The sequence below is a fragment of the Spermophilus citellus genome, assembly GCF_964194105.1.
Source record: "Spermophilus citellus genome assembly, chromosome: 14".
NCBI lineage: Eukaryota > Metazoa > Chordata > Mammalia > Rodentia > Sciuridae > Spermophilus > Spermophilus citellus.
The window spans coordinates 81,254,452-81,398,630 of NC_138194.1; positions in this window are offsets into that span (position 1 = coordinate 81,254,452).

A 144,179-nucleotide genomic window follows, 5' to 3' on the forward strand; every position below is an offset into this window, starting at 1 on the left:
GCCCAAGGGCCTTTCTGAGAAAGGCTCACCACTCCCTCATGCCAACCCCACCCTTAACCACCCACATTAGGATCCTCCAAGCCCTGATTCCTGAGCCTCCCTCATAAAAGTCCCAGAGCTCAAGCCTGTTTTGCCTCTCTCTATAGACAAATAAACTCTCTGTGTATCTCTTCCTGGTCTCCATCTTTCATTTCTCTCTTACCCATCTCTCCTTCCTTGCCTTCTCTTCATTTTGATGTAGAAACCTGGGATCTGGTTCCCTGGTATGCCTGCTCCCTTCTTTGAGGGTCACTGAGCATCCCCCTGACCCAATACAGATTCCATCATGGGACAAGGCCCTCCATTCTGCCAAATGCCCTCTCTGCACCCACCACTGGATATTTCAGATAAGACCCCTGTCTTTGGTGGACCTAAATGATCTATGGGTCCCGGGAAATGACCTTTGATCATCTGGCACTCCCAAGGGTTACCGTGTGGTTGTGGCATCCCCAGCCACAGCTTTCACAGCTACAGCTGATCACTACTGTCTACCAAGTCTATAGGTAGTCTTTTATTTGGGTCCTGGGTTTTGAGGAAAAAAAAAAAAAAAGCACCTAGGGTTAATCTCTACAAGCTTCTACCCCTAATATGCAGTCCTAGCCAGGTGTCCAAGTGCCTCTATGGACTCCTGTCCCAACATTGAGTATAACCGTCCTCTTGACTAGGTGATACTAGAGACTGGGGGATACCCCACCTCTGAACTCACCTCCTATGTCTCACCATGGCAGCTCCTCATCCATTCCATCCTACAGTCCCCTAGGCTGTCTCCTGGCTAACCTAGGATCTCTCTCTCTCACCCCAGACTTAAACCCCCCAAAACTTATTTGCTTATGCAATCAGATCTGTTCTCAATATCCTTTAGATAATGACTCTAAATGGCTGCTTAACAGCACTCTAGATCCCAATATTACCAGGGATTTTTTCAACTATTATGAGCATTCAGGAAAATGGAAAGAGATGTCACACGTTCAGGCCTTCTCCTCTCTATGTTATAAGCTTTCTCTCTGCAATAACTCTTGCTCTCCCACTCCTCTGAGCTCTCACCTCCCCTTCCCCTGCTTCGACAGGGACAGAAGATCCTACAGAACTCCTTCTCCTTCAACCCAGTGGATGAGCCCCTGCCATACCACAATTTTCTTTCTAATGAAGCCTCCACAGCAACTGTCCCTCAGCCCCTCCGAACTTCTTTCCTCTTACTACACACTCACAGCCTGCCACTGCGCAACCCACATCTCTGTGTCCTCTATGTGAGGTGGCTTGGGTAGATGGTGTAATCCAGGTTCAGGTACCTTTCTCTTGTTCAGATCTTTAACAGATAGAAAATCAGCTTATGTCCTATACTTCAAGTCCCAACACATATAACAAAGAGTTTCAATATCTGACTCCATCCTATAATTTGAACTTCCATGATGTCCATATCATCTTGTTTAATACCCTCTTGCCTGACTTAGCATCTGTTTCTGGTTCCACTGGCAAGTGGAAGGGTCTCTTGAGACTGCTCGGACCCTGTTTTAAATGTGATCAGACAGGTCACTGGGCTCGTACATGTCCTAAGCCTCACAAGCCTCTGGGCCCTTGTTCTAAATGCCATCTGAAGGGAAACTGGGCCATTGAATGTTCCCAAGCCTATAGAAGCCCCTGGCCATCCAGCCCTTCTGGGTCCCCTTTCCAACTCTTAGGATTGGCTGCAGAGGGCTGATGAGGTCCCCATCACCCCACCACTACCACCACTCCACAGGAACTGAGGGTAACTCTGCATATTTCAGGTAGGCCTGCCTCCTACACCAGGGCAACATATTCAGTCCTCAAGGAGTTCTGGGGGCCTACAACTTGTTCTGTGACCTCTGTTGTTGGGGTAGAGGGTAAAACTTACCAGATCATAATACAGTGAAATTATAAATCAATGATAAAATAGAAGCTACTGTAACATGTGGAGACTAAATAATACACTATTAAATGACAATTGAATAGCAGAAGACATCAGGGAGGAAATAAAAAAAATTCTTAGAGATAAATGAGAACACTGATACAACATATCTAAATTTCTGAGACACTATGAAGGCAATGCTAAGAGGAAAGTTCATTGCATTGGGCTCATTCATTAGAAGAATAAAAAGTCAAAAACTAATGACCTAACATTACATCTCAAAGTCCTAGAAAACAGAAGAAGAAATCAACACCCAATTAAAATCAGAGCTGAAATCAATGAAACTGAAACAAAAGAAACAATTCAAAAAATGAACAAAAATGAAAAGTTGGCTCTTTGAAAAAAAATTAAGTTAAAATGATAAATCCTTAACCACACTAATGTAAAGAAAGAGAAAAACTCAAATTACTAAAATTTGTGTTGAAAAAGAAAATATCAAGACAAACATTACTGAAATACACAAGATAATTAGAAACTGTTTTGAAAATTTATACTCTAATAAAATAGAAAATTTCAAAGACATCAACAAATTTCTAGAGAATCATACCTATACAAATGGAATCAGGAGGACATACACAATTTAAACAGATCAATTTCAAGCAATTAAATAGAAGATGCCATCAAAAGCCTATCAACAAAGAAAAGCCCAGGACCAGATGAATTCTCATCCAAGTTCTATAAGACCTTCAAAGAAGAATTAACACCAATAATCCTCATATTATTCCATAAAATAGAAGAGGGGAGAGAACCCTTCGAAAATCATTCTATGAGGCTAATATCAACCTGATACCAAAACCAGACAAAGACACATCAAGGAAAGAAAATTTCAGACCAATATCCCTGATGAACATAGATGCAAAAAAAAAAAAAAAAAAAAAAAAACAAACTCAATAAAATTCTGGCAAATTGAATACAAAAACATTAAAAAGATAACACACTGGGAGGACCCAACATGGCGGCCGGCGAGGAGGCAGCACTTTCAATGCTTCCGCAGTAACGGGATCAGAGAGACCCATTAATACACCTACATGCGAAACTTCTAGCAAAATTCCGCTGAAAGGAGACCTGCCGGGAATTAGTAAGTCTATTGGAGGGGTCAGTTTGTCCCAGATGAGTGAATCTCGGCAATGCGGAGCAGGGGCACAATCCTGCTGGCCACCTCCGAACTGCTGCTGCCCACGCGTCGCAGCAAATGTACGAACGGCAGCTGCCTGCCTGGGCCCCCGATGGCCTGGCTCTGTGAACTGCCTCTGGCGGTATGGCGCTGCAAATGACCACCCCACCCCCCACCCCCCACCTCCGCTTGTGTGAACAACTCCCACCTGCCGAGCTCTGCAAAAGGCCCCGCCCGCCTGGCTCTTTGAACAGCCCTGCCCGCACGGGGGAATCAGGAGTGGCGCAGGACCCCCGGGGCGGAACTCCCGGCTACCGCTCCCACCAGTGCTGACAACTGAGGTCTCTTGCACCAGCTTCCAGGGGCGTGGCTACCAGAGGGCAAGCAAATTCGCTGGGGGTTCTCAGCCCCAAGCTCTACAAACTTAGGGTCCAAGGGAATAGCAAACAGGGAGAGTGTGCCCAGGCGTTCATGAATACGGGGCTCACAGGAGCAGCAGACCTTGCGTGTAGCCAGTATTGTGGTGAGCGGTGAGTGGGGCCTAGCTCAAGGAAAACTGGGGAAGTGACTAGACACAAGAGAAGGCCCTAGGCACTCAGGATTGGAGACCCGCCAAGTCTGGGAGGAGGAGCTGCTGCACAGTGACAGGCTCCAGCCAACTGAGAAGAGAAGCTTAGCCCAGTGGGCACAGCTCCACCTACTGGAAGAATAGTGAATCGAACTCTAAGACTGCATTTATTAAATTTTTGTTGTTGATGTTGTTGTTGTTTTTTAAAAAAAAAAATTTAATTCATTTTATTTTATTTTTTAAATATAATTTTCATTTTTATTATTACTATTATTTTTTTAATTCTTTTTAATTTTCTATTTTTTTCTTTCTTCTTTTCGTCTGTCTTTTCATTTTTTTTCAATTCTCTTATTCCCCCTTCCTTGAATTCTACCTGCTTACTCTCATTCTCTTTGGTGACTTCTTCCCTTCCCTGCTAACACCTTTCCTCCCAAGCATCAAATAAATTTATAGGAGTAAACAGTAACTCAGCAGTCAAACAGAACAAGAAGAAACATGAGCAGTATGAAAAAGCAAGGAAGAAAAGGAGTACAAACAATGCAGGACAGCCTAAATATTCAGGAGGATATACAGTCATCAGAAAAATGGTCATATAAAGAACTCAAGGAATACCTTAGACAGATGGAATGGAACATTAAAGAGGATACGAGACAGCAAATTCAAGCAGCGAAAGAACACATTGAGAATGAATTACATAAACAGATAAAAGAAGAAGTTAAGCATCTTTATAAGGAGATACAGATTATAAAAAAGAATCAAACAATAATCTTAGAAATGAAGGAAATTATAAACCAAATTAAAATCTCAAATGAGAGTATCACTAATAGAGTGGAGCAAGTAGAAGCCGGAACATCAGGTAATGAAGACAAAATATATCATCTTGAAAAGAGTCTAGCCAACTCAGATAGGCTGGTTAAAAATCACGAGAGAAACATCCAAGAGATATGTGATAACATAAAAAACAAATTTAAGAGTCTTTGGGATAGAGGAAGGGATAGAGATTCAAACCAAGGGAATGAGTAATCTACTAAACGAAATACTTACAGAAAACTTTCCAGAAATAAAAAAGGAAACAGATATACAAATTGTAGATGCATACAGGACACTGAGCACACAAAATCACAGTAGACCAACGCCAAGACACATTGTTATGAAGATATCCAATATACAGAACAAAGAGAAAATATTAAAAGCTACAAGAGAAAGGAGGCAGATTACATTCAGGGGTAAACCAATAAGGTTAATAAAGGATTTTTCATCACACTGAAAGTGAGAAGATCCTGGAACAACGTATTTCAAACACTGAAAGACAATGGATGCCAACCAAGAATTCTGTATCCAGCAAAATTAAGCTTCAGGTACGACAACGAAATAAAAATCTTTCACGATAAACAAAACCTAAAAGAATTTGCAGCCAGAATACCAGCATTGCAAAGCATCTTGAGCAAAACACTACACGAGGAAGAAATGTAAAACAATAACCAAAGCCAACAGTGTGAAGTACCTCAGTAAAGACAGACAGAGGGGGGAAAGCTAATCATGGAGAAACAAATTAATTTAAAAAAAGAGATAAATAATCAAACATGGCTGGAAGTACAAACCATATATCAATAGTAACTCTAAACGTTAATGGTTTAAACACTCCAATAAAGCGACATAGGCTGGTAACATGGATTAGAAAAACAAATCCAACAATATGCTGCCTCCAGGAGACACACCTGACTGGAAAAGACATAAACAGGCTGAAGGTGAAAGGTTGGGAAAAAATATACCACGCACATGGTCCTCGTAAGCAAGCAGGGGTAGCCATCCTCATATCGAATAAAATCGACTTCAAGACTTAGTTAATCCAAAGGGGTAAGGAAGGAAATTATATACTGTTAAAAGGAACCATTCAACAACAAGATATAACAATTATCAATATTTATGCAGCAAATAATGGTGCTGCGAAGTTCATAAAACAAATTCTCCTCAAGTTCAAGAATCAAATAAACCACAACACAATGATTATGGGTGACTTCAACACACCTCTCTCACCATTGGACAGATCCTCCAAACAAAAGTTGAATAAAGAAACTATAGAACTCAATATCACAATCAATAACCTAGACTTAACTGACATATATAGAATATATCAACCATCATCAAGTGGATATACTTTTTTCTCAGCAGCACATGGATCCTTCTCAAAAATAGACCATATATTATGCCATAGGGAAACCCTCAGTCAATATAAAGGGGTGGAGATAATACCATGCATTTTATCTGATCATAATGGAATGAAACTGGAAATCAATGATAAAAGAAGGAAGGGAAAATCCAATATCACATGGAAAATGAACAATATGTTACTGAATGATCAAGGGGTTACAGAAGACATAGAGGAGGATATCAAAAAATTCTTAGAGATAAATGAAAATACAGACACAACTTATGGGAATCTATGGGACACAATGAAAGCAGTTTTAAGAGGGAAATTCATCGCCTGGAGTTCATTCCTCAAAAAAAGGAAAAACCAACAAATAAATGAGCTCACACTTCATCTCAAAGCCCTAGAAAAGGAAGAGCAAAACAACAGCAAATGTAGCAGAAGGCAAGAAATAATTAAAATCAGAGTGGAAATCAACGAAATTGAAACAAAAGAAACTATTGAAAAAATTAAAAAACTAAAAGTTGGTTCTTCGAAAAAATAAACAAGATTGACAGACCCTTAGCCATGCTAATGAAGAGAAGAAGAGAGAGAACTCAAATTACTAACATACGGGATGAAAAAGGCAATATCACAACAGATGCTACAGAAATACAGAAGACAATTAGAAATTATTTTGAAAACCTATATTCCAATAAAATAGAAGATAGTGAAGATATCGATAAATTTCTTAAGACATATGATTTGTCCAGACTGAGTCAGGAGGATACACACAATTTGAACAGACAATATCAATGGATGAAATTGAAGAAGCAATCAAAAGACTACCAACCAAGAAAAGCCCAGGACCGGATGGGTATACAGCGGAGTTTTACAAAACCTTTAAAGAAGAATTAATACCAATACTTTTCAAGTTATTTCAGGAAATAGAAAAAGAGGGAGCTCTTCCAAATTCATTCTATGAGGCCAACATCACATTGATTCCAAAACCAGACAAAGACACCTCAAAGAAAGAAAACTATAGACCAATATCTCTGATGAACCTAGATGCAAAAATCCTCCATAAAATTCTGGCGAATCGGATACAAAGGCACATCAAAAAAATTGTGCACCATAATCAAGTAGGATTCATCCCTGGGATGCAAGGATGGTTCAATATACGGAAATCAATAAATGTTATTCACCACATCAATAGACTTAAAGATAAGAACCATATGATCATCTCGATAGATGCAGAAAAAGCATCTGACAAAGTACAGCATCCCTTTATGTTCAAAACATTAGAAAAACTAGGGATAACAGGAACTTACCTTGACATTGTAAAAGCTATCTATGCTAAACCTCAGGCTAGCATCATTCTGAATGGATAAAAATTGAAGGCATTCCCTCTAAAATCTGGAACAAGACAGGGATGCCCCCTATCACCACTTCTATTCAATATAGTTCTCGAAACACTGGCCAGAGCAATTAGACAAACGAAAGAAATTAAAGGCATAAAAATTGGAAAAGAAGAACTTAAATTATCACTATTTGCGGATGACATGATTCTATACCTAGAAGACCCAAAAGGGTCTACAAAAAAACTACTAGAACTAATAAATGAATTCAGCAAAGTGGCAGGATATAAAATCAACATGCATAAATCAAAGGCATTTCTGTGTATCAGCGACAAAACTTCTGAAACGGAAATGAGGAAAAACACCCCATTCACAATATCCTCAAAAAAAATAAAACACTTGGGAATCAACCTAACAAAAGAGGTGAAAGATTTATACAATGAAAACTACAGAACCCTAAAGAGAGAAGTACAAGAAGATCTTAGAAGATGGAAAAATATTCTCTGTTCATGGATAGGCAGAACTAACATCATCAAAATGGCGACATTACCAAAAGTTCTCTATAGGTTTAATGCAATGCCAATCAAAATTCCAATGGCATTGCTTGTAGAAATAGATAAAGCAATCATGAAATTCATATGGAAAAATAAAAGACCCAGAATAGCAAAAGCAATTCTAAGCAGGAAGTGTAAATCAGGCGGTATAGCGATACCAGATTTCAAACTATATTACAGAGCAATAGTAACAAAACAGCATGGTACTGGTACCAAAACAGGCGGGTGGACCAATGGTACAGAACAGAGGATACAGAGACTAATCCACAAAGTTACAACTATCTTATATTTGATAAAGGGGCTAAAAGCATGCAATGGAGGAAGGATAGCATCTTCAACAAATGGTGTTGGGAAAACTGGAAATCCATATGCAACAAAATGAAACTGAATCCCCTCCTCTCACCATGCACAAAGGTTAACTCAAAATGGATCAAGGACCTTGATATCAAATCAGAGACTCTGCGTCTGATAAAAGAAAAAGTTGGCTCCGATCTACATATTGTGGGGTCGGGCTCAAAATTCCTTACTAGGACACCCATAGCACAAGAGTTAATAGCAAGAATCAACAAATGGGACTTACTTAAACTGAAAAGTTTTTTCACAGCAAGAGAAACGATAAGAGAGGTAAATAGGGAGCCTATATCATGAGAACGAATTTTTACTCCTCACACTTCAGATAGAGCCCTAATATCCAGAGTATACAAAGAACTCAAAAAATTAGACAATAAGACAACAAATAACCCAATCAACAAATGGGCCAAGGACCTAAACAGACACTTCTCAGAGGAGGACATACAATCAATCAACAAGTACATGAAAAAATGCTCACCATCTCTAGCAGTCAGAGAAATGCAAATCAAAACCACCCTAAGATACCATCTCACTCCAGTAAGATTGGCAGCCATTATGAAGTCAAACAACAATAAGTGCTGGCGAGGATGTGGGGAAAAGGGTACTCTTGTACATTGCTGGTGGGACTGCAAACTGGTTCGGCCAATTTGAAAAGCAGTATGGAGATTCCTGGGAAAGCTGGGAATTGAACCAACATTTGACCTAGCTATTGCCCTTCTCGGACTATTCCCTGAAGACCTTAAAAGAGCGTACTACAGGGATACTGCCACATCGATGTTCATAGCAGCACAATTCACAATAGCTAGACTGTGGAACCAACCCAGATGCCCTTCAATGGATGAATGGATTAAAAAATGTGGCATCTATACACCATGGAGTATTACGCAGCACTAAAAAATGACAAAATCGTGGAATTCGCAGGAAAATGGATGGCACTAGAGCAGATTATGCTTAGTGAAGCAAGCCAATCCCTAAAAAACAAATACTAAATGTCTTCTTTGATATAATGAGAGCAACTAAGAATAGAGAAGGGAGGAAGAGCAGGAAGAAAAGATTTACATTAAACAGAGACCTGAGGTGGGAGGGAAAGAGAGAGAAAAGGGGAATTGCATGGAAATGGAGAGAGACCCTCATTGTTATACAAAATTACATATAAGAGGTTGTGAGGGGAATTGGAAAATAAACAAGGAGAGAAATGAATTACAGTAGATGGGATAGAAAGAGAAGATGGGAGGGGAGGGGAGGGGGGATAGTAGAGGATAGGAAAGGTAGCAGAATACAACAGTTACTAGTATGGCATTATGTAAAAATATGGATGTGTAACCGATGTGATTCTGCAATCTGTATTTGGGGTAAAAATGGGAGTTCATAACTCACTTGAAGCTAATGCATGAAATATGGTATGTCAAGAGCTTTGTAAGGTTTTGAACAACCAATTAAAAAAATAAAAAATAAATAAAAAGATAACACACCATAATCAAATGTGGTTTATACCAGGGATGCAAGTTTGGTTCAACACACAGAAATCAATAAATGTAGTTCATCACATCAGTAGACTTAAACAAAAGAATCATATGATCATCTCAATACATGCATAAAAGGCATTTGACAAAACACAGCACCTTTCACATTCAAAACACTAGAAAAACGAGAGGGATAGTAGGAGAATACTTCAATATTGTAAAAGCTATGTATGCTAAACACAAGGCCAACATCATTCTAAATGGAAAAAAATTGAAAGCCTTCCCTCTAAAAATTGGAACAAGACAGGAAAGACTTCTTTCACCACTTCTATTCAACATAGTCTTTGAAACTTGAGCCAGAGCAATTAGACAGATGAAAAAAATTAAAGAGATGCATATAGGAAAAGAAGTCAAACTATCACTATTTGCTGATGACATGATTCTATGTTTAGAAGATCCAGAAAATTTCACCAGAAAACTTCTAAAGCTAATAAATGAATTCAGCAAAGTAACAGGATACAAAATCAACACCCATAAGTCAAATTAATTTCTGAACATCAATGATGAATCCTCTTAAAGAGAAATTAAAAAAAAAAACTACCATATTCACAAAAACCTCAAAAAAAAAAAAACCCCTTGGGAAATAATCTAACAAAAGAGGTGAAAGACCTCTATAATTAAAACTACAGAACATTAAAGAAATAAATTGAAGAAGACCTTAGAAAATGGAAATATCTCCCATGTTATTGGATAGGCAGAATTCATATTGTCAAAACCACTATACAAATTTAATAAAATTCATATTTAAATCCCAATGTCATTCTTCAAAGAAATAGAAAAACCAATCATAAAATTCATTTGGAAAAATAAGAGACCCAAACTAGCCAAAGCAATCCTTAGCAAAGAAAGTGAAGCAAGAAGCATCACAATACCAAACCTTAAACTATACTACAGAGCTATAGTTTTTTTTTTTTTATTAAAAAAGCAGCATATTATTGACACCAAAATAGATATGTAGACCAGTTGAGCAGAATAGAAGACACAGAGACAAGCCCACATAAATATAGTTATCTCATACTAAACAAAAGTGCAAAAAAATATATTGGAGAAAAGACAGCCTCTTCAACAAATGGTGCTGGGAAAACTGGAAATTCATATGTGATAAAATGAAATTAAACCTCTATCTCTCACCCTGCATAAAACTCAATTCAAAGTAGATATCAAGGACCTAGAAGTTAGACTAGAAATGCTGTGCTTATTTGGAGAAAAATTAGGCCCAAATCTACATCATATTGGCTTAGGAAATGAATTCCTTAACAAGACCTCTAAAGTACAAGAAATGAAATCAAGAATCAATTAATGGGATGGATTCAAACTAAGAGGCTTCTTCTCATCAATAATATGAAGAAAGAGCTTGTAGAATGAGAGAAAAATATTTATCACATGCATAACAGATCACTAATCTCCAAGAAAAAGAACTCAAAAAAACTTAACATCAAAACAAACAAACAAACAAACAAATAACACAACCAATAAATGGGCTGAGGAAAAGAACAGGCACTTCACAGAAGAACATATATAATAAATCAACAAATACATGAAAAAATGTTCAACATCTCCAGCAATTAGAGAAATACAAATATATTCCAAGATTTCATCTCACTCCAACCAGAATGGCAATTATCAAAAATACAAGCAATAATAAGTGTTGGCAAGGATGTGAGGAAAAGTTATACTCAAACACTGCTGGTGGGACTGCAAATTGTTGCAACCACTCTGGAATGTAGTATGGAGATTCCTTAGAAATCTTGGAATGGAACCACCATTTGGCTCACCAATGCCACTCTTTGGTTTATATACAAAGGACTTAAAAATCAACATACTACAGTGACATAGCCACATCAATGTTTATAACAGCTCAATTCACAATAGATAAACTTTTGAATGGATGGAATTGGAGAATATCATGCTAAGAAAAAAAAAACAATTCCAAAAAACCAAAGACCAAATGTTTTTCTGATATGTGGATGCTGATCTATAATGGGTTGAGGCAGGTATATGCTATGGAAGAAAGGGAGAACTTTGGATTGGGCAGAGGGGAGTGACTTGATGGGAGGACTGTGGGGGTGGAAAAAATGGTAGAATGAGACAGACATTATTACTCTATGTACATGTATGATTGTACAAACCGTGTGACTCTGCATTTGTACAGCCAGAGAATTAAGTTGTGCTCCATTTGTGAATAATGAGTTGAATGGCATTCTGCCGTCATGTATAACTAATTAGAACAAATTAAAGAAATAACATCCAATGATCATGGATGTTTCCATTTCTCTTTTTAGTTCTTTGTATTTTTATTCTTAAACCCATTTGCTTGTTATGAAGTGTGCTTTAATGTTAGTCTCCTTTGTCTGATATTAATATAACTGTAGAAGCTTTATTTGCTTAGTGTTCAATGACCTGCCATTATCTTTCTTTATTAAAATTTTTACCTATATATGAAAAGCTTACATTTTAGACATGACTTCTTAGAGCATCAAGTTGTTTTAGCTTGAAAATTTACTTAGTTGAAACTACTTAAACTGTTTATAATTGTTAATTCAGATGTGATTAAGTATAAATCTCTATTTTTGCCACTGTTCCTTTTTCTTTTTTTAACCAATAAATTTCTTTGTCCTTTCTTCTCTAATTTTTTATTCTAGCAATATTTTTTTCTATTAGTATGACACCTATATACTTTTTGATATTTTTTTATCAATTATCAAAATGATCATAGCTTCACTAGTAAATACCAGGATTTTAAAATACTTCAGCTCTACTTTCATCCCTTTCTGACTTGTATATTGTTTTTTTCCAGGTATCCCAATTCTATATTCATTTTAATATCCATAATCCATGATTATTATTGAATGATTAATCAATATTAATTTATATTATCCAAACATTTAAATCTCCTATTATCTTTATTAGTTACTTCCCTCCTTTCTAATTCTTGACATGAGCTTTTCTCTAGACTAATTCCAGAAGATGGACTGGAGCCCTGCCATAGGCATGCCTACCTAATGGAGATATGAATTTGAGGGAAGTCTTGATTCTTTTCGTTTCTATGAAGCACACATAACTGTATATATTATATATTTCACATTATGTATCATAAATTCCAAACTTTAGCAAATGCATCCCTGAATGAGTCATAGCTACCAGCATGCTGGCAAAGAGAGAGTGTACAGATTCCTGACACAATACTTCCCTTCCAAAGGTTTTGTGTTAGATTTCCTTCACTATAACAAAATGCATGTGATTTATCAACTTATAAATAGTGATTTATTTTTTATCACAATTTTAAGATTTCTGACCATGGTGCAGTTATTTTGGGGCCTGTGGAAGGCACTACAGCATGACATAACATGTAGCAGATCAGAGCTACTCATCTCATTGACAGGAAGCACAGAGACAAAGGTGTCTTTAGAACATTCAAGATCCCAACTATCGCAGGTATAAAAATCATTTTTGGTAGGTATATTGGGTAAACATAAAAATAGCAGAAACATCTCTGATACTGCAAAAGTTTAGTGTTGTATATGCACTCTTCAAGAAAGAAATTTTATTTATTTGTGAAAATTATTGATGTTATGCCCCAAATAAGAGATTAAAATACAAGTATGTAGAGTAAACTCTTATTTAGTTATACATTTAGAAACAAGCAAATATTCCTATTGAAAGGCAGTTTAGTATTTGTTGGTTTCATTTATTTAAAATAGTCCAGTATACCTGTGACTGAAATTCTGATTCCCTTAGTTATAGGGTTCCCTATTAGCTCAACGTTCCCAATCCACTTAATCATAGGAATTCATTATGTCAGGAAGAAGCTGGTTTGATACTAAGGCAAAAATATCTGTTCAGTTTTTGAATGGATTTTTCAACTCACATAAGACAAATAGTCTGAAGGCAAAGAATTTTTTAATTTGTAATAACTAGGCACTTGAGAGAACGAAAGGTTTGCTTTGAATTTTAAAAAGGGCTTGGTTTGGCTTGACTCCCGGCAGCTCATGAGACTAAACCTGGATTTCTGGGTGATGAAGTTATACACAGATAGAGAAAAACACAAGGTAAGGCGTGGATTCGTTTTCCTACTTCTAAGGGGAAAAGATATCTAGTTCAAAAAGCAGCTGAGTGTATAGAGAGGATTTGAAAAGGAAAAAGGGACTAAAACCAAAGTTGTCTTAATATAGACTTGCCTTTTACTGTCCTTTAATTTATTTTTTTTTAGCATGAGATTCTGGTATAAAAACTGATCTGATATGTTTGAAAACTTGTGGGTAAGGAAGAGTGTATTCCATTTTTCCTGGGTCCCTGGGAATATGTAGATTCTCAGTGAACACTTCATCATATTGATAATGGCCAGAATAAAATGGAAATTATGTCAAAAGAGAATATGAGAGAATGTGTCTGCAATCGCATCCAATCTCCTTTGATCCTGACGCTACAGCTGAGTTCTATATAGTCCAAGAGTTCCCACATGAACTAATGGAGGATTCAGAAAATTGGGCAGATGGATGTAGTGGAGTAAAGAACACACTATATAGCTAAGGATAGACTTGCCAGAGCAATAGGTAGGTTGGAAATTAAGTCACACATCAGGGGACTTGTATCACTGTTGCACATTATTAGTTCCTTGGCTCAGAAAGGTAAGGGAGATACACACAGAAATGTCCAACCTCCTGGGGAAAAGCACTACGTATTAGGTAACAACAAGTCATGATGGCAGTGGATACCATAGGAACAGAGGCAAAACTAGAGAGTGTCCCTACAATGGGGGCCTGAAAGTGACCAAATGATATGTGTGGAACCAGATGGCATTGCCCCACCATGATATTAAAGAGGTTCCCAATAAATACAGGGAAAAATTCTAGAAATGTTAACATATCATCCCATAAAGACTGAGTTAATTTGAAAGTAGCCAAGTAATTTTTTAATAAGCAAGTTTAATTATATTAATTGCTGTGGGGCAGAAATTGCAGTTCAAGAACTAAGTGAATAATACTAACAGAGAAATAAATACCATTATATCTTTACCTGTTTGAGTGATGAATCCATAAATTGTAGATCTGCCCTAAACCTAAGAGGAGGAACCAGCAATGACTAACTCAAACCACTTGTACTGGGCATATCATATCATGAAAATGTACTCCAGCTTTCACACAGAAAACATACTGTAGAGCAAGACTCCGTCTTCTAATTGGCTTTCAAATTCAGGAAGGTCTTGCCTAACTTTAGTGAAAGGGAAAAAAATACTAATTTATTTTGTTCTTTTTCTTTTCCAGTATTTTAGTTAAACATATAGGAATGGCATGAAAATCATTCTAGATTTCTTTAGACTGCATTTTATACCCTTTACTTCAATTGTATTTAATCACTAAAATTTTCATTCCTTGATTCTAAAAATATCTGTCAATCTTATTAGATGTTTCAATTCTGAGTAAAAATCTTAAAGAATAAACACACAAACACACACACACACACACAACCAAACTGCCAATCATTCAAACTTCTTTTCTACTTTCATAGCCCAACAGTGGATTCTGAATCTGCAGTAAGTTGAGATTTCAGATTATTCCTCATCTTTGATTCTTCAATATATTCTCTTTTCTAGTCCTGCAACTAAGGTGTTACCATTTGCCTATCCACTTCCTTCATTCACTGTTTTTATTATTTTTTACTCCTACTGGTTTAGCTTCAAATTCTCTCCACACTGGCTCTGAATACATTCAACAGAAATAGATCCTCTAAAATGTCTACTATTTAATTTACTTGTGATAATTCCCATGCTATCTCCTCAATACTTTAAACATCAAAATCAACACTTGAGAATTGTGTTCAAATGCATTCCTCATAAACCAATTTTTAAATATCTTTAAAAATAATAACAGTGAAAGTAAAAATATTAAAAATCTCTCATACTTTCACCATCTGTAATGATTATCATATTGTGCTGTTTCATTTATGTCCTCGTCTATATAATGTACTGATAAATGAATTCCACGGTGTTTCATAAATTTAAGAAAGTTTTTAATGTGGCTGGCTTTGTGTAGGTTCCAATAATGAAAATTCTGTGAGAGCTAATCTAACATCACCTGGTTTTAGCTTCTTGCTAATTTGAATTGAGATGAATGTGGTTTTGCATATGTGGCAGTAGGAACACCCTTTCATTCATCTTATGTACATATAGCTTGTCCAGCCACATTTATATGAAAATAGAATGATATCAAGTTAGGTAGAGAATCCTGGTCAGGAGCCTGTGGTTTTAGGGTTTCCAGTGCCTGACTTTGGAAAATTCATATTCTTAGGATATTATTTAAAAGGGTGATAACTTTATTTTCAAAGTTGAGGTGACTGAAGGAAAAGTTATACTCTGTACACTGAGATAGATAGGCTTAAAGATGACAGAAAAACACACCTAAGAAGTTGCTGGAGGGGAAACTTTGAAGCTTCTTCAATGTCTAGATAACCGTTGATTAAGACCTCAAAGTCAATTCCTTACAGAACACCATCACTAGTACCTGGCAGCAGAATTTAATGAGTGGTTTAAAAAAAAAGAAGACAAAAGAAAAGAAGAATATCAGAGCAAATCAAAAGGTGAATGGTAATGGACAGACAATAAAAGTTTTATACTATTTTTCAATCAATTTTAAAGAGACAACAAAGGAAATGGATTGGTAGCTGAAAGGAGCAGATGACTGAGGAAAGGTGCAAGTTTCAGAACTGTATAGGGACAGCATCAGTCATACTGCAACAATGTCACCCCAGCTTCCATTAAAGCTTAGAGATTAAAGGATGTTTTTGTGTGTGCAATACCTGCCCACTCCAGTACACAGTGTGATGTGGCAACCACATTCTCTAACACTTGTTGTTAGAGTCTGTAATAAGTCTGGATGGCGCCTGGCATTTTGCAGAGGGAGTGGTTTGTGAAGTAACGCCAGCGAGCCATTAAGTGTGGAGATTCCTTATTGGTTGATTGCTGTATCTAGTTTATGTTAATTAAGATAAGCAGTGTGGAATGTATATATACCCCTCCTGTCCTACAATAAACGGCTCCCACTCCTGCTGTATCAATGTACACAAGTTGCTCGTCACCCCCCCCCCCTGGTTATTTTGCTGCAGCCAGACTGCGGCAACTTGTACCTGCTGTGATAAAGAAAAGAAAGGACTCTAGTAGTAACATGAGCATGGAAATGGATCCATTTCACTTCTGCTTGTAACTCATTGACTTCAGTTAGTCATCTGGCCCTACTGGGCCACCTGTGATGACAAAGTGCAATCCTGTCATTTGACATGACGTACAGAGTTGAAAATATTTGAAAATGGCACCAACTATTACCACAAGGGAGTTCGAGGGACATGAGATAGTGAGAGAGAACAAAAAGTAGAAAAAACAAAAACAAACTGAGAAGACACAGAATTTAGTACCAAGGTACTGGGGCCACCTTTCTCTGAGTGGAGAGAAAATAATAAAGTAAAATGGTAAATTGAAAGGCAGAATGATCAGAAGTTAAGAAGGCCTTTCCTAATATCCTCAGAGTTTCCTATGAAGAAGAAAAATAGTGGCTCACAATGAGAGGAGTGAGGAGGAAGTAACTTGTTTTAAAATTCTGGTAAATATTTGGAAAAATGAACTGGCAGGTGAGAAGGACAGTTGAAGGGGAGTGGTGAGTAGGGAATGGTAATCAATACCAGTTCCCAGCTCTCTCTGAGCAAAAGCTAAAGGGATCCATGATGCATCCTCTGTGTGGCAATATTGATTTAGAATTGTTTGTTTAGCAATATGAAGGCAAGGAAGAGAAAGACTGGAAGCATGATTACAGGGCCAAGTCTATGTTAATTCCTCCTATAATCCTTAAGCCAGATCTATCTTCACCGTAAGGTAAATGAACTCATAAATACAGTCTTCTTATGGATTTGCTGTTCATGTTCTATCCTGTGATCATAAACTATGTTACTGTTCTCACATGTAGAATACATTTACAGTCTACCCAAAAGAGAGAGCCAAATTCCTAAGCAGACAACACATCCAACTCAAAGCTGAAGATGTCTGGGTTTTGTACAAACTTCTCCATTAGGTCTACATTTATCTCTTCTTTGCCACATAGCTTAAAAACTTGAAAACCAAGTAATCCACCTGTACCCTTCCCACAGACATAAGCTAACAGAACTAATTCACAACTGTAGAGCTTTTACAGGTTTATCACAATAAATCTTTGTTTTAGAAGATTACTATCAAAAGGTCCTTTATATGTATTAGTTCATAGCACTTATGAAACACCATGGGGAAAAAAAACATCAAGAATGCCTCCTACTTTGAGGCTGGCGATGTCCTTTTACAATGCTTTGATGCTGATGGCTGCAGAAACATCTTAGCCTGCTGTTCTAAATGACTACTGACCTTACCCTCTAATAGTTCCTTCTTGTGCATTATTTTCCAATCCAGGCACACAGTGTTTTTTTTCAATGTGATTCACTCAAACTTAGTTGGCTTGCAGTCTGTTTGCTTTTAGTCTCTGCCTTGCTCTGATCACCACACCCAAAGTTCTTTCAAACCTTCCAAGGCTCCAAATCCTGATCCTTTTTTCTTCCTACTCTATTCCTTCTCTTTGAAGTTAATAGCAACTACCTTGAGGCTTTCTGGAATAAGTGGGAAAACCACACCCTGAACTTGATCTTTTTTTCCTGAATCAATTTATTCAGCTGAGATGATTTTACCTGGCTTTTGTTTAATAAAACATCCAAAAGCGGTATTTCTTCATATCTAGGTCTGAAAGATGCTGGTTTCTCCAATCATGTCAAACTCAAAATGTCTGAGATCTCTCCTATCAACTGGCTTATTCTTTTCCAAACAAACTTTTGTTATTAGTAATTTGCCAAATGTAGCTAGCAACAGTTACAATAATTATTGTGATTCTGGGGTTTTTTAAAATTATCTATAGTTAACAGGTCAGTATTATTTCCCAAATTACTGCTGGCAACATTTTGGTCATGTTGTTCAATTGTTAAACAGCTGCAATTTTTCTAGAATTTGATATCAGTGTTCCCAGTGTTGTGAGAAAACACTACTTCAAAGTAACATTTTCTATATTTGCCATAAAATTAATTCCATTTAGAAACTTGTGACTTTCCATAATTGTATATATATAAATATATAGAAATAAAAATACACATGTTATATATATAGACATTCACATATATAATATATAATACATATGCATGCATGCACACATACATGTGTATGTATATAGAGAGATAATGATAGATAATATATGCATGCAACTTTTACATAGTACTGCCTTTTATCCACAGGATATACTTTCTAAGACCAATCAGTGGATGCCTGAAATCAGGGACAATATGAATACTACAGTTTTTCCTAAAATGTATAACTAAGAAAGTTCAGTTTATACATTAGGCACAGTATAGCATTAGCAATAATAATTAATAATGAAAAGAAAAAAATTATAATAATATGCTCAAATAAAAGCTTGCAAATATGGCCTCTCCTCTGTCTTTCTCTCTTCTCTCTCTCACTTTCAATAGCTCATTGTACTTTTAGATTTTCAGTTAAAGAAAGTACTTTATGGCTTCTCTTTGGCATATCCAAATTAATAGCATCACTACTCTTGCACTTGAGAGTCATTTTTTATTAAAATAATGGTTATGTGAATTTACTTTTGATGACAGTCCATCAGAAAAAAGAGATGGTTACTAAATGACTAATAGAAAGGCAGTGTATACAGTGTGAATACACTGTACAAAATAATAATTCATGTCCCAGAAGGAGAATAGTGGGACAGCGAAAGATTATATCACACTACTCAAAATGGTATGCAATATCAAAGTTAAGAATAACTTTGAAATTTTTATTTAATTTATTCAGACCACAGTTGATCCTGGGTCAACTAACCAAAAAACTAAATTTCAGATAAGAGACATAACTACTGATAAATATACTAATAAATCTTTGGTATCTGCATAGGCTTGGTTCCAGGACTCCAGTTGATACCAAAATCCATGGAAACTCAAGTTCCTTTATAAAACTACACAGTATGGAATATATATTCTACATACACTTTCCAATGTACTTTAAATCAGTCATAGATTACTAATACACTGAACATAATGTTAATGCTATGTAAATAGCAGCTATGCTGTATTGTTCAGAAAATAATAACAAGGAAAAATTCTGTACATATTCAGTATAAACACATTTATTTTTCAACTTTTAAAACATCTCTGACTGATTGAATTTGCAGTGGAGGGCTACATGTATTTATGCACAAATTTTTTTCTTAAATGAAACAGTCTAAGGTGATACTAACGGTTGGTTGATTCTCCTGAATGGCTCTCTTCCAAAATGAAGAATCTGTGCTCCTTCATTTTTTCCCTTTTACCATCCAAGAGGTAGGCATACTCCAAAGCTGGATCTTTTGCAATTGGCCAACTCATGGGCAAGGAAGTGGCACAGAAAATTGTATAATGGTTTTAGAAACAGAATTAGAAGTACTATACATCACTACTAATCACATTGCATTGAGTAGAAATACTTACATAATTAAACAGGGAGGAAAATATCTGAGGAAATTCATTCTTTAAATGGACTTAGGATAAAAATAAAATAATTCATTCAATATATAGCATTATGTCTGATCTATGTATACACAGAGAGACAGACACACATATTTGGTTATAAATCATAAGCACTCCATAGTTTTTGTGTCAAAATTGCACAAAAACATGTCCTTTTATCTTTGGATAATTCTACTCCAGAGAAACATTTTAAGTATTACTTTGAATCAGTGTGAATTTCTAAGAATTTTTTTTAAAAAGAATATAATGATAATTTCATTACTCGTTTTAATTTTAGTAGAAAATATAAAAAGCAATTAAAGTATGTAATAAGCAAAGCACAAGGTTAAATGACAGCTTGAAAAATGAAACACATAATTTTAGGGATAGTTCATTTTAAATATACTTTATTATTTACTCTGTCTTGATTACTGTATCAACTAATTTGTCATACTTAAATTTCTAGCATCAAAGCTTGTCTCAGAAGAACTAATTAGTATATCTTCCTATCTTCACAAACTAAGTTATGAAACTTTTGATACAAATTGCTCTCCATATTTCCTGGGTGTTATGTTTTTATTCATCTGCATATTAAAGATAAGAGAGAATCTTCAAGAATTCTGAATCATTTTGTTACTCATGTGCAATGAATAAGGCTGAGTATACTATCTGTATCTGCATTTCTATTGGCTTTGTGTTACACATTTTTATACATACTTGAAAATATGATAAAATGCACAGGCATGATCCAAGGAGAATAGTAAAGTATGAAAGATTAAAAAATCAGAAATATTTAATTATTCAAACATGCCAATTCCTTACATTTTATCATAAGATGACAGTATCTCTCCTGCTTAAGTCTCTGGTTTCATGGAATTCATAATTCCTCTTTTAAAGGACTCACCTGATTTGTTCAGACCCACCCAGGACAATACCCCTTTTGATTAACTCAAATTTCATTGATTTAGAAGGTTTTATACAAAATTGATGGACTAAAAAATTAACATAGAATGGAGAATTCAGTAAAAACAGAAGGTGGACAGATGTGGAAAGAAATTAATATGATAAAGGACTAAAAATAAAAAGGTCAAATGACAGTATAGAGATAGCTGTCCTCTTGAATTAACTAAATTGTAGTTAGAAGAAGGAGTGGTTTAAAAATTTATTCAGGGTGTGCAGGTATAGCTGAACATGCCTGAGGCCCTGGGTTCAGTTCCCATCGTGTAAAACAAACAAACAAACAAATAGAATGCATTTACAAAACAAGTGTTTGTTGATTATAACTATGTATCATACATAATTATTGATACTGGGGATGTAGAAATGAACCAACTAGAACAAAACCCTTGCCTTCATGAACCTTGCATTACAAATATAAGTAAAAACAGGATGTCAGAAGGAGTAAGTGCTATGGAAAGTCAAAGAGAAAAGAAGATGGAAAAACCTGGCACTTCTGTGGTTCTATTATTTTTAAGTGGGGAGGAATTTGTGAATTTAAATATGGTAGCCAGAAAAGGATCCAGGGAGACTTATTGAACTTAAAGGCTTGACGAAGTTGTGGGGACAAGACATTTGGAGATAGCTTGTAAGAATATACAAATTACTGTCAATATTTCTACTTTTATTCTAAATAAATACAAACCTAGGTTCTGAGAAAGGAAGTTATATGGTTTCAATTCTTTATAAAAGACTCAATCAGGACACATGCTGAGAATCAGTTCTAGGGTATTAAAGAAGAAAACGTTTGGATCCACTGGAAGACCTTCTTTATAATCCAGGCAAACAGTAGTGGCTTGAGTGCAGAATGCTGAGGGATATGTCTTTGATCAAATTTTGGATGTGTTTTAAAGATGAACACAACAGAATTTGTCATTCTTTTACTCAACGGCATCCAATGACAGGCTGGATGAGAGTTGTCTGAAGTTCTTTGGAAAGTTAAATATGTGTTTACTAAGATGCAGAAACCAGAAGGAGGAGCATGTTTGGGAGGATGAGGAGCTCATTTCTGAACTGTTAATTTTAATTTTCTAGCAGATAGAAAACAATGTGAAAATACCATGTAGGTAGACTGTGTGTGTGTGTGTGTGTGTGTGTGTGTGTGTGTGTGTAAGGAGAGAAAGAGACAGAGAGGCAGAGAGAGTCCTGGAAAGCAGAGTATAAGATCAAATTGAGGTTTCTGAGCATTCACTGCTTTCTGAGCAGTGAAGAGAATGGTAAAATCGTCTTCTCAGGAAACAGGGATATAATAGAGGATAGCAAGGTGTCTGGGCTCTGCACAGTTCAGTGTTTAGAGGAAGGTTAATAGGTCAGGAATCAACACTCCCAAGAAGACTGATTATGAAGAGGGTCAGAAAAATGAGCACCAGCAGTAGCTAGAAGACCATGTGGGGCCAACTGAAGTGTTTTCCTTGTTTGGGAATATAACACCAATATCTGTACACTGATGAGAATTAGGTAATAATGAGAAGAGAGAGAGAATGGAAAAGATTGAGGAAAATGCTAAAGTGATATTTTTAGTAGATAAAAAGGATACGATTCACAAGATAAATGAAGGGCTTAGATTTAGATATGAACACAATTCATCATAATAACAGCAGAACAGCAGGAACACATGGTGAAAGAGCAGCAGAGCACATGGGCATCCTGACAGGTAAGTGGGGTGGAGCCCAGGCCACTGGGGCTACTCTGTGGCAGGGTCATTTTTCAGACAAGGTCCTTCACGAACAGCCCTGATCTGGCCTGATCTGGCAAGCACCTAGTTGAAGAAGTAACCCCAGGAGAAAGGTGTTGACAGCTGGGACAGGGACCAAGAAGAAGCCAAGGAACTGTCTAGTGTCAGCAAAGTTCCCAAGAATTGCTTCAGGATGATCCAACAGGGAAATCTGAGAGAGTAAATTTTGTTTCAGAATTTCCAATGGTGTAGACACTACTTTTATTTAATTAATTAATTAATTTATTTTTGTTGTTGTTGTTGTTGTTTCTGTTGGCAAGCAAGTTTTCATAGGCTTTTTTTTTAATATTTATTTTTTAGTTTTCAGCGGACACACATCTTTGTTTTTATGTGGTGCTGAGGATCAAACCCGGGCCGCACACATGCCAGGCGAGCATGCTACCCCTTGAGCCACATCCCCAGCCCTGCATAGACTTTTTATTTTTTAGCAGTGTTAGCAAAAAACAAAGGCCTACCACTCAGTACCTCTGTGAATAGTCAGGGAAGAGCACAAGGCATCCATTTGGCTGGTGGGCAGGGTTAGGGAAGGAAAAGAGGACCCAGCTGGCAGACGTGACCCAGCGTCCCTGTCACTCAGCTGCAGTGGCTCTCTTGTGCTTACAAAAGCTGAGATTTTGCTTCTGTAGCCCACCAACCAAATCAAGTTTTTAAAATCCTCCTTTGTAATCTTAGTTAAAATAGATTCCATTCCCTGAAAGGTATAGTAGTTTTTTAGTTGAGTTTGTTCTATGATATAGCTCATGGTATTTCCATTCACTCACAGAAACATTTTAGCATGAATGGGAAATTATACCATAAGCAAAAATTATATTCCTTATATTCAGTTGAATTGGTTGTATCAGTTGGCCTGTTGATGGGTTGTATCAATTGGTTGTCTCAATTTGGGAGATTATAACAGGGGAAAACTGGGACTTGGAATATGCTAGGACTTCAAAATTTAGGGAAATAAGGAAGAGCAACCAGTTAGATGCTAGGGTTTAATGGGTCACATCAAGATTAAATTCAAAGAAATGGTCACTCTATTAGAACAAAATGAGAAGCACGGAGGTAAAGATAAACTCTTCTTTAAATATAGGACCAAACCTATACTTGTCAATAAATAGAATAATAAATAGAATAAGTAAAATTACACCAGGGGCTGTCTGCAGTGGCAGAACAAGACACCACATCAGCCAAGCAGAATTCAAAGTGCGGAACTGGAATCCAATCAGGAAGAAACAATCCAACAAATCCCAAAACAACCACCCTGTCCTCCTCAAAATGTCAATTACATGAAAGATTTAATATAGTAATGAAGAAACCTGTAAGATTATAACAATAAAAAAAGATCAAAAATAAACATTACATATCACCAAACTAGAAAAAGAACAACTTATGCCTTCAATTAGGTAGAATGAAGGAAATAATAAAGCAGAAATAAAGAATTAAAGACTAGGAACAATACAAAAGATCAACAAAAGCTAAGACTTTTTCTAGAGAAAACATTCAGTATTCGGTTTTCTAGGATTGGCTAATTTCACTTAGCATGATATTCTCTGACTCCATCTACTTACCTGCAAATGATGTGATTTTATTCTCTTTTTTGCTGAGTAATATTTCATTTTGTCTATATTCCACATTTTCTTTATTCATTCATCTATTGAAGGGCATTTAGGTTGGTTCCACAGTTTAGCTATTATGAATTGTGCTGCTATAAACATTGATGTGGCTGTGTCCCTGTAGTATGTTGATTTTAAGTCCTTTGGGAATAAACCAAGGAGTGGGATAGCTGGGTCAAATGGTGGTTCCATTCGCAGCCTCCAAGGAATCTCCATATCGCTTTCCATATTGTTGCACCAATTTGCAGTCCCACTAGCAGTTTATGACTGTACCTTTTTCCCCACATCCTTGCCAACACTTATTGTTGTGTACATTCATAATAGCTGCCATTCTGATTGGAGTAAGATGAAATATTAGAGTAGTTTTGATTTGCATTTCTCTAATTGCTAGAGATGTTGAACATTTTTCCATATATTTGTTGATTGATTGTATATGATCTTCTGAGAAGTGTCTCTTCAGGTCCTTGGCCCATTTATTGACTGGGTTATTTGGGTTTTTTTTTTTCATGTTTAGTTTTTTTGAGTTCTTCATATACCCTAGAGATTAGTACTTGAACTCTAGACAGGGCAAAAGGTGGGAAAGGAAGGGACGAGACACGGGGGTAGAAAAGATGATGGAATGAGATGGACATCATTGCCCTAAGTACATGTATGAAGATATGAATGGTGTAAATATGCTTTGTGTACAACCAGAGATATGAAAAATTGTGCTCTATATGTGTTATATGGATGTAATGCATTCTGCTGTCATATATAACAATTAGATTTTTTTAAAAAAAACTAAGGCTTTTTTAAATACAAAATCAACAAACCTTTAGCTATATTAATAAAAAAGAAAAGATTCTACTAATAAATGAAAGAGATTAATTACAACCAATACCACAGAAATACAAAGAATCCTAAGGAATAGCTACAGTTATGCCAACAAATTGGATTATTTACAAGAAATAAGAAAAGTCCTAGACAAAAACATTCTGCCAAGGCTGACTCAAGAACAAGATATTGTAAATCTGAATGGATTCGTGATGAGTTAAGAGATAGAATCAGTGATTAATTTTTTTAAAAAACGTCTCCCATGTTAAAAAAAATCATGGAATCTAATGGTTTCACAGTTGATTTCTAACGAACATTTAATGAAGAAAAGAGAATTATAAACCAATGTCTTAGTCAACACATATGCAAAAATCCTCAAGATAACATTAGTAAACTGAATTCAACACCACATTAAAACAACAATCCACCATGATTAATTGGGAAAAGTCGCTCAGATGCCAGAATTATTTAACATAGGTAAGTCAGTAATTTACACATCACGTTAACAAACTGAAAGGTGAAACCTATATCATCATATCATTAGATATAGAAAAATAATTTATCAAAATTCAACATTGTTTCATGATAAAAATACTAACTTAGGGATATGAGGAATATAATTCAACACAGTTAAGGCATATGTGAGAAGTTCAAAAATAACAGTATACTCCTTGGTGAAAAATTGAAAACCTTTTATTCAAGATCTGTAACAAGACAAGGATGCCCATTTTCATTATTTCTATTCAATCTATAATTAGAAGTCCCTCCCATATCAATTAAGAAAGTAAAAGAAATAAAATGCATCCAAATAGGAAGGTAAGAAGTGAAATTGTTACTGATGACCTTCTTATATGTAGAAACTGTGGAGATTCTACCCAAATAATTAATGTTATAATTAATAAGTGAATACAGTAAAGTTCTAAGATATAAAATCAACACACTTAAATAACTAATTCTCCTCCTCTTCCTCCCTCTTTACCTCTTTTCCTTCTCCTTCCTCATTTCCTTCCCTCCTGCTCCACTTTCTTCCTCCTCCTTCTCCTCTCCTCACCCCCCCACTCCTTCTTCTTCTTGTCCTGAGGATTGACTCCAGGCCCTCACACATCCTAAGTTTGAGCTGAACCACTGAGCGATACCCCCAGCCCAATAATTACTGTTATTCTACACTAGCAGTGAGCTATCTGAAAATGAAATCAAGAGAATGTTCTTCTTTACAATTGCTAAAAACAATGTAAAGTATGTAGAAATACATTTAGCCACAGAAGGAAACAAAAAGACCTTTTATAAAAATTACAAAATACTGATGAAAGAAATCACAAATAAATTTAATAGATACTGCATTTTCATGATTGGTAATAATTAATATTGTTAAAATATCCCTACTAATCAAAATGATTTTCAGATTTGATTAAACTCCTACAAAATTTCAATATCAGTCTTTCTGAAACCAAGAAAGATCTTGGAGTATCTAAGATGTCATGATAAAAACAATAATAACAACAACAAATACCTGAAGCTGAAGGTATCACATCACCTTGTTTCAAATTACCTTGCTATTTCCAAGTAAGAAAGAAAGAAAGAGGGGCTGGGGATGTGGCTCAAGGGGTAGCGCTCTCGTCTGGCATGCATGCGGCCACATACCAATAAAGATGTTGTGTCCGCCGAGAACTAAAAAATAAATATTAAAAATTCTCTCTCTCTCTCTCTCTCTCTCTCTCTCCTCTCTCACTCTCTCTTAAAAAAAAAGAAAGAAAAAACAAAGGCAAGGAAGGTAAAGCAGGCATATTGAACAACAGAACAGAGTGAACCCATCATTTCTAGAGCCAGAAATGAAGCCATCAATGTATGGTAATCTGATTTTTTTACCAAGGCATTTGGTATATGCAGTTGGAAAAGGGCAGCCTTTTCACAAATGGGACTTGGAAAACTGGATTTCCACATGCAGAAAAATGAAATTGGACCATTATCCCTTACATATACAAAAATAAATCAAAATTCATTAAAGACTTAAACAAAGGCTAGAACCTCTAAAACTACTGGGGAAAAAAAACATAAAGAAAACTATATGACCTTGGTCTGGGCAATAATTATTTTGTGTTTTACTCCCAAAACACAAACAAAACACATAGACAAATGGAACTACACCAAACTAAAAAGTATTTGCAAGAGTGAAAAATTAACTGTGTTCAAAGACAACCTATAGTTTGGGAAAAAGTATTTGCAAGTCATGACTTATCATCCAAAATATCTCTAAAGCTCAAAGAACTCAATACTACGGGGGGAAATGTTATTAATATATAACCAAGGGATCTAAATAAACATTTACCCAAAGAAGTCATACATTTAAATGGCCAACATATATGTGAAAAAATGATCAACATTGCTAGTTGTTAGAGAAATGTATTTGTCATCATGACTTTTATTTAAGATGAAAACTAAGAAGTGTTGATGAGGATGTAAGAAAAGGGACTCCTTGTACAATGTGGTGAGAATATAAATTATGGAAATCAGTATGGAGGGTCCTTAAAAAACAAAAAAGAATTAGAATTACCATATGACTCCACATTTCCACCTCTGAGTATTTTTCAAAAAAATCTGAAGTTAGTTTGTTGAAGAATTGCCTGCTGCCTCATGTTCTCTGAAGCCTTGTTCACAGTGGCCAATTGCTAGACCCAAATAAGTGTCCATCAATAGAAAATACATAAAGAAAATGTACACACACACATATATTCATTATATATTCATTCTTTTTTAAAATATTTATTTTTTAGTTGTAGTTGGACACAATACTTTTATTTATTTATTTTTATGTGGTGCTGAGGATTGAACCCAGGACCTCTCATATGCTAGATTAGTGCTCTAACACTGAGCCGCAACCCCAGCCCTAATATTCATTCTTAAAAGAGAAGGAAATTTTGTCATTTTTCCACAACATGAATGGAATTAGAGAACACTGTGCTAAGAAAACCAAGCCAGGCAGTGAAAGACAAACACTACATATTCTCATGATATAAGAAACTAAAACAGGTGACTCAGAAGTGAAGAGCAGAATGTAAGGTAGAGATAATTGTCAAAGGATACAAAATCTCAGACATCAGAGTTTCCTTGTGTTTTAATCAGCATTTTTTGCTGCAGTGACTAAAAGACTGACCAGGTCAATTTTAGAGTAGACAAGTTTATTTAGGGGCTCAAGGTTTCAGAGATCCCAATCCACAGACAGCCAGCTCCACTCCTTGGGGCTGAGTGTGGCAGAGGGAAGGGGCTCTCATGATGTTCAGCAAGCAGAGAGGAGACTCCATTGGTCAGATACCAAATATATACCCCATAGCTATGCCCCCATTGTTGGCCTCCTCCAGCCACACCTTACCCACCTTCAGTTACCAGGCAGTTAATCCCCACCAAGGGATTAATCCAATGGTTGAGTTAAGACTATCATAATCCAATCAGTTATCCTCTAAACGCTCTTGCATCATCTCACACAGGAGCTTTAGGAGGACATCTCACATCCAAACCATAACAAGTTGTTAAGACCTATTTCACAGCATAGTAAAGACAATCTAATTTAATAAGAGTATTCCAGTGACTTGGGAGGCTGAGGCAGAAAGATTGTAAATTCAAGGCCAGCCTCACCACTAAATAAGACCCTGTTTCAAAATGAAAAATACAATAGGGCTGGAGATGCAACTCAGTGATAGAATGCTTGCCAGCATGTGTGAGGCTCTGAGTTCAATCCCCAGTACCAAAATTAATAACAATGCTGATAATAAAAAATAATAAAGTATTGTCCATTCAGAATTCTTAGAGTAGGGTTGGGGATGTGGCTCAAGCGGTAACACACTCACCTGGCATGCGTGGGGTGCTGGGTTCTATCCTCAGCTCCACATAAAAATAAAGATGTTGTGTCCAACGAAAACTAAAAAAAAAAATAAATAAATATTAAAAAATTCTCTCTCTCTCTTTGAAAAAAAAATTCTTAGAGTAACCTCCAAATATTCTTACCACAGGAAAGTACTTGACGTGGGCATGCTAATAACCTAATGTATTTATTCCACATTTTATTCATATTATTGTTTTATACCCCTTTAATATACATAATCAAAATTTGCCTAAATGTGTTTTGGGGGAGGGATGAACCAAGGGTTACTTACCACTTAGCCACATTCCCAGGCCCTTTATATGTTTTATTTTAAGACAGGTTCTTACTAAGTTGTTTAGAACTTCAGTAAGTTGCTGAGGCTGGCTTTGAACTAGTGATCCTCCTCTCTCAGATTCCTGAGCCATACTCTGATTACAGGCATGTGCCATCACACCTGGATCAATATATAATTTTTGAAAAGGGTGCTGGGAAAATCTAGATCAATGAGACCAATGAAATGTAACCATCAAAAGAAGGCGTGAATCTGATTGTACTTTTGAATCATTACAGAATAGCAAAATAACACAGGTATAAGGGAAATTATTGAGACAAAATTGTAAATGTGATTGTGGATACTATATCAGGTAATAAGATTGTATCTGTGTTTTTATTCTCTTTTAATGCTGAGTAATATTCCATTGTGTATATATATTACAGTTTCTTTATCCATTCATCTACTTAAGGGCATCCAGGTTGGTTTCATAATTTAGCTTTTGTAAATTGTGTTGCTATAAACACTGATGTGGCTTAGTCACTAAAGTATGCTATTTTTTAAGTCCTTTGGGTATAAACCAAGGAGTGGGATAGCTGGGTCAAATGGTGGTTTCATTCCAAGTTTTCTAAGGAAGCTCCATACTGCTTTTCAGATTGGTTGCACCAATTGCAGTGCTACCAGCAATATATGAGTGTGCCTTTGCATGGAATTTGCACACAAATGGATGGAGTTGAAGAATATCATGCCAAGTAAAGTAAGCCAATCCCCAAAAGACAAAGGACAAATGTTTTCTCTGATAAGTGGATGCTGATCCATAAGGGGAGTGGCAGTGGTGAGAATATAAATTATGGAAATCAGTATGGAGGGCCATTTGGACCATGGGAGGAATGGAGGAACTTTGAATAGGGCAAAGGGAAGGGAGGGGGATGGAGGGAGTAGAGGGGTAGAAAATGTGGTGGAATGAGATGGACATCATTACCCTGGGTACATGTATGAAGACATGAATTGTGTGACTCTGCTTTGTGTACAACTAGAAAAATTGTGATCCATTTGTGTACTATGAGTTGAAATGCATTCTGCTGTTATGTATGACAAATCAGAATTAATTAATTAATTTAAAAAAGATTGTATCAGTGTTAAATTTCTTAAATATGATGAATATGTTGTAGTTATGCTTTATTTTTACAAAATACATGGCAAACTATTAGGGGTAAAAATTTGATGTCTTTAACTAACTCTCAAGTGGTTCAAACAAATATACACAGTATTGGTACAAAGGAGAGGAAAGGTGTACAAGAGTGATGAATATGAATGAAGAGTATGTGTAGTTCATTGTACCAGTTAAAAAAAAACTTTCTGAAATGTTAAAATGTTTCAGTATAAAACACTAAAGAAAGTAGATAATGCAGAAAGGTAGATTTAAAATTAAAATCAATCTAATTATGTGCTATTTGTAAATCAGTGAAACACAGAAAAGTTACAAGTAACCAGTTTACTTTGCTTCTAGAATTCATATTGTTGACAAATTAGTTTTTAAATATATCTATGCTTGCAGTCTGGTTAGAGTGCATTGGTTTTCATGTTGCTTTATTATTAATTAGCACACATATCACAAATATATAATTCAACTAATGGCAAATTATTAATGTTATTATTAATCCATATATAATATATTATTGCCATACTATTATATTTATAATATCTCTTAATATTTTCCCACTTACTTGACTAAAAACAAGGAACTAAAAAATTCTATTTGTTCTAATTTTAGTTACTCTAACATTAGGTCCTAAATTTCACTATATTTTATGTTACTGTTGACAATTACATACACTTAAAAATCAACCATAATTTAGGCTAGGCACACACCTGTAATCCCAGTGGCTTAGGAGGCCGAGACAAGAAAATCATGAGTTCAAAGCCAGCCTTAGCAAAAGTGAGGTGCTAAGCAATCCAGTGAAACCCTATCTCTAAATAAAACACAAAATAGGGCTGGGGATATGTCTCAGTGGTGGACCAGCCCTGAGTTTAATCCCTGGTACTGAGAAAAAAAAATCAACCATAATTTAATGTTTGACTTTATAAAAAGTCCTATAGTGGGAGTTACAGTTTGCTTATATGTGTTATTTTCATTAATTTTTTTAAAAGTCAAAAAGTGATACTGGCTCACTGATACCCTTAAACTGGGAAAACAATAGCTTTGAAAACCTTAAGGGAATCATAAGCCTATGAAGAAACTAGATATATTTCTATGGAAACAAGCTTCAGCTTCAGGGAAATTTGTAAATCAGAATCTTTTGTGTAGAAAGGTAGAGTTAGATTTTTGCAGCATACAGCTGTCAGAATACCTACTCAGTCAATTTCTGAAGTTTACAATTTTGAAAGTATTAATTATTTTACCGTTTCTAATTCAGGTTTTTTATATATCTGTCCTTTTTCATCATTATTTCTTTAGACAGTGAACAACTGTATAGTTCTTTTATTTAAAAAAATATTCTGGCATCTATTGTGTAAAATTAACATTTTCTCTCTGCATTTTTGCTTCAAGTATTCATTGATTCTGAATTGTTTCACGAAAATAACAGTAGAATTCTCTCCTCATTTGAAGTGGATAAATTTTTATAAGTCTCAAAATAATGAATGCTGCAGCTATTCAAATAAGAACAGGAAATGTAATCTCATAGCTAATTTATGAGTTGGCTTTGTGAAATAAATTAATCAGTATAGACCAAATTCACACTTTCATTTTGGATTGAGCTCTCTGTGGAAACAACTGCATTGTTTTTGAAATAATAATACAAAACATCTTCATGTGTGATTCATTTAATTAAATCTGTTTTTGACAGTACTGAGAGTATTTTGCATTGACCAAATGACTAGCAAGATTAACACATATCTGAAATCAATTTAAAAAGCACTCAGGATATGCATAGCAAAGCTATAACAAAACTACCGCAGGGATCTCTATTTCTTAGCAACAGGGAGAAGACCAGGTTATGACATAAAATTGCCGTGGCCAGTTAAAACATCTAAAACACTAAATTATTGTTTGTTGTGTCCATCCCCAAATATGATTTGTGTTCCAAAGTATCCAAGCAGTTATGAAACTCCAGATCTCTTTTTCTTACCTCTGTAAACTATTTTGTAGACTTATTTGAAGATCTGAAGACCACAAAAGCATACCTACCTTTTCATTTTGGCCAATACAGTAATAAGAATAAAACAAGTTAGCAATATCATTAAGTATAAAAGCTAAAACACAGACATAAGTGAAAACAATAAGTGGAGAGGAATACACAAGTAGATGCAAAACAATGTTTGATTCAAAAGAGAATATTCCACATTTAGTGGTAAGCAGATGAAGCTGGTGACAAGAAAAGCTATTGAATGAAAATATACTAAAACAAAACCACGGAAAAAAATAGAAAGTAAAAGTGATTAAGACAGAGGCAGGGATCAAAAAGTTAAGAGCCTGTTTTTAGTATAAAGACGGTCCCGGAATTGTACAATAATTATTAACCACATGAACAGCTCTTTAAATTGCTATTATTCCCTTTCCTAAGTAAAACACAGGAAGAAAACATCCTTAGCTTTTCTGTCCTCCATTTCCATTAGGACAAGAACTAGCATTACAAACACAGCCAGCATGGCTCAGCAGAGGTTCTCTGCCCTTGGCTTCATCCCAGTCCCCTTATTCTCTGTGCTCTAACAATCATGGTTTGATTTCATCTCCTGAATCACACCACGTTCTTATTGAGTTAGGGATTTTGCACAATACTTCTGCCTGGCTTTCTCATTGTCACTCCCCTCACATGCTCTAGTTAACTCAAAATTGTAATTGCTTATTGGTTTGATAACTTTTTCTGAAAGTAATATGTTATGACCCCAAAATAATCAAGTCATCAGTTCAAACATTTTCATGTCAAACTGTAATAATTTTTCAATTGCAATTTTGCCCCATTTAGTTGATTGTCTAAGATTCTAGGAATCTAAATTCCTCTAAGACTTATAAATTCATCTGTAAACAACAGTATGATAAGAACAGGGACCATTCTGCCTTTGCTTACTATTATTTCCTTAATGAATAGCCCCATGTGTGTGCAGCTCTCAAAACCTGAATTGGATAAATGCTTCCTCCACCAGATTTCCCAATTTTTGCTAAAAAAAAAAAAAAGGAATAACAATCCCCAGACTTGAACCTTATGTTTAGATTTTATTTCAAGCATGCTTTCATTTTCATCCTATTAAATATAAACATAAAATTTAATTTACTTTCATTATTATTGAGATAATAATGCAAAGTTATCTTATATAGACAGGGTTCAGCTCTAGGCATCAGAAAATGGATTTAGTTCAGGGACTCTAGTGGTAAAACAACAACAACAACAACAAATGTTGGTCCTGTAATCTTTCATATTGGTTAAAGTAAATAAGCAGGAGGCTATTAGCCTGAGGCTGTCTCTGTGCTTGAGATCCAACATAAAAACTCAACCCAATTTAGAAAAAAAAAAAATGAACACCATATGTCTCCCCCCACCCTCCAAAAAACACACAGAAGTATATGCTTTGTAATAACAACTGGGTTTCAGTCAATCATAGACTACCTTAAGCTAATCACATGTAGTTGATGGCAAGTTGCCTTGCCCAACTAAGGCAACTGCCTAACTAAAGTCAATCATTTGGCTTTTCTAATTTCTTTAGGTCAGCTGGCACAAACTCACTGCTCAAGCTGCTGGGTGAAGCTCTCTGAACACCTTTTGGTTCAAAGGGCTGCCAAATCATGAATAATAGTTCTTTGTTCAAATAATCTCTGTTCAACTTAATTTATTTTTCTTTTTTCTTTTAATCTTATACTAAGTAGGCCCAGGAAGGAAACTGTTCCCCCTAACAAAGTCAGGAGGTTGCTGATTCATGTGCTGGCTCCAGATTTACCACAACTTAACAGTCAGACATCAATCCAGTTTCCTTAGCACCTGAAAGATGCGTTAGATCTGCCACCTCTCTTCTCTCTGAACAGAGTTCCTAATATTTTCCACATTTTGCATAAGGCCTTAGAAGACTACATCCAGGACTGTGGGAAATGTACACAGAGCTGAACATTTCCCAATCTCTACAATACATGACAGGTGCCTGAGTAACAGAACAGCAAGCCTAAGATACATCTTCCTTTGAGTTTCCACAGAGAGCAAAACAAACAAATAAAAACAAAAATTGCCAATTGCAAAACTTCTTTTTAAAATAAAGGTGAAATTTTGAAACCATAAAAAGTTTTATGTCACTTGATTAATATAGTTACACACTTATCTTTTCCAGTTTGTCCCTTCAATCACAAATTTAGTCTTATCAAACACAGAAATCATTACTCTGGTCCTCTGTCACTTCTACACATAAGCCTAAATCTCAATTATTGATTTTTTTAAGACAAAGTTTTTTTTTCCTGAATTAAACAGACTCGAATGCTCTTTAATTTTATCAATGTAAAAGATACATATAAGTTCACTTTCATTTTTTCTCCCTTTTTAAAAATTCATTATTTCTTCCTTCTTTTTTTTTTAAGAGAGAGAGAGGAGAGAGAGAGAGAGAATTTTAATATTTATCTTTTAGTTTTTCAGCGAACACAACATCTTTGTTTGTATGTGGTGCTGAGGATCAAACCCGGGCCGCACGCATGCCAGGTGAGCGCGCTACTGATTGAGCCACATCCCCAGCCCCTATTTCTTCCTTCTTTTCCTCAACAAATATCAGCTGACTTCTATGGGCCTGAAAATATCAACACAATTCTCTCTCTCTCTCTTTTTTTCTTTCTTTCTTTTTTTTTTTTTGACCAACACAATTCTCCCTCTCCCTCTCTCCAATTTATTCTAATTGGGAAAACAATTTTTAAATTATATATGAGTGGGATTGACATAATAGATAAGGAAAGTACAATGTCAAGTACTGTCAGCACAACAAATTCCATGATTCCATAGGGAGAATCTAACATGGTGAAATTGATGGCGAATATATTATAAGAATCAAGAAGACAAAATTAAAATTTGGAGTCAACCAAAGACAGGGCACAGCAGGAAGCTGTTATTACACTTAAAGGGACCAACACACAAGGGAGCTTTTAACGGCACTTTCCAGAGCAAAGAGAAAAAAAATGAGGAAGACAAATACCCTATTTTCTCCCCTCCTTCCTTCTCCCAATTTCCACTGGGGCTCTTACAGGCCAAACTCAACTAGGAGATTTTTGAAAAAGGAATGTGGAAAACAAAAGTTAACAAGTGAGATCCTTGAAACACACATTAGAGCAAGGGAAGCCAGGAAGTGATTGTAAAAAAAAAAAAAAAATAGATGTAACTTACAACACCAGCATATAGCTGGTCCAGGACTACCTGGGAAGATGGAGAAATGTCTCAGGTAAATAGTTTAACTAAATGCTTGAGAGCAGAGATAAAACACTGTCCTATTGATTTCTGTTTTAAAATTCATGTTTCAGAGAACCAAAATATACCTCAAATTGAAAAGAATACAGTCACTGGTTAACTTTGTTGTTAATGCATACTTATGTCCATTTTCTTAGTAGTGGCTTGAGGATTTTAAAATTATTATTATTTTCTAATCATTAAAAAGAACAGAGGAATAAGAAGGAGAAGAAGAAAAGGAAAGCAACTTCTTTAAATTCTTTAAGATATATATTGAACATGTAGATTGGCATAAAGCATATACTTTAGGAACTCTTATGTGGTTCATGGATGTATGATAATCACTTTCACATGATCTCTGATGATTTTTTATGGCATCTAATTACTCTGAATCTTCTTATATTCTCATCATTTTCTCTCAGGAAATAAAGTTTAATTAAAATGTGATAACTTATTCTAGTTTTTAGTGTTTTCCTCTTTATGAGGGATAGCTACCATAGCTAGTAAAAAATATATGAAATTGTCTTTAATAATAAATAGTGAATCTCCTAAGAGTAGAAAATTTATACCAGCAACCATTGCATATGGTTTCCATATACAGTAATATTTAAATGCCTGGTTTTTAAATGCATAATTTTAGATTATACACCTTCAGATTATACACTTAAATTGATAATAATAAGTGTGTATTGATATATAACTAGATGATGAAAATGTTTTCTTTACTTCAATATAGCCTATTATTACATATGGTTGAAACAAATTACTTATAAACTGCTTTCTTTATTCCTAGCCTTAATGTCAAAGTTTGGGTGACTTACTTTGAAATTGAACAAAGGATTCAGTAGAGTCCACAGCACTTGACTGAATTGACAAAAAAAAAAAATGTTCTTTTCATGAACAATATTCTTGCTTGATGTCAAAGCACAAAGCAATCAGGACATCTCTCAGGACCTCTATCAGAGTCATTCAATTGCTCTTTTTCTTAAAAAAACAGAAAGCTGCAAAAAGTTACTTAGCCTCTCTCCCAAAGGTAAAAAGGAGCATTTATATAGATGCCATTTTATTAGCTTTAAAAATATGAGCCTTAAAATGTATAATAATATGGGTGAATTGGATATTGTTCCCAAAAGCACTGAAGAAATATGTCATCTTAGGAATTTCTCCATAACTGAAAAACCTATGACAATAAACCCCAAATTGAATCCACTTACTTGAACCCCAAACTGAATCCACTTACTATAAGAAATAGAATATTTGACCTTTAGATTGAAGAAAACCATTCAGTAATATTGGTGCCTAGTGTTGGCAAGGGAATATAAAAACTGGTACTAGGCCTTACTAGTATCAGTTTAAAAACAAACAAGCAAAGAAACAATCAAAAAGGTAGGGAACTATAAAACACAATTATAGCATTTATCTTGGAAATTAGCACCAAAGAGATTTTAAAAAATCAAACAAAATAACTGAAGTGAGGAGGGTTAGGTACATATTTATTTCCAGTTAAGTTGTTGCTTCCATTGATGTAACCAAAAGTCATTGAGACAAGGACTATCTTATATCATTTAAGGCATCTGCATCTGCTACAAGGAAGATAGGTCTGTAGTTGCTGTAATTGCCATAACAATAGATTTTTCTGTTTGGGGTATCCTGTCTGGTAATATTAAACTCATAAAGAAGAATTTAAATGTGTTCATTGATCTTAAGGGATTTGTATCATATTTTATTTCTTCTTTAAGTGTGAAGAGTTTATCAGAAAAAAAAATTATATTTGCCATTTAATTTAGGAGAAGTTTTTATTTATTAATTAAATTTCTTGAAAATATATCACAATTCATTTTTATTTTCATCATTAGATTTGTTTGGCAATTGAAGTCTTTTAAGCAATTTGTCCACTTCACCTCAGTTAGTATTTTCATAATACTCCCTTATTGTTTATTTAGTAAAGGTGATCACAATATTGTTGTCTCTTATTTCATTTGAGATATTGCTAATTTTACCTTATTTGTTTTGATTAGCTAGTTGATTAATTTTATTTGCCTTCTTTTAAAATATAATTTTTTGTTTCATATATTTTCATAATTTTAAATCCTCTTTTCATTTCATTGATTTCTACACATTATTACAGCTTTCTGCTTACTTTTGATTGAATTTCCTCTTCTCTTTCAAGTTTTCCAAAATGGGTATATATATAATCTTACTACTTTGTGTCAAGTGTGGAAACATTAGTTCAATTTATATATTTTCAACATCCTGATTTCTTTAATATTACTTCTTGACTGTCAAATGATATTTTCTCTTTCAATAAGCAAACACAATTTATGAAATACACTTGAAAGGAATAGTCTGTTGCATACCCCAAAATTACTGCTCTTTGCATCATTCCTTCTTTATATCTAATGTCATAAGATTATATTTTTTGCCACTTCCTTTCTATTTGAAGAATCTTCTTTAGCCAATATTTTCTTTAGCCAGTTGGTCTACTGTTGACAAAGATGTCTTTATTTCCCATGCATTCTTGAAGGACAACTTAAACAGATACAGAATCTGCAGTTGTTAGTTCTTTTCTTTCAGCACTTAAAATAATATTGACAACTCCTTTTGGTTGCTGTGGTTTCTTAGAAAAAAATTCACTGTCTTTTGACTTATTTTCCCACTATAGGCAATGTGACATTTGTCCCTGGATTCTCTTCAAGATTTCAATTGTTGCTTTGTTTCTTTGTTTGTCATTAGTATGCAGAAGTTTAATAGTGATGCATCTTGGCACTGATTTCTTTGGGTTTATCTGGTTTTGGTTTGGTTAATTTCTTATATATGTAGATTTATATCTTTCACCAATTTGGAAAAGTTTTAACCATCATTTCTTTGACTATTCTTTCATGCCCACTCTCCTTGTATAACACCAATAATATGAACCTTTCATTTTTCTCCAACAGGACCCTGGAATGTTGATCATTTTAATTTCAGTCTGTTTTCTTTCTGTAACTGAGATTGAGTAAACTGTATTATTCTGTCCTCAAGGTCAACTAATCTCCACATACACTGTCATCCCTACTCTAATAATATAAGCTACCAGCCGACTTTATATTCCTATTTTTATGACAATGACTTCCAGTTTTATAATTTGCATTGGCCATTTTTTATAACCTCTCTTTCTTTATTGAGTTTTAATTTTTTTATTTCTTTTCAATTTGTAATTGATTGTTGAAATATTTTTATCATGGCTTCTTTAAACTTATTATCATATAATTCTAACATGTAAGTCAGTTATCTTTTCTTATTTAAGTTGTAATGTTCCTGTTTTTTATTATGATGGGTGATATTTAATTTGTAGCTTTAATATTCTTTCTTTGTTGTGAAGAGACTATGGGTCCTATAAAACACTTTTATTTCAGCAGATGCTCATTAGTTTAGATTTAGCACAAATTTCCTGGCCTGCTCATGTATGCTGAGGGTTCAATTACAATTTAATTTTCAGGGCATTTGCAGTGTGATTTTGATCTCCTTGGTTAATCTGGTACTGTTGGCTTTTCTACTTATCCCTGCTTATGCTGACAGTCAATCAATAAGTAATTATTGAATAATTTTCCTAGGATATATTCGAAGCAATAGACATACTGCAGCAAATAAAGCAGACAAGACCTCTCTTCCTGAAGAGGTTATGCTCAAGTAAAAGATAATAAATACATAAATAAACAAATAATTTCAGAATTTTTTGAGGGAAGAGGAGTCTATTTAAGAGAATATAGTTGAAAAAAAAAAGCCTTTGGGAAATGTTCATTGGAAGTAAAACCCAAAAGAGAAGAAGTTGGCAAATTTTGAACATATTGGGGAAAGAATATTTTAGTAAGAGGCAATAGTGATGTGCAAATGTCCTGAGAGTAGATAAAGTATAGCATGTTTTTTAGGGTTATGGCAACAAATAACTATATCTCAGTCCTACTGGAAAGATTCTGAAAAGCTATATGAAACTCAGAATTGTTCTTCATAAGGACAATGTCAGAATTGAATATATATAACAGAACCCACTAGCTAAGAAAAACCCAAAGTGTACAAAGTATCTGCTTTCTGTGAAGAAATGTGTAGTCAAGCAAAATCCTCTCTTTTATTTTTGTAAGAATAAAGTGGAGGTGTATGATTGAAATGTGAGAGGCTTTTATTAACTTTGAAATGGTCTTTCAGATTAAAAGTTAGAAATATAATGCATATATATACATATATGTATGTATATATATATATATATATATATATATATATATTCAGAAACATCTGCAGATAAATTGATTTATGATATATCTACTGATTGATAGTAAAGTTTCTTTATTCCAAATTTATGACCAGATATTAGATTGTACACATTCTATTTCCTATTCATCACCTAAATATTTAATTTCACAGTAGAGTCAGGCCTTTATTAAATTATATAAAGTTTCATCAGTCATTTCTAAATTTTATATAATTCCATTCCTAAGCCATTGTAATTCTGACCTAAGTGTATAAAGTAAACAGAAATTCATGGCAGGATAAGGGCTTCTGCCTACCCGGGATTCAATTTTTGCAAAATTGCTTTCTTTTTTTCAGTAATATTTTTGAAAGGATATGAACGTTTTATTTTTTAAAGAAAATGAGACTCATGTGAGGAACCAATTTGACTGATAAAAGTGTCTACTCCATAAAGTTCATGTACCAGAGGCATATTGTGCCCAAAGTCAGCACTTCTTTTCAAACTATGTACTTTATTTATTTATTTTTAAAAACGTGTTCACATAGAAGAAATGATGTAGAATCATAGTTTTGGTACAGCTCTGGAATCAGATTTCATATTTGAATTATGAATGACACACTTAGCAGATGGTCATTGAAGTAAACTTGAACAAGTTAGTTTTTTGTCCTAAGTCTAGGTTACTGCCTCTTGCAATTGCAGCCTGGTAATTATGTCTACTCTTCACGGCTGCTTGTAGACTTAAAACAACATGCTTCAATTTAAAGCACAATACCTGGCACAGAATGCATTTTAAGTGAACATGATCTATTATTATATCATTATTATTAGTCCTTATTGCCCTATGGCTTATTTTTTAAAAGAGCATAATTTTTTCTCTCTTCTCCCCTCTCCCCCTCTCTAAAAAGATAAGGGAGACAGTGTTATCTTTTCTTCAACTAGTTAATTGCCCTTGAGCACACCCACTACAGGAAGGAGATGCCTGCTAAAGACAAGGGAATAGAATATCTCCCAAATTAACAAGTGAATCCTAACATGGTGTTAGGGCACCCTGGGACCCCCCTACCAGAGCATACCTGGAATGTAACCCTTGAAGAATTCTTTTACCACTGGCCCCCCCATCAGGAGAGTCCCCAGCCTTTGGGATAGGAGTCCCCTGTGTTTCTCCTTTGCTAGCAAAGCAATAAACCTTTTTTTCATTTTTCTCAAAACCATGTCCTCATTATTAAATTGGAATTAATTGGCATTGGGAACAAAGAAAAAGCTTTCGGTTACAATATCATACTTCCTTAAGTTTCCTGCATGTGGTAATGTGCAGTGTGTGTTTCAAATATTCTGAATTCTAAAAATGGTATGCAATCATTTCTAAAGGTTGCTACTACTGGGAAAAGGAGAAAATACTGCTGTTGGTGTTTTCATGTCAACTAATAAATTTTATTCCTCTGAGGGCAACTGAGACATATAATCTGGTGTCTCAGTTGGTAAAGATTTTCAACAACTTCTCAGAAATTGTGCAGCAGCCTGCCTCTTATTAGGAAAATTGATCTTGGATCTTAAAGGTCAACAAAGTAAAGCCTTGGTTTTTCCTCCTAAGAATCCTACAAAATAAGCTGTATGTAAGATACTTTATCTACTTTATGAGTTAACCCCATCTGGATTTGCACCTGTGATTTCTGGGAGCCTCTGCACTTAAAGTACCCAATACTTCCCTTCAACTATGAAAGACACAGTTTTAAAATTACATAATTACTTTAAGGAATACTGAATGCCAAACTAATTCTGTGATTGTGCTGGAAAGCAGGTGGCAGTGTAGAATTTACTGATCTAGATCCATAGTGCCAGTTCCTTCAGCCAGAGAGGAAGGGAATTGCCTCACATTCTAGCACCTAGCCAAGATCAAGAGCACTTTGTCATCCTATCATCCTATCCAACTGACTTGAAGCATTCAAACATTGTTCTTTAATGTTTACAGAGATAAAAATTTAATGCAGAGAATTCTATGAAAGATGGCAGAGTGAATTCATCTTTTCATAGTCTCCTGGCCTATGGAAATGAATAAAAAATAATTGGAGATAAAAACTGCCTCTATGCTTAGAAACTGCCATAACCTCATACAGTATACCTTGAAGAATAACAGTCAGTTGCGAAACAGCTTGAACTAAACTGAAAGAGTCCAAATATCAAAAGACATATATCTAGTTGGGAAACTGTATTATGTCATAAATAAGAAAAATAGTTGTGAAAGGGTATACTAAGAAATTCTAACTAGAGAAATAAGATTGGGGTAGGGGTGAACAGGTAGTAGGAGGAAAGAGAAAAACATGCTGTGGGGTTAATTGTCCCACAATGAAACGGCAGGTAGAAATGAGATTTATAATATATGGATTTCCTGAACAAGTCATATTATTTTTCCAGATAGTTTTCTCCCTACCAAAAAAAAAAAAAAATCCTTGGCAGAAAGGAACTGTACAATGTAGCTTAGGATAAGTTAACATGAGCAAAAAGAAATGTTTACATATCTACGCAGATCTTAACTTTCATCTGGGTGTTCAACTATCTGTCAAAGGAGAGAAAAGTGAGAGGAAGCCCACAGATCAGAGTATTCAATACATTTAAGGAGAAATTGCTTGTTGATAAAAACTAGCAGAAGCCTCAGCTCCTTTTCCGTACTTCTTGATCACATGAATGTTTATATCAATAAGTTATTCAAATCAACAATTCCCATGTCTAAAATCTAATTCCTAATGGATTGAATGATACTTCTAAGGGAGGGAATGAAGAAAAAGGAAATGGGAAAAGCCAGTGATCATTATTATTAAAAAGATACATTCCTAACATCATTCTTGGGCAAATAGTGTGTTCTGTCCCAATCCTCTCAGTCAAATTGAAAGATGAGCATAAAACAGCACAGCACCAATGTGGCCACTAATAATTAACAGAAAAAAAACGGGAGGAAGAAAGTGAAAATCATGTAAATGACAAACAGGTATAGAGTTACCTTGGAAGAAGTTATGTAATAAATGACATAATGAATTTCATATTATATTACTTGATAATATAAAATTTTAAAAACAGAACATTATGAAATTATAATCATATTAATTTTAAAAATCATCTTAGGTTAAAAGCAGTATCAAACTTAGCTTCTCTAAAATCAACATAAAACACAAATTAGAAATGAAAATAGAAAACTGGAAAAGGGCATTGCTAATATTTTCAGAATATTATACATAATTCAAGAGGAAAGGACAAGTTAAAATTTAACTGTCAAAAGGAAGTTCAGATTTTAATATTAAGATATATGAATAGTATATAGATCTGCTGATGCTTACTCCTTTTTTCCCCTCTCTCTCTATTTCAGCAGTCAGGTTTATGTCTTGTTCTCCTCTTCTGCTGCCTTTGTGTAGGAAGTGCCTGTAAGCAGACCTGCTGTTCTGTTTAGAGTAAGACATTTTCTATGTCAGTTTGGTTTTGTCCAATTCAGGGAAAAGTGCGAGAAAGACTTAAGCAGGGATCAGTAGATTAAATTGTATTCACCAAAAATTCATCAAAAACCTTGTGTGTTGATAGGAGATTTTCAAAATTTATACAGCAATACTTTATTTTTCATTTGCACGTTAACCCTTAGACATGTACTCTACCAGATGAGAGGAGAGGGAATGACATCCTGAATTCACACTGGAGAACTGAGTTCTAATATCTGGGTAACAATTTCTTGTCCAAAGATAAAAAAAAATAATAAACAAAAAGAAGATAAAAGCCAAGCATGGTGGCACACCTCTGTAATTCCAGTGGCTCAGGAGGCTGAGGCAAGAGAATTGCAGGTTTTGCCTCAACAACTTAGTGAGACTGTAATCAACATAGTGAGACCCTGTCTCAAAATAAAAAATAAAAAGGGGTGGGGATGTGGCTCAGTGGTTAAGTGCCCCTGGTTTCAATCCCCTACACACACAAACACACACACACACACACACACACACATACACACACACACATACACACACACGCACTTAAACATACACAAAGATAAAAATTTGTAAAGAAATAAACTTCCCTGATACAGAGAAAAAAACCTACATTTATTTCAGAAAAAGTTAAAAGTTAATAATGAAGGTTCATAACAAAATATAATGAAGCCTATGGATAAAGAAGTAATGCCATAAGTGTGTTCAGGAAGAAGAAACAAGCCACTAAAGACCTGGTAAACCCAGGACCATTATGTTTCCCCATCAGCCTCACATGTCAGGAGCTGAGTGAGCACTCCAGAGCTCTGGCAGAAAGTAAGAGGGTAACCAGATTACCTCTCAAGTCTACAGAAAACAGAATTACATCCTCAAGTATGCAAGCAGGAAAAATTCATAGCATTCGTATCCATCTCAAAAATTACTCAGATACATTATATCTAATTAACAAGGAAAATAAAAATAAATATTCCCCAAATGGGAATATAATGGCATAAAATGGCTTATGAGTGCAGTTTCAGTACATTTAAATCCAAAATTAACAGAAAATATTATCTGTAATTAAGCCACAAAAGAACAATTTAATATAAAGTGCATTATAATTAACATAATTTTAAAGGAGACATTATACAATATGTAAAAATAATAATTAGAAGTTAGCAGACTATTAAAATATTCTTCCAAACATTTACAAAAGAGGACAAGAACAAAACATTTAATTGGCAACATGTAATTGTGCTATTTTCCTTGTGTTTCATGAGTATAGTCAGTAAAGCTGAATTTGATGAACTAATAAATTCAGTTTTTAACTAAGACACTAAATTACATTATACATTTAAATTTTCTCAGGTGTTAGATAAGTCCCAAACAGCAAGCCATACTATAGAAGTACAAAGAACAAGGGTAGACAGAAGAAAACAGATTTTAAAAAATAAAACACCAAATTTATCTCGTGTTAAAAGTGGTTTGAAGAACTCTAAAAGAAAATTTTTAGAGACTGAGGAAACACAACAAATAGGGAAAAAAAGTCCAAGATACCATCTATAAGACAATCTTGCCTAAAAGAAACTAATTAGAAATGATAAATGTAAAAAAAATATAATGTTATCGAGCAAAAACAAACAGAAAGAAACAAGTGTCACCATATTTATCTAAGTTAAATTCCAAGCATTTTACAACCACTCAGACCAAGAGGAAAACTTTAGGGTAAGGAAGGATGTTACATACAACAGATATATACCTTTTCCTAGTAGTAAACATGGCATTGAAATAAGCACAGAAGAAAATTTTGAATTACAAGGAATCTGAATAGAATTTGTAGACTAAAATTCTTAAATGGGCAAATAGAAAAAAATGCTTGTGTATAATTTAATACAAGAATTTTGTGCATATATATATATATATATATATATATATATATATATACACACACACACACACATATATATTCCATACCTTCTACATTTATTCCATGTATGGAACATATGTCTACTACATATACATAGTTATATATGTATAAATATACATATAAAAATACCTATACATATATATTCAATAAATATTCACACACACACTTTAGAGACAAATCAGAGAGATAAAAACCCTAATTAATTCCAAAATTGGAAACATGCTGCAAAATATATTTCCTGAGAGTACTACAATAAAATTAAATATAACCTCACTTAAGTATGAAATCTAAGACACTTGATCTTTTAGAAGTTGAAAGTAGAATGATGGTTAATAAAATTAGGAAAAGTAAAGAGGAGAGAGGGTTGAGGAAAGAATGTTTTCATCACAAGGAAGTGATAAACGTTTTTGGGAGATAGATATGTTTACCATGATTTAAACATTAAACAATGTATATATTTGTCAAAAAAAAACACACATGGTACCCTATAAATATGTACATTTTTTGTGAATCATTTAAAAAATAAAAATAATAATATCCCATTAGTAAAACATGAATAATATAAATACAAACCAAACAATACTATATGAATTACAGTTTATAAATGTGTATATGTTATACACAAAATTGAGAAACAAAAAAGCTATAAACTAAAAGTCATTATAGCTAATATATATTTTCAAAGTTGCTATAATCAGAAAGTGATATGCAAATGAAAACTTTCAATGAAAGTCATATACTATAAATTCATGTAAATACATATAAATATTTACATGCAAGTAACAAAAATTAGGAGAAAAAACACCTAAAATTTGTCAATAGAGAAGACTTACATGTCTCATATTCAATTAATGATATATATCACACATACAACGAAATAGTATGCAACACTGTCAACATCATGCAACACATCTACATTTGTTGGGTGGATTACAATAATATAATAGTAAATTATTTCATTAGGCATAGAAGAGTATGGCTGGTTATCATGGGTAATAAGCTCAGGTCCATGAGAACTGGTACTAGTCCATGTATCCTGATCAGCAATGAATCCCTAGCCCTTAACACAGCATTGGAACCTAAATCATTTTTAGGTTATATAATACTTTTGGGAAACAGATAATTGAGAGATGCTTTTGTTCCTAGAAACCTGTAATCCAATTATGGGACTCTATGATCCCTGAACAGGAATCTTTTGTCCTTATAGATGATCAGGTGAGTTCTAGAGTCAGACTTTATGGCTTAAATTATCACTCTGTAAAAGCAGGGACAATTCACCTCACGTTGTAATCTTGAGTACCAAGTGAGTTAGTACACACAAATGCTTAGTAGCCAGAATATATAGTAAAGGTGCACATATAAATTTTTTAAGATACGTTACCTGGAATATGGGACAGACTCAATAAATATTTGTTAAATAAATATTGTTTTACCTACATTTCAAGATTCTGACTATCAAATCAATGGTATAACTTTGGAAAGTATAAAGCAGCAAGCAAGAGATATTGTTGTCTAATTCTGGGAAACTCAAGGTGCTCATATGTCATACTTCTGCTCTCTACAATAAACCTAAAGTTTCCTTTATAAGTGTCCCATGGTGGTTGCTTTCATCAAGCAACATCCTTCAGGCAAGTAAACTTTTTGATATGCTTTGTAGTTCCATATTTTGGAAAGCCCCCATTTGTCCCTGCTCTCTTGTTTTGAGAATATTATGTTATAATGTAAAATGAGGAAGTTCCATTTGTAACACCAAGTGGTATCCTAATGCTGATTAGAATTCTGGCATTGCCAGTTCTAGCAGAAGCACTCTTGCTGGCAGAACCAGATTTGCTTCTTTGCTTAAATATAGGAAGCCAGACAAAAGGCTTTAACTTATTTTCTTAAAATGTCTTCAATATCTAAGTTAACTGGAAGTAAAATATATATTAAAAAAATGAACAACATTCCTGTATATCATGGTGAGCTTTTTAACATTAGAACAAAGTATCTTTGACATAATAATTTCCTCATCTGTTAGAAAAAAATCAAGCCTAAATAGAATTTGACAGAATAAATAAAGATCCCTCTCTCTTCCATTTAGAATAAACAGTATAAAATTCTACCATGATTTGCTTATTCTCAGGGAATTGCAGTATCATAGAATTACCTGAAATAATTCAGCATGTCACCATATAAACACAGTGCTATTATCACATCCAAGAAAATTGCAATAATTCTGTAACATTATCTAAGATCCTTAAGCAAATTGCACCAAATGAGACAATCTAAACATTAAAAAAGGAAAATTAAAGATTTGATTGCAATATATTTAATTATAAATAACCTTTTAATTCATAGAGATAAAATGAGAGAGTGGTATTTCTTTGTAGAAAATGCCAGATTACATATTTAAGGTTAATGTCAGAATTTTGTTTTAAAGCCAACATTATCCAATCTCTATAGAAGGGCCGGTGGAGGGAAGCTTCCTAAGGAGGTCTATGTTCCAAACTTTGGAGCCCATGAAAATGTTACCTTATGTGACAAACTGGACATTGTAAACATGAATGAGGATGTGACCCTGAGATGGAGAAATTTTACTGGATTACTTAATAATATTGGTCCTTAAAAAACAGAAACTTTACCAGCTATGATCTGAGGGAGACTTGACTATGAGGAGGGTCAGATAGACACTGTGAAAGGGACTGAACCTGATGTGGCTACTTCTTCTTTCCTAGTGCTGCAGAAGGGAATGCAGCTCAGCTAACTAACGGGTTTTGGTCCAGTTAGACCTGCATCAGACTTCTAATATTCAGATCTATGAAATAAAAAACCAATGTTGTCTCAAGCCAATAAATAGGTGGTGATTTATTGTGGCCGCCATAGAGAGCAAATGCAAACCCTATATGATAATTAATTCAAATGCCTCATCAATGGATGCCAGAAATTTTGAGAGAAATAATGTTGAGAAATATAATTCACATGAGACCAGAGTATCAACCACAGATTACTCTCTATTAGCAAACAAGGGAGGACTTTTGCAATTGGGGAGAGTGGCAACTACCACTTTAATCAAGAGATCTAACTTAGCGTCTTCAGTAGGGGGTTGTCCCCAGTGTGATGCTTTATGATTTACAAGATCTATATAAAGTGCTCTTGCCAAATACTTATCTGAAACTGATAAAAACCTACAGACAATACTGCCTTAGATGTATATGGGAGTTCAGATAACAGTGGAAAAACTTAAAGGATCTCTGGATATATAATTATACCCTGAATGCAAGATACAAGAATACTGATCTAGAGTCTTTAAAATGCCAAATAAATAGAATGGCGACAACAAAGTAAGAGGCCTATATTGAACTGAAAGGTCAAATAGAGATATTAACATCAAGTGTAATATTTGAAGTTCAATTGGATCCTGGGTAATTAAAAGTAAGGATGTAGAAAAAAATGTTGGATGCAAGGAAGGAAGGATAACCTGAAACTCTACAAGACTTTAGAAATATTAATTTTTAAAACTAATATATTCAAAATTCCCACTAGAATCTCTGTTTTAATTTTCCTATCATGCTAAATAGATTGTCTGTTTACTGTGAAAAGGGCATGATTTGCCTCATGGGACCTCGCTTCCAGTCCTGATTATGCCTACCAATGATTTAGGCAAAGCATTTTCTAAATGAGTAGGAAAAGCATTTAATCTGTTTGACTGACACCTTCTTAAACTGGATTATATTGGATGATCTCTACTGAACCTGAATCTTGAACATCCCTTGACATTTCCTTTAGGAGAACATTTGGAAGGCTTTTCTTTGACTTTCAAGTTTGGTAAACTTCAAATGACATATGTGCTCATTTTACATACATTTTTAAAATTGTTGTGTGGCAAAAAACCACAAATGGAGAGGTTTAAATCAGCATAATTTTTTTACCTCAGAAATCCCATAGGTCATAAATTGGGGCACAATGTGCCTGTATTCTTTGTTTGGTATCTCAAAAGGCTGAAAACAAGTTGTTTCTTACAGTTGTGGTTCTCATCTTGGTTCAAAATGAGAGCCAAGGACCATGGCCCCTGATATTCTTCTAGCAAATGGCTAACATCAGCACTTAGCTCCCAAATGCTGCTCTCCATTTTTTTTTTCTAGGCAGCCACAATAGGAAACTCATAATATGAATGATTGTTTTCTTCATTGATTGCTTCACCTATACCATGCCACTGTCTATCTCTTCTGCTACCAGCCTGCGAAGAACTCTTTTTGAAGATGTGTGATTATGGAAAGCCCAGCAAATAATCACTCTATCATCAAGTTAACTGATTTGGGACCTAATCATATCTGCAAAATTCCCTTGACCCATATCACATCATAGTCGTGGAAGTGAAATACATCATTTGGAGAGCCATCTTCGATGTCTGCTACTCCAAGGCTGTTGTGGGCCAGCCATGGTTATGTGTCTGTGAGCTGTGAGATTTGAGCATATGGGAGGACTGGCCTGGTGTCGCGTGCTCTTTGGGTTGTGCAACACATGTGGGCACTTTCCTCTCTCTCTGCTTTTGATCCCACACAGTACCAGAGATGGGTGTGGCCTTCCAAGATGTCAATCTGCTGACTGCAAGACATCACAAAACTAGACTCCACCCCCTGAAACCCGACCCCTTACTTCTTTTGGATGGAATGTTCTATCAAACAGCTCCTCTCAACAGTTACTAATAATAGGGCACTATGTAAAAATGTGGATGTGTAACCTAACCGATGTGATTCTGCAATCTGTATTTTGGGTAAAAATGGGAGTTCATAACCCACTTGAATCTAATGTATGAAATATGATATGTCAAGAGCTTTGTAATGTTTTGAACAACCAATAAAAAAAAAGAATGTAAGACAGGAAAATTAAAAAAAAAAAACAAACAGCTCCTCTCAATAAATAAGATGGTTTCAGAAGAGCTCCTCCCTTTTGTCTGCCTCTTTTGCTTCCCTTGTGGGAGCTGGGGCCCAGGAGCCATCACTGAACTGCCCCCCAAAAAAGGTACTTTCTGAGTCTGGGTAATTTTTTCATGCCAACCCAAATTCACCTGGAGTGACCCTTACTGATTTAGTCATGTGTCGCAGCACAAGGCTATCTCAAATTAATTGTGTGAGAAAAAAAAGAGGATCTTCTAAGATGTTCAAACAGATATGCCCATCACTCACCTCCTCCTCCACAAACAAGAACTAAAGATGGATAGCTGTATTTAATCTGACTGAGGAAGAATACTGGAACTCAGCCAAAGAGAGATGGGAACTCTGTAAGACTTGGAGACCTAAGAGGTCAGGTAACTGTGACGCCAGCTCCCCAGCTATTTTAGGAGATCCTCCCATCCTATACTGGAAACAATGAGTTTGCAAGTACCAGCAGTCTCCATCAGCATAGACATTGGCAATCCTAGCTAAAAGAGAGTCTCACCATAGACTTGTAGCCCAGTATGGAAGCTACTTGGAATCTGCACAGTAGCTTTGTATCAGAGAAGGAGCTCCTATTCGCTCCATTCCCCAGTCCCCAGATTCCATGCTACTGTAGCTCAGTGCCATTTTAAGAAGAAATCACTGTCCAAATTCTTATTGCCCTGGGGAGTTGGAAAGCACTATATATCTCCATCACGGGGTCTCCATGAACACTCCATCATGCTAGCAAGGTGGGCTTCAGCCTCAGGGACACAACTGGACTCAGGAGAGTGACCATAACCCATGTCCAAACCCACTCAGTGTTCTGAACTACAAAGGACAGATGGCTTTGCTCAAGGGTTTGGGTCCCACTTTAAAGACCTGAGAGATCAAGGTACTTCTGCTCTGGGACCCAAGACATGACCATCTGCTACTGGGCCAGCACTAACACTGGAGGACTGAAAGTGGATACTATAGTTCCACACTACCACCTGCCCGCATGGTCAGTCATTTGTGGACCTGTACCACCACTGTGACTGGTAGCAAGTGCTCTAGTCTCTAACTGCCTTCCCCCAGGTCAGCTGTTCCTGTTCACAGATGGTACATAAGAATTCTCTAAAAGACCATTAGAACTCATAAATGAGTTCAGTATGATAAGAAATTAACATACAAAATTCAGTGGCATTTTCATACATCAATAAGGGAATTGCCAAGAGATAAATCAGAATTATACATGTTGTAGAATCACATTAGTCATGCAGTCATATATGTACATAAGATAATAATGTCTGTTTCATTCTACTCTCCTTCCCATCTTTACACCCATACCCCACCCCTCCTTTCATTCCCCTCTACCTATTCTTCCCCCAGCAACACCTCCCATATTGTTAATTAACATCCACATATCAGAGAAAACATTCAGCCTTTGATTTTTGGGAGATTGACTTATTTCACTTAGTGTGATATTCTCCAACTCCATCCACTTACCCGCAAATGCCATAATTTCATTCTTCTTTAAGGCTGAGTAATAGTCCATGATATAAATATATGTGGGTATATGTATATATACTCACACACACATATGTATATGTATATATATATATATATATATATATATATATATATATATATATATATATATATACATACATCACATTTTCCATTTTTTAACCCATTCATCTGTTAAAGGGTATCTAGGTTGGTTCCATAGTTTAGCTATTGTAAATTAAGCTGCTATAAACATTGATGTGGCTGTGTCACTGTAACACACTGATTTTGAGTCCTTTGAGTATAAATCAAGGAGTGGGATAGCTGGGTCAAATGGTGGTTCCATTTCAAGTATGCTGAGGAATCTCCATACTGCTTTCCATAATGGTTGAACTAATTTGCATTCCCACCAGCAATGTTTGAGTGTACCTTTTCCCACACATCCTCACCGACATTTATTGTTGCTTGTATTCTGGATAATTGCCATTCTTACTGGAGTAAGATGAAATATTTGTTTTGATTTGCATTTCTGTAATCTAGAGATGTTGAACATTTTGTCATATATTTGTTGACCGACTGTTATTTCTTCTGTGAAGTGTCTGTTCAGTTCCTTCACCCATTTATTGATTGGATTATTTGATTTTTTGTGTTAAATTCTTTTAGTTCTTTGTATATCCTGGAGATTTATAAATCCTGGAGATTTATCTGAGGTGCATGTCACAAAGATTTTCTCCCAAACTATAGGGCTTTCTCTTCACATTATTGATTATTTCATTTGCTAAGAAGAATCCTTTTAGTCTGAATCCATCCCATTTATTGATTCTTGATTTTACTTCTTGTGCTTTCTGAGAAATTATACTCCACATATGTATGCTATATCAAAATGCATAAATGTATTCTACTGTCATGTATAACTAATTAAAACAAATTTAATTTTTTTAAAAAAAGTTACTTACTCTATACTAATTTAGTGATCTTGGAAAAATCACTTCAATTTTGTCTATGTAATAGTAGAATAATGATAATTTATATTTATGTACAAGTACCATATATGGACTATACACTTACAGTCTAGACACCTGAAAGGAGTATGTGAAGGAAAAGTAAAATATTAGAATAAACAAAATGATGTTACTAAAAAAAAAAAAAAAGAAAGAAATCATGAATGCAATGTTGGTTACAATGGCTACAAAAGTTAATCAAATACCTAGAATAAATATAACCAAAGAGGTGAAAGATTATAATGACAACTACAAAACACTGAAGAAAGAAATTGAAGAGGATACAATATATGGAAAGATCTCTCATCCTCATGGATTGGAAAAATTATTATTTTTAATATGTCCATACAAAAAGTGGTTTAGAGATTCAATTCAGTCTCCATCAAAATACCAATGACATTCTTCACAACTAGAAAAAAATCTAAAATTCATAAGGATGCCTAAAATATCTCAACTAGTAAAATAAATCTTTGAGAAAAAATATAAGAACAAAGCTGTTAAGTATTATACTATCTGACTTCAAAATATACTACAAAGCTTATAGTAGCCCAAACAGCATTGTATTAGCATAAAAAATACACACACACACCCCAATGAAAGAGTTCCCAGAAACAACCCATAAACTTACAGTTTTGATAAAAATCAACAATATACATTGGAAAAAGAATAGTTTTCAATAAATGGTGCTGGGAAAACTGTATATTCACATGCAGAAGACTGAAAGTTGAGTCTTATCTTTCAAAATGTTCTCAAAATGGATCAAATAATTAAAATAAGTCTTAAAACTATGCAACTAATAGAAGAAAATATTTCCAGACATTGTAATAGAAAACAATATTTGGGAAAACTCTACAAAAGAACGACAATTTAAGCAAGAATAAATAAATTGGATTATATTATACTAAGGAGGTTCTGCACAGCCACAGGAAAAAAATCAACATGGAGAAGAAAGCACACACAGATTAAGAAAAAAAATTATAAACTATTCATTTGACAAATGATAAACATCCAGTACATATAAGGAATTCAAGTACTCAACCAAAGAACAAGTAATACCCTTAAAATGGGCAGATGATCTGAATAGATACTTTTCAATAGAAATTCAAGTTAACAAAATTTTATGAGAAAGTGATCAAGATCATATGCTTTAGGAAAATGCAATAACATAACATCTCACCCCAATTATAATGTTTATTATCAAAAAGACAAAAAGAAACAAATGCTGATGAGGATGTGGAATAAAGGGAACTCTGACACACTGTACTTGGGAATGTACATTAGTACAGCTACTATGGAAAACAGTGTGGAGATTCCTCAAGAAACAAAAATAGAACTATCAAATGATCTAGCTACCCCCCACATCTGATTATATATCCAAAATAAATGATATAAGCATATTGAAGAGTTACCTGCATGTCTGTATTTATTGCTGCACTATAGTTAAGAATTGGAATCAACCTAGATACCCCTCAACAAATGAATGAATAAAGAAAATATGGTATATTTACACAATGGAATATTATTCAACTATATAAATGATGTTTTTGCTGCAAATGTGCAGCAAAATGGATAGAATATTATGTTAAGCAAAAGAAATCAGACACAGAAACAGACTGCATTTTTCTCTCATATGTGGATGCCACCAAAAATGTAAATCTGAATATAGAATAGTGATTACTAAAAGATGAGAAGGGAGTTCAGAAAATAGACACCAAAGTGCATCTGGACAGAAGTCATAAGTTTTTGTGTTCTACTGCAGAACTGTAGACAACAATAACGTACTATATATTTTTAAATAACTAGAAAAAAGAAAGTTGAAGTTTCCTAATGCAGAAATGATAAGGAGACAGAAACATTAACCATCCTGATTTCAATGGTATATATTTTATATATGTATTATATTATCACCTGTACCTCATAAATTAGTAAAATGAAAATTAATTTTAAAAGAAAATATAATATCTTTAATTGTTATAAGGTTTAAGAAAGATATTTTACCATATATATACTTTCTGTGGAAATCATTAAAATATTGAGTAAAATATATTTGTAATTTTGAAATGGCAAAAATATTAATTCACTTTTCTAAAGTCATAAAATATAGGAGTATCAGAAGGCAAATTAAATTTAGACAAGTATGGATTCATACAGAGATGAGGAAAGTGATTCATGTGAAAATCTTGCAATAGTGTATTCTATCATAAGTAAAGAGCAATCTGAACATTATGCCAAATGTAATGAGTTTAGATCAAAGGAAAATAAACACATTTTTAAAGATTGTAAAAACTGTTTAAAAGAATTCATGAATATGAAAGATCAATGAGGCAAACACATTCCATGTGATTAAAAATAATTTAAGGGATTACATAGACTCTAATGATTTAAGGACACAACTTCAAAGAATTCTGTATTTTAAATGCTACAGGCAAACATAGCATTTATACAATTCAATAAAAAGGAGTAGCATTCTTCACAAATGCTAATATGAGGAAAGATGGGGACATAAAATTCAGACGCAAAAAAAAATATGGGATTTTTTACACTGATTATTTTAGCAAAAAAAGAAAAAGAAAAAGAAAAAAAAGAATGTGCTAAATACCAGGATAGTTTTAAATGTATGTGTGTGGATATATGACCTGCTCTCTGCCACTTACATGTGGGCAGGAAAACAGATATTTATCAAGAATTCCATGGTGTAGTGTTATAAAGGATAAGATTTGGTGGTTATGGTAGCATATAACACTGAAACATCAATAAAATTATGTCAGCAATTAAATCATCAAAGAAATACATTGAAAGTAACCTCTTTCCTCTGATAAATATCTAGTTTTTTTAATATCCAGTTGAGGGTTGGATTATTTGATCATCAATAAATTGTGTTCTTAATTTTTAAAACAGTGAAATCTCAAATGAGATGTCTCAAGATACCATTTTCAATGCATTGGAGAGAAGAATTAATAACACTGTACAACACAGTGATATAATATTAATTTTAAAATTAAACACACTTTGAAATATTCAAAATATTCAAAATGTAGAATTTCAGAGTTAAGGCATAAGGTCCATTCGTTTCCATTTTTTGCATATAGCAAATCCAAATAAATGCTCTCCAACATCTCCTAGGGCTTCCACAGTGAAGGCATGCCTCACTTCATGAAGCAGCTTGCTCTAATGGAAGCTTTGTTTGTATGTCCCTACACACAGTTCATTCCTTCATATCTCTGATAACTCTTCCTCTACTGACAGATCATTGACTATTTTTTAATGAGGTTTCATCTACTTTTAAATTATTCTCTTACCCAAGTTCAATATTCATCATTTCACTAGCAATCAAAAATATCTCTCCCTGTTAAATATGATGTTAGGGGACTGGGGTTGTGGCTCAGTGGTAGAGCACTTGCCTAGCATGTGCGAGGCCATGGGTTCAATCCTCAGCACCACATTAAAATAAAGGTATTCTGTCCAACTACAACTAAAAAAATAATAATAATATTTAAAAAATCAAGATGTTAGATTTAGTTCACTATTTTTAGCATACAGCATTTTTTGTACCATGATTGTAATTGGAAATGCTTTCTTCTCCTGTAATATACTATAAATATATCATCCAATAAATCAGAAGTAAGAAAAGGACAAGGTAGATCCCGGTGTTCATCTTTGGATACAAGCTTTGCAATTGAAATCGATTTAATTATCAGCTTGCTTTTAGGACATTGGAATTATTCCAACTTTTTCAAAATGGAGTTAACACTAGGTTTAATACATGTCTTTTTGAAGTCTAGATATAGCATGCCTGTTTCACTTCAATGATCTACTTGAAGAGTAACACTTTTAGAAGGAAATGAAGCTATTTGGATATGCTTTGTACTATCTGCAGTACTCTATGTTCTTTGATCCTGAGATTAGATTTTGTTCTAAAAGCCCCTACCAACAGGTATCATACATGAGACCCTACCTTTGAGCCTAATATAGATTTAATCATTTTAATGATTAAATCACAGACATAGGTTTGGATATACATTATGAAAGTATTAAAAATTTTGGGAAAAGACCCTGAAATGATGGCTAATAGACAAGTATGCAAATGCACTTTATTCTCTGCAAAATGCATGGAGTAATGTGTCTCTTTAGAAAGCAGCCCTGTGCAAATCTGAGGTTTTCTGATGCATAAAGATGTGCTCTAAAAATGCCAGGGAGGTAGAACACTCATTGTGGTTGTCAATGGAATGTCCCGTTAGTAACCCCTGTGGAAATCACAAAGCTCCCAAGCACATTGACTCATGAAGGTCACCCTGCATAAATCTGTCTACATTCATGAATTGCTACTGCTAACTGCCACCAAGTCAAGCTCAGTCTATACCCCATGCTGCTGAAATGGCAGAACTCATTGGATAAAATCCCAGCTACTACATTCAAATTCCTTATCTTTAAGGCAGAACAGCTTCTATTCAGAAACATGCCCTTGAGCATTTGCAAATATGGAATGGAATTTGTTAATTCTCCTAAAAGCTTTGAGAGGGGTATATATTACTGGGATGTATACATTTCAAAGGAAAAATACTGGTTTACAGCTTTATATTAGAATGTAATACCCATTCCTGGTCTCCTGCAATAGTGACAAGTTGAAATAGTTAAGAAAAGAATTATAGCTTTAAATACTAAAAAACAAAGATGATAATTTATATAAAAATGATGATAGTTACATCATGGTATACAATTCACAGCTAAAATTTTATTTTAAGCAGTATATTATTTCAGAATGTTGTTATGGGGAAGACATTTATCCCATTTTAGAGATAAGAAAAAACTCACAGAGGAAAGCTGAGATAACCAAGTCAGTTCACTCCATCAACACTTGGATTCAAGATGACCTGGTTCAAATGCAGTGCCCTTTTCACTTTGGTTCTCTGATTATTTTCAAGATAACAGCTACATAATTTTTATTTACTCACATAATTTAAAAAATATTTCTCAGGCTGGGAATGTGGCTCAAGCGGTAACACGCGTGCCTGGCATGTGCAGGGCACTGGGTTCAATCCTCAGCATCACATTTAAAAAAAAAAATAAAGATATTGTGTCCACCGAAAACTGAAAAATAAATATTAAAAACTTCTCTCTCTCTCTCTTTTCTCTCTTCTCTCTTCTCTCTCTCTCTCTCTCTCTCTTCTCTCTTCTCTCTCTCTCTCTTATTTCTCTCTAAAAAATAAGAAAATAAAATAAAAAAGATTTCTCTACTATTAAGTTATATCTTTTGCCCTGTCTGGATATATTAGTTTAGTTATATACTCCTTAAATGCATGTAAATCACCTATGAATAGCATTTCCTATTGTATTAATCTATGCTATAGTTGTATTCTATCATCTCACATGTTCTTTGAAAATCAGTTTTAATATAATGTTTAAATATTAATGATCATGTAAACCCACGTAATGTTATTAAGTAATATCATGTAAGTAGTTTAAATTTCATTTAGAAAAAGTCCAGCCTGAAAAACAAATTCATGACATCAAGAAACACACAGATAAAAATGGTAATAATATTCCAGAATGTTAAAGGAAACAGAAGGAAGTCAAAGAAAGAGAAAAGATTAAAAAAAAAATATGCAAATGATGGACACTGCTGAACAAATAAACCGAACAGCATGTTCAACCACAGAGTGAAAATAAAACCAGTGGTTTAAAAAGTGCCTGAATTAGCAGATAAAAAGCACTTCCTACTATATGATAGCTAAGATTTAGGATTATGAACTAGAAAGATTGTGATGAGTCCTGACTCACCTGTATTACAGGTGTGACTTTGTCAAGTTATTTAATTCCTCAAAACATCACTCTTTTCATGTGTACACTTCAGGTTGTAGTGAGATCAAATGATATCATATTTATAAATGAGTTAGTCAAGTTTTTTTTGTATATTGAAAGTGGTTAATACATATTTGTGCTCATCATTATAAGGATGACAGTATTGGTGTTTAAATTATTACAGACTTGTAGATGAAATATGTGAGATAATGTATACGTAATTTAGCTTGAAGTTGCCATTGAACAATGTATGCATATGTCTAATCATCACATGGAACATCACAAATACATACATTTTTATCTATTTAATAAATAAATAAATGCATATCTTTTACCTATTAGAACTATCAATGTCAAATTACTTTAAAAGTATCCTAGCAGAATACAATACAAAATAGCTACAAAGCACCATATAGTGGGAACTTTAGGTCTGAGAAGTATTCAACATTTCTCTCTCTCTCTCTCTCTCTCTCTCTCTCTCTCTCTTAGAATCTAGGAAAGGTCATTTTATATACAATTTGGCAAGGCATTCTAAATTAATTGGAAATTTTATTCAATAAATTGTATTTCCTTTTGCAAAAACAAAAATCATATAACATGAAATATCGATATCACACAATAGAAATAAACCTAAAATGCCAAAGAGATTCAAACCACAAAAGTTTGAAGTATAATCTTGATGTGCAACAAAAAAAAAAAAAAAAAAAAAAAACAGACTTGACTATATATTAAAGCTTTTTGGGGCAAAAGATACTGTAAGTACAGTTAAAAGGTAAAGACAAATGTTGCATACAAGAAATCTATCTTACTATATAAGTATTCTTCATATGTCATTAGAAAAAGGGACAAAAGAAATCAGCAATTAAAAATTAAGAATTACAGGGTCTGGGGTTGTAACTCAGTGGAAGAGTGCTTGCCTAGCATGTGTGAGGCACTGGGTTCAATTCTCAGCACCACATACAAATAAATAAAGTAAAGGTCCATCAACAATTAAAAATATTTTTTAAAATCATTTAAAAATTAAAAATTACAAATGACAAGCCAATTAGCTAAACTTAACAATAATAAAATAAAACATAAAATGAAATGAGATTATTTACCTCCAAATTAGTTTAAAAATTTAAGATATTTTTAGATACCAACTATGTTATGAAAAATAAACAGTTTAGGTAACAATTAATTTTTCCTCTTAGATAGATTTATTTATTTATTTTATTTATTAGAGTGGTTTCAGGTTCACAGTAGAAAATGTCAAAATTTCCCTATACCCCTATACCCCTACACCTATGGCCTCCCCACTATAAACATCGTGTACCAGAGTGGTATATTTGTTGCAACTGATGAAATCACAATATATTACAAATTATTATTACCTAAGTCCAAAATATACATTACAGTTCACTCTTGGTTTTGTATATTCCATGGGTTTTAATGGCACACAGTTACATATATCTACTATAACAGTTTCATATAAAATAAGTTTACTAACCTAAAAATTCTGTGATGGACCTAATTTTACTTCCTTCCTCCTTAATACCTAGCAACAATAGATCTTTTCACCATCTCCATAGCTTTGCCTTTTCCAGAATATCATATACTTGTAATCATACAATATACAGCCTATTCAGACTGGTTTCTCAAACTTAGTAATATGCACTTACGTCTCTTCCATGATGTTTCATGGCTCAATATATTATGTTTTATGGAACTGAATAATATTTCATTTTCTGGCTGTAACTCCATTTAGCTGTTCACTCACATACTTAAAGGCATCTTGGTTGCTTCCAAGTTTAGCAATTATGAATAAAACTGCTAAAACATCTGTGTGCGGGTTTTTGTGTGAACACACATTTTCAACTGATTTGCCTAAGTATTAAGGAGCATGATTGCAGAAAGGCATGGTCAAGTTAAGTTTAGTTCTTAAAAAAAAATGCTACCCTTAAAAACTGTTGTAGCATTTTTCATTTTCACCATCAGTGAATGAGCCTTCCTATTGCCTCACATCCTTACCAGACTTTGGTGCTGGCAGTGATGGCATTTTGGCCAGTTCTGTTTTAATTTGCATGTCTCTGACGACATAAAAAAATGGAGCACCTTTCCTAAGCTTATTTGCCATCTTTTTACCTTCATTGGTGAGATATCTGCTAAGGTTTTAAGTCCAATATTGAATCCAATTTTTAGAGTTTTCTTATTGTTGGGTTTTAAGAGTTCTTTGTACATTTTGGATATAGTCCTTTATTTTATATGCCATTTGAAAATATTTTCTTCTAGTCTGTGGTCTCATCATTCTATTAACAATATCTTTCTGGAGTAGAACATTTTAACTTTAAATGACTTCTTACCTTGAATTCCTCTCTTTTTTGGCAATATTTTTTATTATAGCATTATAGTTATACATAACAGTTACAATTATTTTGACAAAATCATACACGCTTGGGATTTGATTTACTCATTTTCAGTCCTTGGTGTCCCCCAAATCTAACCTTTCCTCCCTCCTCCTATTCTACTTCCTCTATCTATTGATCTCTTTTCACTCCTTTATTAATTTCTGATTGATTGTATACACACACATAAATATACATGTACAAACACACATACACACACATTAAAAAAAAAACAGGAATACACTGTGGTATATTCATACATGCCCTCAGTGTGATTTTGTTAAATTAACTGCGCATTTCTTCCTTTTGCCTGTCCCTCCATCCTCCCACTTTATTTCCTTCTTATAGTCCACTGATCCTCCCTATATCTTTATGATATCTGATCCACTCCTCCTCTGACACTTTTCCCCCTTTCTTTGCTCTAGCTTCTTCATACAAGAGAAAACATATGACACTTGATATTCTGAATCTGGCTTATTCCACTTAGCATAATTTTCTCCAGTTCCAAGTATTTGCCAGCAAATGCATAATTTAATTCCTCTTTATGGCTGAGTAAATCTCCACTGTTGTGTGTCTGGGCTAGTTTCATAATTTAGCAGTTGCGAATTGTGCTGCTATAAACATTGATGTGGCTGTATCACTATAGTGTACTAATTTTTGTCTCTTTTGGATAACTACCAAGGAGCGGAATAACTGGGTCATATGGTGATTCCATTCCTAGTTTTTTAAGTAATCTCCATACTGCTTTCCAGAATGGTTGTACTAATTTGCAGTCCCACCATCAATATATGAGTGTACCTTTTAGAATTCTACTCTTAAACAAGAGTTAGACATTTTCAAACATGCAAGACTTTTTTCTTTTACTGGATTTCTCAGGTTGGCGTTGAACTCCCAATTCTAAATAGCTGGGATTGCCGGAATGCTATTCACAGGACCTGAAGAATTTATTATTAATGAAGTCCAGCTATAAATATTTTTGCCATAGATTGTATCTCAGATATTGTATCTAATATGTCATCACTATAAAATCATCTAGTTCTTCTACTGTTCGACAAGTTTTATAGTTATGCATTTTCTATTCACGTCTGTGGTTCAGTTTGAGCCGATGTTTGTGAAAGGTATAAGGTCAGTGTCAAGGTTCATGTGTTTTTCATGTGGCTAGCCAGCTATTGCAGCACCATTTGTTGAAAAGTTCTCTTTTGCTAAGTTGATTATATTTGTGTGTATTTCTAGGCTCTCTGTTATATTTCACTGGTGTATTTGTCTATTCTTTTGCCAATGTCAGAATGTTTTGATTACAGTAACTTCATAGAATGTCTTGAACTGAAGGAGTGCCTGTCCTCCAGTGTTATTCTCCTCCTTCAACATTGTGTTGGCCGTTTTGTGCCTACTTCTTTTCCATTTACACTATAGCATCCTTTTTTCTATTTCTGCAAAACAAGTTGCTGGTGTTTCAATTAATATTGCACTGAATGTGTAGATCAATTTGAAAACTACTGACATCTTCACAATATTGAGTCATTCTATCTGTGAGCATGGACTCTATTTCCATCTATTTTTTTATTACATAAACAGCAACTGGTTACAGTGCTGAAGATATATAAAAAATAGGATCATAACTTATAGGGAGCATTGTTTAAAATTTTGAGTAAGACTGGCCACAAATTTTTGAGGAAAATTTTACTGTGACCAAAGAAATCTCCAACCATCACATCATCTTCAGATGTGAAGGCAACACAAAGACAATTAATGATACCATGGACTGGCTAACTCATCCCAAAATATAGATGTGAATATATATCAGTTGACCAAGAAATAAATAAATAGGAATAATACCAGAATAAGGAAACATTGAATACTGAGCTTACCTAAATGCATAATCACAAAATTCACTAGAAATGGTTATGTAAACAGATACAAAAATACTATAATTCAACTTTGACAGATAAAAGGATTCAAACAGATATCCTTTCAATGTGCTTCTGATCAGTTATAAAGAGTATGAATAGTTAGCAGCCTCAAGCTGAAGGATGCCAAAGGGGGCCTGCCCTGGCTTTGAGTTACGTCAAGCTTTTCTGTGGACAACCCCATCAAGGAGTCCCTGATAGGGCAGTATCATGTGACATGTCTACCCAGTGCTGGTATTCTCTAACTGGCAAACTTCTCCCATGATGCTGACAGAGCCATCATCAGATCTGCCCTGCAGCCTAATGTCTCAACCCATGATAACAACTTCTAAATTGAAAAAGTTCAATGATGAAAAAAGTGAACAATTATAATAAACATCCATAATTAGTTTTTGCCACTGGAAAATGTTTGTACAATTGCCTATCTTGAGAGCCAGAGAGATGTGCACATACATAGTATGTTTGTATTCAAATGCATATGTGTGTGTGTGTGTGTGTGTCTTAGTATTATGTCAATTACAGACATCTTAACATTTTATTCTTACACATTTTAATTTGTATGTCTTAATAAAAAAGAAATTCTCTTTATAAATTAGATACATTATCCTCTCAAGAAATTCCAATTATCTACTATAAATTACATATGTAAATACCACAAATTATCCACTAATTCTTTTTTTTCTGATTTTGAATACAAGAGTCAACTGAGGATTACAAAATTGAAATTAGTCGGTATGCATTTTAAAACTAGGAGTTTTCCAGCTTGTAATGTTTTCATGCTTCATAACCTAAATATCTTAGACAACTGCTTTTGCAAAATCCCTATTAACTATTAATATTAAGTTGTTTCCTCATCATTAGCTTAAAATTAAATATTGCTAGGAATATTGGTAATTAGTGACATTGTGCCTTCTTAGCACTTTTGTGGGTGGTCATAATGTCAGTTTGTCAGATTATTGGTAATGTTAAATTTGATCAAGATAATTTTTAGATTTGACCATCACCCTTAAAATAAATAAATAATATGTGGGGCAATACATTGAGACTGGAAATAACTTGATTTTTAATAATATTTCACCCAACAATTTTATAATGGGAATTGTAATATAATTTCTTTTAAACCTTCATAATTTACTAATTTGTATTTTGTATAAAAATCTCTCTTCTGCCTGCTTCAACACTAGCTTTAGTATTATTGAATAATAGATTCACTTATTTTCATTTAAATAAAATAAAACATTACTGATATTATACTTTTTGATGCTCAAATTGTCTGAAATTTGGCCAGCAAGATCCTTTTAATTAGGTTTCTGTCTTTTTGTTTTGTTTCCAGTATTTCTGATTATTACTGGGAAGTAATCAAACCAATATTGATGTGCTACTTATACTTATTTCTGATGTGCTTAATTAGAAAAAAAGATCATTATTATTGGAATTAAAGTAATTAAAATCATAATTTTATATGAATATACTGGGGCAAAATCCCTTCAGCAGCTTTTCTATTTTGTTTCAAAGTTTGAGAGGAATAATGGTGGGGTTTGGGCCTGGAAATAAATGTGCTTTTTTTTCCAAAGGAATAATAAAATAATTTCCTAATTATTTAAGTTATTAGCCTGAAAGATACACTTTAAAAATATACTGCATAAAAATTAAAGTGCAGATCCAAAACAGGCTATACAATTCTCAATTATATAATAAATATTTTAAAAGCTGGAATAAAAATGATAGATTTTCTTAAAGAAGGAGAAAATCAGATTAAATGAAAGATGATAGAAAATTAACTATAATCATACACACACACACACACACACACACATATATGTATAAATATATAAAGGATCTACGACAAGATGAAGATATTTAACTCAAAAAAAATCTCTATTGCTTTAAGGAGTCCTCTCCATCAAAATAACTCAGAAAGATAAAGTGAATGCATATATAATTTTATAAAGAAGCAAATAGAAAATAAATGCAAATTATGTGCATTAGGCAAATGAATATTCATTAAAGTGGCCATTTTTATTAATAAATGGCATATTCCAAAAAAATACTATATCTTTTGGAAATACTAAATAATTCAGAAGTGAATAAAATAACGTTATAACGTTGAAATGCAAAAGCAAATGTGAGTCTGAGGGGAAAACTCAACTACTAACATGTTATTATATACATTAAATAATTTTATATTAAAGAAAAATAACAAAATAGTTATTGGAAGCATATTGAGAAAATCCTTTTTACATACACACACACACACACACACACACACACACACACACCAAAATAATTCTTTTACAAGGAAGTAATTTAAAAAGATGAAAGTGTGTTTTAGTAAACCAGATGGCAAATAGAAGAACCAATAATATATTCAAGAGCATATTTTTGGAAGTATTAATATAGGAATGATCCACGCATTAATTTATTCAGGGGCAGCAAAGGAAGCAATATCAAAATAAAATGATAAAAAAACTACAACTAAAAAGAAAAGATAATAAGATAATCAGCAGTATGGATGTAAAAGTATATAAAATTTTAAAATCTAGATGATAAAATATTTTCTATGGAATAAATTCACCAATTTGATATGAGATATGGTAGAAAACCCAATAAATTAAAAGTAATCTAACAAAATCATACAAATAAAACAATCTAAGTGGAGGTTATATCTCAATGGTAAAGCACTTGCCTAGTATGCACAAGGCCCTGAATTTGATCCATAGCATTGCATTAAAAAAAAAGAAAGAAAAGAAAAAAAAAGAAACTTTCAAAATATTTAACAAAAGGAAATTTAATTAAATATATTTAAATGGTTAAATTCATTAAATGTAGTTTCCACACAGCTAAAAACAATTACAAAGCAATATATAATCGTGACTCACCCCCCTCCCCACACACACATTGTGTTGCTCAACTGTTTATTGCTGTGACCAAAATACCTTATATAAATAACTTGGAGGAGAAAAGGTTAATTCTGACTCACACTTTCAGAAGTTTTAATGCATGGTCCACTGCCTCCATTCCTCTGGGCCTAAGGAGAGGTATAACGCCTTGGCAGAAAAGCAAGACAGAGAAAAGTTGCTCAGCTCATGGCAGCCAAGAAGCAGAGAAAGAGAGAAGGGAAGAGAGCAAGGAAGGAGCCAGGGACAACATATAGTGCTCAAGGGCATATTCCCAGTGACATACTTCTTCCAACTAAACCCTTCCTGCCTAGTTTCCACCTCCTCTCAGTAGTCAATTCAAATTATTAATCAAATGGATTAATCCACTGATAAGATTACAACACTCATGATTGAATAACTTTCCAAAAGCTTCACTTATTTACATTGCTGCATTGGGGACCAAGTCTTCAATACATGAGCTTTGGTGAGAAATTCTATATCTAAACCAAAGCTTGAATAAATATCTGTATGTTTTTCCTAAATATGTTTTTTTCTTAAACATCTATAGTTTTTCTTAAATGTACACATGCATATACAAGCACGCACAGAGTCTTAAGATGTATGTAAATGTTAATAGTACTTTATCTAAATATAAAGTGGTAAACTTTTAAGTTATTTTTTATTAGAGCTTTATAGTTATACATAGTAGTTGGGTTAATCCTGACAAAATCATACAAGTATGGAATTCAATTTCAGTTCAAAATACCCCCATTTCCCTCCCTTTTCCTCTCCCTCTTTCCCCTCCTGTCCTCCCTTACTTCATTCCTCTACTCTGCTAGACTGACTTTCTTCACTTATCTATATATATTTGTGTGGTTCTTTTTACTTATACATAAAAGTGAGATTCCCTGTGGGACATTTGTATATACACATAACATTATTTTTTTATTCTTATTAGTTATGCATGATAGTAGAATCCATTTTGACATACTGTACATAACTTCTCATTCTTCTGATTGTACATGCTATAGAATTACATTGGTCATGTAATCATTTATGCACATAGGATAGTAATGTCTGACTCATTCTGCTATCTTTCCTATCTCCATTCCCTCTCCCTTCCCTTCATTCCCCTTTGTCTAATCCAATGTACTTCTATTCTTCTCAAACCCCTATCCCCTTTATTGTGAATTTGCATCTGCATATTAGAGAAAACATTCTGCCTTTGGTTTGTTGGGAATGCTTATTTCAGTTAGCATGATATTCTCCAGTTCCAACAATTTACTGGCAAATGCCACAATTTCATTTTTCTTTAAGGCTGAGTAGGAAATAATCAATAATGTAAAGAGAGAGCCTACAGAATGGGAGATTATCTTTACCACATGCACCTCAGAGAGAGCATTAATCTCTAGGATATATAAAGAACTCAAAAAAATTTAGCACCAAAGGGGAAAATAAAACAACCAAAGTCATATAATTCCTTGATAAAAATAGATGCAAAAAATAAAATATTAATAAATGGGATTCAAAACACATCAAGAAGATAATAAACCATTATTATGTGGGTTTCATCCCAGGGATGCAAGCCTAGTAAAACATATGCAAAATCAATAAATGTAATTCATCACATAACAGAATTATGGACAAGAATCACAAAATCATCTCAATAGATACAGAAAAGATATTTGATAAAACACACCACCCATTCATGTTAAAAATTCTGAAAAGCTAAACACTTACAGCAACATCATAAGATTATTTATGACAAACCCAAAGCCAATATTATGCTGAATGGAGAAAACTAAAAATATTTTCTCTAAAATCAGTAACAAGACAAAGATGTACATGCTTACCACTCCTATTCAATATAGTCCCAACCACATTATTCAGACAGATCATGGAAGAGACAGAAATCAAAGGGATATAAATTTGAAAAGAAGAAATCAAATCCTTTGTTTGTTAATGGCATTATCCTGTCATGGAAAGATCTCCTGTTCTTGGATAAGAAAAATTAATACTGTCAAAATGGCCATACTACCAAAAGCAATATACAGATTCAATGCAATTGCCATCAAAATACCAATGACATTCTTCACAGAATTATAAAAAAGAATCAAATTTATTTGGAAGAATAACAGACCTAGAATAGCCAAAGCAAATACTGAGCAAGAAAAGTGATGCAGGAGGCATTATAATACTTGGTCTGAAAACATACTATAGAGCTATAGTAACAAAAACAATAAGGTAATCTTATTTTTCCACGTGTACAGATTGCAGGATCACATTGGTTTTACAGCCACGTTTATACATAGGGCCATACTAGTGTCTATTACGTACCCCATTTGAATCAAAAGTATGATATGTCAAGATCATTGTAATGTTTTGAGCAAATAATAAAAAAAAATTAAAAAAAAACCAATAAGGTATTGGCATCAAAATACACATAAAGACTAATGGAACAGAATAGAAGACACAGAGACAAACTCACATATTTATATCTTTTCAATACTTGACAAAGTTGTCAAAATATAATTTGGGGAAAAGATAGCCTTTTAAACAAATGGTTCTGGGAAAACTGTTTATCTCTGTGTAGAAAAATGAAACTAGATCTCACCCTGCACAAAAGTCAAATCAAAAATGGATCAGACTTAGGAATTAAATCAGAAACCTTACATCTGCTAGAAGAAAACATTTTAGGGTCAACACTCCATCATATTGGAGCTGAATTTTACCTTCCCAAATCTTAAGAAATACAACCAAGAATCAATGACTGGGATACTATAAAATTAAAATCTTCAGTCCAGCTAAGGAAATGATGCTTGGGGAAAAAAGTTGAAATTCAAAAAGAGTAAAAATAATGGAAAGATAAAGGGGGGGAAATAAATAAGAATAAGGAAAAAAAATCTTAATGAGAAACAGAGGGCTTGTTTTCACTGTGGTGCTCAAATCTATTGATAGGAATAGATTTTCAGTCTTTATATTTGTTTTTGGCTCTATATTTTTGGCCAGTCTTTGTGTTCCTCATCTAGCTGCCAGCTGGGTGTGCCAGCTCTCAGCTTCCAGTCTCCTGTTATTAGGTAGAATCAACTAGAAGGTGCTGATGAACTACATAATACTGAGCGGGGTGATGCAGAGTTCAGATTGGCGTTTTCAGTTGATCGGGTTTGGACTTTCAAAAAAATTCTCTTTTAGGGTGTAAGTACTGAGCCTCCAAAGGTTTCCTTTTCACTGCTGTGGATGTGAATTACTGGGTATCTACCCTGAAGTACAGATGGGCTTGTGTGGCCACAGTGAGTATTTTTGCAATTGTGCTTATAAAATGCCAGCTACTATGGGATTTTTCTCCCTTGGAATCCAGAGGTCCAGAGGCTGAAAATTCCAGGTAAAATGTTCTTTGTTCTTATTTCAGTCTCTCTGGTTCAGGCACCCCCTAGGAATTTTTAATTAGTAGCTGGTAACTTCCTTTGAGGTTCCAACCCCCTCACCCCCAACCACACACACACACCCACACCCACAGCCCCCTACCCACGCACAAAAGCCACTGCTACCACCACAACCCCATCTTTGTTGGCTGGGGGTGGAGGTTAGCACCTGGGAATGCTTTCTTCCACGCCCACAGATGGCTTCAAATTTGTTAACACTGAGACACTTACCTACCAACTCTGTGTCCATTAAAATCTGCTTTCCTTTGTAAACCACAGGTTCCCCTAGCTCAATTTTTTTTAATTTTTTCATTTGTCCACTGGCTCCCACTTCTCTCTTATCCCAGGGGGGGCTGGTGCATTTCTAAAGTATTATTTCATATGTTCAAGTCACTGACTTTCTGTAACTATATGAATTTTCTTTTCTTTTTTTTTTTTTTTCTGCAGTATTAGGTTTCCGTGAAGTTGCTTTGTGACTCACCTTGTTGAGGAGATGTTTTCCCACTTTAAAAGTCTGGTGCTGAGGTGCTGCTGGCAGTGCTCCCTTCCTCTACTCCACCATCTTATCTCTCAAATTATTTTTGCTTGTGTACGTGCATGTTTGTATGTGTTCCCTTTAAGCACATTTAGTAAAGTCACAATTTTTACATAACTTTAATAAATTCATATGAGTATTATTTATTTATTAGCTCTACATAAAACTCTTACTAATTTCCACAGTTCTTACCTTTAATGGAAAATGTGGGTTATGTGCAAATGTAATCAACTTCAGTACAAATGGTTAAATTTTAGAAATAATAAAGACCTATTTTGGGGGATCCTAGATGGTGGGCCAGAGGGAGGCAGCATTCTGTGTCTCAACTAGTGGGAATACTGCTTTGCTGAGAATGATAGAGGACCCCTCCACAGATACTCCCCAACAGGAATCATCTTGTGGCACCTTGCCACAAGAGGGTCCAGGCCTCAGCATTAGAGCAGGACTCCCAACTCCTTGCCCAAGCAGGTCTCCCAGGTGCCTTAGCAGGACCACCAGCATCAGCACCAGTGCAGATTCCCAGATACTGCTCCTAAGAAGAATACTCAGCCGCTACCCATGCGCAGGAACTCCAGCTACTACTCCTGGGGATACCCTAGTTGCCTCCATCTTGGGACTCATCAGCCATTGCCATATTCCCCTACTTGGGGTAGCCTGCTCTTGGGGACATTACAGGCTCTGAAGAAAGCCAACAGCTGCATCTCTGAATGCATTGCATAATGCCATTTCCTAGATCCCCCCACTTGACTTGACACCCCATCACTGAAAGCAGCTGCCTCAGTCTTGGGTCATCTCCATCACCATCTTTAGTTAGGGCAACTACCAGCTTGGAATACCTGATAGCTAGTACCCATGGTTTTCTAATTCCCCCCAATCCCCAGAAGCCGCTAGCTCAGCAGAGAAATTGCTCAATTCAAAACAGCCCTCTGCAACAGTTGAGCAGCCACCAGAGTGCAACACACAAGACCCCAGGAGAGAAAGGTTCCTGATTAGGAAGTAGAAAGGGAGAAAGTGAGGGACATACACTTTAGAGACTAATTTAGAGGGCAAGAACTGTGAGGCCTACAAGAGCGATGAGGTGATAAGACCCAGCACCCACATCACAGGAGTAGACCCCAAAGGAGATACTTGAGGTGCAGTCTCCCAAAGGGTCCAGTGGGTGCCATACCCCACTTCCAGGTGCCCTGCACCCAAGACCAACCCTCAGATCCTGGTAACCCCCACCATCCTATGGTGGAGATATCAACTAAGAAGAGGCAACCCTACCTATTGGATGAGAAGGGAAGCAGGAAAGATACTGATCTACAACCAAAACAATCCTTGTTTCTTCCTTCAAGATTTTTTTCTTTATTCTCTGTCTTTATTCTCCCCAATCCCCAACACATGTGAAACCAAGTACTTTGCATGAAGTAGGATATTGAGGACTGAGATGACTGAATAGTATATTACAGTTCTATTGTATATTCTTTTTTCTCTCCAATTTTTACTATTTTAGCATTTTTAATTTTTTTAATACATATGTATGTTTTATGTACTCTACTCTCTTCCCTCTTACTTGTCTACCCCAAATTACTAACTCTCTATTCTTCTATTACTAACTTTCTTCTATAGATTTCTCTTTCATACTTCCAAAGATATAATCCTATATCCTCATCTCATACTTCCTCAGCATATCTTCCTACACCTCACCCCCAGTTATTTGTCTACCATAAGAAACTTAAACTCTTTTACAAACCTACTGATTATATTGTAGGTAATAATTGAATTCTCTACTTCTGTAACTTGTGACCAAACTGTAAACATCTTAATAACAACTATTTGTTTTTAGGTGGTATATTGTTTATATTGGGTTCTGTTAACATTGTTTGTTCTCCCCTCAAAGGAGAGGTATTAGAACCCTACAGGGTTCTTTAACCTATAGGATAAAAACAGTAATGCCTCGGATCCACAGAGCTACAAAGGAAGACACACAAGCAACATGAAAAGACAAGGGAAGAAAGTGCCCCAAACAAAACAAGATATCACATTATTAGAATCCGTGGCCAGCACAGCAGAAGAAATTACAGAGAAGGAGTTCAAGATGTATGTAATTAAAATGTTCTGAGAATTAAAGGATGATATAAGAAACAAATACAAGCAGCAAAAAAATCATTTCAACAAAGAGCTACATAAGCAAATATAGAAAGCAAAAGTTTACTTCAATAGGAAAATAAAGGTTCTAAAGAAAAACCAAACAGAAATCCTTAAGATGAAAGAAACAATAAACCAAATTAAAAGTTCAATTGAAAGCATCACCAACAGATTAGACCACTTGGAAGATAGGACCTCAGACAATGAAGACAAAACATATAATCTGGAAAATAATGTAGACCACATAGTAAAAATTGTAAGAACCCATAAGCAGAATACTCAAGAAATATGGGATAGCATAAAAAGACCAAATGTAAGAGTTACTGGGATAGAGGAAGACATTGTAAGGGAATTAACAATCTATTCAATGAAATAATATTAGAAAATTTTTCAAACATGAAGAATAAATTGGAAAACCAAATTCAAGAGGCTTACAGGACACCAAATATACAAAATCACAACAGATCCATGACAAGGCACATTATAGTGAAAATGCCTAACATATAGAATAAAGACAGAATATTAAAAGCCACGAGAGAAAGAAATCAGATTACATATAGGGGGAAACCAATTAGGTTTTGTGCATATTTTTCAACACAGACCCTGAAAGCTAGAAAATCCTGGAACAATATATATCAAGCTCTGAAAGAAAATGGATGCAAACCAAGAATCTTGTATTCAGCAAAATTAAGCTTTAGGTTTCATGATGAAACAAACACCTTTCATGTTAAACAAAAGTTAAAAGAATTTATAGCTAGAAAACCTGCACTGCAGAGCATCCTTTGCAAAATATTCTATGAGGAGGAAATAAAAAACAATGATGAAAATCAGCAGAGGAAGGTATTACATTAAGGGAAAAGCTAATCAAAGGAGAAACCAAGTCAAGTTAAATAACAAAAATAAACAAAAATGGCTGGGAATACAAATTATTTCTCAATAATAACCCTAAATGTTAATGGCCTAAACTCACTAATCAAAAGACATAGGCTAGCAGATTGGATTAAAAAGAGATCCAACAATATATGCAGCCTCCAGGAGACTTATCTGATAGGAAAAGACATACACAGACTGAAGCTGAAAGTTTGGCAAAAATCATACCACTCACATGGAATGTGGAAGCAGGCAGGGATTTCCATCCTCATATCAAATAAAGTAGACTTCAAGCTAAACTTAATCAAAAGGGATAAAGAAGGACACTACATACTGCTCAAGGGAACCATAAACCAACAAGACTTAGCAATTATAAATATATATGCCCAAACAATGGAGCATCTACATGTATCAAACAAACTCTTCACAAGTTCAAGAGTCAATTGACCACAACACAATAATGGGTGACACCTCTTTCACCACTGTATAGATCTTCCAAACAACAGCTGAACAAAGAAATTATAGAACTCAATAATACAATCAATAACTTAGACTTAACAGATATATATAGAACCTTTCATCCTTTAATGAATGAATACACTTTCTGCTTAGCAGCTCATGGATCCTTTTCTAAAAAAGACCATATATTATGCCACAAAGTAACTCTTAACAACTACAAAAATGTAGAGATACTACCCTGAATTCTATCAGATCACAATGAAATGAAATTAGAAATCAATAATAAAATAAAAAATAAACACTATTCCAACACCTGGAGACTAAATAATACGCTACTGAATGAACAATGAGTTGCAAAAGACATCAAGGTGGAGATTAAAAAATTCATAAAGGGAAATGAGAACACACATACAACATATCAAAATCTCTGGGATATTATGAAGGCAGTAATAAGAGGAAAGTTCATTGTTTGGAGTTCATTCCTTAAAAAAAGAAAAAGTCAACAAATAAATGGTCATCTCAAAGCCCTAGAAAAAGAAGAACAAATCAACACTAAAAGCTGTAGAAGACAGGGAATAATTAAAATCAGATCTGAAATCAATAAAATTGAAACAAAAGAAACAATTGAAAAAATTGACAAAACAAAAAGTTGGTTCTTCAAAAAAATAAATAAAATGGACAGACCCTTTGCCATGCTAACAAAGAGAAGGAGAGAGAAAACTGAAATCACTGACATATATGATGAAAAAGGAAATATCACAACAGACACTACAGAAATACAGAAGATAATTCGAAATTATTTTGAAAAATGTACTCTAATAGAAAATATCAAAGGTATGAAAAATTTCTAGAGGCATATGAGTTGCCCAAATTGAATTAGGATGCTATACACTATTTAAACAGATCAATTTCAAGCAAAGAAATAGAAGACATCATCAAAAGCCTATCAACCAAGAAAAGCCCAGGACCAGATGGATACACAGCTGAATTTTATAAGAACTATAATGAGGAACTAATACCTATACTCTACAAATTACAGTTATCTTAGATTAGGCAAGGCGTCAAAAACATACATTGGAGAAAAGAACCTTTTCAACAAATGGTGTTGGGACAATTGGAAATCCATATGCAACAAAATGAAATTAAACCTCTGTCTCTCATCATGCACAAAACTCAACTCAAAGTGGATCAAAGACCTAGGAATTAAACCAGAGATACTATGCCTATAAGAAGAAAAAGTAGGCCCAAATCTCCATCAAGTCAGATTAGGCCACAACTTCATTAATAAGACTTCTGTAGCACAAGAATTAAAATCAAGAATCAATAAATGGGATGGATTCAAACAACTCCATTTCTTGGCAAAAGAAACAATCAGTGAGGTGAATAGAGAGCCTAAAGAATGGGAGCAAATTTTCACCACTCACATGTCAGAGCACTAATCTGTAGGGTGTAAAAAGAACATTAAAAACTAAACACCAAAAAAACAAATAACCCAATCAATAAATGGGCCAAGAAACTGAAAAGACACCTCTCAAAAGATGATATACAATCAATCAACGAATATATGAAAAAAAATGTTAATCATCTCTAGCTATTAGAGAAACGCAAATTAAAACTACTCTAAGATTTCATCTCACTCTAGTCAGAATGGCAGCTATTAAGAACACAAACACAATAAGTGTTAGCAAGGATGTGAGGAAAAAGGCACACTCATACATTGCTGGTGGGACTGCAAATTGGTGCAGCCAATATGGAAAGCAGTATGGAGATTCCTTAGAAAACTGGGAATGGAGCCACCATTTGATCCAGCTATCCCACTCCTAGGTCTATACTCAAAGAAATTAAAAACAGCATACTACATGGGCACAACCACATCAATGTTTATAGCAGCACAATGCACAATAGCTAAACTGTTGAACCAACCTAGATGTCCTTCAGTAGATGAATGGATAAAGAAAATGTGGTGTATATACCCAATGAAATACTACTCAGCAATAAAAGAGAATAAAATCACGGCATTTGCAGGTAAATAGATGGAGTTGGAGAGTACAATGCTAAGTGAAATTAGCCAATTCCCAAAACCCAATGCTGAATATTTTGTCTGACATAAGGAGGCTGATTCATAGTGGGTTTGGGTGAGGGGAGCATTGATGGATTAGACAAACTCTAGATAGGGCAAAAGGGTGGGAGGGGAAGGAAGGGGGCATGGGGGTAAAAAGATGATGGAATGAGATGGATATCATTACCTTAAGTACATGTATGAAGACATGAATGGTGTGAATATACTTTACATACAACCAGAGATATGTAAAATTGTGCTCTATATGTGTAATGTGAAGGGTCATGCATTTTGCTGTCATATACAAAAAATAGAATTAAAAATAAATCTAAAATACCTGTTTTTAACTACTATACATTTATTAAAATATAAATGAAATTAGAAATTTTAATTAGTATTTGACTATAGTTTTTATAATAGCTAAAATCTCTATATATTGTTTCCCAAAAATTCACTATTAAACTTTTCCCATTCAGAAGGATTACTTTGTAAAAAAAGGAAGTAAAGGGTATAAAATTAGATATTCCTAATCAGCATCCTGAAAAATATGAGGTCACAAGTTGTTTAAAATAGCAACACATGTTGATTTATCTCAGAGTGTAGAAAGAGTGTATAAAATCATTAATAGATGTTCAAATTAAAATTCAGAATACTCTTACTTTAAAAATCCGGTGATATAAATGAAAATTTGATTTTACCTATTTATTATTCAGCAAGAGAAAAGATAGACTGTGTATATAAAGCCAGACCCTGATCAAAAAAGAAGGATTCTAGTACTGGGATTGGCAATGAAGGTAGAGAAGAGCAGCCAAGGTCTGAGATGATTTTCCCTGCATTTGTATGTTATTCCTAGCCACATGGAGCTTTATGTTTTTTCAAAGCATGAAACTTGTGGTTTGGAATTGATATACATAATGATTCTGTGTCTAAGTTTATTTTGTTTAGTGACACACTCAGATTCAGGTTTATATTTTTATTACTCTATGCTTAATGACTCTATGATGAAAACACTATATTTAGAACAGCAGAGGTAGCTGGAATAAAAGACTGTTCTAAAAGGACTTTTAAACTGCATCCTTCTAAAAACACACCTCTATAATAAATTTTATATCATTATCTATAGCAGGCCAATATTGTGACAGTGTTATGTTATAGAATATGGAGATATGATGGTTCTATGATGATCTCATCTGAGACATGTGGACTCCCTGGAGCTAATGAAAAAGGAAGATTTTTTAGGGCTGTTAGTGAGATATATCCGGAAAGACAACATTGAGAAAAATCATATCTATTGAGGTATAAAACTACCAATTTAAAGAATTTGTTTCAATTTTAAAATTCACATGTTATGTCTTTCATTTCTGAATTTAAGCAACAGATAAACATTCCAGGTATATAAAGGAAATTAGAGACAAATATAGGTCTGTATCATGAGACTACAAGAGGTAATGTATTTTCCAAAAATTAGAAAACTATTCTATGTATAATAAGGAAAAATTTCAGCAGCAGATATATTTTTGTATTTTCAAATACAGACTTTTGAAAACAAGAATGTAAAGAAGAGGTCAGAATTTGTAATAATTAGAAATGAAGGACAAGAAAGTAAACTAAATCAAGGTTAATTACAAAATTGTGAACTTAAAAAAATTAAAATAGCTTATTAAGGATTTTTAAGTCATCATTGACTATGTATTAGACCTTTTAGTAGGAACTGAGAGATGTTTTAATGTGTACAATACAGCCATGATCACTGATGAGTTCATTGCAAAAAGACAAACAATAAAGATGAGTCCTGACTTGGAAAGGATATTGCACATGCTTAAATAAAAGCAGGTACAAACTTGTATGAGCATATAAAGGAGGCTGTAATTAGTCCTATGACTGGGGAGTGTGTGTGTGTGTGTGTGTGTGTGTGTGTGTGTGTGTGTGAGAGAGAGAGAGAATGAGAGAGAGAGAGAGAGAGAGAGAGAGAGAGAGAGAGAGAGAGAGAGGAGAGAGAGAGATCAGAAAAAAGAACAAATGAAAAAAAGAAAGAAGGGGGGAGGGAAAGAATGAAAAAGAAAGGGATGGAGGAAAAAGTGAAGAAGAATGAAAAAGGAAAGAAAAAGAAAGTGGGAAGGAGGGAGGGTGAAAAGATGAAATAAGGGAGGAAGGGAGGCTGCTTGGGTGGGATGGGAAAGAAGGGAGATGGAGAAAGGGGGAAGGAAAAAGAAAAAAGAAACCATGGTATTTGAGTTATATCTTTAAGGATATTTTACTTTGCCAGAAAAAGAGGGTACCCTAGATAGAGTAAAAGAAAACAATTCAATTAAATAGATGCATACATAGAGTTGATGATGATATGATAGATTTATTTTATTGATCCATACATGGCAGAAAGAGAGAATAACAAACTCTTATAATGGAAACAGAAAACATCTAAGAAAAATCAGCAGCAGATAGAGGTGGAAACGTAGTTTTTATCATAACTTGAAGTGGTGAATAATAAAAACAAGAGATCTACCTTTCTGGTGATTTAGTTGACCAACAATGAGAGTCTGTAAGCCATAACAATGGTGCTCAGGGGACTGACTGACAAGATATGCAAACAATTTATTCAGCATTTATTGAGAACCAGATGCAAAGTACACTAACTCAAAGAATTCTTTATCAGTGGTAATATCCAATGTGTTATTAATAATGGTCATTATTTATTTAAGAAATACACTATATAAACATTCTGAGTTTTCGACAAAAAAATCTCATCCTCACAAGCACCTTTTAAATTAAGAGTGCATATCTCTAATGGGCAATGAAAAATGGAGACTAATTTTAATAGATTCCTAAGGTAACATGGAAACAGCTAGCATACAAGTTACCCTGCCCCCCCAAACACTGTTTTTTGTTATTTTATTTAAATTTCAAGGGCTGGGGATGTGGCTCAAGCGGTAGCGCGCTCGCCTGGCATGCGTGTGGCCCGGGTTCGATCCTCAGCACCACATACAAAACAAAGATGTTGTGTCTGCCGAGAACTAAAAAATAAATATTAAAATTCTCTCTCTCTCTCTCTCTCTCTCTCTCTCTCTTTAAAAAAAAATTTTCAAAATCTTTTTTATTCCAACTACTAGTAAACATTGAAGGTAAAGTGAGGGAATAGGGGACATAACAAAACCGCAGTTTATTTCATTTTACCAAATTAAAATATGGAAACATGTACAGTCAAAATTATTATTTATCATCAATCTCATTTTATGAGTGAAGAGAAATAGAAATACTATACATTTTCAAAATCAAAGAAATTCATTTAAAATGGAATTTAAAACTTAGAGTTATAAAAATGTTGATGCATTTTTTCTTACTTTCTGTGAACTGATGGGACTCCCTTATGTGGATATGCCCGTCTGTACGGTAGCATTTGGGTACAAATATGATTATCACGCAGTGAATTAGATGCTGCTATGCCTGCAAGGAGTTTTCATTATAATAGAGATATTTGGCACATAAACATGCATTTGCAATAAAATGTGATAATTGATGTGCTCGTGATAAGGTACAGATGGAATGGAACATCAGATATGTAGCTCAATTTAAACTTGAGAAAAGATTTCTGTATAACAAACTTGTATAACAAACTGATACTTGATAGATGAATAATGGTTAAACAAGCGAGAGATGGTCTAAGTGTTTCAAAAAGAGGGAGTAATCCTCACAAAATTCAGAGTCATGACATAGCATATTTTATAAATACCTATAATTTATACTATAAAGTAGAATGAGAATTGGGGACTCACAGAACATGCAATTCTGGAAGTTTAGTTCCTGGCTTAGAGAAAACTTTGCATACCTTCTAAGCCATCTGAATACGAAGAGGAATGATTAAGAATTATGAATCAGCCAGGTGCAGTGGTGCATGCCTGTAATCCCAGCCTCTGAGAAGGCTGAAGCAGGAGTATTGCAAGTTCAAAGCCAGCCTTAGCATCTTAGCAAAGCCCTTAAAAACTTAGTGAGACCCTGTCTCAAAATAAAAAATAATAAAATGGCCGGTGATGTGGCTCGATGGTTAAGGGGTCCTGGGTTCAATCCCTGAAACTAAAAATAAAAATTGTAACCCTGCCTCACACCCCAAATAAAAACAACAAACACTAAATTTTTTAAATAAAATAAATTAAATATTAATATATGCAATGTAGAGGATTGAAACAAAGGTTGAAAGAAATAATGGTAGCTGTGACTTATAATCTATTATTTTAATTAAGGTGTAATACAATGAGGGTGGCAATTAACACTTCAGTAATAATAGCAGCTACTATTTATTAATCACTTACCAGATTTTAAATGTGTTATCTCACTTAAATTCAGAGCAATAAAAAATAATGGTCAAGGAGTAGAAAGTTTTAGTATGCAAGGTAGATAAGTTCTAGAGCTTTAATATGCAACAAAGTGTCTAAAGCTAGCAATTCTATATTGTATACCTAAAATTTTCTAAGAGGTAGATCTTTCATTAAGTATTTTTGGTTAAAAAAAAGTAATAATAGTAATAGAGAGGGTGGGAAGAAATTCTGGGAGGATTTGGAGGTAAAGAATGTGTGTGGCCTTCATGATAGTGAAGATTCACAATCACATACTTCTCACTAAACTCACTGGATTGTGTATGTTAAATATGAAAAGGTTTTACATGTCACTCATACCTCAATAAAGTATTTTTAAGCTAAAAAAGAGAAAGAATTATTATTTGGTCTCTGAGATTTCATTATGTAAATAGATGTCATAATTTCCATCTGAAATGTTACCCAAAGGCCCAGGTGGAAGAGGCTTAGTCCCCAGATTGATGCTTTTGGGAGGTGGTGGAAACTTGCAGAAGTGGAGACTACTGGAAGGTCTTTCAGTCGGTAGGGGCCTGCCTTAGATGGGGAAATGGAAATCCAGGCCCCTGCCTCTTCCCCTCCTTCACAGTCCAGCCATGAGGTGAATGGCAATTGCTTTCCCATGATCTCCCACCAGGATGTGCTATACCCCCAACAGAGTTTTAAAAGTAATATGTCTTCCTGGTCATGGACAAAATCTCTAAAATTCCAAGTAATATAACCCTTTTCTTTTTATGATGTGAATTATCTCTGGCATTTTATAGTAATCGAAAGCTGACTAACACAATAGATCAAATGAATAAGATTGTAACATATTTTCTTTATCATCTACTACGAACCAAGAAATATTTCTTATGGTGTTGTTGAAAGAGCTTCAGTTCCATAGAGTGAGTGGGGAAAATGACAGACACCAAGTACAGGCTTGGATAATGGTGTGAAGGATAAGCAGGTGGGAAGACAGAAATATAAAAATAGAGTAAAGCTTTAAATCAAGTGAAGCGAGAATATGAGTTAAGTTTAGACATTTAAGTTTGTTATGTATATTTTCAGCAGGAAAATATAAGATTTAAACTTGGACCTATCGATAAGGGTGTGAGATTTAGTTGTAAGATTCACCAACATATACATAACAAATAAAATTCGGGATGGATAAATCTAAATGAAAGAAAGAGGGAAAGATAGAGATGTGTATGTGTGTGTATCAGAGAGAGAAAGAGAGAGCATGCAAGACCAAGGGCTTGACTTTGTAGAATGAAAAGTTTTCAAAGAATGTCGGGAGATTATCAGTCACAAAACTGCTATACTCCTTTTGAAAAGAAAGGCAAGAGAAAAATCTGTGAATCTTGTAAATGACAGGGTGAGGAATTACTTTTTTCTCATAACTATTACAAATGCTATTAATAATCATTGGGAAAGATCATTGCAATGATAGATTAACCTATCCACAACCTATCTGCATGCACTCTTCTCTTTCCTTCTTTCCCATTTAGATGGCTGACTCCTTCAGAGTTCACCAAAGTCATTATATTATGTAAAGTACACCAAATGTTTCCCAGTGTGATTGAAAAAAAAAACAGGGTAAAAGTTCAGAATTTTGAATATACATTATAATTACAAATTCTACATCTGCAGGAAAGAATGTTAAGGTACAAAGTAAAATAATTTTAAATCTTTAGTTTCCAGACTTCTATGTGTAAACCTTACACTAATGATACCAGATATTTGAGGGGAAAACAGCTGAGCCATAAAGAGATTCATGCTCATATAGAAACATATTTTTTTAAATTTATTTACTTATTTTTAGTGGTGCTGGTGATTGAAACCATGGCCTCATGCTTCCTAGGCAAGAATTCCATGACTGAACTACACACTCAGTCCAATACATTATTTTTTATTTAAAACTGACATGTGCTCCACTCATTAGAATGGAAGTCAAAACCTATCTTACATGAGGGTGAGTATCCCTACCTTGAGGTTAAGATATAACATGGCTGCCTAACCTGGCATTTGTCTTCATGAGAGGTAAGCAGGAACAAGCTTTTGAAAAAAAAAATTCCTGAAAAGGGCAGGTGGATCTTTAGGTCCTCCACTTGCACTTCCAGTTATGACATTATTAGTCTTTACAAAAACAATTATAGGCTTAGCTGAATGTGGGTCAGAATAACTTTGCTGTATATGACACACCACATTAAATTCTTTGAATTTTGCTTAATATTATAGTCCCTGCACATATAAGATGGTCATTTGGTCATATAAAAATGGTTTCCATTCACAACTGAAAAATGTTGGCAGTATATTTCAATTGTCAATATATTTCAATTGCTAGACAAACGCCTTTTTGTCCAGGAGAGAAACAACAAAAAAATGAAACATTCCAGAATTGTAATTCAATTAGATAATGGTACATTCTAGAACTACTACTGTAAAGATGTTTTGGATCTCGTTAAATTATTGTAAATTATACTTAGATTTTTCTCATCTTTCTCCACTTAACAAATTTTAAAATGCTATGCAGAACTTAAAGGAAGGTGTTTATGTTCATGCTTTTTGGTCATAAAGGGAATCCCTTTGACTTCATTTGAAATTTCAACAGTGTGTTCAACCACCAAAATCCATCCTATATTCCAACAATAACATCTTCACAGTTTCATAGCATAAAGATATTTTAAAATTCTCCACAATGGTTTGTAACAATCTGTTGAACATTGCCAAGCAATATGAAAACAAACAAGATTTTTTATTCCTTTAACATAAAACCATGTAATAAAAACATTTTACTATTATATATATATATATATATATATATATATATATATATATATATTAGAAAATATATTCAAAACCATGAATTCAAAATGTTACTTTGTGATTATTTGTGGGACAAATATTATCCTTTATTAGCCTATAACACATATATGTACTCTATTTCTATGCTCTTTTACTTGCATATAATTCAATATTCCTCAGTTGTTTCTGATGTTTAACACTAATAATAATGAATATCCCTATTATATCTTTCAGCTCAATGCATCCAAATATTTTCATTAATCAGAGGAAAATGATAGCTATGGAACAAATGTGCTTCTAACATGGGTGTATTTTATCTAAATGTATTTATTTAATTTTATATAGCATTAATAATATGCACTAGCATTACAATATGTTTAATAGATAAGTAATGCAGGTATCTCTTGCCTTATTTTGTACATGAAGAAATTTAAAACTGAAAGATTAAGGGAGTTCTTCAAGGTCACAGAAGAAATGAAGATCAAAGCAGGTGTATTGACAATGCTGGATTCTTTTTCTATTCCAGAAGCAAATATTCTCTACTAGAAGCATCATTTTGGGAAAGTCCTTAGCACTTTCTTGAAAATGGTTGAGTAAGGAAAGTGTATGAATGAGGGTAATATTTTAAAAATGGAAAAGTTATTGCTTTCTTAAAATGTCTTGCCAGATTTCAGTGTCAATTTATTTGCAATCAGACTCGCCAACCAGCAATGCCTACTACAAGAAATAAACCTTGAACAGAGTCTTTGTGGACCCTTGCTCTTGTGTATAAAATAATAAAGAAAAGGCAAGATTCAGCAGGATAAGCAGTGACTTGGAAACTTCAGGCTCTGTAAACTCCAATCTCTAGTACCTTGGTGACTCCTTGTATCGAAACAGAGGATTTAATGGTTAAATATCATCTGTAGTTAAATTGAGTCCAGTTAGTGCAGGCAAAGGCTATATTTTTGGTAATAATTTTATTTGAATGTTCATCCTCCCTTTCACATTCTCTAGACAACAACTAAACTACTGATGACCTAAGAATCCCCTGTTGAGAGACAATTATAGTTAAAATTCCCTAACAGGAATGTGATGTGAATAAGGGTTATGTGTGAAAAGCTGTCTGTATCTGCAGCAGATGGCCCACAGTAACAATGGTCTGATGATATGACTGATTCCTGTAATAAATAAGTTTAGAAAACAAATGCTTTTTCCGCATGCGATGCATTCTAAAATCGTTGCTGCAAGCACAGCTGAGATAATGTGCTCTCTGCATTCTTATTCCACCCCAAAGCATCACTGCTGCCTTAAAGAAAGCAACCTCCCTTTCTGCTCCTCGACAACAGTCACAGCAACAAAAGCTGGCTTTAAATCCTCAAAGGAAAATAACTCACCACAATATCAGAAAATTTAGGTTTAGAAAATAAAAGAATAGTATGATCCCAAGGGAAGGAAAATTGTAGCAATATTCCAAAATCTCACATTTGGGGAGGGTACCGGGGGCAGAGGAGACTAGCGAGGCTAAAATTAGGCAGCTAAATCTCAACGACACCCCAAGAAAGCAATAGAGAGGCACAGAAGTAAGAAAAAGTTAAAAAAGAAATTATCTATAAGCATGAGTTGAAAGATCAGTATGTACCTACATTCTTCTGTCCTCTACCTCAAAGTCAAAATGAAAGGCCTGGGTTTAACAACTCAAGAATAACTCACAGTGATGAGGATATGCATCATTTTAATATTTATCTCCCTCTCATTGAAGTTTTCTTAATTTTAATGAGATTGTACAGATTTAAATACATAAGAATTTTTATTTTTAATCAATGAAAATGAAATGTAAATACATTTTTCATCTTACAGATTTCATCTGTGCATTTTGCATTTACACCAAGTCTAATACTTTCAAAACATGAGCAGTTTGTCTATAGAAACAACCAAACCGTGGTACTCAAGGGGTGTTCAAAGGGTCTCTAGTCCAAAAAATTAATCGTTATTTCCCCTTCCTTACTCTCTTCTTTATTTTCTTCCCTTCCTCTATTTTTGGTCATTCAAGAAAATATGAGTCACTGTTTTATATTTAAAAATACGATTCTGTGATGGTTTGGGTATGAAGTGTCCCTCCACAAAACTAATATATTGAAGGCCTGGTCCCCAGAACAGCAGTGTTCAGAGGTGGAGCTATTGGGAAGTGATTGAATTTTAAGGACTGTAGCCTGATTAGTGGATTAATCCACTATTGGTTTCATAGTTTGACAGCAATATTGGGAGGTGGTGAGAACTGTGGGAGATACTGCCAAGTTGGAGGAAGTGGGACATGGGGGTATTCTCTGGAAGGATATATTTAGTCCCTATCACCTTCATCTCTGCTTTCTGGCTGCCATGTGGTGAGCAGTTCTCCTTTGCCACCATGCATTCTATGGTGCCTTGATCTTCTATCTCAATTCAAGCCCAGAGAAATGGCACCTGCTGATCATGGACTGGGACCTCTGCAATCATGGGCCAAAAATAAATCTTTCCTCCTTTAAGTTGTTCTCTAAGTTTTATTTTATTCTCACATTAAAAAAAAAGCTGAATAATACAAATACAGATTGTATCATTATTTTATTCTGTATATAAGAGTTTTATCTTAAAAAGTTTAAGAAAAAACCAAAAAGAGTAGTGTCTTCGTTCTTCTTTTTGCTGTAACAAAATTATGACAAACATTTCTTACAGAGAATTCTACAACTCAGTTGTTGGAAAATTTGGTGTCTGATGAGCATTTGCTTCCTGACTTGTAGAAAGCCATCTCCTTGCTCTGTCCTCTCAGGGCTGAAGCAAAAAGGCAGCTTGCCCTCTGCTGTCTCTTTTACAAGGGCACTAACCTTATAATGGCTCCATCCTCTTAGCAGAGGGGGATTTCAACAAATGAATTCTACAGGGATACAGCATGCAGTCTACAACGACTGATTGGGTTTTGTGTCTCTCTCTCCACACTGACAGACTCTTAAGACAAACAAATGCAAACCATCTCTGCTATCTTATTTATTGTTGAAAATAAGGAACTGCTCTCTCTCCCCATAGAAAGAGAAGAACCCATAACTGTCTGAGCTCATGTGTAGAAGAACCAAATTATGCCACATGAGTGTTCATGACAGTGCTATATTTTGAAATAGTTTGCTGAAGTTTTTCATATATTGAAGTTTGTATAATCATGACATAGGATGTGGTAGCAAAAAATTCAGATTATTAGTTCTGTCAGAGTTACTTTACATGATAGAAGCCTTGACATTCTTATTTCTGTAGAAGTCTTTGCAATCATTTTCTGTATTCTCTGAACTTCCTAAAATAATATAATTCTAAATGTGTATAATGAATGAATGAATCTTCCTTAGATACTATTTCATACCAAATTTTATGTAACATTTCACCTAGAACCAATATTTATCATAATCTTTGGACATTTAACAGAGAAATTATTTTATTTGTAGCCTCTGACTTATGCAAACCATATTCTAATTTTATTTTCACTTACACATCTTAACATACTTATTGAGCTATAAGTATAGGAGTCATAAATTTGAAGGAAGGGGAAGAGATTGTGAGAATGACTGACCAGACCCCAGCTAGTTCTCTAACACATTTAATAGAGGGCTAGGCAGGGGAGTTTTCACTAGTTCTCCAGCATAGTCTCTACTCATTTTATGCCCAGCAGGGGAAAATAGGTATAATACTTTAGAAATACAAAGGTACCTTATGAATTGCTTAAATGCCAGAAAGAGGGAAAGTTATTCTGCCCAAATCATCACCATCATCATCATACCTACCTATTTGATGTAGAAATTTCTCTGGGAAAATGGTAATTAATTTGATATCTTAATTACCAATAAAAATTGACCAGTGGTTCTTATTGGCAAAGGGAGAATGTAGAGGCTGAGCATGATTTACTCATGTTGGAGAGGAAAGCTCACACAAAGAGAGGTTTGAGCATAAGAGAAAGTAAAAGTGGATCTTTTCAGATGAGCAAGCTGTAGAGTGGTGTGAGTAGAATTTGAATAGAAAAGCAGTAGTCAAATTATACAATCCTGTAAACCATGTTAAGAAAGTACATTTTGTAAATTCCAATTACTAGAAATCATTGGTACTTATAAGGAACTAATAGCATCCAATATATATTTTAAAAATAACTAGTTGACAGGTAGACATTGACATTAAAATATGCTACTTTTTTTCTCTTTGTCTAACCTAATATTTTCTCTTTGTGAGTGTGCCACATGGAAAAGCAACAATTGTGAGCATTTCTTGCTTAACTCAAAGGAAATTTATCAGAGTTTTTTTGTTGTTGCTGTTTGTTTGTTCTTTAACACTAGGAATACCATGCATAATAGACAAAGATGGGAACAGTGATTCTTAACTGAGGGCAATGTTGGCAACCCAGGGCTCATTGGGCAATATCAGAAGATATTTTTGGATGTCACAACTTTGGGGAAAGGGGTTGCTACTGGCTACTGGGTAGAAGCCAAAGACGTTGCTAAACATTTTACAATGCATGCTAGAGCTCCTCGTAACAAAGAATTTTCCAGAGTGAAATGTCAACAGTATTTGTGTTGAGAAACTGTTGTTAATCATTGGAATTATCTTTCCATGCATTCCCTCATCTGTAAACATTTCCCTTTCATCAAATGATGAGGGTGAATCCAAAGTCAAGGCATTTTAGATCTTTCCATGGTTAGGTATACAAGAATTTATAAGGCAAAGCAATATTCTACTTGAATCCGTTATATTGATCCTGCGAAAGTTAAACTCTGATAGTCAAAATGGTCAATGGCAAGTTTCAGCATATAATGTAATCAATTCCCATGTTTGCAAATAGCAAGACATGTAAGATAAACTGGAGCTCAGGCACTAATGGCATTCTTAGATTGACTACTGTAAGTAGAGCTGCTCAGCTAACCTTACGTTCATGTTCATGAGTGAAATACTGAGGAGACCAGAAAAGATTTATCTTATCATTCAACAAGCTGTATTTAGGTGTGTGTATGTGTGTGTGTGTGTGTGTGTGTGTGTGTGTGTGTGATATTTGCCATAATTTTTATGAACTGCTATTTATCATAGTCTTTTATCTAAAATATATCTTTTTAACCATGTACTTAAAACCAACTTGTTTTAATTTTATGAATAATAATGTAAAATGCTATACATCCTCTCTTGTCTTCAGATCACAATAAGTTGCAATACAATTTCCAATGTAAAATCTACTGCAGAGGTAAAGAAAACCAGCCCACACAAGAGTAATCATGATGTTTTGTACAGTGCATTGAATTGGTATTTCAAATCTTCAAGGATGTAACAAATTGTCAGAAACTATGCTCAAACTTTTCTCTTATACAGTTACAAATAGTTTATATGACTTGAATTCAGCAAAGTAATGTGAAAATAGAATTAAGCAACTGAATTCAGAGCCAGACACTTTCAATTTACAAAGAAAGCATGTCAAGGGAAAATAAAGGCTCACCAGAATGGCAAACTGACTGTTTGAAAGTTGAAAAGTTTTGAGTATGTATTAGAAATATTTTTTTGGCAAATAAAGTAATCATTTCCTCATTTCTGCACTCAGGGGAAAAAATCAATTTTCCATTCAGTTTCTTCACCATGAAAAAAGACTAAATAAATACACAAATATTTGGATGCTACAAATAAATATCCAACTGAAATAACTGATAGGACTATAAATACAATAACTAATTTAAAAAGTAATTCAATAGGATTTTCTTCTCCAAATAATTTTAGAACTAAGGTAATGATTATGATTAAGTCTTTGCTACCACTTTAAATTACTGGATGAAACATGCTTTTATATCCAAATTAGTCACTGCACATTTTTAAAATGCAAATTGCAAAAAAAGGTAGACAGCAAAAATAAAAGGAAATCAATATTATTGAAGTATATATACTTTATTTTCAAAAATAATATTTTAAATGAGCAACATATGACATTCCCAAAGGATCTTTATAGGAACATAATGTGAGAGCAAAACAAAAGTCTAAAATAAAAACTTCACTAATTTGAAGCAATTATTTATACAGGGATTTTCTGATTATTTTTCTTTTCTTTTTTCCACATAATATTTCTGCAATATTGTTTTCAACTCTTTTTTAGCATTTATTTGATAAATGCTCAATCATTGTTTATGTGGGAATACCCTGATTTTTTTTCATGTCTACTTCATTAGGCTGATTGGTTCTTTTTTTTTTTTATTGGTTGTTCACAACATTACAAAGCTCTTGACATATCATATTTCATACATTAGATTGAAGTAGAGAGCAGCCTATTATTTATTTTGGTTTCCAAAGACCTTTGATTATAGTCAGAGATTAATAACTGTTGGCTAACTACATGCCCTACTGTGACAGATATTTAATTTTGCAATTCCAAATCCCCTTGATTCTTGTTTACATATGACCATTCCCCCAGGAGGCATATATCTGTGGACTATGTCTACAGCTGTCTCGTCCTTTGACTTATATCTGGATTATGGGAGACACTGATCAGAAGATGGAGAGCTGGAGGAGTGTGGTCAAGCTATTCTCCCTCTTTCTTCCTCCTGCCATAGGACATTTCTTCCAGTATCACATTGCTATTGCTTCTGAGTTTTGTGAACTATTTCTTCTCCTTGTCCCTTCAGGCCTAGGGGTGATAATGATTCTTCATGTTTACTAATGACTAATGTTTGCATTTTCTGTGGCAAATTGATGAATCTGTCTTATTTTTACCAAGAGAAGCAGAATCTGGAAAGCTGAGAATAATTGATCCATCTGAAATTAAGGTAGAAATTGTCTGGCAAAAATACAGTCTTGCATTTACCCAAGGAGCACTGAGGTAGAAATTTTGGCTGCAGATGTTCCACGGTAGTATTTACTAGTAAACTAGTAAGCTTTGGTTTACAGATGAATATTGAATTAAATTCTGTCATTATTGCATTTCTATGTGGAAAAGAGAAATTCCATTTTCTGATTCTGATGTGCTCTGACAACATTTTAGTCTCTACTTTTTGGAAAAAGCAAACAAATAAACAAAACAGAATATAATGAGCTTAGTATACACTAAATTCAGGAATATAAATTACAACTGTATATGCACTCTCTCATTTAGATGATACTTTCTCCTAATTACAAAAACTGAACTTGTTTTCTCTAGTCTTGTTTTAAGTTTCATAACTTCCCAAAATAAACATTATCAAGAATGTTATACAAAAAAATGATGGAAAATAATATATACACACATAATGTTTTCAGATCACAAGTGACAGAGCACAAATTGTAAACTGCCTCTTTAAAAAGGGAATAACTTTTTGAATAATACATTTTTATTTAGCACTTCTATCAACCTGAGATTAAACTTTGATTAATACTTTACATGTTTTTATAATACAATGGTTACAATCATACAAATTATTATATATTGTACAAATCTTTCTGAAGATTTGAAATGAACTAGACAGGATATTAAACTCTTTGTTTTCTGAATTGGACTTGCATGATACCAGGTCAATTAAATTTCTTATTCCCACTTATAATTTTCTCATCAGTAAATTGCAGATAAGTATAGCCATTTCACATATGTTATAAGAATTATTTGAATAATATATGTAAAATAGTCATAGCAGTTACCAGTAAAATGAGTAGCTGAAACATAGGTAATAGTCATTATTTGTTTTTCTATGTGGGTTTCTACACCATACCAGCTAATCATGTTCTTCTCCAGCTATGGCACTGGCTTACAATTAAAAAGTCAGCTTTTCTCAACTTATCACTCTCCTTGCATCTTAGCAATTGAGGGATAAAATGAAACCAAGGATATACTTTTAAAGCTTCCTACAGAAACCTCCCATTACATTTCTCTAGGCTCACAGATTTCTAGTGACTACGTCTTTCAAATTTAAATCTATTTTGAGTTACAGTAAGACTTACTATTCTAAAATCTAACTGGAGTGGCAGTGATTTTTTTTTAAAGTGTAAACTGACAGGATAAGGGATAGATAAAAGGGAAAAGCAACAACAACAATAAAAAAAAAAACTTTAAAAGCTAAAGTATAGACAGATGAGTGGTAACTCAATAATTACCTTCAGAAGAAGTTGGTTCCCTATCCAGTAGTGGAGAAAGCCAAAACATTTTCCAATCTATAATCAAGGGTCTTCAAAAGGTACTGGTGGCACCAGTTTCCTCTGCAAGTGATGGCAAAGTGTAGAACAAACAGTGGTGGGTTCATTAGAGGTATGCTTATAAAGTGGACTCCAGAGCTTCCTCAACAACTCTACATGACCATTCACTACTGGACCTCAGAAGTTCAGTCTCTGGAGTTATTAAAACTTCTCTGTGCTTCAAGAACTGGACAAGAACTAAAACAGTAGAATTGAGCCAACTGGCCAACTGAATGTGGAGTCTTTGTATTTTTTTTCTTAATGTCCTGCAAAACTAGCAGATATGTTCTCTAAGAAAATGAACAGCTTTCTATGGTGAATCTGACCACGCATACATGACATCATGGAATGTTGAACTGGGAAAAGGGTATAGTCCACACCATTATATCATATTACTGACATATATTAGAGAATAAATGGTCTTGAAAGTATCAATAATGGTTAAAAGTATATATTAAAATAATCCAGAATTGATACGTTTTGAATATTTTTATGTTTTTATTAAAAAATAAGTTAAAATAATTTTAAAACTCTATATTTGTATATTTTACCTGTTTGTGTTATAATTTACTTGATGTAAGTTAATATAATTAAAAGTTTTTAACATAAATGCTGCATTTACAATTTGATCTCAAAACATCTAAGAATTTGACAATCATCTCTCATAAGCCAGTATGAGCTAGTTCCAGCACACTACTTATTGTTAATATCCAGAGCTACTAGACGTTTTGTAAACTGTTCTACTACATTGCCCAAAAAAGTCCTAATTAAACAATTAAAAAATTAGACTGACAGTTTCTCTAAAGTAAAAAAGAAATTCACACATCACATCAAGAGTTCTTTCTTTTTTCTTCAGTGATGAGTGCTGGGGAGCAAATCCAGGGCTCCTTGCATGTTAAGTAAGTGCACTAGATCTGAGCTGTAGTACGAATCCAAGAGTTCATTTTTATCCAAAGAAACAAACACTTGCATTATGTAAGATAAAAACAAATGGAAGAATCACTTTTTATCAAAATTTAATTAGCTCAAGAATTATATAAAACTAGCTGGGCATGGTAGGACATACCTTAATCCCACCAGCTCTGGAGGCTGAGATAGGAGGATCAAAAATTCAAGGCCAGTATCAGCAATTTAGCAGTCTATAAGCATCTTAACGAAACTCTGTCTCAAACTAAAAAATGAAAAGTACTGGGGAAGTGACTCAGGAGTGAAACACCCCTGGGTTCAATCCCCAGTTTAAAAAGAAAAATTATATAAAACTAGCCACACTCAATGCATTTAATTCACATTTTAGAGGATATTCACCTCAGAGGAAAGCCCATCTTCAAATACTTGAGGGTACATATATATACAGTCAGTACTCCTAACATAACTGTTAACTCCCTCAACTAAAAAATATGAATCTTTTTTCTTCCATCAAGACTTGTATTAACTAAATTAATATTTTAAATTATCCTCCTGAGAAGCCCTTCCTTTGCATTAAACTTTTATGGTATTCTCAACCTAAAACATTTTAAGTATTATGACCATGAAGCCTAGAAAATTAAAAGCAATTTTGTGAATTTTACATTTAAAGGATTAAAGGAAAAATAAGCTTTAACTCATAGTGACTTTCCTCCTGGCTGGTAGACAACAATAATAATATGAAAATTTAAATACCAGACTGTCTGGCTCACAATTGGACTTTGACCACACAAGTAGAGGCCAGGGGATGAGAAACTGTGTTATCAGAACAGTAAAAAATAGCAATAAATATAGCTATCATGTATTGAATATGTGGGCAAGTCAGATATCAAGTCCTGTATGTATACATATATTCTCACTAAATATTTTCCAAATAGTCATAGGAAACAAATTCATTTGACTAAGGAAGATATTGGAATTTATAAAAATTAAGCATTTTTCCCAAGATCTGACAGCTATAAATGGACATAAAAGGAAAGTTGGGCTAATATGACTTCAAAGTCCATCAACTTTTCGGAACCCTCTTCTTTTATTTACTGAACACTGCTCAGAGTAATTAATAAATCTTAACACCAGTTTAAATTAAATCTCTCTTTCATATTTCTTCCTTTGAAAAGATTATACTTCATCCAGATTCATGTGGTACATATTTGAAATACACATAACTTGGTCAGTGTTTGCTCTCCTTATACTGCTTCCATCTTGTTTCCTTTCCCCAGGCCAATTAAGTAGTCCTCTGCAAGTCCCCTTCAACTAGGGGACTTGGTCTCCAGAACAGATACAGTCTCTCTTTGCACAAACTATATGTTTTAGTTACCTATGATCATGTGTTGATTGGATTATTGACCAGTAGTTCTTAAAGTATAACACCTGAACACACAGCATCAGTATCACTGGGGTATTGCTTGGAAATGTAAATCATTAGATGTCACCTCAACCCACTAAATCATATATATATATATATATATATATATATATATATATATATATATATATATATATATATCCCTGTAGTAGGAAAAAGAGAAAAAGACCATCATCTCAGGGACAGACTGTCCACAGTGAAATATCCTAGGAAGATGCCAATTCTGGAACAGAGAAGGAAACTAGCAAGATAAATCACTAAAAACAGGAAGGCTCTTAGAATTCTTAGAATACTAGCTGAATACCAAGACTTTGGGAACTACAGTCACTGTGTACCTCACTGAAATAGGCCAAAACCAAGTCACCAAGCTATACACTAGTTCCTTCCTGACTAAATATCAGCTTCCACCAGTACCTTATTATAATAGAAATTCCTTACACTAGGAGACTCAAACTTGGTAACCTTGCATCTAGGTTTACATGGGCCACAGCTGATTTCAGTATGATTTGAGGACAACAGGTAAGGATGGACAATGAGCTCTAGAGACACTGCATGAAATGCTGCATCTCACACTTTAGCTGAGCATTTGTCTCTATTTTGTTATCCCTGAGCCCTCAATAATGGATAGTTTAGGGGGAAAAATAGTGGTCTGACCTACGATTAAAGAACATACGTGTTTCCACACTTAGGGTAACTTTGTTGGTTGCCATGGTGATTAGAGAGCAAAGCACCAGGCAGGAAATCTTGAAACAATGAAACACTAGGCTAAAAGTGTTTAATGGCTTTTATAAAAGTTAGTGATAAGTTATAGTCTTTCTTTTCCTAAAAATATAATGGATTTCTTCACAAGGAGAAATTATACTTTTATGTCCCCATCTATATGGGTATTATTGCTATTAGTAGTGAAGGAATGAACAGATGAATGAATGGCCTATGCAAAATAGAGGTGTATTTATTTGACATTTCCCAATCTGAGAAGGTGAGTCCTTGCATTATCATTCTTCATGTGGATCCTGGCAAAGACCCAGAAATTTCCAAGTACCCAAAGGATGGTATGTTTCTTTTAGTTCAAAATGGTTTCCAGCTCCAGGCATAAGTGCAGAGAAATGGAGGAAAATGGGAACAAGGGAAGTCTTCTGGAGCTGGTGAGTGAGGCTGCTTCTAGTGCCCCTTTTTTTCCTAAATTTAGTCATATGACGAAATATCTAGATGCAAGAAAGGCTGGAAAAAATTGTCTTTATTCTATTATGGTTCAATTTCCAGCTTAAATTCTGATAATTGAAGAAAGGGAAGACAGGTATTGGGGATTAACATTATTATGTATCACATATTCCAAGTGTATTAGATAAAAAATAATAATAATAAATAAAAACCTTTCTCAATGTGGCAAAAGTCAATATTGTTATGGTCTGCTTTGAATTCTGTGTTTATGTCTAATTAAAATAATAAGACAGATTGCAAAAAAAAAAAAAAAAAAAAACGATACAAAGCAAAATATCTGTGGCTACAGCTAAGAGAAACAAGTCAATTTATATAAAACAAAGGTTTCTCCAAAGAGCAAAAGCATGTAATTAAGGTAACAATAATCCAAGCATTTAGTTTTTTCCAATTTTACATTCAAAGTGTAAGCACTAAAATAAAAGATAGTAAATTTTCAAAATTTTTTCATGAATGTATACTAGAATGCATACTATTTTAATAAGAAGAAATAATAATTATTGGAAGTTTAATGTTGGAAAACAATACTGGGATGGAGATTTTATATATATATATATATATATAATCTTGAGCCAGAATAAAGTACATGAAATTCATGAGGATTTGGCACACTCCTAAGAATAACATGGTGCTGTTTCTTTGCACGTGTTTAGCACAGCTTTTGGCACTCTCATTATTAAGTATTAACACAATACATGATGTAACACTACTCTCCAGGAAAGAAGGGGAAAAAAGGAAATTCTGTGTGCCTTTTGGAACACTATTAACAGAAAAGCAAACTTAAGAACATTACAGTACCAAGTTCAAGCATCTACTGGCAATCAGGAAAGACATATGATCAGAATGAGACAAAGTGAGGAAATACATTTTCCAATGCTCATAACACAGAATAAGAGTATGACATGGGCAAGCAAAAAAGAAAAAAATGCAGAAAATTCTGGAAAAAAATGCAATTGCCTCAGAGCTTTTTGATGACTTTATCCAGACAGGTATTGTCTTATACCATGAGGATATTGATGAAGTAGTTTCTGAATTATTTGAATTTGGGACATATTTCCTCCAAATAACTAGCAGAATTAGCACTGGAGGTAACATCTGTTCAGAAAATGTTGTCTTAGGGACTTCACATATCACTGTTGAACACTCAGTTAACCTGACTACTGAATTTCTCTTCTCTCAAGCTAGAATTCCATCTTTTGCTCTTCAAATCTTACCTTTTGCCTTCCTTCACAAACATCACTACTGAGATCCTATCTTATGTTTCAGGGATCCATCTTTACCCCATCTCTTCTTTCTCAGCCTCTAATTATTTTTGCCATTTAATATTTTCCTGAAAAACTGCTATAAACACTATATTCAATGCCTAAATTATAATACTTTATTTGATGATATTATATACCACAAAGATTCAAAACCTCAATATAGAAGGGTATAAGAGGAAGCCATCCAACTTCTATGTTCAATTTGATGATATGTCCTGATGAATCCAAGAAGCAAGCTAGATATCACTGGCAGAGAATATGTAGAATGGAACACAGTAGTACTGCAAGAAATTGATGTAAGCAGAATTAGAAAGCATGATAAAAAGTGAATTCTGAGGCATTTTCTATGTGTGGCTACCCATCTATGTGTGACATACCCATCACATTTCTTGTTTTTATTTCTTCAATAACAAGAATTATGTTTTGTGAGAGGGATCCAACATGGCCGCCGGCGAGGAAGCAGCGATTCCAATGTCTCCACATTAACCGGATCAGAAAGACCCATTGGAACAGCGGCAGTCTACCTACTGAGGAACTTCTAGCAAAATTCCGTTAAGAGGGGACCTGCCGGGAATTGGTAGGTTTATTAGAAGTGTCAGTTTGTCCCAGACAAGTGGATCTTGGCCGGCCACACGAGCGGGGAGGTCCAGTCCTGAAGCCACCAGCCGCTTCTGCAAGCGGCCGGCGGCCCAGAGCGGCGCGGCCCGCCTGAACCCACAGACGGCACCCGCCATCCCGCCGTCCCGGGAGGCCCCACTCTCGCTCAGCGAACGGCCACCCCACCCGCCCGGATCTTAGCCACACGGCCGCAGCTGCCCGGCTCTACAGGCAGCCCCCGGCGGCCCGGCACAGCGAGAAGTGTCCCCGCATGGCCCAGCAGACAGCCCGTGCCCTCCCGGCTCTACTAACAGCCCCGCCCACCCGGCGAACGGCTCCCCCCCCCCCAGACAGCGTGAAGGGAATCTAACCAACCCTTTACGAAATAGCGAACTGGGAACTAAAACCAGAGATTGTGTCAGACCAGAGACAAGCCAGTTCCACCCCTCCCTTCGGACACTCCGGCAAGGAGCCAGGGGCCCGCCATAGCAGAGAGGGGAAGTCACCAAAGTTTGGCCAAAGAGATTCCTTCCCAGCGGAATCTACTTTAGCAGGTGTGTGACTCCCACCCACACCAGATACAAACAACCGGGAAACTTCAAAATCTCTCCGTGGGCATGACCGTAAGGGCCAAAGGACTCTCGACCCCCAACTCCCCCTACTGCCAGTGACAAGGGCGTGACTGTAGGGGCAGAGGGAAGCAGAGAAGACTCCCCACCCCCAACTCCCCCAAGACGAAAGAAATTAAAGGCATAAAAATAGGAAAAGAAGAACTTAAATTATCACTATTTGCAGATGACATGATTCTATACCTAGCAGACCCAAAAGGGTCTACAAAGAAACTACTAGAGCTAATAAATGAATTCAGCAAAGTGGCAGGATATAAAATCAAAACGCATAAATCAAAGGCATTCCTGTATATCAGCGACAAACCCTCTGAAATGGAAATGAGGACAACCACTCCATTCACAATATCCTCAAAAATAATAAAATACTTGGGAATCAACCTAACAAAAGAGGTAAAAGACTTATACAATGAAAACTACAGAACCCTAAAGAGAGAAATTGAAGAAGATCTTAGAAGATGGAAAAATATACCCTGTTCATGGATAGGCAGAACTAACATCATCAAAATGGTGATATTACCAAAAGTTCTCTATAGGTTTAATGCAATGCCAATCAAAATCCCAATGGCATTTCTTGTAGAAATAGAGAAAGCAATCATGAAATTCATATGGAAAAATAAAAGACCCAGAATAGCAAAAACAATGCTAAGCAGGAAGTGTGAATCAGGTGGTATAGCGATACCAGACTTCAAACTATACTGCAGAGCAATAGTAACAAAAACAGCATGGTATTGGTACCAAAACAGGCGGGTGGACCAATGGTACAGAATAGAGGACACAGAAACCAACCCACAAAACTACAACTTTCTTATATTTGATAAAGGGCCAAAAGCATGAAATGGAGGAAGGATAGCATCTTCAACAAATGGTGTTGGGAAAACTGGAAATCCGTATGCAACAAAATGAAACTGAATCCCTTTCTGTCGCCATGCACAAACGTTAACTCAAAATGGATCAAATAGCTTGATATCAAACCAGAGACAAGGCAACTGATAGAAGAAAAAGTTGGCTACGACCTACATACTGTGGGGTCGGGCTCCAAATTCCTCAATAGGACACCCATAGCACAAGAGTTAATATCTAGAATCAACAAATGGGACTTGCTCAAACTAAAAATTTTTTTCTCAGCAAAAGAAACAATAAGAGAGGTAAATAGGGAGCCTACATCATGGGAACAAATCTTTATTCCTCACACTTCAGATAGAGCCCTAATATCCAGAGTATACAAAGAACTCAAAAAATTAGACAATAAGATAACAAATAACCCAATCAACAAATGGGCCAAGGACCTAAACAGACACTTCTCAGAGGAGGACATACAATCAATCAACAAGTACATGAAAAAATGCTCACCATCACTAGCAGTCAGAGAAATGCAAATCAAAACCACCCTAAGATATCATCTCACTCCAGTAAGATTGGCAGCCATTATGAAGTCCAACAACAACAAGTGCTGGAGAGGATGTGGGGAAAAGGGTACACTTGTACATTGTTGGTGGGACTGCAAATTGGTGCAACCAATTTGGAAAGCAGTATGGAGATTTCTTGGAAAGCTGGGAATGGAACCACCATTTGATCCAGCTATTCCCCTTCTGGGTCTATTCCCTAAAGACCTAAAAGCAGCATGCTACAGGGACACTGCTACATCGATGTTCATAGCAGCACAATTCACAATAGCAAGACTGTAGAAGCAACCTAGCTGCCCTTCAATAGACGAATGGATAAAAAAAAAATGTGGCATTTATACACAATGGAGTATTACTCTGCATTAAAAAATGACAAAATTATAGAATTTGGAGGGAAATGGATGGCATTAGAGCAGATTATGCTAAGTGAAGCTAGCCAATCCCTAAAAAACAAATGCCAAATGTCTTCTTTGATATAAGGAGAGTAACTAAGAACAGAGTAGGGACAAAGAGCATGAGAAGATGACTAACATTAAACAGGGATGAGAGGTGGGAGGGACAGGGAGAGAGAAGAGAAATTGCTTGGAAATGGAAGGAGACCCTTAGGGTTATACAAAATTACATACAAGAGGAAGTGAGGGGAAAGGGAAAAATAATACAAGGGGGAGAAATGAATTACAGTAGAGGGGGTAGAGAGAGAAGAGGGGAGGGGAGGGGAGGGGAGGGGGATAGTAGAGGATAGGAAAGGCAGCAGAATACAACAGACATGAGTATGTCAATATGTAAATCAGTGGAAGTGTAACTGATGTGACTCTGCAATCTGTATACGGGGTAAAAATGGGAGTTCATAACCCACTTGAATCAAAGTGTGAAATATGATATATCAAGAACTATGTAATGTTTTGAACAACCAATAAAAAAAAAATTATGTTTTGTGATTCTTAATCATTCCTCGAATGTACACTATGAAAAAAATCAATAGTAAAAACTTGTAGTTAAAAATTGCAAAATTAATTTTATTGATAATATAGATAATATAGATAATGCAGACTATGCTTAATGTGAATTAAAGAAAGCGAAAAGTACATTTATGAGATGAAGTTATATGATGAAATAGCTTAAATTATTAATTAATTTATCTATTTATTTATTTTTTTAAATCCAATAATGTTATGTGTTATGTAAATAAAATGAGAAGCCATAACTACTGCTCACAAAGCAACCTTAAAATAGTATGTGTTCAAGGGTCAGTGGAGATATCCAAATATAAAGTCAAATGTTAAACACACACACACACACACACACACACACACACACCAGGTTGATTCGTGATACAGTGATGATCTGAACAATGTATTACTGAAGTGCTATCAATGATAGTGGAAAACATAATTAATTTTGCTGGGATGCATTTAGGAAGATAGCAACTTGAAGTAAAACTAAAGATTTACTTTCTGAAGAAGCAGTGGGAAGAAACAACATAAAACTTGCAGGGATAAATATCAATGAAATAACTCAGAAGAGCAAGTAGAGCTACTTAATCCAGCAAAATGTACAAGCATAGTAAGTCCTCTGTATTTTCTTCTTAAAGAAATTAATGTGTGTAAATGAAAGACTAAATTTACATGGAGGTGGTAAACAGAGGAGGAACATGACTGGTAGGAGGAAACAGAGAGCTTAACTCACAACATGAAAGATTTCATTCACTGTGACTTGTAAGACTTGCTGTAACATTTAAAGTGAGTGGTATATCCATGTGTGGAAGAAAGGAAGGAAGGAAATGAAAATTGATCTTATATTTAAGTAAAAATAACTGAAAATGTTTAACACACCTAAATGTAAAACACAAATTATAAAACATCTAGAAGAAAACACAAGATAAAACCTATATAAACTTGGGTTTGGTGCTTAAATTTTAGATATAACACAAAAAGCATGATTAAAGAAAAAGTGGATTAGGTGTATTTTATTAAAATTTAAAATAAAAAAAATAAAATTAAAATTAAATTAAAAATATCTTTTCTCTGAAAGACATAGTTAACAGAGTAAAAAGATAAGCCACAACCTGGGAAAAGAAAAAAATAATGGAGTGTATATCTGAAAAATAGCTTCTATCCAAAATAAATAAAGCACTTAAAACTCAACATTTGAATAATACAAATAAACCTAATTAAAGAATTTTAAGATCTCATTCAGGAAGATATTCAGATCTCATCTTATTCAGGAAGATATCAAATAAACAAAAAATTGATGTTCACACTTTTTGTCACAAGCGAAATGCAAATTATAACAATGTAATACCACTAACCTATGTGCAGAATAGTTTAAAAATAAAACAAAAATAAGTAAAAACAAAGTGTCAATGGTTGATGAGGCTACAGAGCAACAGTTATTCATTCTCAATTATTTCCGTCACTGCTGGTGTGAACGCAAAAGACTTCTGCCATGTTGAGAGAGAGCTTGGCAGCTCCTTGATTGTTAACTCAGTCCAAGAAGGTAGCTTTAGAGTTCAAGTTTGACCAGCAATCCATGCAGTATCCTTACTCAGCAGGTCCTGGCAACTTACGGAGATTTTGGCAACTGGTAAGTAGATGTTTTTAAATAGGAAAGGCTTCAGGCTCCAGTCTTAGCAATTTGAGTTGGGAAAGTGACGAAAAGCATAGTAAGCAGGAAATGATGTTGTCTAGGGAGAACCTTTGGACTGTAAGACACTAGCAGGTGAATTTTTTTAACTGCTTTTGTTTTCCTCTATTAGATCTGCATGGGATGCTGTGACTTAAATGGCAAACTATAAACACTGAAAAAAAAAAAAGCACTTATGAGAAGAACAACAAAGAAGTGTTCATGTCAAGTACAGGTAGGGTATGCTCAGTCCCAATTGCCCTGATGGAATTTCAGCCAAAAAAGAAAAAATGAAACTATGCTCTCTGATCACAAAGAAATTAAAAACAAATCAATAATAGAAAGATGATTAGAACTTGAGAATTAAACATACTTTTAAATAATCTGTGGTTCACTGAGGAAGTCTTATATGAAATTAGAAAATATCTTGAACTGAAAATAATAAAACTATAACATCAAAATTTGTAGGATGCAGTTACAATAATATTTAGTGAGAAAATGATGCCATCAAACATTTAATTATAATAGAAAAGTTTTCAGTTAGCAATTTAAGTTTCTAACTTGAGCAACTAGGAAAAGAAATATAAAATAAAATAAGCAGAAATAAGGGGATAAGAAGGAACAAAAATCAATTAAACATTTCTACAAAGAGAAAAAAATAGAAAAAAAATCAATACAGCTAAAGTTGATTCTCTGTGAGTTAATAAAATTTATAGACTTACAGCCAGAACAACAAGTAAAAAGTGGAGAAGAAACTAATTAGCAAAACAAGAATCAAAAGAGGAGTTATCATTATAATAAATATGGATGATACTAAGAGGATAAAAAGTGAATATTGCAGCAACTCTCAGAAAATAAAATTGACCATTTCCTTGAAATAGTACAAATCCAAGTAAGAAACTGCCAAGATTCATTTAGGAATAAGTAAGCAACCTAAATTTCGTTTTACTATTAGTAAAATTAAATTCCTAGTTACTCTGTGAAAAAGAAATCTTCAGGACTTGATAGATTCACTGTTTAATTGTACCAAACACCTAAAGAATAAATATGAATTCTACATAATTTCTTTCAACATAGAAGAACAGTTATATACCCTCCAACTGACCTATGGTCAAACTGGACATACAGATTACACAAGAAAATAATTCTTAAGAAAAATATCTTTTTTGAAAATAGATATAAAAATAATTAACAAAATACCAGAAAAAGTTTAAAACACATTTAATTTAAAATCCATTCATTAGCCAGGCATGGTGGCACATGCCTGTAATCCCAACAGCTTGGGAAACTGAGGCAGAAGATCACAAGTTGGAGGCCAGCCTCAGCAATTTAGCAAGGCTCTAAGCAACTTAGCAAGACCATGTTTAAAAAAAAAAAATTAGGTCTGGGGATGTGGTTCAGGGGTTAAGTACCCTTGGGTTCAATCCAAAGATTGAACATTTTTGGTACCAAAAAAAAATTAAACACCCTTTCTTTTATTAAATACATTGTGGAGGTTGCAATAGTTAAGGCTTATGATCATAGGCTCAGGGCTTGATCATCCTGATATTTTCACCAAACATCTCTTATCTAGATCAAGTTACTTACCTCTCTCTGACTCAGTTTCTTCATCTGTAAAATGAAAATTATAATGATATCTACCTCCCAGGGTAGCTGTCAGGGATTAAATGGTTGAAAGTATGCAAATGACTCAAGACAGTACCTGGCCCATATTAAACATGCTGCAAGTCATTATTTTTACTGTTAACTCTCTTTTGTTTGTAACTTAAAAATTCTTTCACCATATCAGAAAAATCACATCATTAATGATGATATTTCTCATAATAGTTTAGTTGTAATACATTTTATGCATATTAATCCATATTTGTTTCAGTCACATTCATGGTAAATTAGCTCATATTTAAAATAAATATAAAACGTGTGTGTGTGTGTGTATAAAATGAAGACATTTATATATAACAATATATCCCATTCTTGTTAAATATGACAATTAATTTTTATAATAAAAAAGATAAAATATTCAACATGGGAATAAGGATCTATAACAATGAAACTGAATATTATAAATCAAGTTCATCAATTGACTCACAAATGATTTACCTGTCTAGGTTCCAAAACATTTTTCTCTAATCGAGGAATAGAATCACGATGATTAATGGAACAACTTACAAAGCAATAATCTTATAAAATTGGCAAAGACATATGCAAGATTTAAAAGGAAAATTAAAAACTATAATACTGTCTCAGCAATGTTTTTTTTTTTTTAAGGAAAAAGAAAAAGAACCTCTGAGTGGTAAAATAGAGGTTTCATTTCTTACAGAACAGTACCAATAATAAAACATGGAAGGCCTTGTCTTAGAAAGTAATTAATCATAGCAGCTGTCCATTGCTGGAAAGAAATCCAAATGGAACAATTTCTTCTCTTTCATTCAACAATCATACTGTTTTGGAGAAATTGATAAGAGGGAAAAAGATATTGGAAAATTAACTGTTTAACAATGAACTACAGTCAAACAAATTTTAAATTTAAATGGGAAAAATATCCTGGATAATACTAAAGCATTCCTGTTTGCATAAAATTACTAACAAATAATACAAAAGTTTTCTCTATATTTAAGAAAAAAAGAATTTTATGGACAAAGAGCCCTTCCCAATGTCATTGCTGTATAACAAATGAAACATGACCAACAGGAATAGTTGTTCATCAAAATGAATTTATAGGCAGCTGTCAAATGGATATCAGGTGTTATATCAGGTCATTGTTTTCTTTATCAAAAATACTTAGCCACAATGAAAGACTCCATGAACAAGCTATTTTATAATAATCAGCATACTAGAAAAGTTGAATATTCCCCTTTTCTTTTTCATATTCCAGTTAGACCATTATATTTTCATTTTTTGTCTAGAAGTGAATTTAATAGTATATTCTATATATGAATTTTATGATTTAGGCTGGCAGAATTGAGACTCACTATGCTACAACTTATTCAATTTTTGACTACATTTCAAATAATATAATTTTTAAAATCTCATTATCAGATAAACTGTTATTGATCACTAATGTCATTTCAGGGTTTTTGCACATAAATTAGCCATTTGTATTTGTTCTCTCAATTATGTTCAGTGGTTTCTACTCATTCTTGTATGTTTTATTACTTAGGTTTTATTTAAATCTATTTTATAGATATTTTATATGTTAAGCCTTCATTATATTTAGGGAATTTTCAAATATATTACAGAGATTTTAATATCAGTTGGGATTTTTGTTTTAGAAATGGTTACCAAAAATAATACATATTCTTTGATAATAATTTCACTTTATGTACCCTTAGGAGATCCTCTCATATGTCCACAAAAATTTCGATACTTTTCTAGTTTTTCATTGACAATTTTATCTTAATAAATTTAGTTTGATTTGTTTTCTTGCATTTGTTTTACTGAAAACAATAAGTTGTCATTCTAACTTGTTTTACCATAGTTTATCACTGGTCCCATTTACTCCTCAACTGTGGATATTATGTTATAAATAATTTTGTACATAGTTTGTTTTTATATTTATTTTTCCCAATGATCATTGATTCTTGTCCTGTTAATTTTTGTTCTTTATGATAACTAGTATGTGGAAGACCAATTCTCCATGTTTATTCTTTCTTTGAAGTCACTGCCATTACTTTCTCAATCATTTCATGTGAATGATTTAAAAGATTTTTTTATTGATTATTTAAAACATTACATAGCTCATGATATATCATCTTTCATACATTTGACTCAAATTGGGTTTTGAACTCCCATTTTCACCCCAAATACAGATTGCAGAATCACATCTGTTACATATTCACATTTTTACATAATGCCATATTAGTGACTGTTGTATTCTGCTACCTTTCCTATCCCCTACTATCCCCCCTCCCCTCCCCTCCCCTCTCATCTTCCCTCTCTACCTCCCCTGCTGTTATTCAATTCTCTCCCTTTTTTCCCTCCCCCTTGCCCCTCATAACCTCTTATAATTTTATGTATCATTGAAGGTCTCCTACCATTTCCATATGCTTTCCCTTCTCTCTCCCTTTCTCTCCCCCCATTCGTCTTTGTTTACTGTAGTCTTTTCCTCATTTTTTAAGGTTATATTAAATTTCTATATGAATATCTATTTTCATATTAATACATAAAAATAGGCTTTCCACTGGGCATGCCAAGCTGGAATTGTGAATTCTATTAAAATAATAAACGTATAAACAGGTAAATATTTTAAATGCATTGATTCATTTCAACTATCTGATTGCTACAAAATAATAATACTATCAGTTTGACAATACAGATAAGTGATTGGCTTTTGGAAAAGTTACCAACTCTCCAATCACTAAGAACTAGTTGTTGTATTTTCAAAAATATACTCCATGAAAACTTTGCCTGACTAACAGTTAATCCTAAATACACAAGTACAAATAGAAACTCAATAGAAAGAGGAACTAAAATACTTAAATGATCAATGTAAAGATTCTGAAAATAACATTGAAGCCTATATGTGGCTCTTGCATACAGATCTTCTCTCCAAAGGAAAAAGAAATCTCGCCATTCCATATATATATATATTTCCATATTTTGGCATAATTACTAAGAGAGATTTGTATCCACTGTATTCCATAGCACATGCATCTCATCCTTGTTCTATGATAACAGAGTGACTGATGAAAAGGTGATAAACGACTTGTGGTTTCAGCATAATTAGGGCACATCATTCCTCAGATTGTCAAAGTCTCCTTCCAGATACCAATCTTCCAGTTAACTAAAAGAGGTAAAGAATCAAGATTCTGTGTTAACCTTCCATGGGAGCCCTTTGGGAAGAGAGGAAATTCCTCAACTTAGTACTCAAAGATTTCCTGTAATGAGCAGCAGCTTTGTGCATGAAGTGAAGGTTGGTCCTGTTGCATCAAATCTGTCAGTTTCCTTCACAGACACCCACTAAAAGCCTCAAAGCTGCATTTTAAAGCAGGAAAGTGGTCCAGCAATGGTTAGTGAGACTATGATTTTCCCCATGGGAATTACCCTTCTGAACTAGAAAACAGGCAAAATTAGTCCATTAATTCTGCTTTGAGAGGGGTATGCTTTTGTGGCTTTATATAAACAGCAAAGCAGAGTTGGGAAGAAATAAAATAAAAGTCTCAGACTTTAAATACTGAAACCTATCCATTTGGTAATCATTTTAAATATGCTTAGTAAGTAAAAAGATGGAACACAAAAGCATACATCTCAGAGAGATTAGTGTAAACCCACATTACACGGACACTGAGTGACTTCCCCAGAAGCAAAGATCTGTTATTTGCCCTCGCCTGTGGCTCTTCTGCATTCATTAAAGGCACAGATACAGATCACCAAAGCCTTTGCCCTGTGGGCATGTTTAGGAGGATATTTGATTGTGGATTATTATTATTTTTTTTTGCTCTTGTTAGTTGCATTAGAATGGTAACAATTATCTTTTTATGATGTGAGAAAATATATTGTTTAAATAAAGAACTCACTATAACAGGTTTCATATGCAAGGTAGCTCAATTGACATCAGTATGAAGGGCACCTTCCTTAGGAAAAGGGCCCCTTGAGTGTGAAAGAAGAGTCATCTTCACTCTCCTTGATCCCAATATTTTGTTTTCTGAAAGACAAGGAGAAATCAGACAACTGATTTTTTTTTCTACTTGATAAAGGAAATGGAATGGGAGAGTTTTCTGAGTGTACTTGAGAATTGAGTGACATAAACAGAAATAAGGGAGGAGAGGAATGTGTGAAAACTGTGACAAGAGAAAGCAGTCTAGCCAAAGTTTTAAACCTAGGATACTGTTTACAAAGGTGACTTTGAACTTTAGACAGGCTTTTTCCTCACTACAGACCATTGACTTTCATTTTCTTAGTGCATTTCTTATGGAAAACTTGCCATTATCCAATTGTTCTACATATATTTGTTTTCCAGCTCTGAGATATAAATCTTTTTCTAACCTATTGCCAATTGTATTAGTCAGGGTTCTCTAGAGATGCAGAGCCAATAAGATTAGATATAGACATATAGAGAGATGTAAACACAGATACAGATATACATATAGTCATTTAAGAGGGGATTTAACATGAGAGTTGGTCCATGTAATAATGAAGGCTGAGATGTCACTTGATAGGCCATCAGGACACCAGTGGCAAGGCTCAGGCCTGGTCCAAAGGACTCGGAACCATAGAAACTGATGGTGCAACTCATTTGGAATCCCAAGGCAGAAGAAATTGGAATTTTGAATGCAAAGGGCAGGAGAAAATTAATGTCCGAATATGAGAAAGAATTTATCTTTTCTCTTTTCAATTGAGAACTGGGCCCTCAGTTAATTGGATGGTACCTACCCACATTTGGTGAATTTCTTAGACTACTTCCTCTTGTTTTCCTCTTTTCTAGAAATACACTTCTGTATATTCTAGAAATACACAGAAATATTGTTGCATTCATGCTGTTGCTAGAGAAGATCCCTTGCTCTGATGATCTCTGTGAAATAATTATCATGAACTATTTGATAATAGGAAAGATTTCTTTATATACTTACCTGATACTGCAAATATCTCTATTTTCCTGCATTAGTGTGCCAAATTCTGCATTGGTAAAAGGGAGAATTATTATATTCCACACTCTGGGATAAGAAAAATAAATCCCAGGTTAAGTTGTGAATTAAAGCAAATCAAGACACCAAAGTCTTCCAGAGTGGCATTGTTAGATATCCACAACCTACATTGTGGCTTAAGCAATTAACAGATGCTTATTATTTTTATGTTTTACAATGTAGAATTATTAGTAATAAATGGAACAGAAAAACACCATATCAGAAATGAAAACAAACCAACAACAACAACAACAAAAAAAAAAGGTCAAATCATTGCATTTGGGAGGAGGATTGCTTTATTTTCTTGCAGGACCCAGGAACAAGCTCAGTGCCTTCCTTGCACATGCTGGGCAGGGGTTCAACCTCTGAACTATATCCTAACCTCATCAAACCTTCACTGTAAAAGAGACTGTTTCACAACAAGGAATGTGTGCTTTGGAAAAAAATAACTTGTTGTTTCTCTAATAGTTAACAGAATATATGGTTTGGAGTTCCAAATTTTTACTGTATGATATGCCAGTCAAGAAATCGAAATAATTACTGTGTCTGATATATCAGCTCCCTTCCAGGTCTAAATTTCTTTCCTCTCTACCTATGTCTTATTTTCTCCTTCTTTCTTCTTTCTTGACAGCCTTCCTCTATCTCAACTTCCCTCCTTTTCTCTCCTTCTTCTTTCTACCATGTCTCATTCCATCCCTTCATTACTGGATTTCAATGACCAGTGCAGTATTTCCATACGTCAGACAATTTATTGATTGTATTACAAGAAAAACATTGGAACCTCCACATCAGCCATGTAAAACAGAACACTCTGGGGCAGGAGCATTATCTTGACCTCTTTGTAGCAGTTGTACATTATTCCCTGCTGAGAAATAGATCTCCAGCTGGCAGAGACACACAGGTTATTTTCAATATACAGTATTAATTTAGGGCAATTATTATGATTAATGTTTTTAAAACAAAATTTTGAGGTTTTTCCAATGAATTAAGCTGAAATGTTTATCTTATAATAATGCTGTGGCATTGTATTAATATGGAGTGGGACAACAAAAGTAGAAAAGCCAAACCATAATTCTGAACACCAAAAAATGTGCCTTTCAACATCATTACCTCACTACTATAAAATTTCCTAACTTGAAATGCAGAAAGTTTATTTGAGAATTCCAAATGATATATGATTTCCTGAGGCTTAAATTCTATGTCCAAAAACTAGAGCTATGTGAAATGAATAAAAAATCTCAGTTCCATTATTAAAATGCAGAGTATAGATCAAAGCAATTAAAATAACAATATTGTACAATGAGATATATAAACGACACTGTGTGATACTTAGAAATCTTAAAGTACAACTGGCATTCATTTCAATTTAGAATATAATAGTAGTAAAAATAGAATGGATGAAAGGATTATTGTACATTTGTTAAATACTCTTTCTAGAGTCAAAATGTTTGAACTTAACAGACATTTATCTGCAAGGACTTCTACAAATTGCTTAACCTATAAATCAGAGGTATTTGCAAATGGATTCCTGAACATGCACAAAGTTTCCAAGGGCATGAATGACAAAGGTGATTTGAGAGTCAATTTTCAGACCCTCTAATATGTACTATTTTCTATAACCAACTGACCTAGGACCAACTGACTCTGGTCCAGGTATCATACAGGATTTCCTTCCCTACCTGCCCTCTCACAGTGACTTCTCCTATTTGACATACAAAGAGAAAAGTCTTATCCAACTTAAATTTTCCTGGGGTATAAAAACCATTTGAGACATCAAAAAAAATGGATGATTCAAATTATTTGGGTTGATAAAGCCCCTTTACATGAATTCCTATAGGCCTGTTCTAGGGTTTAAACTTTACTGTATGAATGTGACTTTAAAAATGGAAATGTTTTGTTTTTAAAAATTCTGAAATTGGGTATATTATAGGATAAGAAGGTAAGAATGAAGATAATACTCATTTGGCAATCTTGCCTCTTCCACGCTTATTATTAAAAAAAAATGTATTACTTCTGAGGTAGAACTCTGCCAGAGTAAACAAAGATGGCCTAAGAAATACTGAAGAAATGGTACCACAGTTCACCTGGGTAAGAAATCAGCCAGGTTCCATGCCTTCTGTAATTCTTTATTTTTCGTGAATAACATATGTGTATAACTAAAGACACACTTTTCACTAAATTAGTATTCTAATATATGATGATTGTCTTTAGGAAGGATGCTAACAAATTTACTTGATTTTGCAATTATTTTATCTCAAAATACAATAATGACTGATTTGTATTAAAATCACTAATATTTTCAATCATTCCAAATAAATAATTTTAACAATTTGCTTCTAAACGAAGCAGTAACAGGTACACATTTAGTGATTTGAAAAATTTGGTTAAATTTATTGGTATTCTCCCAAAATATGGAAAAGAAATGACTCTCATGTTTTGGAAACAAATATTTTTTTTCAGATCAAATTGATTTTAATATTGGCTTTTCGTAAAAGTAGAAGGGTCTTAAGTTATTAATGTGATAGGTAATTTTTCAATCTCTATGTAAAAAAGTCTGCTGTGTTGTAAACCCCAAATCAACTTAGTTATATTATTTTTATAAATTTTGTTCCATTTCCATCTGCATATTTATTATATTAAAATTTCTCATTATCTACTATGATCAAAAAATAAATAGTAAGGCATAGTGGCATAATTTATGATTCCAGAAACTTGGGAGGATGAGGCAGAAGGATCACAAGTTAGAGGCTAGTCTCAGGAAGTTTGCAAGATGCTGTCTCAGAATAGAAAATATAAAGGATTGAGGAGGTAGCTCAGTAATAAAGCACCCCTGTGTTCATTTCCCAGTACCAAAATTGAAAATGAATGAATGAATAAATAATTTTTCTGTTGAGTTCTGTTGCACTCCATTAAAATATATTATTCATCCACAAATATCTAGATTAGTTAGGAAATAATCTATTTATCTTAAGCTATTAATTTTCAAAAATATACCTTTGTTTAATAATTATTTGTCACTATAACAACATTTGTATTATGTTAATTTCTATGAAGTTTGTAATTACAGTGAAGACTAGGGAAATGTTTTAATATTTAGAATTTTATGGTAAATTAATATTTTTAAAATAAAATTGCAGCTTATACTCATATTTTTTTTACTGTTGAGAAGTATGATAATGGGATTATAAGACACAGTCTAGCAAAGATATTTTAGTGAAATATTTCATGGGAAAAAATAATACAGGTAGCATGAGGAAGAAAAGGAATAATAAAAATATTCTAGCTTCAGAGGAAAATTTTCTAATGGATGATGAAAGACTTCAAATTTTTATTTTGCTTAAATTATGTTATAGACTTTTAATTATTTAATATTCATTGAAAATGCAAACTTTCAAGTACATGCAATATAATAGAAAACTGTATAAACTTCTAATAAAATTTTTTGGAAGGAAAACTGGACAAATTAAAAGTTGGGTGAATACTTTCCAATATATTGTAAGGAGAATTGAAGCCAAAATATTCATTGCCCTGATACAGTTGTTTTCTCTGTCATGCAGTGGGAATAATACAATTATACTTACTTTAGAAGATTACCTAACAGAATGATTGTGTATTGCCTGTAAATGTTCACCACAGTTCCTGTCACAAAATGAATAATCAATAAATATTAGCTAGTTATTTTCCCAATGGGTGGGAAGTAGTAGTTTTAGAGATCATAACTCTTAAGGATCAACTTTTATGTGTACCCTATTTTAGTACTAGTTTCCTTTATTCTCATATGAAGGATGAATAGAAATGTGATGTGTATTTAAATCTAAAAGGAATATAAAAGGACAACAAAATAATGGATAAGGAATAATAATGGAAATTATATTTATTAATTGCTTTTAGGATAGGTAATAACATTTCCTGGAAAGGATCTTCATAGATCTCTCTGTTGGAAATTTATATATAAGAGATATTTAAAATTATTGTCTGTATTACCTCTTTAATAATCATAACAGAATTACTACTACTTAACCAATAGTAAATACAATTAATAAGTACTACATATTTGACCAGTAGTAAATATAATTAATAAGTGCTATGTATTTGACATATGCCCAAGAATAACGACATGTATGATGGCAGAAGCTTAATTGGTAGTTTAGATTTTATATATCTATGTCCCATAATCTTACAGAATCTGAAATTTTATACCTTTTTAATAGATAAATTCTAATGATGCAATATGAATTATAATGCTCTGAATATTTTATATTATATTATAACTCTTTTTTAATATATATGACCAAGCTAGCCCTTTTTATGTTTTTATTATTTTTATGGTTTTGGAGGGGGCATTTATTGGTAAGTTAAAGCTGATAAAGGTGATAAATATTCACATTTCTTGATCAATCATAAAGTAGTTGATGCTACCAAGAAAATGTCTTTTTACCATCCATTTGTTTAAAAAGGGAATTTTAAGGAAAGTGAAATTTGTTTGCACTAACATTTTCAAAACTTAATTAAATGGATAACTCAATTTCAAATAAATTATGTCTTTGATGTTTTGAATCTAAAGGATGGACTGATTCAATAAAATAAGAATGGAAGAATAAAATAGAATTCAGTGGTTAACACAATGAGGAAGAACTGCCATTTTATTTTCTTCCTATACAACCAAACATTTGATTAAAATAACTGTGATGTCATAATACCTCCTGCTTGCCTTTCTCCCTCTCTCCTTCTCCCTCCCCCATCTCTCTCCCTCTCCATATGATCCTTTATACCCATCACAAACAAAAGAATCCACATTGTGATATCATGGTGATGTGTCAGCTGGCTGGCTAAACTGATTTTCCTGTAACCCCTCCATGTGATTTTCCAGGTCAGGAGGGTCAACTCTTTGGCCTATTGACTCCAAGATCCTGGATCAAATGTCACTGAATGAAGCCTTTCAGATATTGTTTATCCAACTTCCACAACTAGGAAATGTAAAATCCCAATAACAATCTTATTTATATATAACAAACCAATACACACATAAAAATGCGCTTTTTCTCCAAGCAATATGTGCCACATGAATTTTGTGTGTCCTCCTGTGCCACATCAATTCTATGCTGGCTGTGTTTTTTTATTTGTTTGTTTTGTTTTGTCTTTTAGCATTGTGTCACTATTAAACGTGATTATTAGAGTCATCAAATTATTAAATCCATCAGAATAATTGCCACTTTTTATTTACTTTGAATAAGAGTCAAAGTAAATGAAGGAAATCTAATAATGCTAGTTTATTTTTCCCAGAAGACATTTCTTTTATACCTGAAAAGGTGTAATTTTCATTCAAGTTTCTAATCCATGTTGAGTTAATATAAGTGTACCAGTTAAGATAATGGTCCAGCTTGATTGGTCTGCATGTGTCTATCAAGTTTTCCAAACAGTGTTTGGTGAATAGACTACCAGCTATTATTTTAATGTATATGGTTCTCCAAAAGTAATACATTGGAACTTAAACCCCAAGGTGAGAATGCTAACAGTTGAAGCCTTCTGTAAAGTGGCTAAGTCATGAGGTCCCTGCCTTGAGGAATATATTTATATACTTATAAAAAGGGCTAAGTGGGGAGCTAGTGGCCTTTTTCACCCTTCCATTTTTTTTCTGCCATGTAAGGAGACCAAGAGAAAATGCCATTTATGGAACAGGTCATCAGACACCCAATCTGCTGGAACTCTGGTCTTATATTGGCCTTCTCACCCTCCAGAAGAGTGAGAAATAAATTTTTTGTTATAAACGACTCAGTCTATGGTATCTTATTATTGCTGCTCAGGTGAACTAAGACCATCTTTTCCTTTTTGTGTATTTTTGGCACACATTTGAAATCTGTTAACTGTGTGTGACTGTGTTTATTTGGGTCTCTCTGTTCTCTTACATTTATCTTCATGTCTGCTTTCATTACAGTTCTATAATCTTTTAATTACTGTAGCTTTGTAATATATTTAGAAATCAGGACTTAGGGTGCTTTTGGCTTTGTTCCAAGATAGTTTTAACTACTGTCAGACTTTTTTTGTAGTTCTGTATGAATATTGATTTTTTTTCCATTTCTGTAAAAATTGCCATTAATACTTCAATAGGGATTGTATTGAATCTGTAGATCTCTTTGGATAGTATGGACATTTGAGTAATATTAAATCTACCCACTCATGAACACAGGGTACCTTCCTATTTGTTTATGTCTTTAATTTCTTTCATCAATTTTTTGAAGTGTTCATGGTACAAGACTTTTACTTATTTATTCCTAAATACTTTATTGTTTTGATACTATTATAAAAGAATTTCTTTTACTTATTTCCTTTACAGATAGTTCGTTATCTTCAGATAGTTCTTTATTAGTATACAGAAAGGCAACTGATTTTTGTATTTGATTTATATTTCAAGCACTGCAACTTTACTGAGTTTATTAGTTGTAACAGTTTTAATTTTTGTGGAATCTTTGGGGTTTTCTACAAATAAGAATATGTAGTGCACAGATGGAAAATTTTACCTCTTTATGATTTGGATTTCTTTATTTCTTTTTCTTGCCTACTTTATCTATCTTGGGCTTCTATATTGAATAAAACAATGGTGAGCATTTTTGCCTTGATCTTATATTTCCATTATTATGCTTAAGTTATTTCCTTCCTAGTTTGCTTGGCATTTTTATCAGGAACAGAGAATGAATCTATGCAACTTCTAGAAGGAAACAGGAGGAAAGCTCCATTACATTGACCTTGGCAGTGATTTCATGGCTGTGACATTAAACACACAGGCAGCAAAAGTAGTCAAGTAAAACCATAAGAAACTGCAAACCTTCTGCACAGCAAAAGAAATAACCAACAACAGAATGATAAGGCAATACCCTAAATGGGAGAAAATATTCTCAAATCACATGTGTGAGAAGGGGTGAATGTCTAAAATATGTAAGGAACTCCTCCACTGCAAAATAAAACAAGATAATAACTCCTTTAAAATGACCTAAGGGTTGAATAGTCATTTTTCAAAGACAACATAAAAATAGCCAACAGACTTATGAAAAGATGTTCAAAATCACTAATCATTCAGAAAATGTAAATAAAAACCATATCAATGATATATGAGCTCACATCTGTTAGGATAGCTATTATAAAAGATAGCTATTAAAAAAGACAACAGTTGTGAATATAGAAATTGGTAGGAATGCAAGTGCTACAACTTTCACAGAAAACAGAGCAGTAATAGTTTCCTTGAAAACAGAAAAATAGAATTAGCACATGATTCAGCAACCCCACTTTTGGATATTTATCTAAAATGATTGAAGTCAGGATCTCCAAGAGATATTAGCACTTTGTGCTCCTTGTAGCACTATTCACAATGGCCAAGACATGAAAACAACCTAAATCTCCATCAGCAGATAAATGGATTTTTTTAAATGTGGTATATACATAAACTAGAATACATTTCGGCCTTAGTGGAGAAGAAATCCTGGAATATGTGACAGTATGGATGAGCCATGAGAACATTAGGCTAAGTGAAATAAGCCTCTCATAAAAGAGCAAGCACTGTATAGGAATCTACTTATGTCAGGGATCTGAAAGAGTCAACCACATAGAAAAAGGGAAAAAATGATGGAAAAAAAATGATGGCAGGAGTTGGGAAGAAGGAGAAATGGGAAATTTGTCATAAGCAGATATAAAATTCCCATTATACATCATGAAATAGTTCTGGAGATCTGCTTGTGTGGCTGTGGCTATGAATAAAAATGCTGGTTTGTAATTAAACATCTGTTCAGAGGGTAGGTCTCAGGTTGTGTCCTTATTAAAAAAATTAAAATTAAATTTAAAAAAGATGGGTAATTTTCAAAAATGTTTATAGTGTATTAGCAGTGTGTTGCCATGGTGGAATTAGAAAAGCTTTGTGCAGATTTTCTAGAAATTAGAAAAATACATATATATGTATTATATATAATATATATTTAAATATGTGTATATATGTATAAATATATATATATATATAATGTGTCTTGAAATAGTTGACATTGTCTGGAATGTGAACATCAAATCACAGAAGTAGCTTTACTGTTATTTAAAATATGAAATTTGTCACTTTTAAAATCATTTTAAATGATTTTTTTTCCATTTACATTAAGTACAGTTAAATAAACTGGGTTAGCATCGGCTATTGCTCTCTTTCCTTTCTTAGGGTCTGGGAATATTTTACTCTGAATTTAGTTATTCTGAATTTAGAAGCATCCTCAGAATGCTTACTGACATAGATCTTTAAAATATCATAACCCATGAATGAGGATTATTGGTAACTGATTTGGTATTGCATGATTGACAAAAAGATAAGAAAAAGAAATATTCAACAAATTAAAAATATAAAAGTAGCCAGCAGAATTATACTTGGGAATGTACCCAAAAGAATTTAAACCAGTATCCAGAAGAGATACTCAAGGATACTACACACAGCCTCAGAGATTCATATTATTAAAATAGGGCAGGTGAGTGTAGAAATAGAATGTTACATAAGAATTAAGAAGACCTACCTAGTTCTTAAGCTCTGACTTCACCACCTAACAGCTCAGCAGGGCTGAACCAAGAAACTCTATTAGTCAGGATAATTGGTATTAGTTGCTGCAATAAACAACCACCAATTAAAATGGCTTTACACAATGGAGTTTTTCATGCAACATCTAACATGGTTCATTTCAAGTAGCATCTCAATTATCCAGAATCTGTACATTTGGGACACTTTCATCTTCAACAGATTGTCCCCATGGTCTCTTGGGAAGGACAAAAGATATTTTACCCTGTCCTTAAAGTCTGCCTTTTCCACATTGACCAGAATGAGATAGAGGCCCTCCCTCAATTCATACAAGGGGCTAGAAAACTCTGTTCCTTGGGTCCAAGAAGAAATTGAAACAATGTGTTGAATACATGATATTATCTTTGCAACAGTCACTTATCTCTCTGACACTGATTTCTTATTTCTGTCCTGGTTTTAATACCTCATTCATCTTGCACAGTTGTTCTTAGGAATAAATAGAATTATAAGCTTTATCAAATATGAAATTCTTACTATTACTTCAGTGTTTAAGGATGTAAGTTTCCATTTGGAATTATTCCAGTCCGCATTTGTTTTTCCTATTATACACAACAAAAGTGGAGGGGAAAAGTCAAAAGAGCAAAAGATTGAATTTTGGAATATGAAAAAAAAAAGAATTTTGATTACATCTAACTGCTAACAACTGTTTGCAATTAAAAATCCTGCTGGTCTTTTTGAAGTAAATAAGTAAAATTAATTTGTAATTAGTAGCTTCCATACATAAGCTAAGAATAACTTACTTTGAAAAATAGTTTGCTATCTGGTAGAGATTGAAATGAATCTTTGGAATATTATTGGTTTTATTAATTATTTAGTCAAAGCTCATCCTTATAGATAGTAAAAATAAGTACTTTCCCCCCTGCTCATCCTAGATTAAACAATCACAAATTAAAGAAACATATCTGTTTGAATGAAAATTAATAATGCCTACTGATATTTCTTAATACGATATTTGATATGTTAATTCCTTGTTGGCCAAATGTAGTAAGATTTTATAGAACACCTGGGAATTTATTACTTTTTTATATTACTAAATAAAAGAATGAGAAAAGCTATTTGAATATTTTGTGTTTTCTCCATCGCCTTGTAAGTGCAAACCAAAAGTCAATTTTTTATGTTATAAAAGTGACCTAGTTTTATGCAAGGCTATTAAATAACAATGTCAAAAAATTGTCCATCCTTATTTGCTGGGTGTGTGTGCATGTGTGTGCATTTATCTTGTTTAAAAACACTCCTCTTAAAGTTTCTTGTGGTGAAAATACTCTTATTTCACAAAAGATGTCTTCTATGCATAATCTGCTGCAAGCAAACACAAAGCATATTCCACATTCAGTTCTTAATTTTTCTGTGCTTTAAACATTATGTTTAATATGTACATTTACTATGTGTCATTGCTATTGAAAACATGGACTAATTAAAAATTGGTGTTAAAAACCTCCTGAAGTAGAGAAAAAATATCATAAGAGAATGATAATTTTGGAATTTAAGTCTTTATTCAGTAGACTATTGTGGGGAGCCACTCTGAATGACTCACTCCTTCCATCCTGAAGCAGCAGGCTTTGACCATCACTACATTTCCTAGTGATCTGAGCATTGTCCTGGTTCAGGAGGTTGAGGGCATGTCTTCAGATGTAGGTGACGCCCCTTGGATTCAGTTACTCTCACCTGTCCCTTGTACTCCTGTCCCTTCTGGCCTTTTGGATGGAACTTTCTAAGAATAAGGGTCACCCCAATAAAAGCCCACTTCTGAACATGCTCGCTCTCTCTCACCAGTCTCTTGTGACTTCCTCTTGCTCTCTCATTTGGGGAGCCTGAGGCTGAGAGCAGAGAATCCGTCCTGAAATTTGTTTAAAGGTAAAGTGTGTGTTTGTGTTTTATCTGGTGTCCCTGGAAATTCACACAAGCAACCTTAAGTTCAGATGCCCGTGTGAGTCGGAGGCAGCAGTTTATGCTATGCTATTGCATATCTCAATGACACAATGAAATGCCCTTCCTTAAGTTCAGAGTCATCTGAGTGGCCTTCATTATGCTTCCCAGGCTCCTCAACTTATGAAGGAGCTAATAATCCCCTTGTTAAGTTGAAAATATTGTAAGTCCAAAATGCATACAACAACTTACCAACATCATAGCTTAGCCTAGCCTACCTTAGATACATTCAGAACACCTGCATTAGCCTGCAGTTGAGAAAAACCTTGTAACATAAAGCCTAAATATTTTATAAAGTCTCAGGGAACTGACAAATCTGCAGTAAACACACTACCCTGTAGAGTATCATTGCTTTATATCCTGTGATCATGTAGCTGACTGGGCACTGAGCCTCACTGTCCACTGCCCAATACCAACCAACCCACATGTCTACCTTGCCTGGGAAAAGATCATGATCCAGTATCTGGAGTATGCTTTCTACTGAATGCACACTGCTTCCATATCACTGTAACACTGAAACAATGTAGCCAAGGTAATTCGGGAACTATCTGTATTTAATAAACTGAGTATAGGAGACAAAGTCCCCAAAGAATTCACTAAGTTTTCTTAGTCAATGTTTACTAATTTTTTGCTTTTATTTTGTCTATATTTTGCCAAAACAGACTTACCCTAAATTCAGAAAACTAGAAGAAAGGAGGATAATATTATGAGTTATTGATTTTTGTATACAGAACAGAGTTCTTTCTCTAACTGCTTATAAATTATAAGGCTTGAACACAGAGATGACTCCAACATGAGAGTATACACCTATAAAATAAGAGTATCAATATCTATTTCTTGCTTTATGTCACTTAAAATAGGTTAGTGCCTGGTAATATACAGAGGCTGTTAAATAAGTACTGGTTACGATGGATGGGTAATCACTTCTTAGCTTGAAGTGTGTATATATCATGTAAAGGGAAATCTTTTAATGTACTATGCAGTAGTAGTTCCCCAACCTAATATTTCACCAAAATCAGCTATGGAGCTTTCGAAAAATACATTTCAGAATTCTAACTGATATATAAAACCTGAAATTCTGAGACTGGACCCCAGAACCTTGACGCCCTGCCCATTTTGAAAATAAATTATTTACAGCAGTGGCTCCTAAGTGAGAAATCAAATATCACTTTACATCAAGCCTCTTTCTATATCCTAAATTTAGCATGAGTCAGATTTAAGACTCCTGAAATCACATCCATTTAACTTATTGAAGTACAGAAACACATAAGTATTTTATAAATTAAGATAATATGAAATTCCTACAGATAATTACTTTGAATAATTAATGGTATATCTTTTCTATTTTTCTTTCTTCCATGAAAGAATTACCACAGAGGAAGTAATACCACATTAAATATCATCAAACATAACAAGCTAACCATTGTAGCATTTATTTATGAAATACTAAATGATACTAAATAAGAATAAAAACTGTTAAAGTTTAAAAAAAAATGTTTCCTTGTATTTTCTTTTTTTCTTTCTTTCATTTCAGTGCTGGTATTGAACCCAGGGCCTCACATGTGTCATACCACAAAGCTCCCTCATATACTCACAGCCAAACAAAATGTTATCTTAACACTTGCCATTTTTATTAGATTTATTGAAAGCACTATTTTAGAATTATTAAGGTACAGATAACCTATGACCCAATCACCTGGGGCATTGACAGTATAATCATATGGTATGTCAGAGAACAGGAACGTTTTGTTAGCATTTTCTATTTTTCTAAACATTCAGTTCCATTTTTTTTTTTTATCTACTGAGGCACATATTGCTGAAGGCTGTGCTGCTTCTGTTGAAAGTCAGTGGGAATTTTCTGTCAATTGGTACTTGATTCATTAACACGAGTTCTACATTACGCAGAATCTTTATCATTCGTCTTCCATCCTCTAAACAAGAAATTTCTCCTTCCACTTCCAGTTCTTATCTGATGATGGATATGAATCCTTGTATAGGTCTTCCAGTAACAACCATAACACAGTTGCATCTGCTCATGCAGAGCTTCCTTCATTCACATGAAGCAAGGGAATGTGGGACACTACTGACTCAATATTCACTCTCCACCCTACTTCACCCTACACTGTGCCTTTAGAAGACTGACTGACTCAGAATCACCATGCAGGCTTCCTTGCTCCCTAGTTTCTCGTTGTGCACTTGGATAAAAAGGAAGAAAGAGCAACCTGAGTATATTTATTTACCCAAGTGCCTCCGGACAAAGTCACTGCCTATCCCAATGAAGATCACACTCCTGTTGGTGACCCTATTCCTTGTATCTGCCTGGCTTCCTTCTCACTTGGTGTTCTCTCTCTCTCTCTCTGGACTTCAGTAATCACTACATTTCTTTGCCTTTTCAGGTCTAAGAGTGCCATTGGTTTCCTTCAAGCCATTCTCAGCACATGGGTGCTGTTCTGTCCCTATGATTTTATATTCTTTTCTCCTCCATTATGCACTCCTTTATTAAACTATTCTCAAAAATATTTGAGTATATCTGCATTTCCACAAACTAGATATAATAACTGATGTGAAGTACAGGCTCACAACCTGGGATTCCAGGAATCATTTGCTTATGTAGCTGTGGAGTAAACACATAATGCCTTTGCTATGGAAAAGCAAATAGTCTCTAACAGGAAATGACTATGCAGATAGTTCCTGACAGGAAATGACATCATATTTACCCTAATTATCTATAATGGACAGGATATTGTATAGGTAAGATTGTGGCTTTAAGAGATGCAGTGATGATTGTAACACTGAACCATTATATAGATGTTGAAAAATTGATGGTGTCAGTTGACTTCGTCTGCTAACTTTAGAGAGCTGAATGTCCATCTGAAAACCTAAATTGACAATTAGAAAGTCTGACTGATCTCTTGGAATGAGCTGCTATCTACTGTATACAGCATTATGGAACATAAATGGCCAAACAACAAGTGCAGAATCTGGTCTTGAACTTTGCAGAGTCATAGGAACAAATAATTGCTCAAACCAACCAACTCCCTTATGATAATGGTACAGGTAAAGAAGTAGTAATACTCTGAGACATTGAGTGAGTGCATGTTGAACCCTCCAAATTTTCCTAAAATTTCTTATCATTGGAGACAACAATTCCAGTGACCATAGCCAATACAGTTACCTAATGAGTTGACACCTATTATTCCCAGGATCCAAGCTTAACTGCTCATTATCCAAAAGTCCACAATGAAAAAGATTATAGCTCTGAGTGAGAACTCTTATTCTGGAAGCTGATACCTATAAACCAAAGGAGATATAAAATTTTCATTAAATTAAATAAGTAGTTACAGGCAACAACTGTGAGAGTAAATGGTAAAGGTGGTAGCACAAAATAGATAAAAAGGCTTATTCCTTGATTAAGCCAAATTTATTGACATGAATGTAATTGTAAGAGAGTTAATTGAGGAGTTAATGCCAGAACACATAGGAGTACCACTGTCAATTTATTGGTCAGCTAATAGAATTTCATACTCAATAATATTGAAATACTGGAACTTCTATGCCAGATTCAGGAATAAGTCAGCAAATCTAGGGAAACAGACATGCTAAAATGAATCTAAATTCCTCAAAAAATTAAAAATAGAACTGGCATATTATCTAACAATCCCAATACTTGGTATCTCCAAAGGACATGAAGTCAGCATTCCAAAGAGACAGCTGCCTCCCCATGTTTATTGGTAGCACTATTCACAATATAGGAGTACTGGAAACAACTGAAGTGTTCATCAACAAATGAATAGATAAAGAAAACGTGGTGCATATATACAATGGAATATGATTCAGTCATGAAAATTAAAGAAATCCTGTCACTCATAACAACATCAATGGAACTAGAAATCATGATCATAAATGAAATAAACCAGGAATAGAAAGACAAGTACAACATGATCTCGCTCTTATACAGAATCTAAAATGTTCCTTTCACAGAAGTTGAGAATTAAATGGTGGTTATCAGAGGCCAGAGAAAGCAGGCAGGGAGAGAGGGTTAGGGAAAGGTCAACCAAGGTACAAAGTTACAGTTAGAAAGAACTAAAAGGTTATGACATGCTATTGTGCAATAGGGTGACTATAGAAGACAATGATATAGCGTATATTTCAAAAATATAGAAGAAAATATTTTAAATGCTTTTACCACAAAATAATAATATTTGACGAGTTAGATCTGCTTAACTTGATTTAAACATTAAGCAATGTATACATGTATCAAAACATCACTTAGCACCACATGGATATGTACAGTTTTTACATTGTCAATTTAAAAAATAAATTTAATTAAAATAAGTAAATAGATAAAAAACAAAATGGATCTATAATGTGTGCATTCCTCAGTCACTCATTAATCAAGTACATGGCCTCTGCCTTCACTAAGGTATTAAGAATTTACTGGTGTGAAAGAATAAGCATCCTTAAAAATCATCACTGCATCTCTTACATGGTACATTGTGAGGGTTGTCTTTTGTGTATAGCATATGATAATGGGAGATTCTCCCAGAGATCACATTCCTATTTCAGTGGGAAAAGGACCCGAGGGTGATGATCATTCATTGTTGTAGACAATGTACATGGAATTACACATCAGAGAGGGCTGAATATTGATCGGTATTCTGGACTTCAAGAATCCAGTGGCAATTGGCAAATTGAGCACATTAACCCTAAAAGTAAAATACAAAAGAACCAAGATGACACAGCATATCATATATAACTGGAAAAATTCTAGATGTGATCAGAAACGAAACTTTGAATGAAAGGACACGGAAGTCTCCTTGAACTCACATCATGCAAAAAGGACAATATTCTAAATATTTCTTCAGATTTCCAAAAAGTCATTCATCAGAAAAACTATCTGCTGGGCAAAGGACAGCACCCAAATTTTCTGAGAAATTACTTGACCTTTAATTCCACAGACACAGAATAAAAAACTACTGTGTGTTTTGCAAAGAAAAGCAGCATAGTCTCTAACATGTGGTAAGGAATTTTTGACATGGAAAATGCTCTCCTCACCCTGAATATCTGCCAGAAATGAAAATGAGTAGCAGTTTGGCTAGATGGGAATGGGAGATTCATAATTTTACTCCCTCAAAACTTAACTCTCCTCACTTTGATCACCATGAAATCTGTAGGAACTTAACTTGATGACTTGGGGAACATCATATTTACCACTGCACTTTGTAATACTCTATCTAGATGCACAAGAAGACACAACTTTGCTGGGTATAGACATATATATTAAATTACTGGGTCATAAAGTATATGTCTTTTCCATTTCAGTAGACCGTATCATAGATTTAAAAAGTATAATTTACAAACATCAAGAATGTATGGAGTTTCAGCTGGGTGTGGTGGCTCACGCCTGTAATCCCAGTGGCTTGGGAGGCTGAGGCAGGAGGACCTCAAGTTCAAAGCAAGCCTCAGCAAATGTGAGGTGCTAAGCACCTCAATGAGACCCTGTCTCTAAATAAAATACAAAATAGGGCTGGGGATGTGGCTCAGTGGTTGAAGGCCCCTGAGTTCAATCCCTAGTACCAAAAAAATAAATAAAATGAATTAAAATAATAAAAGAATGTATGGCGTTTCAGCATTCCATGTGTTAGCTTGTGGCAGTCAGAGTGCTTTTATTTTTAGTAATTCTGGGGGCTACCGGGCTCTATTTCCTTCTTGTATTAGCATACATTTTGTAAAAATTCTTAATATCTTGGCCTGGGGTTGTGGCTCAGCGGTAGAGCACTCGTCTAGCACACGTGAGGCCTTGGGTTCGATCCTCTGCACCACATAAAAACAAATAAACAAAAAGTTCTTAATATCTAAAGGAGCAAGTGCTCCCATTTCCTTTATTTACTTTAGCATTCCTAGCTAGTTTTGAATCTTTGTAAGTCTATATAAATTTTAGAAAGTTTTAAAGTTCTACAAAAACAATTTGTTTTTAGTTGAGATTGTACTGGATCTATAGATGAATTTTGCAGAAAACTGATATTACTACCAATATTGGATATTAAAATACCTGAAACATTTTAACTCTCCATTATTAAGTTGTTTTACATTTTCTTTGTGTGTGTGTGTGTGTGTGTGTGTGTGTGTTATCAGGGATTGAACCCAGGGGTGCTTAACCACTGAGCCATATTCCCATCCCTTTTTAAAATATTTTATTTAGAGACAGGGTCTCATTGAGTTGCTTAATGTCTCATTTTTGCTGAGGTTGGCTTTGAACTCACAATCCTCCTGCATCAGCCTCCAAGTTGCTGGGATTCCAGGTGTGTGCCAATGCTTCTGGCTTACATTTTCTCTTAAGTATAGTTTGCAGTGGTACCCTGGGGAGATGGTGTTCATTTTGGGAGTTTATTCCAAGGTTTTACTTTTTAAATATTTTTAAGTCATTTTAAAAGTTATTTTATGTTTAATTTACTATCTTAAGATTGTTAGTGATATTTTCCATTTCATTCCTATGATGGTTGGACAATGCATAGTCTGCCAAACTTTGTGAAGAAAAACATGAAAAACCAATTAATAAGAAAGATCCATTGTCTTTCCACCTACAACAAGGCAAACTTGAAGAAAACTAAGTAGGAAAAACAAAAGAACTTAAGGGAGGAACATAGGATCAGAGTACTGTTGATCTTCATTATTACAGTTTCTATATTTACATTTTTCTTGCTGTAGTTAAAGAAACCAAACTAAAAGTGGCTCAGAGACAAGGAAAAATTATGAAAAAAATACATATTTCTAGGGAATCAAGAGGAGAAAAATAGAAGATGAGGCATCTAAATTTGTAAATTACTTTGGAAAACAGTCTTAAGTTTTCCACTTCAACAAAGTTCACTAGAAATCTCTAAAAGATCACTCTATACCTACAGGAATCAAAACTAGCCTATCTTGCACAGTTGACAATAATGAAGCAAGAGACATTTCCCCATGTGTAAAAAATGCCTTTTTTTAATTGGAGTGTTAATTCTTTTTTTCATTTTTTTACTGATTTCACAAATAGCAATTCACCTTATTTATGTATATAGCCAAAACTCATTCAGTGCCTACATTACATATATATTATAAACTTCAGATTCTCTATATATATTTGTCAAATTTATGAATTAGTGAAAATGGATTATTCACAATTGGGTTTTAGGAATGAAGGAAAAAAAACATGTTGTCATCAAATGGCTATTTTTTTAATTGCAACATTATTTGCCCCATAAGTCAGTTCATCAGGAGAGTCACTTTAGGCAAATGATCTACTATGCAGAAAGAGCAAAAGACAAAAGTGTTAATTAAAGTGTTTCTGATTGTGTGTACATTAATTATAATTATTTATGATAAATCTGAATTGTTCAGAGCAAAATCTCTTAGATACCAGATTGGATTCTCCCTAAACCAAGTTAAAAACAAACTCAAATGGATTAAGAAAAGTACAATCGGTTCCAGAAAGCATTATCTTGCTTTAGAATAGTGGACTTTATTGTCTCAACATTTTCATCCTTTTAAAAACCACAAATAGCTTGGCAAATGATTAGAGATGATTTCTCTAAAAACCGTAGCTCTGAAGAAACTAACAGGCTTTTCAATATACCAGTCATGATTTCAAAGGAAGGGCAAGGCTTGGTGGGAAATTAAGACTGGTAGGAACAAGAACCTAATGTACTTTAAACTGAGAAGTACTCAACCAGGTTCACGATATGGTCTTTGTACAGGAGGAGACATAGTAAGTTAATATGGATTTATTCTATTCCAGATCAGGAGTGAACTCAGTCAGGTCTTGGGGCCAAATTCATCCTATAACTTGTAGTTGTATATATAAAAAGCTTTATTGAAGAAGCACAATCAGTATTATCTACTTACGCATTGTTGCTATGAGACTGTATGACATACAAATCCAAAAATATTTACATTTTGGACACATAAGTTTGCCAACTCCCATTCTATACTAATATTTCCTATCCAGATTTAATAAAAGCTTCATCTACTCTGTCTTGTTTACCTTGTCTTAGCAGATGTTTTCAATATTTTCTTAATATTAAGTAAAACTCATAATACAAAACATCAAATTTGATTTCCATTGAATGACTTCCTTTGTTTTTTACTAAATAGATATAAGATCACGGTACATTCTATTTTTGCTTTATATAACTGCCCTATAATAAGCTGTATTGTTCTATTAAACCAAATATTTCTGATATTAACCAAAGAAAATTAGATTGAAAAAACAGAGTACTACAAAATATAAATAATATGTAACACAATTATATAATTTGAGTCCTTTTGATTTTCTATTTTCACTTGTCCAACATAGATCTAAGAATAGATACTAAAAGGCTCTAAAGATAACAGTGTAAATATTTATCTCTGACCTAAGCTTACTGTCTAATTTGTAATCAGTTTTTTCAGGATCCTCACCTTCTTACCTCTTACATATTATTTTTATAAAAATACCTTTTTCAAATTGATTAAAAGTATGTGTTTTTCTAATTTTTCAGGTGTATTATTTCCTTTGATTTTAAAAAATAATATTAAATAACATATTTCAGGACATTAACTTGTTCTACCCCATCTGAAGAAATATAATATCCTTCTTAGAAAAAAAAAATCAAACTTTTATTGGTATACTGGTCAAATTATTTAAAATAAGTGGAGAAACAAAACAAAACTCCGGCTTAATATTTCGTATTACATTTTGCCAAATATCATATTATGATGATACAAGAAAAAATACAAAACACATTAAAGCATAAACCACACAGCATGTGGGAGTTATAGAGTATGGCAAGCTCTGAGCCAATTGCTAACCTTACTTACTGTGTTGGAGATATGGATTCAAGAGTTAGGCTGAACTAAAGAAACCCTTTCTATTTGCTTGCTCATGCTGTCTAGTGAAATGAAGAGAATGCAGGTACATGCCACATTTTCCCAATGTTTCGGATAATCCAATCTATGAAATCCTATGTCCCATGGGACTTTTCCTATTATCTCCCAATTGCTGTTGAAGACCAGAAAAAGAGCAATAGGTAACACGCTCCTCCACATTCTGAAGAGGCTTCTGGACACGTTATCGTAGGATTGATTAAGATTCTACCAGCCTTCTCCTTCCTTCACTCCCATTAGTCCTTGCAGCCTGAATAAGAGAAAGGCTCCAATTCACCTGGGGGAAGAATTCATCTGATTGTTTCATTATTAAGAAACACGAAGGTAGTCTCTGCCCCAGACAGAGCTAATTGGGAGCCAAGAGGATCATACAGAGATTGGGAGCCTATTTGAAGGCAAGTTTCTTATAAAATTCCACAGATGGTTGCTGAACTGGAGAAATTTGTGCCAGAATGCTGAAGAAAATTGGGTGGAAGAGTTTGGGGAAGAGCTTGGCATGTATCCCCCTGGAATTTCAAGGCATGTGAAAATGAGATAAATGCTGAATCTCTTCTACAGATATCAGAAAATTATATTCCAAGTGGAGCAGGCCCAGAGAAGGCAATGACAAAAGAGGGAGTCATTGGAAGTGTCGTGTATGTCCGATTTTTAGTGTCGTGTAAATTACAGTCAACAGATAAAATACAGGATGCCCAATTATATTTGAATTTCAGGTAGAAAATGAGCAATATTTTCTGTAACCACACCCTAAATGTTGCATGGAACATACCTGTTTTAAATGTGATTCTTTATTTCTCTGAAATTCAAATTTTAAATGGAGGACCTTTATTTTTATTTGTTGATCCTCCCATTGAAGTCAGACTGCATGAGTGAATTTTTTAAGGTACTGTTAGCTTCCACAACAAGTGAACTCTAAAATATGTAATGGTTCGAGCATGAAAGAAATGTAATCCCTGCTCATTAAAATCACAAAGGAACAAGTAGCTTTGCTTTAATTGGAGCCAGGACTATTTCATCATGATTTCCATCATTTTGAAATGTGCCTTCCAAGGTCTCTATGCCTCAATAAGATGTGAAAAGAATATGAAGGATTATATTTGGAAGGTTTTTGGCATTCCAAGCTTGGTACATACATATTTTATGTATTAGAACCCGATCATGTTCATTTTAGGCTCAAGGAAAACTGGGAAATGTAGAATAGATTTTTGTCCAGAAAGAAAAGGAAATAGGTTTCATGAACAACTAGCCAGTTTCTAGCACACCAAGTTCCCAAGTGCCAGTGGCAAGCCTGGATATTAGCTTAACCAAAGTTTCTTTAAAGGACCTAATCCAAAATGTATCTTACCTTTATGGGGGCAGGATTCAGAAATGATAGACTATAACACATTTCCTGAGGGAAGAAGAAATGGAGACAGTTGAAGGAGGGTGACTAGTGATTAGACTACACATTTTCCCACATCAGTAAACTGTTTAGTGTAGGGATTTCAACAGTCTTAAAAACTCACACATACATTTTAAAAGAAATTTATCATTTGAACACATTTAACAGCCTCATTAATGCTGTTGCCTGTTGTTTTATTCCTATTTCTCTAATGCTTCTTCTTTTTCTTCTTTTTTTTTTTTTTTTTTTTTTTTTTTTTTTTTTTTTTTTTTTGCAATCCAAGTAGAAGCCAGCAATACAAGGAAGGAAAGAAATAACAGTGAAAGAAAAGATTTTACCATCCACACTGCAGATCAGTCCATCTGGGGAAAAGGAAAGATGGGGAGACAAACTTTTTCAACTGAATGTCAGAATGAATTTATTTGACTTACACCAATCAACACATGAAAGAGGCCAAAAATGGGTGTGTCTATTCATATGTCCCTATGGTTCAGAGAAATCTGAACGTGGAGTTGAAGACAATGGTTAATGAAAAATTAATATTCTGTTTTTATCCCACATCTATATCATTCATATTCCTTAACACCTGGTTTCACACGAAACAGAAAAGTTATCAAATGTGCTCATCTAAATTCCAGATGTTTCAAGTCTCCCATCATACCAATTGGTAATCAACAAGTGTTTCTTCTAAAGCAAGCCTTTTTTTTTTTTCGTTTTTTAAATCCTATTGAATTTGAAACAGCCATGTGTCTTATATATAATTGAATTCCAGCCAGGAACAGCTAAAGTACAGAACCAGACGGAAGTTTTGCTTCATGTTTTCTGGTAATGATTGATCCCAGGGGCCAAGAACTCTAGCTTAAGGCTTGATTGTAGGGGGAAGAATAAAAAGAGGAAGGAGAGTTGTGAAAATTGGCAATAAGGATTGCTGCAAATCAAAATTGTTAATAAAAGACTACAGGCATTCTCCTGACATCTTTGGTTTATAGCACATGAAATTCCTCTGGTTGTGCCTAAGATGTTTTAAATCTCATATTAGGGTTTTTAAAACTTAACAGTACTTTTATTTTAAAAAATATAATAAACTGTCTTCTACAAACTGTTTAGATAGGTGAGAAAACAACATGATCTGTAGATAACATTTTTGTTGTTTTTCATTATAACTCAAATCAAATAATTGCCAAGATTTCTAAGTGGCTGATAGAAAACAATAATCAGAGAAGCATACCATCAAGGTATCTGCTGTTTATCATGGATATGGTAAGATATTTGCATTTGCTATGCCTAAAACAGGTTTTCAAGAAATGTCTTTTATATTTTTATAAGCATTATGAATTCCAAAAAATTAATCCATCATCATTTCCATAAAAATTTATTGTTGTTGTAGCTGCAATTAGCAGAAAAATAAAACTTAATGGAAAGTGTAGATTACCTTTTGCACTATTATCTTCTATTTTAAGATTCCATTTATCAAAATGAAAAAGAAGTCAGAGTCTTCAAAAAATTTTATTGTAACTCTCACAATATCTTTTAAAATTATTTATTTAAATAAATTAATTTTCAGTTGCTAGAAAAGGATATATCAAGCAGATGTCCCATGATCCCATCATATAAGTAATCATATTCTTCTTACTCAATTTATGTTAGGAATGTGGTGTATGTGTCAATAGTATATACAATTTTTCTTTGATAATTAAATTTATAATCTTTGTTGTCTTTATAAAAGTAGAGTGACAAAAAAAATAGACTCCCAGGATACTAATTCCCATAGTTTCAGATTCATTGGTATCATGCAGCAATGATATCAATACAATTACAAGCATGGTTAAAACTTGGGTGTTACAGACCAGTTGCCTTTATTCAAATCTCAGCTCTCTCATCTAGTACCCATGGGATGCTCAACAAGTCTTTAAGTTTCTGCACTTCATTTTCCCATCAATCAGATGGGGGCAATAATAAGGCTGACATTGTGGAGCTATAGAGAGTGTTCATTGAGCTAGCATACCTGAAAACACCCAAGAGAACTAGGATATTGTAACACTGTATAACTGCCAGTACCTCTTGCCTCTAAGGATTAATATAACTTTATTTAGTTCTTAGTACATGCTTGCATTGAATTTTCAATATTTTTGCATTTTAAACATTTAAATATCCAATCTAATGGTATCAACTATATTCTCAATGTTGTGCAAGAATGATTGCTATCTAATGCCAAAACTTTTTCATCATTCCAAATTGTAATGTTGAATAATTCCCTGTTCCTTCCTTCCCCCTCCCCCTAGTAACTACTCTATTTTCTCAATAAAATTTTCTATTTTAGATATTTCATACAATAGAATCATACTGTATGTCTTCCTTTATTCCTATTTATTTTGTTTAGGATACTGTTTTCAAGGCTGATTCATGTTGTAGAATACATTAAAATTTTATTCCTTTTCAAGACAAAATCATTTTGTTTATCCATTTTTCTGTGGATGCATGATTGGGTTGTATCCATTTTTTGGCTATTGTGCATAATGATGAAATGAACATTAGCATACAATATCTGTTTAAGGTTCTGTTTTCAATTCTTTGGGTTATAAACCAAGGTGTAGAATGGCTGGATCATATGTTCGTTTTATTTTTAACTTTTTGAGGGGCAGCCAAATTTTCATTTTGTCCTCCCAGCTTTTTACTCGCAATGTACAAGAGCTCTTATCTGTCCACATCCTCTCCAGCACCTATTATTTCCCTTCATTATGAAAATCCCATTGTATGTGAAGTTGTATCCCATTGTGTTTTTCAGTTGCATCTTTGTAGTGACTATGGTCAGAATGTGGGTCCCTCCAAAATTCATATTTTGGACCTGTAATTCCAACATGATTATATTAAGAGGTGGAGCTTTGATAGAAGTTAATTAATTCCTTCATGAATGGAGTAAATACCCTTATAAAAACAAGTTTCAAATCCAGTCCTTTCATGTCTTCCTCCAGATAAGGAAACAGCATTCTCAGTTGCTACCACATGAGGACACCACAGCAGGGTACCATCATTGGAGCAGACAGCAGCTTTCACCATATACTAAATCTGATTGCATCTTGATCTTGAACTTCCCAGTACCAAAACAGATAAATTTTTATTGTTATAAATTATCTAGTCTCAGATATTTTACTACACCAACACAAATGGATTAAGACAGATGTTGAGCATCTTTCTATTTGCTTCTAGGCCATTTATATATTTTTGGAGAAATTCCTATTCAAATTCTTTGTTGTTTGTTTGTTTGGTTGTTGTTATTGTTGTTGAATTTAAAGAGATCTTTATATATATTTGCTATTAAACACTTATCAGATATATGACCTACAAATATTTTCTCCCATTCTCTAGATTGTCTTTTAATATTCTTAATAATGTCCATTAATTCACACTTCTTATTTTAGTGACATATAACTTGCTTTTTTCAGTGTTATATCTGAGAAACCATTATCAATCTCAAAGTCATGAAGACTTACCCCTGTGTATTCTCATAAGAACTTTATGGTTTGGAGCCTATATATAGATTGACCCATTTTTGCTTAATATTTGTATATGGTGTGAGGCGGAGGTTTACATCAATTTTTTTACCCCTTAATCATTTTTTTTTTCAGTATAACCTGTTGAAGGAATGGTTCTTTTCCCATTGAATGGGCTTGTCACCTGTTTCAGTCATCTTTTTCACCTCTGTGATCCAAAGACCTGACAAGAAAAATTTTAGAGGAGAAAAAAGTTATTTGGGGTTTCTGAGATCTCAGTCTATAGATGGCCAACTCCATTCCTCAGGGCCTGAAGTAAGTTGGGACATCATGGTAGAGGGATATGCTAAAGGAAAACAGGTCAGGACATGGCGTCAGAAAAGGGGGGTGGGGAGAGGGAGAAAGGTGGGAGAGGGAGGAGGGGGGAGAGAGAGAGAGAGAGAGAGAGAGAGAGAGAGAGAGAGAGAGAGAGAGAGTTAGTTCTCTGCTCAACAGGGATGAAATATAAACCCACAAAGGCCTGCCTCCAGGGACCCATCTTCCCCAACTACACCCTACCTGCCTACACTAAGTTAATCCCTATCAGGAGATTAATTCACTGATTGGGTTAAGTCTCTCATAACCTAATTATTTCATCTAAACTTTCTTGCATGGTCTCACACACGATCTTTGAGGAGACAACTCATATCTAAAGCATAATAATACCATTATCAAAAAAATTATACACACACAAATATATATATATATATATATATATATATATATAGAGAGAGAGAGAGAGAGAGAGAGAGAGAGAGAGACCCAAATTCTATTTCATTGATTCATATTTCTATTCATCTACTTGACCCATACTATTTTTATTATTATACTTCTGTTATAGATTTTGAAATTGAGAATATGAGTATTCTACTTGTTCTTTATTCAAGATTGTGTTGGATCTTCAGAACACTTTGCAACTTCATAAAAATTTGAGGACCAGCTTTTCCACTTCTCCTAACTGGATCATTAAAATTATAATAGGAAATGCATCAAATTCATAGACTATTTGGGGGTAGTACTTAACAATATTAAGTATTCCTACCCAAGAACATGAAAGGTCTATTTGCTTAGATCACCTTTCATCTTTTTTTTTGGCAATATTTTAAGGTTTTCCATTTTTAATCTTTCACTTCCTTGGCTAAATTTATCCCCAGATATTTTAATCTTTTAGTGCTTTGTAAATGGATTTACTTTGTATATTTCCTTTTTGAATTATTCCTTGCAGATGTATAGGAACACAACAAATTTTTATTTTGTTGAACTTATATTTTGTAAATTTGCTAATTGTTTCTACTTTCTTGTGGATAATTTAGAAAAAGACTTCCATATCTTGGCTCTACAACCTCTTCTTCTTCACTTATAACAATTTCAAAAGCAAATGTTTTTAATCTGAATCTATTTATGGAATTCATGGGAGTCTAGGGACCACCTCAAATATTATGACAAACTTACCATGTATGTGCAATGTTCTGAGGAGAGAATTAATTGCTTTTATAGAAACATAAATAGCTATGAAAACCTCTTTCTCTCCCCCTAACAACAAAAAATTAAATTTCACTTATTTAAAAGAAAACCAACATCAGAATTCTTTAATGCATCTTGTTAAATATATTGGAAATTAATGGTGAGGGAATATAAAGATTATAATAAAAAATTCAGGATCTTGATTTTTGTCAATGAACAAAATGTGTTAATGTATTTCCATTTCTCTTGCTTTAGAAGGGAACAGAACAAAATATACTCTTATACTAAGGTCATCTTTACAACTAAAACATTGTCAATAGGATATGCACTTATTACAACCATATATTTGCTTTCAACACCATAATATTGTGCAGAAATAAAGATATGGTCTCTAAAAGGAGGTCTTTGAGTAGCAAGAACAGTAACAACTGGACGCTGATAAGAAATGCAAATTCTATGGCTCAAGCCTGAATCTGAAACTGAAAAGAAATCAAGCAATCCGTTCTAACAAAGTGATTTAGATGCAGGCTAAAGTTTGAGACTCACCCATAAACAGAAATAATAACATGACCAATATCTCAGAGAATGGCTTTTCTAGTTACCTGCTTTAATTTCTCCAAGTCAGCCTCAGATCAGAGGAACTGATTCTATTTAGTCTTCCATAAATGTTCATTCCAAATAGGCAACTCTGACCTAATTAAACCCTAAGCTAGATTCTGGGGAAAGTGGAAAGAAGGCAAAACATCCATATGTAGGGGGCAAATGACCTGCAGGAAAGCTCGGGAATCAGTAATAAGCTAATGGTTACAAGAGAGTTACCCACAGGGTGCTATTAAAATCAAGAAAAATGTCACTTAGAAGCCTTGGAAGAATAGGCAAGGGTAGTGGAAGATTTCTCAGAAAAAGAAACTTTAAGTTGAGTTTTCATGGGGAATAGAATTTCCAGAAGAACAAGTGAGTACAGGGCACTTCCCTCAGGGAGAACTGTTACTGCAAAATGATGCAGCAAGGCTAATTTGAGGATTTGGGAAGTAAGGACTTTCTTCCTTTTGATAAAGGTATATTGTGCATAGGCGCTGGCTTCACATGGCCAAAGTGAAATTGGAGAGTTAATAAAAGCCGGATCATGAAGGACTTGCACTACCATGCTAAGGTGGGTAAAGTTGATCCAGTAGGCAATATGGGGTGTAGGAAAAAAAAATATAGCAAAAAGTAAAACAAAGATCCTTATCTTTTAGGATAATGATGTTGGAAGATAAGTGAAAAAGAAGTCATAATAGATGTATTTTTGTATGATTAGTACAATAACTTAGTAAGTTTTCTGAAGTAGAATAGTAGTTTGGACACACTCAGAATGATATGAGTATTTTAAAACATCAGAGTATATGAAATCCACATGTCAGTGATGTGTAACTACCCTATAAGGTGAAAATTTAAATAACCGTCATCAAGTTTTCAATAAGAATGTACGAAGTCTGCTACAAGCTTTTGATGTATTTTCAGACAAATGAAGCAAAGTGTACATATTATTTTCTATTTTATCCCCAAATATGCCATTTCAAGCTGCATTTGAAATGTATACTTAAAGACATTTACTGATTAATAGGTTTATAAATATGATTTATATGGTTGTCAGTTTTCTTCTATATGAATAGAAGAAAATTAATCAGTTGGGTTCAATATAGTAATATATAGTTTTAATAGCATGAGACTTTCAAGACAGATACATCATTTTCTTATTATTATCATCAAGCTAACAGATTATTTTCAAGTTTGACTGATTATTTTCTAGTTTATTGTCTTCACATTTAAGATTAGGTCTCCTTTCTTCATAGAAATGTATGTGCATACACACACATGCACGTGCACACACACACACAACCAGATGGCAGAAGAGGAAGCTCTAGTCTCTGCTGCCTCCTTAAAAACACTGATTCAACATATACATGAATCAATTTCCAGAAACTAGTTAAAAGACTCCTGTATCATGATTAAATATGAAACTGGAAACATTGGAGCCAGAAGAAACAGGAAACATGCCCTTTCATCAAAATCTCTACCTCTGGCACAGCACCATGCAATCAGGAGAGAACACCCAGTTCGCAGCTTCTCCCTGAGAATCAAAGGAATTGAATGGCAAATTTAGCTTGCCAACTTTTCTGGATGCTACTCAACAGTCTATCTTTCTCCAACCTCTTGTTAAGCTGGCAAGACCTACCATGAACTAGTTTATGAAGCTATAGAGAACAGAGTGGTGATCTGAACTAGCATTTGGGCAGTCACCACATCTCCTGTTCTCCTTCAGTGCAGAGCAAAAAGATGAACCAAAAAACACCTCCTACTTCCTCACTGGAAAGGAAAAGAGCTCAAGTATGGACCACGTTTCAACTCTTTGGGGTGCTACCTAAAAGATTGATTTCTATCTTGCATATTTCAAGGTGTTCACAAGACCTGGTATACTCTATTCCTGAAGGCTCTCAAATAGCAATTTGGGCAAACTCCAAGAATTAGGAGGCCCATAAAATGTCAGACCAGTGAAGGTGAAGTTCTTTTCCTTATGAGGCCAATGCAGGAAGACAAAAAGGTTTTGGTCTTTCCTAATGCATAGATACCAACATGGAGTCAACAAAATGAAGAAACAGGAAAACATAATCCAAGAAGAGGAAAAAGATAAAACTCAAGAGGCCAATTTTAATGAAATAGAATTAGGTGATTGAAAATTCAAATTGATAATTACAAAAATGCTCAATGAGATCAGGAGAACAATATATAAACAAACTGAAAATGTTTTGAAAGATAAAATTTTAAAAAAACCTAAAATCTAGAAGCTAAAGGCTACAATAAATGGAACAAAAAATGTAATAAATTGATTAAAGAGCTGACTAAATAGAAAAATGAATCATCAAACTCAAAAACAGTTTATTGGAAACTATGTATGCAGAGAAGCAAAATAAAAAATTAGTGAAAAACAGTGAAATTGGCTTGAAGAATCTGTGATATACCATCAAATGGATGACTATGCATTACAGATAATTTAGAAGGAGAAAATTATACAAAATTACCAGAAAGTGTATTCAAATCATACTGGTTGAAAACTTTCCAAATGTGGAAAAGAAAATGGGTGTCCATATACAAGAAGCTCAAGATTTCTCAAATAAGATGAATCTCTAAATGTTAGACAAAGAACTACATGTCAAGTTGAAAACCATGTAAAAATTGGCAAGAATAATTTCTTTTTCATCAATGATTGCCTTAAATATAAATTAATTATACCCTAAATACAAACAGGTATTGAATGGATTTTAAAAAAAAAGAAAAACAAGCTCCAATAATATACAGTCTGCAAGAAGTTTAACTTTACATTTAAGAACAAATACAAAGTAAAAGAAATGGGAACAATAATCTCTGTTCAAACAGAGCAACATCAAAAACAATCAAAAAGAATAGATATAGCAGATGAAATATCCTTTAAATTTAAAACTGGCTGTCACAAGAGCCCAAGAAGGACATTAAACAATGATAAAAATTTCAGTGCACCAGGAAAACATAATAATTATTAAAGACATATCCAATAAAATCATAGAACCTACATACATAAGGCAACAATTGACAGAACTGAAGGGAGAAGTAAATAACAATACAATAATAGTAGGAGACTTTCAACCACCACTCTTAATAGTGGGTAGAACAACAAGGCAAAGAAACAGGGACCTTGAACAAAACTATGGACCACAAGACTCTAACAGACATTCACAGAACATCCGACCCAACCGCAACAGAATAACCATTCATCTCAAGTTCACACAGAGCATTCTTCAGAATAAGTCGCATCTATGGTCACAAATCAATACTTAGAAAATTTTAAAATGTTGAAACCAACAGCAATAGGAAATCAATAGCAATAGTAAAACTGGGAAATTCACAAATATGTTGAAATGAAAAATACATTTATGAGCAACTAATGAGTCAAAGAAGAAATCAAAAAGGCATATAGGAAATATCTTGAGACAAATAAAAATGAAACCATACATACCAAAACTTATGGAATGAAACAGAAGCAGCATTAAGATGGAATTTTTTGTAGCTTAGTGTAAGATTATTTACTGAGCATAAATAAGACCCTGGATTCAATGACTAGCACTGAACAAAGAAAAAGATAGAAGGTGTAGCAATGAATGTCTACATTAAGAAGCAGAATAATATCAAATAAATTATCTAAATTTATGCCTAAATGACATAACAACAAGAACAACAAGAATAAACCCAGACAAAGACACATCAAGGAAAGAAAACATCAGACCAATATCCTTGATGAAAACAGACACAAAAATTCTTAAGAAAATACTGGCAAATCACAAACAAAAACATATTAAAAAGATAGTGTACCACAATCAAGTGGGATCACCCCAGGGGTGCAATGCTGGTTCAACATACAGAAATCAATAAAAGTAATTCATCACATCAATGGACTTAAAGATAAGAACCATATTATCTCAAGAGATGTAGAAAAAGCATTTGACAAAATTCAGCACCCATTCATGTTCAGAACACTAGAAAAACTAGGGATAGTAGGGACATACCTCAACATTGTAAGAGCTACATATTCTAAACACAAGGCCAACATCATTCTAAATGAAGAAAACTTAAAAGTATTCCCTCTAAAAAGTGGAACAAGACAGGGACTCCTCTTTTACCACTTGTATTCAACATAATCCTTCAAACCCTAACCAGAGCAATTAGATAAAATAAATTAAAGCGATACAAATAGGAAAAGAACTTAAACTATCACTATTTGCTGATGACATATTCTATATTTAGAAGACTCAAAAAACTCCACGAGAAAGCTTCTAGAACTCACAAACAAATTCAGTAATGTAAGAGGATAGAAACTTAGCACCCACAAATCAGTTGTGTTCCTATACTCCAAAGACAAATCATCTGAAGGAGAAATCAGGAAAACTCTCATATTCACAATAGCCACAAAAATAAAATATTTGGGTATCAATCTAATGAAAGAGATGAAAGCCCTCTACAATAAAGACTACAGAACATTTTAATAGGAATTGCATTAAATCTGTATAGTGCTTTTGGTAGTATGGCCACTTTAACAATATTAATTCTGCCTGTCCAAGAACATGAGAGATCTTTCTATCTTCTAAGGTCTTCTTTAATTTCTTTCTTTAATGGAGACTCAGGGAGAAGCTGCGAGCTGGGTGCCAAACTCAGTAGCATTTCTGTATACTAATAAAGAAGTATTTGAAAATAAAATTAGAAAAGGAATGACATTTGCAATAACACTAAAAATAAAACTCTTAAGAAGAAACTTAACTAAGGAAGTGAAAGGTTTATATATTGAAAATTTTAAAACATTGATTAAAGTAATTAAAGAAGACACACACACACAAAAAAAAATAGAAATAGGTCTTACGTTCATGGACTAGAAGACCGAATATTGTTACAATGTCCATACTGCACAGAAGAGATCTGCAAATTCAATGCAGTTTCTGTCAAAATCCAAAAGAACTTTTTCATACCTACAGAAAAAACAATTCTAAAATTCACAGGGAACAACAAGAAATCACAGATATTTGAAACAATCTTAAAAAAGAAAAGCAAAACTGGAGATGTCACACTTTCCAATTTCAAAGTTGCAGAAAGTAAATCAGAAATATAGAGAAATCAACACAACAGAAATCCAGAAATAATACTATGCATATATGATGAAGGATACACAATAGGGAAGGATAGTTTCTCCAACAAATCGTGTTGGAAAAATCAGAAAACTGTATGAAAAAGAAATTAAATAAATTAACTATATCTTTAATCATGCACAAAAAGCAACTTAGAATAAATTTAAGACTTAAATGTAAGTCCTGAGAGAGTAAAGCTCCTAGAACAAAATATATGAGAAAAACCTCTTCACATTCAACTTGGCGATGACTTTATGGATACGACAGCAACAGCACAGGGAATCAAAGCAAACACAGATAATTAAGAGTATAATAGCCTGAAAATCTTCTGAACAGCAAATAAAATAGACACCAGAGTGAATAGATAACCTATAGCATGGCAAAAATATTTTCAAAAATTTTTAAAGGCTCATATTTAAAATATTTTAAGAGACCCTACAACTGAATACCAAAAATTAATAACAACATTTAAAAAAAAACATTCCTACAGACATTTTTCTAAAGAAGACATAGGAATGGACAAGGGTGATGAAAAAATGTTCCATGTCCCTAATCTTCTAGGAAATGCCAATCAATACCACAATGATCTGTCCCCTCACACCTTTTAGAACAGCTATCTAAACAACATAAAAATACCAAGTGTTGGTGAGGTTGTGGAAGAGTAAGGACTTTATTGCACATTTATTGTAGGAATAAATAAAAGTGTAGCCACTATAACATACACTATGGAAATTCCTCAAAAGCTTAAAAATAGAACTATCACATCATGCAGCAATCCCAATTCTGAGTATTTATCCAAAAGAATCGAAACCAGAAACTTAAAGATACTATTTCTCCCTTAGTCAATACACTACTATTTACAATAGCCAACATGTACAAGCAACCTAAATCTTTATCCATGGATTAATGTCTAAAAATGTGGTATGTACATAACAATGGAATATTATTCAGTCCTAAGAATGAAGGAGGCCCTGTAATATTTGACAATGTGTCAAACGTGTCCATGTGTCAAAGCCACTCAGAGAAGGATAAACATGGCATGACTCCATTTAGACAAGGTACCTAAAGTAGGAAAACTCACAGAAGCAAGAATAGAATTGTGGTTTTCAGGTTTGGAGATACTATAAATAAGGAGTTGCTAATCAACAGGTATAAAATTTCAGTTGTGCAAAATGAAAAAAACTATGAAGCAGCAGGTTGTGCAATTTGAATTCCTGTAAGTCCTTGGGGCACACATTGTGTTCGAAAAATAAAATAAAAAATTTAAAAATGATTCTCTCTGTCCTTTTTTATTCTTTTTCTGTTTCTTTTTCTTTTATCACCTTATTCTTTATCCATGAATAAAATAATGGGTGCCTTTTCTCTTTTGTTCATTCTTCCTTTCTCATTGTGTGGGACCTATAATTTCAAGGACCCATATGCTTAGGAGTAAGAGTTATCTCTTGAATATCCAGAATTAATCTTATTATCTATTTTAGAGATTGGTATATCAGCAAAGATACACACACACACACACACACACACACACAAATTGGACTAATTTCTGATTAAGAAAGAAAAACAAAATTTTAGAAAATCTAAACTCTCAACCGAAGGTAATTGTTTTAATAAAGAAAGAGAGGTGAAATATTTTATTAATTTTAAAGATTATCTAAAATTTGGAAATAAAGCCAAAAATGTTCTACAAATCCCTTCAAAGTCATAGGAGAGCATTGTCTAATAGGTCCCCATAAGAATTATTATTTATCCAGGCTTATATGCCTTCATTTAACTTGCTGTTAATAATGAGGTCTCAGAGACGATGGTTATTTGTAGGTTTGTGTCTGGTAGAGTGCTTACTTTATTTTCCTGTTTGATGGACATGATAGCCTGAAAGATTATAATTTTGTTGCCTTATTGAACATTTGTCAGTTCTGTAGCTAAATCAACCATATTAATCTTTATTTCATAGCCTATAAATATATACAAGTGGGCGTGTGATGTGTCAACTTGGCGAGGACAAAGCACAATCCCCAGAACTGCCTTTCTAGTGTTTCCCTCTTAGGTGGGCCACAAGAGGCATTCTTCACGAGAGCTGAGAAGGAAGGGAAGCAGCAGGCACTTGGTAGCATGCACACAAGTTTGGTCACCTAACCAAACACCAGTCTGGTTGCTGCTGTGATGGGATTTTGCAGATGTAAAGAAAGTTCTATCCCCCATCAATTATGTTTAAATTAGAAAGGTGCTCTGAGCAGACCTGAAGTATTTAGCCAGAAGGCTGATGAAGAGTTGAAGCCTACATACCCTGAGAACACAGGGTGGGCCTTTTAGGGTTCTGGCTTGCTCCTACTCATTCTCCTCTGGCAGCCTGTAAATAACAAACTTTGGCCCATGCTCAAGGGGACCCTGCACACTTATAATATTCCCTGCTTCACTTTCTGATATATGAAACTACAGACTTCATATAACTAAAGCCCACAAAATATGTAAGCCAATTCCTTGAAATAAACAAACAAAAAATAAGTGTGGGTATAGTATGTTTATATATTATATTATCTTATGAATTCTGCTACCTGGTGGAATTCTTGGAAGACAAATCTCAATAATGAGTCAAATAGACTTTTGAGATGTTAATTCTATGTTTGCATGAGTCATCTTAAACTTTTAACAATGTTTTACTTTGACAAGGTAAACAGTGAATAGTAGCAATCATTCCTTTATGCTCTGCCAAATATACTTATTTCTTAATTTGGGGGGAAAAAGACAATATTCTGTTTGTTTGAGATAATTTTCTTTCCATGCTTCCTAAGCCGCTACCATCAAGTTATAATAGAGATATTATTAAAGAATTACCTTAAGTTATTGTTATTTTTATTACTTAGAAACTAAGTTCCCTAATTTTTGATTTAGTATCTGGAACCCAGTTAAATTTATGGGAAGTAACTTTTGCAAGGTTCCAAACAAGATACTCCAGAGCTAGATTGCTTCCTGACAGCTACTTATTTTGCTCATCACCCTCTAGATCTGATTGCTTTAGCCATCTGTAACAGAGACAGGAAAAGTACAAAGGATGTAGTGACCAGGTAAACTAGTCAGGTCAAATGCTGCATCCTACCAGTCAGTTGAAATCAACAAGATGGACTGGCAGTTAAGAAGCAACTCTGAGAAAGGCCAACTATTTTTATTAAGTATTTCTGTCAATTGAGTCAAAAACATGACTCATGATGACTTTTGGCAGCTGGAGAGACAGAGATTGCTATTTTTTTCCAAATGAGCCCTTGGAGAGTTACAACTGGTGAGCAAGCATCCTTTTAAAATAGCCCTTGATATTAGAAGAGGGTGGGTTAAGAGAAGGATGATAATTAAAAGCTGGAAGAAATGAAAGAAAAGGAGGGAAAATGACTCAGATGAAAAGAAAAAAATGACAGAGCATAGATTTTCTTTCAGATCCCTGCCCTATACCACAAAGAGGAAAGCAGCCAGTCTCTGGGATTTTCTGGTAGTGACTCAACAGTGGCATGATTAGTTGCAGTGCAGATATGGACATGATTTGCAAGCCAACTAGGGCCTTTCCCTAGACAGGGAGGTGCGATGGGGAGAGCTGGCAGCCCACCACTCCTTGTGACTGAAAGAGGAAGGGTGTAGTCTGTTTGCACTTATCCTGCATTTCATCAGTTCCACTTGCGATGTTTTCATTCACTTAAAAAAAAAATGATGAAGTGATCCCCCATGGGTGTGTTTTGCTTTCTACACAATAAAGACGTCTGTTTTTTTTGGTGATGCTAGAAGCCCAAATTTTCACCAACCACTTTTTCCACATTACATAGGGAGGGTATTCAATATCCAAGTGGGTGGCTCCCTCAAAGGGACCAATTTTGGAAACCCCCATCCAGAAAAACATTTCAGTTTTTATGGGATTTTTTTTTCATCTAAAGATCTCAAGGAATTACCAAGTAAAATAGAAGAGTCCTGACAACATTTCAAGGTGGTAGCCGACAAGAGTTGCTGACATTTGTTGGCAAATGAAAAAACAGTGGCTAAAGTGAAGGTACCAGAAAAAAGAAAATAACAACAGAAATAAGAATTTATACCTCAAACTACTGCCACTTCCTTGGAGTTTGTGTACTCTTCTGTCATAACATAGCCTCATTGTGACTATGCACAAAAGAATACCCCTTTATTAAAATGCCACCATTCCCCATGTGGCAGTAGGTATCATAACTTCCTGACTGAGGATCACATATTCAAGGTCAAAGGCAATTCCCAAGAAGTATAATACATAATTCCTGGTATTTCCTAACTTTTGCTGCTAATAATCATAAGAAACCTTTGGTTAATATTCATTTACATGTATAATTCACATTCAGTTTGGGGAACTAATTATGCATATGAGAATTACTAGCTTTTATTTTACTATAAATTGTGTTTTCTGTAGAATATGCCATTTGGCTTTGTATTGCTAGTGGATTATTTAAGTTTTCCACATGGGAGGGGAAAAATGATTAGCAAATACAGTTTTTGTGTTCTTGAAAGAGCTATGCTTTATTTTAAAAATGAATTATTCTTTATCCCAAATCAAATCGTTTTGCATTTCACCAAACTGTTGCTAAATTCAAGTTGACTGTAAGCTTGAGAGTTTTCCCAGGAATAGGTAAAATCAATTAGTGTTGATCTTATCCAGCCACTTGATATGTAAAACAAATATCTAAAATATTAAATATACTTCCTCTGTTCCAAAGCTCAGACTCAGAATATGTCTCTCATGACCTAAAGGACATGTAATTAAATGAACTGCAGAGAAAGCTCCTTTTTGTAATATTAATGAAATCTTTGCCAAATTGTGTCTGTTCCAAATTTTAGAAAAATCCTCATATACATACTTCAATATATTTAAAATGCCGAATCTAGATTTGGAGACCATTAAATGGTTCATATTTACCATCTTGAATTTCAAAATGGAGTCGGTGCCAAAAAGCCTCTGGGTGTATGTACAAAATTTGTAAAAATACATAAAAACCTACTGAACCAAAACCACAGTGGAACTCCACTAACTTTCCAGACAGCATAATTCACCACTTGGCCACTGGGGAATGCCAATCTCAAAAGATAGATTTTTGCACTAGGCCAAGAAGATCAACAAAAATAAATGCTCCTTGGATCAGGAACAAAAGTAAAGTCCCGTTTCATTGGCCTTAAAACAATCCTAATACTAGTGAAAATAATAATAAATTAACTGTCTATTTTAGTGTGCCAACATTTGAGATATTTTTTTAAACATTTTACCTTATTGAAATGATACTTAAAATAGAGTGTGTGGTATTAACTGTTCTATTTATTAGATGATGAGCTCTATGTGTCTTCCTGGATACTGACTGGAGAAACATACAAAATGTATTTACATAAATGAGAGAATTATAGCCTCTGTCTTTCAAATCTGATCTCATATAAGGAGCCTAGAAAGTTCCATTCCCTCTGTCTCCACCACCCTTCCCATTGTCCTCTTGCAGACTGAGATGTCTCTTGCCTG